General features: G+C 40.5%; 1 protein-coding gene across 2 annotated transcripts; it reads right to left on the reverse strand.

The window, feature by feature from the left end:
• Positions 1–5964: 5964 nt before the first annotated feature.
• thrb (thyroid hormone receptor beta) lies at positions 5965–108378 on the reverse strand. Of its 2 annotated transcripts, none has more exons than XM_041052773.1 (11): positions 108030–108378; positions 48630–48696; positions 33016–33085; positions 31360–31410; positions 18060–18160; positions 17810–17957; positions 16563–16768; positions 15137–15223; positions 14650–14796; positions 14054–14312; positions 5965–12986 (listed from the first exon to the last, which is right to left on the reverse strand). In XM_041052773.1, the coding sequence occupies exons 3-11, from the start codon at positions 33020–33022 to the stop codon at positions 12745–12747; spliced, it is 1248 nt and encodes a 415-aa protein (XP_040908707.1). In that variant the 5' UTR covers positions 33023–33085; positions 48630–48696; positions 108030–108378; the 3' UTR covers positions 5965–12744. The 2 variants fall into 2 exon arrangements, with proteins under 2 accessions (XP_040908707.1, XP_040908708.1); XM_041052774.1 differs by having other exon boundaries at positions 15137–15163; positions 108030–108377.
• Between the last annotated feature and the right edge of the window lie 35801 nt (positions 108379–144179).

Raw genomic sequence — 144179 nt, forward strand, 5'->3', positions numbered from 1 at the left:
CATACAGGGGCTGATTGGCCAGGGCTTTGACATTGACGAAATGGCCTGCCTCTGATTGGATCATTAAGCTGTGATGTCAGTGAATGTGGGTTGGACAAGAGAAGGGTAGAGAGACATAGAAAGAGACTGAGGTAGGGAGAGAGAGAAAGAGAGAGAGAGTGGTAGAGAGTATGTTTCTGTGAATGGTAGAGAGACATAGAGTGTGTGTAAGAGAGAGAGTAGACTTTCTGAAATTCAAAGGATTTTCTGGGAGAGAGAGTGTGTGTGAAAAAGAGAGAGCGAGAGAGAGAGAGAGAGAGCACAAGTTCCTCACACACACAGAGCTTGTCACTCTCACACACATCTCTGTCTCTCTCTCTCTCTCTCTCTCTCTCTCTCACTCCCAGAAAATCCTTTGAATTTCAGCAAGGATTTGACGTTGGAGAAGTGATAAAAAAAAACAGACCTGTTAATAACGTTAATAGTTACACTGCATCCTACATTGTAAAAAAAAAATGTTTTTACAGGAATGGACCGGCAGCTGTGGTTGCCGAAATAGCACCTTTAAATTATGGTAAAACATTTCCTCCATTTACAGTAATAAATTGTATTGATACTGTTGATTTTACAGTTAATACATGTGGTTATTTCAATATTTTGTTGTAAAAAAAATGTTCTTAGATCAAGAAAAACATAGTTTTACCTGAAAATTTACATGGAAACGAGCTATTCTCGGCGGCACAGTGGTGCAGTGGTTAGCACTGTCGCCTCACAGCAAGAGGGTTCCAGGTTCGAATCCCGGTCTGGACCCTTCTGTGTGGATTTTGCATGTTCTCCTCTCATGTGCCTACGTGGGTCGGTACATTACTGTAAAAACAACTTTTTTTTTTTTACAATGTAGGATGCAGTGTAACTATTAACGTTATTAACAGGTCTGTTTTTTTTATCACTTCTCCAACGTCAAATCCTTGCTGAAATTCAAAGGATTTTCTGGGAGAGAGAGAGAGAGAGAGAGAGAGAGAGAGAGAGAGAGAGAGAGAGAGAGAGAGAGAGAGATGTGTGTGAGAGTGACAAGCTCTGTGTGTGTGTGTGAGGGAGTTGTGGTCTCTCTCTCTCTCTCTCTCTCGCTCTCTCTTTTTCACACACACTCTCTCTCCCAGAAAATCCTTTGAATTTCAGAAAGTTTTCTCTCTCTCTTACACACACTCTATGTCTCTCTACCATTCACAAAAACATACTCTCTACCACTCTCTCTCTCTTTCTCTCTCTCCCTACCTCAGTCTCTTTCTATGTCTCTCTACCCTTCTCTTGTCCAACCCACATTCACTGACATCACAGCTTAATTGTCCAATCAGAGGCAGGCCATTTTGTCACTGTCAAAGCCCTGGCCAATCAGCCCCTGTATGATAATTCACTTTAACAGTTTCTAAGTAAAAAGTGTGTTCAGCTTAGTACACTGGTTTTAAAACTGAAACAGTTTCAATGTAAACTTGTGAACATGTTTTTCTCATTCAGAGATATTATGTGATATGTTCAACTTTGATATTTTAATGTTTACAACTTCATAAATATCAAATAAAGAGTTTCTGTGTTTCAGAATTTCAAGGTGGATTTTTTTGTGGCTGTTTTGTTGGGTGGGGGTTTTTTTTTCAGGTAAAACAATGCATTTATAAAATGTAAAAAAAAAAATTATCACAGAAAAATATTGAAATAATCACATTTTTAAACTGTAAACTCTATGCTTGATTCAGTATTTTACCATAAAAAAAAGAGTTTGAACATTTAAAACACATTGTTTTACCAATAAAAATAACATGTTTCCATGTAAATTTTCAGGTAAAACTATGTTTTTTCTTAAATCTAAGAACATTTTGTGTGTGAGAGAGAGAGAGAGAGAGAGAGATGTGTGTGTGAGAGTGACAAGCTCTGTGTGTGTGTGTGTGAGCGAGTTGTGGTCTCTCTCTCTCTCTCGCTCTCTCTTTTTCACACACACTCTCTCTCCCAGAAAATCCTTTGAATTTCAGCAAGTCTACTCTCTCTCTTACACACACTCTATGTCTCTCTACCATTCACAGAAACATACTCTCTACCACTCTCTCTCTCTTTCTCTCTCTCCCTACCTCAGTCTCTTTCTATGTCTCTCTACCCTTCTCTTGTCCAACCCACATTCACTGACATCACAGCTTAATTGTCCAATCAGAGGCAGGCCATTTTGTCATGTGCTTATTTCAATATTTTTCTGTGATAACATTTTTTTTTACATTTTATAAATGCATTGTTTTACCTGGAAAAAAAGACCACGCCCAACAAAACAGCCACAAAAAAATCCACCTTAAAATTTTGAAACACAGAAACTCTTTATTTGATATTTATGAAGTTGTAAACATGAAAATATCAAAGTTGAACATATCACATAATATCTCTGAATGAGAAAAACATGTTCACAAGTTTACATTGAAACTGTTTCAGTTTTAAAACCAGTGTACTAAGCTGAACACACTTTTTACTTATAAACTGTTAAAGTGAATTATCATACAGGGGCTGATTGGCCAGGGCTTTGACATTGACGAAATGGCCTGCCTCTGATTGGATCATTAAGCTGTGATGTCAGTGAATGTGGGTTGGACAAGAGAAGGGTAGAGAGACATAGAAAGAGACTGAGGTAGGGAGAGAGAGAAAGAGAGAGAGAGTGGTAGAGAGTATGTTTCTGTGAATGGTAGAGAGACATAGAGTGTGTGTAAGAGAGAGAGTAGACTTTCTGAAATTCAAAGGATTTTCTGGGAGAGAGAGTGTGTGTGAAAAAGAGAGAGCGAGAGAGAGAGAGAGAGAGCACAAGTTCCTCACACACACAGAGCTTGTCACTCTCACACACATCTCTGTCTCTCTCTCTCTCTCTCTCTCTCTCTCTCACTCCCAGAAAATCCTTTGAATTTCAGCAAGGATTTGACGTTGGAGAAGTGATAAAAAAAAACAGACCTGTTAATAACGTTAATAGTTACACTGCATCCTACATTGTAAAAAAAAAATGTTTTTACAGGAATGGACCGGCAGCTGTGGTTGCCGAAATAGCACCGTTAAATTATGGTAAAACATTTCCTCCATTTACAGTAATAAATTGTATTGATACTGTTGATTTTACAGTTAATACATGTGGTTATTTCAATATTTTGTTGTAAAAAAAATGTTCTCAGATCAAGAAAAACATAGTTTTACCTGAAAATTTACATGGAAACGAGCTATTCTCGGCGGCACGGTGGTGCAGTGGTTAGCACTGTCGCCTCACAGCAAGAGGGTTCTAGGTTCGAACCCCGGTCTGGACCCTTCTGTGTGGATTTTGCATGTTCTCCTCTCATGTGCCTACGTGGGTCGGTACATTACTGTAAAAACAACTTTTTTTTTTTTACAATGTAGGATGCAGTGTAACTATTAACGTTATTAACAGGTCTGTTTTTTTTTATCACTTCTCCAACGTCAAATCCTTGCTGAAATTCAAAGGATTTTCTGGGAGAGAGAGAGAGAGAGAGAGAGAGAGAGAGAGAGAGAGAGAGAGAGAGAGATGTGTGTGAGAGTGACAAGCTCTGTGTGTGTGTGTGAGGGAGTTGTGGTCTCTCTCTCTCTCTCTCTCTCGCTCTCTCTTTTTCACACACACTCTCTCTCCCAGAAAATCCTTTGAATTTCAGAAAGTCTACTCTCTCTCTTACACACACTCTATGTCTCTCTACCATTCACAGAAACATACTCTCTACCACTCTCTCTCTCTTTCTCTCTCTCCCTACCTCAGTCTCTTTCTATGTCTCTCTACCCTTCTCTTGTCCAACCCACATTCACTGACATCACAGCTTAATTGTCCAATCAGAGGCAGGCCATTTTGTCACTGTCAAAGCCCTGGCCAATCAGCCCCTGTATGATAATTCACTTTAACAGTTTCTAAGTAAAAAGTGTGTTCAGCTCAGTACACTGGTTTTAAAACTGAAACAGTTTCAATGTAAACTTGTGAACATGTTTTTCTCATTCAGAGATATTATGTGATATGTTCAACTTTGATATTTTAATGTTTACAACTTCATAAATATCAAATAAAGTGTTTCTGTGTTTCAGAATTTCAAGGTGGATTTTTTTGTGGCTGTTTTGTTGGGTGGGGTTTTTTTTTCAGGTAAAACAATGCATTTATAAAATGTAAAAAAAAAATTTATCACAGAAAAATATTGAAATAATCACATTTTTAAACTGTAAACTCTATGCTTGATTCAGTATTTTACCATTAAAAAAAGAGTTTGAACATTTAAAACACATTGTTTTACCAATAAAAATAACATGTTTCCATGTAAATTTTCAGGTAAAACTATGTTTTTTCTTAAATCTAATCTATGATAAGTGAATTATCATACAGGGGCTGATTGGCCAGGGCTTTGACAGTGACAAAATGGCTTGCCTCTGATTGGACAATTAAGCTGTGATGTCAGTGAATGTGGGTTGGACAAGAGAAGGGTAGAGAGACAGAGAAAGAGAGAGAGAGTGGTAGAGAGTATGTTTTTGTGAATGGTAGAGAGACATAGAGTGTGTGTAAGAGAGAGAGTAGACTTTCTGAAATTCAAAGGATTTTCTGGGAGAGAGAGTGTGTGTGAAAAAGAGAGAGCGAGAGAGAGAGAGAGAGAGAGAGAGACCACAACTCCCTCACACACACACACAGAGCTTGTCACTCTCACACACATCTCTCTCTCTCTCTCTCTCTCTCTCTCTCTCTCTCTCTCTCTCTCTCTCTCTCTCTCTCTCACTCCCAGAAAATCCTTTGAATTTCAGCAAGGATTTGACGTTGGAGAAGTGATAAAAAAAACAGACCTGTTAATAACGTTAATAGTTACACTGCATCCTACATTGTAAAAAAAAAAAAAGTTGTTTTTACAGTAATGTACCGACCCACGTAGGCACATGAGAGGAGAACATGCAAAATCCACACAGAAGGGTCCAGACCAGGGTTCGAACCTGGAACCCTCTTGCTGTGAGGCGACAGTGCTAACCAAATCCTTGACAGTGCTAACCAAATCCTTGAGGAAAATTTTATCGCAGGAAAATATTGAAATAAGCACATGACAAAATGGCCTGCCTCTGATTGGACAATTAAGCTGTGATGTCAGTGAATGTGGGCTTCCAGTCTGTGTGCCTGTCTCTCTCTCCATCTCCTCTTTTCCTTTTCTATGCTGGGCCGTCGACCAACGTGGGACGTCTGTCTCCCCTGGATGTCGGTGCTTCATTCCAGATATTTAGGATGTGGATTGTCTGGCCCTTCACTTAATTGTGTGAATAGTGTTCTTGAGCTTGCCCCTTTCTGCTGGTGTACTCTTTTCTCTTTTTAGGTCTCCATGGAGGTCATGTGGCTCAGGTCTGTTTGGCTGCACCTGGAAGCACAGGCCAAATAATAACAATAATAATAATAATAATAATAATAATAATAATAATATCTGGTTAAAAAAATATAAGAATTTTAATTACTGACACAATCAATTAAAATGCAAAGTAAGAAAATTCAGAGAATATTAAACTGCAACAGAAGCAAAAGCACAAAACCAAATTCTCTCAAAACCATCTTTATTCTCAAGAGCCAATTCACATTAGTCGCAATCATCATCAAACATGAGCAAATTTCCTCCTGAAGTCCTCCACGCTCATGTAACAGCACTGTTCAGAGATGGACAGTGGTTTACTGGACAGTATTTCCAGTAAAATGCAGAGTGTAAGACAGCAAATTTGGAACAGAACTTCCTGCATCTTCGGGTTTGCTGCCACAGATTCACTCCTACACCTACACACACTTCAACTCACTCCCTTTCTCTCCGTGACGGGTTTCCAGTACATGTTGAACAGATGACTTGAACAAGAAGACACTCAAACACACAAGGAGAGAAATCTGTGTTGACGGTGGATGACTTTTTTTTTTCTTTGATGCTGGTTACACTTTGACCAAGAAGTTGTCCTTAAATGTGTTCACGTGTAGCTGTGCTGCTTTGTACTGACAGTGAGGTCCAGCTACAGTAATAATTGATTTTTTTTTAAATCGTAGAACTAATGCTGCACTAATTTAAGTGTTTGTTTTTTTTTATGATTCATAACGTCTTGCTCATAGTTTGTTTTGCAGAGATGTGGAAATGGATTTGTGAGCAAGATACTGTGTTTTTTTTTTTAACGCTATGCAAAACAGTATGTTCATATTATGCTAACAACATCTGTAAAAAAAAAATCTGCAGTCTGAAAATATACATCCTTTTTCCTTTGTACTGTAAAATAGCTTTTCTATGGTGCAACTCTTGTTATTGGTTTATAACTGAGTAACATTAAGAGTAACAATTCGTGGGAGAGATAAAAGTGTACTGGCACCTCTTCAGGAACAGTAAACATTTTCTGAACCAGCAGTCAGCATTGACTATGTTTACATGCACCAACAGCTCTGTAAATATGATAATTCAAGTAATTATGGTTATGGTTGTGACGTGTAAATTCCAAACATTTCCCTAGGGCCATTCACTCCAGTTTGTATGCATTGTACAAAAACACACATTTGTATCATACATGTAGACTACAGAAAGTTAAGGTTCATAATGCTTACTCAAATTTGTTTTGATTTGAGTTAAAGCTACACTACTATTACTATTATTTTTATATGAACAATGAGTCAAATGGCGACCTATAATGTGGAGAGGGGGTCTCGCAGTGATGAACCCACAGAGAATTCTCCTCTGACTCGGTTCTCATTGTCTCTGTGGAGCATTTTAACATCTTTCAGCTCATTGTTTCAGTTTCATGGCCCATGTGTGCTCTGTTTTGGGGCTCTCTTATCACTCAACTTGAACATGCAGCTGCTGACAGTAAAAAAAAAAAAAAAGATCAGATAATCAGCTGTATACTACCTATTGGAGGGCTTACAGTAGCAACTAAAGAGCCAGACATTTCGAAGGTTGTTGAAGTTCAAAACGACTGAGAGAGTGAATGTTAGGGTTATATTCATCGGGTCACCAGAAAGACATCTCCACAAACTAATGCTAACGTGGCTCCATGTCTGTTAGGTGTGTGCAATAGTTTGCTAACCCCTGGCCATGTCAACTTTATAAGGACAGAATTTGTTAAAATGGAAACAGACAATGTTGTCGTTACTGACCCACTGCCTGGGTACTGACCAAAGCAAGGAAGAATCCAAAATTTAACGACAAACTGCGATCTCAGTGCAACAATAAAGGCAGAGTAAAACACCCAGCTGTATTAATAAGTAGGCAGGTTTTGTTTATTACTGATCTAAAAAGAATAATGCCAACAGTGTCAGTTTTCTCTCTCATTGAGTGAATTCTCATCCGAGGTTCACTCGTGTTTTATGTTAGTTTCAGGAGCTCTTTTTCTATTGCCGGCTGCAGTTTCTACACTTACTCTGCTTATTCCGGTGTCTGCCATTTCAGATTTTTTAAACAAAAGCACTATCCATTTCCAGTTTTGGTTGTGCAATGGCAGACGCATTTTGTTTGTGCTGTAAAGCGAGACTTCGTCTTCCTGGGAGATTTTATTCCTGGTGGGAGACAGAATTGCATAGTGAAAACAAGGCTTATAGGGAACCAATCTGAATGTCAATGTTGTCGTTATTCTATATCCATTACATTGTGCAATCAACGTTTACTTCTTACTTTAAGTTAAAGCAAAAAAAACTTGTCTGTTGCTGTTTTAAAGGAGCGAATGAGCAAATGATTTTCAGCCTCCTGTGGAGTTCTACCACCAAATGGCCACCTAAAACTAATTAATACAACAAGTTTATTCTAAGTAATTTGAGGGTGAGGTTTACTTTGCCACAAAAAACCCACTCTGGTTGAGATAACAGCTTGTTCCTTTTGCATATTAAATAATGAGAAAATAAATTACATTTCTAATGAGTAATAAGCTTAAATGTCATGACTAAAGAACATTGCTGAGTGCCTGGCTTACTCCTTTTTGATTGGAAGTCGGCTTTTTGTAACTTTATCTTTAAAACTTTTATTTTGGGCTTTCCTTTGCAGATGGTGAGTTCTTAAGTGTGCAGTAAGGGAAATTACTTTATACTCTGACTATGAGAAACCTGGGGGTGGCTGCACAGACTTTAGACCCATGTCAGTTATTCAGTTCCACAAAAAAGTCTAATCTTAATGATTTTTAAACATAACTTCAGATTTTGTTGAAGCCTATCTCAATGTTAAAGTCACCGGCCCTAGGCAGGCGGGGAGAGTACTTGGTCACAGTGATCCTCTTGTTCATACTGGCCCTGCAGTGTTAGTTCCTGTACACTGAAGGAAATGGGTGAAAATATTCCACAAACTTTGATTCAGGAAAAGCTAAAGAAAAGACAGCACTGGAAAGATATCAAAGAAATCGCACTAAATATATCTGATGGTGGGTTGGGGGGTTAAACAGTGGAGGATGACACAGTTAATGGATTCAACAGTGATATCGCTGTGGCTGTTCCCATGAAAAGCTCTGGAACAATACAGTGGCTGACTTTAGGCTTTAGAGTCTACTAATCAGTGTTTATGGTGTTTCCAGGTTTCTGATAAATCCACTGCATGCTGTCTTTCAAGTTAGCAACAAACTGGTGAAGAAAGCTGAACATCTAAAGCTAAAAGGTCAGATATTTGTATCAGGAGTTGGTGGCCACCAAACTAGAACAACAAGAGTGAATACTGGGCTTACATCCATCAGGTGGACACAAACGACTTCAAATGAACGTTAACGCTGCCCTCTCTCTGCTGAATGTGCAAATATGTAACTGTTCACTGACACGTGAGCCATAACGTTTACAGAGAAACTGTCATGGCTTTTGTGTACATCTGCTTGTTGTGGAGTTCTGCCCCCTATTGGCAAAGGAAAAAAAAAATTAATGCAGCTTTAAAATGACTCACTTTTTATTTTGTGCGAGTGTCTTAACTCTCCTTGTGGCCCTTTACCTGTGCAGGAATCCAGAAACATTTATGGAAACTCAGGAACTTAACTTGCATTTTGACTGCAGGAACTTAGTTCCGGTTTTGGTTCCCAAGCCACGGTTTGCGCCATCCAAAAAGTCCCTGCCCTTGAGGTAGTATGTGGTGTTAACAGTACTGTATGTCAGTGACTGGTCAAACACAAGCATACAAACTGCTACAGCACATGTACAACTTTCATTCAGACAGGAAGCAAGCAAGCTCTAGTTGTTGCTAGCATATAGGAGCTTAACATGGGATTTTGAAAAAAAAAAAAAATATATACTGTGGATGTTTAAAGAAAATTATGCAGCCGAATTCCTGAGACTAGTCTAAAAGTCTAAAAAGTTTAAAAAAGAGGTAAGAGAGAGCAGATTAACTGTAGAATTTTGATTCAATGTCGTCACATACTAAAGTAGAACTTTAAACAATCATGCAATAGTAAATTACAAAAACAACCAGATGACAGTTATGTCATCTCATTGCATAAAAAAAAAAATCAAGTCTCAAACAAAGCTGTCACTTTGAATCCTTTTTAGGTCTAATTTGCTAATGTAATTCCCTAGTCTAATCTTTACGGTTCTTCAGATGCAATTGAAATATAACACAAATGCGCCAAAGGGACTTTTAGGTCCTTATTTAGTTCCTGAGTTTAGCTCCTGGGACTATTTGGTGGATAAAGGCCATTATACCAGTCTAAGAACAAAATTAAGACTGACCTAAAGCCAGAGATCAGTCTAACATCTGGTATGTTTATGCAACTATCTCCGGGTTGTTATAACTGACCAAATTTATTTAACACTGTGTCACTGATGTATGTCTTGTCACTGCCTGTGGCCTTCAACATTCACACATCATTTTAGGTCACAGGGCAGGCTCAGTCACAGGGTATCATAGGCTCCTGCAAACAACATGAAGATGATTTCAACAGGTTTGTGGACATCAGGGGTGCATGGAAACGTAGCCAATGTTACTTTTCCAAATGGCTCTGGCTCAGCATGGCCCGGCTCTACATGCCAACCGGACTGTGTGAGCCTGGGTGCCTGTTCCCCCATTCATCTCTCTCCCTCTGATTGTCTGTGCATTTATATTGAGTCCTGTACAGTTTGCGAGGTGTGTGTGTGAGGTCCGGGTCATTCAAACACTGCAGCAAGTCTATTGCTTTGATAAAAGGCATCACTTCACAGAAAAGAGAAAAAAAAAAAAAAAGAAAAAAAAAAAAAACACAAGCCGCTTTGAGGAGTAGTGTGAAGCTTGAAAAAGCGAGATATACAAAGCAAATGTTTCTCACATTGCAAACAACAATACCAATGAGAAGCTTTTAGAACAACAACAACAACAACAAAAAAGAACATATCGGCTAAAATAAAAGAAAGGATAGAACACTACGTTTTCACAATCTCACCAGCTCTCTCAATGTACCTTGCTGATGATGAATCATACTGTTTTTGGGCCAGCCAATGTTCACTTGGCCTCCAAATCCCACTGGTTGGTCACAGTGGTGGGGTCTGACCTATATGTTGTTGAGGCACATGCATAAATGTGCATGTGTACAGTATGTGTAAAGGTATATTGTATGTACTGTATATGTGCATGTTTGTGTGTTAGTGTATATGCATGCCATCAAAGGAGGGTGGTTGGCCGTTATACAAACAGATAATGTTCATTTCTGCATGTAGATAAGAGAGTTCAATCAGTCGTTTCCCCAACCCACCATAGCACCATGACGTCACTGGTTTAACATACAGTCTCCCGTTTGCAGGGAGTTTGTAACAAAACAAAACAAAACAAAAACGGTTGAAATCATTTGTCTGTGTGATTAGTGAGGCAACACGGCCGAGATGAAACACTTAAAACTCATACTGGTTCTATAGTCAAAGCTGCTAAAGTGGACTACAACACGAGTCGGAGGAATGACTCTGTGAGCAGCATGAGCGAACTAGCACGACCAGTCAAGTGTTGCTATGAAAGCCCAGCAGGGATTCAGTAAGGAGGGCATCATTCACTTGGTTTTGGCACAGCATGTGGCATTGTTACACAAAAACGAGTACTATATGATTGTCTTTTCCTGACATCAGTGTCATTGTGTGCTTTAGTTAGTCCTGACCAGTTTCTGGCGATGATGATGAACAGGCTCGTTTTAATGCTAACTGCTGCATCCCGTTCAATGTCGGAGATCTGAGCCAGCAGAAGGTAGGCTGGAATTAGAACATTTCTGTGCTTCCACGTTTCACTCTGCAAAAATAAAGGCAGTAAACACGAACACCTGACAGAGCTACGATAGAGAATTAGCCTGAATCCCGGCCATGGAATAAGAAAAAAATTGTGCCCTGCAATACTTCCACCACTTATATATGATGCAGCTGTTTATATACAGAGACTACTACTTTCATTATCGATTCATCTACTGCTTATTTTCTAGTTAAGCGCTTAATCATGTGTGTTCACAAAATTTCCTGCTGTGCTATGCTCTTACTTTTTTCAGCATACGGGGTGAGACATTTCAGGGCGTGTATTTTCAGTTCAGAGTTGTTATGTGGACCTGATCATTTCTGAACTTGAAGATATGCTATAGAAATAAGTTGTGATTAAATTACTAGATTTCTGAGTGGAGTCTGTTTTGACTTTCTGTACATATGAGAACATACAGTACTGTATGTTAAAGGCAAATCGATGTATTTTGACTGACTTTGGTGTCATATAAACATTCTTTATATTTATTTTGTGGACTCTTTTGTCTAAAACAACTTACAGCTCATGTATTTTCAGAATAAAATCTCTGTTGAATCTGTTTTTCAAAATAAATCCCCTTTCATTTTATTAATGAAATGTTTTGGGTTTTTTTTAATCTGCGATAACCTGGTATGCTGTCCTAATGCAGAATCTAATGTCATCCATGATATTTAGCAATGTTTAGCAGTGTATGCTGCTATCATCAAATAACACTGTCTTGTTGTTAAAAGTTTCTTACTTGAAGCTCTGTCCTGTTGCAAAAATTCAGATTTTTCCGACATCTCTGGAACGCAGCATGGCGACGTTAACGCCGTGATGAGCGGCTACGCAGAAACCTACAAAGGCCTGTGAGCTGTGATCCATTAGAGTGGGTGTTGCTGTTAATGGGTCAGGTCACAGTATGAAGGCGAGGCACTGAGCAGTTCAGACACTCACCAGATGGATGACGGACTATGAGACGGTTCGTATGTTAACCAACAAATGGGTCCAATAAAGTCGAGCAGGCGGGGGAAAGGCTAACCAATGGCTAATGATGTCTTATTTTGTGTGTCAGGTGAGCAGCCATTTTGAATTTTTCAACATTAAGAAAGGAAAATACAACATTTGCATGGGTTTCTAATGAATAAACAAGTGTTGATAAAAATCACCATTATGCCAACTGTACAATCATCAACACATATCCGAGGTGAGAGGTTATATCCACAACAATAACAACAACAAAACAAACGAACAGAAAAATAAGTACCCGCACTGTAAGGAATGGTTCCATCCAAAACTAGACCAGAGAGCTACTCCTAACCTATGGAATGAAGTGACACTCAGTAGTGCTAATAGAAAGTTTGTTGTGACGGGCCTTCTGCTGGTTCCACCCCTGAGACCACCAGGGTGCCCAGGCGCTGACGGATGCACACGCACACACACACACACACACACACACACACACACACACACACACACACACACACACACACGCACACGCACACGCACACACACACACACACACACACACACACACACACACACACGCACATACATGCACGTGCACAACACATACTCTAAAATCCATTGGTCAGTCCTCGAAGACCTCCAGGAAGAGAGGAGGGAATAGCTCGGTGGGACACTCCACTTTCATGTGAAGGAATCGGCTGGCGTGGCAGGCGCCGATCATCCGCAGGTCCGTCACCTTCATTAGCAGCTTGGGCCAGAAATGCGCCACTTTGTGTTTGCGGTAGTTGATGTAATGTTCAAAGGCCAGCAGGAACTCCTCTTGGCAGCGTTCGATGCGCTCCACACTACTCAGGCCTGGCCGGTCTGATGGCAAAAAGACGTTGATGATGTTATTAGTTAGAGAGAAGCCCGAAGTCTTTCCTAATTATCTTCTGATGAGAATAATTTCCACTGAATTTAAAGGAAAACTTTGGTTTATTACAATCAGGATTTTATTTTCATAGTTCAGTTTGGTTTAACCCTGAAAGTAATTGCTGAGATTTTGGAATGAGGCAACATTGCTAAAAATAGCTCTGACAGGGCAACATAGAGGTTGTAAAAACCGAAGGTTTAGTCAGACTGTCTGAAGTTTTTTATTTGAATGTTTAAACCAAAAGCGAGGACACACAAAATCTGACTTACACAGCAAACCGTGACTGTGCACATGTACGGTCAGAGTTGATCCTTCATCCTGTTTGATCATTTTACTGCTCATGGTTTTTGCCCCATGGGATTTTTAGCTATGTCACATTTCTCTGCTTCTACTTTAGGGTGTACAGTGTCATCCTAACCAGGACAAACCCAACACAGTGAACTCCACATTGTAATAAACCATGACTGATAGAACCGTCCTCAGTTTTGTTCAGGACCCTGCAGAACACACACAAGGGCCTCTAATGGTACCTGCATCCCACTTTGAGACCCACAGTCCAAGTGCCACGCTGCATGTACAGTATCTGTCAGGGCTAAAGAATAATTCACAGCAGTGTGGTAAATCTTTAGTACAAAAAACTGTCAAATTTAAAGATATTGATCGTAGCTTTAAGTATCAGCTTCCCATGCAAAAATACTGCTTTTGGACTTTAAACCCTGAAGATGGTATTGATTAAACATTAGTGGCCACTGTGTGTCAGAGGACAAAACAGATGGGCAGGTTAACCCTGTGTCACGTCAGCATGTATGACACACAGCAGAACAGTATTGATCTTCAACCAGATGCAGAGTGTCACGCAGAGAAGTGGTGGAGGAGTCAAAACTAAGCGAGATAGACTAAGCTCAAAGCTCCTCAGAATGATTATGGTGATTAACTGGCTGAGCTGTGGTTTGTTATGGATTTCATGTGATTTCATGTGACGTTACATGTGACATGAAGTCAGACACCAGGTGCTTACCGGATGACAGAAGGATGACAGCTTGTAGAAGAGCCACCTCAGAGTCATCCAAGTTAAAGGAGGACAGAGACACGCCAAGGTCGAAGATGGCATCCGAGACTACGCCCAGGCCTCCGTTCTTAAGCTGGCCGCGCGTGACCGCCATCTCCCCGTTCAGCGTGAGAGTCTCGCTCTCCGGATCGTAGCGAACAGCAGCTCGCAGTGACATGATCTCCATGCAACAGCCTTTCAACAGAATGATCTGGTCTTCACAAGGCAGCTGGTTATAGGGAGACACAGATGAGCATCGTTAGCAGAGGAATATGGCTAATTATTATTATTATTGACAGTTTCCTCAAACGTATCTTTGGTGTATTCTGTTATTCACTGGCTGAGGCTGACGATGTTGCAGATGTATCTGAGATAAGCTACTATTGCCAAAGCATATTGGTGGCTTAACTGTAAATCCACTGTAATGTGACCGCAGCATTACAAACGCAAAGAGGTGTCAACAGCCGGATCAGACCAGACTGCAGCCGCCAGAGGGAGCGTTGTGAACTCTCCGCTCTCTTGTCTACATTGTAATGAAGCCTGGTTAAATAAGCAGCAACACTCACCTCACAAAACATAGGCAGTTTTTTGGCAAAGTCCACCACTCGGGTTATGGCAGGGGTGATAATTTTTGTAAACTGACTGAAGGCTTCTATATCCACTTTGCTTCCTTCAGGTGCATTTGCCATCGACGCTTGACCAATATCCTCAGGCTGAAACGACAAAGAGGGAAGGTCAGTGTTTGAGTGGAAAAACATTGCATAGCAGGTAGAAAGTTTACTTTTGATTTAGCTGAAAAAGTTTTGACTCTGATGTAAAGATGTAAATGTATCTCCAAAGACATGTAGGTCTAATGTGTCTGTTTCACTTAATTAAATGTGTTATGCATGTAAATGAGTGTGAATTAATATATTCATGACACACTGTAAGACTGCATCCTCAGCACTGATATCAGGGATGAGACTACGCACTGTGTCAGGCACTGTTTGATAGTCTGATAGTCAGTACATCAGATTCTATATATATATATTTTTTTTGTCCACTGTTTCTTACCTTAGTTTCCTTCACCCCCGCTGCACTCTGGTCAGAAGTATAGAATAAATTACATGTTATTTCATTAAGAAGCATAGCTTCCTCGACCTGTTGGATAATCAACAGGAATCGTGAAGTTTCAATGAAGAACCCGTGTCAAGCCAACTAAAAAGAAAACAAGTTAAAACTGAGGACAGATGAAAGAGTGTGCAGATAGAAAACAGGTGAGGACAGAAATCCAAGATGGGTTTCTATGGTGAGATTCAGGGTGAAGACCACGACTGTAAACAGGTCCTCAGAAACACTCAAACGGCCATCGACAAAACGGATTATTTTAAGAAATTGAAGTTTTATGGCCACGATGGGAGACTCGTGCGACATCAATAAAGATTTGACTCATATTTGAATGCTGAAATTTCCCGATATCCTGCGACTTTCTTAACAAAATGTACGTTTTCAGAAATTCAAAGTTTCAGAAAACAAACGTCGAATAAAAACTTTTCCCTTCTTAACAAAAATCTGTTTCACTACGATGCGGGTTCAGCTTTGTGCTGTGGATTCCACCAGGTGAACTGTAGACAGTGTTTGTGATTCCACCAGATGCACGGCAGCATGTTTCAGAAGCGTCGCACAAGCTGCTCTCTCCGCTCCGCTCTGCTAAAAATACGCGCCTTGTCTATTTTTTCTGCACGGAGCAGATTGAGCATCAGGTCAGACTGTGCTGATCATATATTGCATCACTACATCAATGTCATAACCAGAGGCTGCAGGTCTAGAAGTCAACCGGTCGGAGGACGACGAGGGGTGAACAAAACAAAAGACCAGATCAGTCAACATCATCTGAAACACTCCCAGTGGAGCATGAAGCTGTGGAATCCCGGGGTTAACAAGTGCTTCCTCTGATCGTGCCATAGAAACCCAAAATAAAGTCAACAGCTGACAGACTTTCAATCTGGACAGAGCGATTAAACTTCAAAGAAAAGAAACAAAATTAGTTAAAGATAAAAAAAAAAAAAAGGTTGAGGTGTGAAATCAAAAGCTACAAAGAGAAAGATGGAAAATGAGACAGCACGAAAAAAAAGCAAGTTATTAGTATTAGCGATTAAGGATCATTGCATGGTAAGACATAAAAAAAGACAAGAATAAGATGTTCCATTATAAATTAGTGCAGCTGCGTTGAGGAACACACTTTTCTCCATCGTCCAGCTAATTCTCCCCACTCTACAAGGAGATACAAAAAAACACATGGACATATTAACACAGGGAACAGTGGCACAGTGGTTGTGGTGGAGGTGGAGGAGACTGGGGCATGACTTGGAAGGAGGGGGGTCCGGGAGGGGTGGGTGGGAGGGGAAGGTAGGGGTGGGAGATGGGTTGGATAAGGCAGGGTAATCAATACAATGACTGTGGCTGTGGTCGGGAGGGAGGGAGGAGGAGGATGTCTCACCAGGAATTTTCGCTTCTGCTTCCAGTGGTTGCCCTGGGCATTCGTGGCCATATGGGCCTCAGTCACCATACGGATGAGGTCCCACTCCTCCTGGGTGGGCTCCAGTCGGTCCCACACCGTCTTCTGCAGTTCCTCCCTGCGACGGCGCTCCCGGTTCTCCTCGATTAGCTTCCGCTTCGCCAGCCTCTTGCTGTCGTCCAGCACCACTGGGGTGGAAGGAGGGGAAGGAGAAGAAGAAAAAGGGAGACAAGGGAGAGGGCAGGAATGAGGAGGAGGAGGAGGAGGAGGGGGGAGGAGGAGGAGGAGGAGGAGGGAAAAGCATGACATGGCTGAGGCTGAGGCACTCGCTGCTTTGATTTCAGCCCCCAAAAAAAGGCAGAAATGAAATGTTCAAACAACAAAAAAATCACTTTCAGGTTAAGTGACACTTGCTCATGAAGCATAATACTGTAAGTTCACTGTGAGAGACCGCTGCATGTTACATCCACTGACTGATCCAAGAAATATTCCCACACAGCTCTTTACTTAAGGTTTAAACTGTTACACTCCTGAGGCTGTTGCTCGGTGACTTTGAACTGTTTTACTTTTAAAAGAAACCACAGAGTCCTAAGGTCATTACAAGAGGCTTGAGACTCTGAGGGCGAACACATTTGTCACTGCTGTCCCACACTTAAAGTGACACTCCACCCAAAGTCTCTATCTGGAGTGTGAAACCCTCACGGCGGGCTCTAAATGTAGCTGTTCGAACTCAAGTGTGAAATATAAGATGCTGTGTACCTGTTAACTTTCTACTGAAATAAAAAGGAAATGTCAAAAAAAGAAGTGTAGCTGTTTTAAGTCTTCGACGTGTAGAGTGGCTGCAGTCGGATCAGTTACAAACGCCGAGGTAACAAGTATCAAAATGTTCACAGAAACTCCTCAAACCAGCCTTGCAGCATAATTGTTTATCCATTTTCAAACACCAATTATTTTCATAAATGCTTGATTAGTTTCTTGATCATTGCTTTTAAGTGTTAAAAAATCCCTTTGGCAATTCTTAACAAAACAAAAATGACTGAAATTATGAATCAATTATCTAGTTGCTGACTGTTCCACACATATTTAGGCTAATATTTGGAATTTTCCTCTGCAGCTCCTGGGCAGGTTGTTGTTCCACATTAAAAGAAAGAAAAAAAAATCAGACAAAGAAGAGCAGACGAAACAACACTCTTTTTTTTTCTGGAGTATCTTGGCCTATAAAAACTTACAGTCGGTTGCCATTCCCACCGCGATGCACTTCTTGAAGCGACATTCCTGGCACTGATTTCTGGTCACTTTGTCAATGACACATTTCCCCTCGTACTTGCACGCATAGGTTGGGTTAAGGTTCTTCTGGATGGTTCGCCTGAAGAAGCCCTGGAGAGGAGCAGAGGGGTCAGAGGCTCAGAGCTGCTTTCAAATGACGAGGAGCGAATGAAGCTGCTGCTACGGTTCTGTCGCGAGCTTCGCTCGTGTTACCTTGCAACCTTCACAGGTAATGCAGCGATAGTGATAGCCTGTGGCTTTGTCCCTGCATACTACACATAGCTCATCCTTGTCCAGGTAACTTGGTATGTACCCTGGAGAGAAGAACAAATTGTGAACATTAGAGTTTATTCATTAATTTAAAAAAACAAAAACAAAAAAAAACAACAACATTGCATTTATAGTCTGAGCTGCTTTTCATGAGAATTGTGGTTCCACATGCTCACATTTTCAACCAGACATTAGTTGAAGTCAAAGTAATATTAAGTGTTAAATTAAGGTCATTTTAATTAGAATATGACGTTTCATGCTGTTTGTGTAATTCTGCATTTTAGTTCAAATGTATTAGTTTTTTTTTTTTTGGTTTGGCATTTTTTTATTATTATTATTTTTTATTTTCCTTTGTGTCCGTTTGTTGTAACATCCAGGTGCAGACTGCTATGGAAATGCTTCTGCTGTGGAAAGTAGGCCGACTCTTGTACGTCCAATAACATGACACCTAATACTTGATTAGCGCTGACTTCCAGAGATTGCACCGTAGCTTCTAGTTAACCCACTGAGTTAACACCTGGTCCATTTTTGGGATTCAACTTAATGAGATCAGTGCTCTGACCTCTGAGACCGGAGGTTAGGAAACCAATCAATACTTTCTTTGGGGTTTGAGAAGAAAGCAATGATTCATCATGCATCGACCTTCTGTTGCCTCCACATCAATCAATAAGGAAACCCGCCCCCCCCCACAGCCCGCCTCAAAAAACTTTGACCATCAGATGTGCCGTGTCCTGCTCACAGACTTGCCACCGCATGACGCCTTAAGTCTTGGATTTACGCTTATCAGACTTAATTTGAAATCATTGATTCATTGATTAAGGTGGAGTCTTCACTAATTACCAAACCTATTTCAAAAATAACAAAGAAACACGGAACGCAAAATCCAGAAAGACAACCGTATAACAACAGAAACAATTTCATTGCTCAGTTCACAACACAAAACTTGAAAGTGTACAATGCAGCAACTCTGCCCACCCGAGAAATTCCCCTTTCTTCAGGAACACGTAAACAGTCACAGTCCAGACGGTCATACCTTTTCTGTGCGAGTCATGCATCCACTGTAGGTGTGAGAAGTCGGGTTTGATCTCAGGAAAATACTCAGGCTGATGGTGGCAGTGACTAAGAGGAATCTCCATGCTGCAAAATTCGCTCTTAAAAACAGGGGGGCCACCAGCGTACGAGCAAGAGTACTGCTGGCTGGGCAGCCACGTCTGCTCCATGCAGGGCGGGTGGTGCAGGGGCTGGGGCTCACAGTGTCCATACCCGGGCCCCTCACCTGGGTACATGCAGGGTTCCCCACTGCCCTGCATCGCGTAGCCTCCTACTCCAACATGAGGCATCTCATACATGTCTGGTATGTAGTAGTTCATCATGTAGAGCCACAGAATAGAAGCATAAAAAGAAAATCTTAATCGGTCTGGTCCAAGACGCAGCAACTGAACGCGACAATGCGAAGTTTCCTACCTAGTAAACACAAACGTCATAGGAAGTTGACCCTATGTAGACGCACAATCATTTTATCCACCAAATCCACAGAGCACAGACTACACCAAGCAACTGTCCCACCTGCCACCATCCGGCTGACTTGGGAAGCAGAGATTTATGACGACGTAGAGCTCTAATCTTATACTGCACAAATCCTCGATGTGCCACAGACAGTGCTGATGTCACAGATTAAGACCTTGTGTGTTGCACCTACAGTAAAGACCTCGCCCAACAACATCCACCGAGGGGAAAAACAATTCTTTAAAGGAAACAAAGAAAAGTTTCAAAGGAACTTGAGGGGGAGAGATGAAGAATCTATTTGGCAAATGTTCTCATATCATCTAAGAAGCAGGAGTTTTCTTAACCCTGATATCTTTCCTGACCTTTTAACCTCTAACCTTAAAGCATTAACCCCTTTACTTATCCTGTGGGTATTTTAAACAGAATCTGCAAACAAGCTCGATTAGACCAGGGTCATATAATTATTCCTGCCAACTATTAAGTAAATGTTATGACGCTAGGAAGATTTTAAGAAGGCTGACTCTTTACCATTAAGACTGTAAACATGTGTTTAACCTTTACTGCGAAGCTAATGCACTGAGAGCACTTTTTAAAGGAACAATAACCAAAATTAAAAACTAACTTTGCTCATATACTGGACAAATCAAATTAACAAAATAAATTACATTTTTAGTTATACGCATTAGTGTACGGTGCATATACTAACATGTATATATATTCAAATGGACAGCACAAAGTTAAAATTAAAAAGCAGTGACAACTAAATACAAAGTCTTTACTATTCTTAGAATTTATCTTAAAAAAATATCAGAAATAAATTGTCTTTATTTTTATTAATCACATTCTGTATTATTTATGCTAAAATCTTACAAAATAAAACTGTTTTTCCTTTGTAATAGTTTGGTGATGACACTTGGGTTGTCACTCGCAAAAATCAGTATTGATTCACAGAGACGCGAGACATGCCGGCGACACATCGAGCGACACACTGCGTGATCTGTTTCAGATAATGCACCTATTATCCTCGACATCAGCTATACTCAGCCATATTGATTAGGCCTCCTGTTCTATAAAGATGGGATAAGCCTTTTGCCGAGGATGTGTATCCGTTGGGATTCATAAAGCCTCCTTCAACATTGTAACTATGTTTCTTCATACTTCACCGTAACAGGTTAGCACTGTTAGTAACAACAAGCTTATTTATCTAGCATCTTAAATGTGATAGATTTTTATGAATTCATGTTACTTTCACTTTTCATTTATACAAGTACTTTCTCTGATCTTTATATGTTTATATTGTTTTGTTAAATTTAGAGCCAAATAATTATAACTGCAATGTTAATACAATTTATATTACTGTTAAAATAGTATGAAAATTACAGTAGATGATGCTGTTTAAGGTCTTATTTAGCATGAGACATTTGCAAAAATGTAAATTCAAAGGCAGATCATTAGCTGGATTGCTCGTGAGTCTACATTTTTAAGATACTATAGAAGAAGAATAAGCCAGATAAGAAAATAAAGACATTAAAACGAGTCTTTCCTTTGTACAAAGAAATACATGGAATCATATTGACAATTAACAATTAAGCTGTTGTTTCTCCACCATTTGCTGCCTGTGAACTCATTTCAGCTCCCAACATTCTCACGAGCCCAGCAATTACAGGCTTATTAAGCTGTCATGTGAAGCTGAGTGTGGCATAATTTGGGTTTTCTATTTCGAGGCACACGGAGCGAGCTCCAACTCGATTACAGAAGAGTAAAGAAACGATGGTGCACCTATACTTAAAACATAATTAATTCTGCTCTTTCACTAAAACAATCACAAATATCTATTCATTTCCAGCAGCAGTCTCCTGTGATCCTGTCTGCTTATCAAGAAACACAAGAAAGTGTGAACAGACCAATCTTAATGCAAAAAAGTGAAAAAAAAAGAATAATTTTTTTTTTCCCACAACATGAACTTTTTGTTTGTTTCTTTCTCTCTGGAATCGTTCGTAAAGCTTCGACCACTCATTCAGATTTGGGTAAGATGTGATGACGCACATGCAGATGACTTTTTATCTTCTTACCAAATTAGCAGACCACTGCACACTTGGACACGCAACTTCTTTGTGGGTTAATGGATCGCAGAGGTGGGCCAGAAACATGGAGGCATGTGAATGCATGAACACATGGTGAAGTCTGAGTAAAGATGCGTGCAGTTTTGGCTTTAAAATCCACTTAACTGAACTCCCTGAATGGCACGCTGGCGTGAAGCCTGTCTGCACGCCTGCAGACGATCAATACGCCCGATGCACAGGATTATGAAGAAAAACAGATAATCAGGATTCCTGTGTATGTTTTTTATATTTTAAAGACTTAGATTTTGAATTTCATTTTGTATTTCACAATTTATAAAAAAATAAAAATAAAATATGATAAATACAATGGTATTACCAAACTCTGCTATGATAAATCACTCTATAAAGTGACTGAATCTGAATGTCCCATCTGAAATCTTTTCACATGCTAAGTAACATGCTTCAAATGTCATTGTTTAGTGTCCTTTCCTTTTAATTTCCAGGTGATTTACAGAAGATCTGAATTAGAGAGAGTTTGACATTTAAAATGTATTTTATATCTAATAGAACATCTTCATTCCCAGCAGCAGGTTGTTTGAAATTTTTTAGCTATTAAACTCTTTGACAATTTTAGTTACTAAGATAAATCTGTTTGAAATTACTCTTTTTTCTTCTCATTATAAATTCAGGATAAAACTGATTTGTTTTTACTGTACTGTATTTGCACATGTCCCTTAATATTATGAAATCAGCATTAATTAAATAAAGAATAATATCTTTGATTGTTTGCAGGCTCCCCCCAACAAAGTTTGAAAAATATAAACAGTAAAAATCACAAAACTTGTTTTTTTTGTCATTTCAGCTTATCTTGTCAAATCATGTTGCTTTCACACTCACACTTTGTGTGGAAATTAATTATAAATTTTGTTCATCTTAACCTGACAATATTCTCCTCTGAGATCTATGAACAGTAACATGCATCAGGATTCACTTCATCTGAGACAGTTTTCACCTGCAGGAGACTCAGATCAGGAACAGGATCTGTAGTTTTTGCTCAGTTGTATCTTTTCCTGCCTGTTTAGGTCAAATTCAGCATTAATGCTGATAATCCTGTCATACAGGTGGAAACCCAGAGGGTAAAAATCTGACAAAAGGATTACGTGTCCAGACATGACACCTAAAGCGACTTAGAGATGTCAACCCACTCATGTTTGAGGCGACAATTCTGACTGTGGAGCATTGGCTTTTTAATCTCATTAGTTGTGGAGAACGAGATGATCTGCATGACAACGATGCATTCATGTGCTGTGAAACACGCACACGTGTTGCAAAAGAAGAGTGAGACGGGCCTGACAGTCATGTTAAATGAAGGTCTACTGACTCCTGAAGCCTTGTGGCGTAGTCCAAGTAGGAATTTGTCAAATTTAAACCCTACACATTTTACATAGGGCCATAAAGGATTTTACTTTCATATGCAGGTGCTTGTTTTGCTGAAACAAAACTTACCTATAACACTGTAGATTTACTACATAAAGAAGTGTTAATGGTACTGACACTGAATTTGACGATGATAATAAAGCAGTAAGTGAACATTTATATATAACTGGAATCACAGGTTAAGAAAGTCTTCTTTATGTGTAATAATTAAAATTCAGTTGACCAAAGGGTCAGATAGTGATATTAGTCATTAATCATTTTGTCACTGGTGAAAACAGACAAAAAAAAATTTCATTTTCACATAATCAACAACAACCAAGATATACAGTTTAGTTACAGATTACAGTTTGAGCGTGAAGATGGAGACCGATAAAGAGGTGGAGATGAGCAATTTTCAATTTTCCACCAATGAAAAGTGAAATGAAAGATTCAGAGGATCTTCCTGTGGCCTTGTTTCTGTGAAACACACAACACTACCCTCACAGACGTCCCTCTCATCCCTCACTGGGGCACATTGTTCAGTGATCTCATGTTATCTGCTCTTCTCCTTCAGTCTCTGTTGTCTGAACCCCACTCTCTTTTAGCATTATAAGTAAAATGATGAAAAAAACAAAAAAACAAAAAACAGACCAAACTGTCTCAACTAGAATGTTTAAAGAGGATGCAGCTCAAATAAGTTACTAGATTTTTTTTTTTAATATATTGAGTGCATTTAAGCAACAATCTTATTTAAGACACACAAATATCATACTATTAAACAATTTTAAAACTAATTTAGTAATTACAGTTCAATTAATAAAAATCCAGTGCATATACATGAAGACTGAACGTCGTTATAGTTACAATTATATAGATGCTTATTGATGATTATAGATTTTAGGTGAGAGGTTCATGGGGTGGTTAATAGTTTATATGAAACTAGTCAAAACTGAGTTGAGAGGCGCAAAAAATTGGTCTATCTGATATTACAAGTTGATATTACAATACACTGCAAACTGAAAATAGAAATAAGGGATGAGCATGAAGGAGTTTGGAACTAGAACTTTTCATTTTATTGAAAATGACTTTGTTCTACTTTAAAATGATCTAGTTTGTGTTCAGTGTACATGCTTTATGCATTAGACTAACTCACAGAATCTGAAACTTTTTTCTCTCTGTTAAACCAGCATTAACAGCTTGTCTCTGTTTTCTGAGATGATCGCTGAGAGTCTTACAATGTTCCACGAAAGCCCTTAAGTCTGATATTGTTTATTTAGACCTATTCTTTGGCAAGCTCCCAGACTCAATTAGCACCTCATTAAAGACAGGTGCAATGGAAAGTTCAACCATGTAAGTCTCTGAGTGTTAAACACAGACAGACCCTGCTGGCATTAAATGCAAGGAAAACAGGTTTTGCTGTACGTGGCTCGTTATGGTGATTAAGATTCAAAGTTTGTCATTTTAATATGCTCGTACAAAATGTGCAGTGAGACTCAGGGTGACGTGGTGCTGAGCTAAAAAGACTGAGAGTGCACAGAGGAATCATAATGTAATGTAATGTAAAAGATCATTCTAAAATTATAATATGTCTATAATTTCCAGTTAAATTGTAGAACAAACATTTCAAAGATTTTTTTTTATTATTCTATTTTTTTGATTTCTTTGTGGGGTGCGATTGCTTAAGATTAAAAAAACAAACAAAAAAAAAAATATATATATATATATATAAACATGAAGGGTTCAAAAGAATTAAACTTGCTCTTTATCCAGAATGAATGATTCAATGAGTGAAACACTGAAGTGTTTCACTTAATTAAACTGCTTTTCTTTCAAACTCGCGGCGATAAAGACTGAATCACGGACATCGAGATTTATCATTAATACCACTGAAATACAAACTGTGTTTACAGTAACGACAACTTACTTTAAAATCCCACAATTCAATACAGTCAAGATGAATTTGCATTTATTCATTTGTATTTACCTTTAACTTTAATTGTACAAACCTGAGAATTAATGGATGATCAATGTTTACTCTATGTAATCAGGCTGGATGAGCATTTAAAAAGGCTTACCGTGGGATTACTGACTCCATGAATGTAATAAGTGTGAGTGTGTGTGACAAGTAGATGTGATCGACATGCAGCAGCTGGTAAGAGGCAGGCCCTGTGAGGCAAATCTGCTTGCAAAGAGGGCTTGATACCAGTTTAACTTTTTGATGAGGTGATGTCCTTGCTGTGGACTAATCTTGTTTGGAGTTTCTTAAACAACTGTGAACAAACTGTTAGGCGTTCATCCGACAGTCTAACGCCTCTCAGTGCTGAAACAATCTGTTGTCTGAGTCGACAGAATTAGCAGCTCGGATTTTTCCATGTGAGGTTTTATGCTTTTTATGATCAGTCTGTAAGTTGTCACAGATTATTATTTTTTCTTCATCATGTATTTTTTCTATTAAATTAGTTTTTAATTTTTAAGCTAAGCCTTTGTTATACTGCTAAAAATCTAGTTTTTTAAAGGAACATGTACAATAATAATAATAATAATAATGATAAAAATAATGCTAAGTTATTATTATTTACTTTCACTTTTGCTGCTGCAAAATTGACTTGGTAAATAAAACAGTTTGCTCTACATGCATGGGGAATGTAGTTACATATGCATGTATTCATTATATAATATAATCATATATGCAGTATATAAATATATACAGTATATATGTGTAATACAAATATTAAAAAAACAACTGTTATAATTACAATAAAAACAGCATATTATTAAAAACTCTAAAGTTAAAGTTAGTTAAGTGGAGCTTGAATTACTTGAAGTACTTTGTATTTCTTTTCATATGGAAATATGTACAAAAAAACTCAATATATTGTAAAACTATCACATTCAATATTTTCAGAAACACTTTGTACACAAGAACACACATTTTAGCTTTTTCAAAATAAAACAATCCAAAAATAATTTTCAGACGATTTAAATATTTCTCTACTCACCCCGACTCTATTTTTTTTTTTTAATCAGCTTTAGCTTTCAGCTTCAGCTTTTTTCCTGAGTGAAATAATGCTCAGTAAACACCCACGTAAATACGCTCCAGCAGCTACCTCCAGGCATTCCCGACAAACGGTTGAGGTAAACAACAGAGCCTCTCTATTTAAAAAAAACAAAACAAAACAGTTTTCTTCCCTCTCGGCTCCACTTTACTATAATCTACCCTCACACACAGGAACATAGTTTCTCTGTCGATGGCACCTCGGCACAGTGGCCCTGCAGCAGGCTTTTGCACATATATATTCCCTTCCTGATTGTTTACTTTAGGACTTGGGGGTTCAAAGCCGGTCATGAACAATTTCTGGACGTGAGGGACCTCTTTTACCCCGGGCCCTCAATTGACATGATGCTCTGAGCCAGATGTCCCTAGATACTCGGTGTTACCCACAGCGTTACCTGAGGAGGGAACATTAGCGGGTGAACCTTTCCCCTTACAGTTCAGGGTAAGCTCTGTGGAACAACAGAAGGTTCCCATTGGTAAACGTTAAAGTTTGAGAGGATTATCCTGCACTTTACAATGAAGTGTAGAAATCTATTTTAGATACTGTTCTTCTTGTTTATATCAGAGCTCCTATCAAGTGCAGCTGGAAGGCCGGTCACCTCAGAGCCGGAAGGTAAAAGCTCCTTACATGAAAACCTTTTTTCTTACTGACATCATATGATCGCAAAAAAAAAAAAAAAAAAAAAAAAAAAAACACTCAGTGTTTTTTACTTTAATCTACTTAAATAACCTCCCCCTTATTTTCTCTTATTGAGATTTAGCATACTTTACATGTAGGATTTTGGATATTGTGTTATAAATTGGGCGGCACGGTGCAGTGGTTAGCCTCACAGCAAGAGGGTGTGTGTGTGTGTGTGTGTGTGCCTTGTAATTCTCCCAGAAATGTGTGGAGCTCATGCACTAAAAGTTTTTTTAAACCCTCCTGTTGTCTTCGGCTCAACAGGAGGGTTAACCCTCATGTTGTCTTCGGGTCAACAGGAGGGTTAATTATACTTCAACAAGTAACAATGGTCATCGTCATTGTCATGAACAGTTCATCACAACTGCTTTTGTCCCCTTCACTGACCTCATTAAGAAGTCTGGAAACAAGCTACTGCTGCGACAGAGATCTAACGAGTAAATCATTACGCTGTGATTTCCACAGGCCAAACTTTGCTGAATGAGATCTCTCCTGAGACGCACACAACTGATCGTCAATTAAAGTCACACCCCACAACAAAGCTGACAAACGCAGACTATTACTATTCCAACTCGGATAAGAAAACAAAGTAAAATGCTGGACGTATCAAACATTACGCAGCTCAGTTTGAATTTGAACGAGCGTCTCCTTTAGCTGAGCAGCTGGGAGACAGACTGTGACGATGATGTCACCCAGAGACAAACGGCAGCTGCTTCACAAACAGTGATAAGAAAGCAAACGACCTGTGGACATACAAAGACCACAGACCACAAACGGACACCCGAGGACACCAGCAGTTACATCTAATACACAGAGATCCACACCAGCGTATTATCTTGCCATTAAATCATTCATGTGTATGTGTTATGGGCCTTTCACTGGAGTGAATGGGGTGTCATTCTACACACACACACACACACTACACAGTGTAAATTCAGTTTTAAGGTGGCATCTCTTTCTTTGTGAGGTATTTTGAGTCTAGTTGTCTTCACCAAAGCAGACAGGAGTCAGACTGTAACTACTAACTTGCAAATAAAATAGCAAATTCTGATGAATTTGTGTGTTTAAATAGTGAAATAATAATCTTTACAACCTTGAAGTGTTCTGTGATAAAATTTTGAGTCATTATCAGGCTGGGCTGAGAATGATAGAATTATTTTTAAAATCTATTTAAAATGTTTTTTTTTTTTTTTAATAAACCTGCAGTGCCAAAAAAAAAAAAAAAAATCCTGAGCACAGAAAGCTGCGTCATTAATAGGAGGAAGAAAAAAGTCTTTTCAGCTCTACATAAAAAGTGGCTCTGACATCTTTAGTCATCAGATCATCTCAGTTCTACTACTAGTGGTGATGAGACATTATGACTCATCCACATCTGTGTCTGATCATCAGTGTAAGCTAATGAAGACACTGTAACACTGACACTAAGGCCTGTTACGTGTCTGATTAAGATTTATTCAAAATAACAACTTCATAAACATTTTCACATAATTAAAGTTAAACTTTGTCATTTCTGCTTCACACTGATTCAAAACAGGACAGTTTACTAAAATCCTCTGTTGTGCTAAACATTAAAACATTAATTCAAGATTTATAAAAGCTCTGACATCTACTCTTCAGGCACAGAATACTGGTTTTCTGAATATCTCCAAACAGGGCAACAATTCCATTGAAACACTTTATAACAGTAAACGAACAGTTTCTGTGGATTAAACCTGAATTTAAATCACTACAGGTCACAGGTGCACTCCTCTTTGTTTTTGGCTGCATATCTACAGTGCGTGTTTGGCTGCATCAGCCTCATGTATCGGCCATGTTGACACCATCTCCAACCCCCCACGGCCGCACACTGAGCTGCAGGACCGTCTGCTTGTGTACCTTTGTGCTGAGCCACTTTCTGTCCCTCTTTGTCCCCGCCGCTCTTTCCTAGTGAAAACTGTGAATGATGCTCACTGTGTGACTGGGTTTTGCTTCAGGTACAGAGGAGAATGCTGGGTAATTAGCCGGAATGGCAATTAGCAATTTGGCTGAACAGACCAAAAGATGAACAACATAATCAACAGAAAAGACATACAGCCCATGCTGTCTGACTGAAGACACTGCGGGCACTGATTAGCAGCGCTGCTATTACCGGAGAAGTATGCAATTTCAGTCAAAGACACATTTAAGTTAGTGTGTTTGGTTTGCTAATCGAACGCAAAGACAATGCAGTGAGGTGTGGAAAGTTCTGCTATCACAAAATCTGAACCCAACGGATTTATATAAATAAATAATTCTCACACTGCTCCGAAAAAACTGACTTCAAACTGCACTGAGACAATTTTTTTTTACAGTCAAGCCTTTCATGTCGACAGTCATCAGAGAGGATCAGAAATTAGTCTGGCCCATTCACAGCAGCGAGGGCCTCTCTGAAAAGGTCATTTGAAGCTGACTGAAGTGTCCTTGAATGCACCAGTGATGAGTGGAGAGTATAAAACAGCTGCCAGGCTTGATGGAAACTATGTCTGAAAGGCTCTGCGTGCCGCTTTTCATTTAAAATTTCTCTATTAGGAATAGCTTTTGAAACTGGCCTCACTGTCCTACAGTCATGTGAAAGGCTCTGCTGCAACTTTAAGTGATTGGAGGGTAAGCATGAGAGAAACAGAGACACAGAGGGAAGTGGAGAGTGTCCACAGCATGCTTACAGACTCATCAGTAATTACTTAGTTGATTAATTGAGGAGTCACACATGCAGCAAAGCAAATGAGTTATTTAGTTAGTTAATAGTCTGCAATTGAAGGAAAGTGACTTCAGGCTACGAAGCTGTTTCAACCACTTTGTCTCAACAGAAGCTTCAGTCCTTTAGCCCAGGACGAGGATGCAGGTACAGGGCTGTAATTTTATTATTGATTAATCTGCCTTGTTATTTTCTCGATCAGTTGATTGATCTATAAAACATCCAAAACCATGAATCACCAAAATATCCTGGAGACTGAGGGGGACATCACTGAAAAAGTCCAAAACTCTCCAAAAACTCAGTGTACTATAATGTAAGAATTCACACATTTGAAAACCTACAGTCATTAACAGCCATGATATTTTTAATAAAAAAAAAACAATTCATATTTATTCAACTAATTGATCCCTGAATTTATCATTGCAGCTCCGTACAGGACCTCTGTCCTCTGTCTCTTCCACGTGTAAATTACATGTTCACAGCATGTTATGAGCAGGCTGGTACAGGCTATAATCATTTAACACAGCTCATGTACGCCTCATTAAAATGCATTTGTGAGAAACAGCTTTGAATCAGGCCTGCCACTGCAGCCTCGTTCAGTTAAACGTTTGCTGCCTCTTTGGTTTTGTTCATTTCTGGTTCTAGATGCATCTGATGTGCACTTATTCGTGTCTCGTTATGCTAATTTGTCCATGTCCCTGACTACCAAAGCATAGTGGACATGTTGTAGTCATTTACAATCAAGTCTTCAAGGGAAGTTTCAGCGCCTTATGTATGGGTCCTTTATCTCCTAATTTCTGTGTCCTGGAGAGAACCCAAAAAAAGAAAGAACTAGAATGAAGTACTAATGAAAGGGTTTGGTTTAGTTGGTTGTGTTGACTTTTATTCTTGAAATGTAATGAACTGTGTGTTTGTGTTTTGGTTGTTGAGCTCAGCTGCTGTGCAGCCGACTACAGACTCCAGGTGATGCTGCCTTAACATTTAGTTGAAATGAATCCATTCAAAGTTTGAACTCCGTCTCTATTTTACAGATAGTTAGAGACAATTATATGGCAATTTCCCAGGAAAATCAAAATTCATTTATGGACTCTACCAAAATTGGACTTTAATGTTTGACCGTGAAGCTGCTGTAGCTGAGGACATCTGCTCAGTAGATGCATTTAATAAAGACTGAAACTGTCATTTTGTATAATACATATTTTGTATATCAAATTTCAACAAGTCCTTGATGACTGTAGCTAAGTCTGCTTGCTTGAAAAGACAACATTCATGAAGGGTTATATTAGATAGTACTTTAAAAGGGATTTCATTAAACACATTTAAGATTATTTAGCAGGCTATTTGCATTAGATTAAATCGAAAATGAAAATAGGCAAGACACGACTTGTCTCTGTCTGCAGCTACTCTAAAATATTTCTACACAGAAATGGTATTAAAATTAAATAAATTAAATTTAAAGTAGAACAGAGCTCGGTGAATGATTTGGGTGATGGATTATGTTTTTTTTTTTTTTTTTGTTGGACAGGGAAAGCCCTGAAAAAAATATATATACCCCAGAGTTCCCCCAAATGACTAATAACCCAAGTTATCTGATCTAAACAGAATCAATCATGTCACTGAAGGCGTTGAAACAAGATGTAAATGCAAAAGCAGAAGCGGGTTCAAATCTGAGGCAGCTCCTCAGTTTTTAGTGAAAAGCTCGACATGTTTCAAGAGAGCTCCAGAGCTCACCCACACTGACAGAGAGAGAGAGGGGGGTTGGGTTGGGGAGGGGGGAGGAAAGCAGTGCTGAGAGGGAGGGTAAATATTACCATTTTGAATGGCCTCATCTTTCCAGCGGGGGGAGCATTTTTCTGCTGGCTCTAAAATAGATGGGAGAGGCACTTTAAAAGAAAAGCTACTTGCTCAGTGAAACAGATGACAGAAGCAGACTGACGCTTGTCTGCTTTTCACATCAAATAAGAAAAAAAAAAAGCATTCAACAGCAGGTCATTGTGAATCCTAAAACAACAGCAGCACAAACATCACTTTTTTATTGTTTGTTTATTTATTTATTTTCGCAGCGTGTCGTGTTGTGGGCCTCATGGCTTCACAGAGAGTGAGTGGATCAGGTTCATTTCCTCATGTGATGCGTGTAAACTCGTGTCTGAGATCAATAACATATGTCAGCGGGGTCAGCGAGCTCCCTGAGACCGGCCACATCTACACGTGACGGCCAATTCACATCTACACTGTCTCTGCAGATTAAACAAACTCACAGCGTGCTTCAGACGGTCTGTAACGTCAGCAATATGCACGTCTTGTACGTGATAAGCCAGGAGGGCCAACGTGTCCTTAACTAAATTTCTAAGTGCGTAAGTGAACCTAACATTCCCTGTGTGCACTGAATGAACTGTAATAAATGGTTTTGTTTGTAGAAAATGATGTTAACTGGGTGGACGGTGGCTTTTTCCCCAGTTCAGGGGAATCGAGCACCTAATTTCAACTCTAGACTTGTGTATCATTATTTATTTATTTATTTATCTATCCCTTTTTGGCTCAAAATAGTTCTTGCTTAAAAAGAGAAGATTGCTTTAAACTGTTTTCCAGCACATTTTATGTTCCCTCACATCAATGCAGTGTTTGGCATTAAGCAGGTCCTCTAGTGGTGAAGACAGCTCATCGTCAACCAGTAAAACTACTGAATACAAAAGGTATCATGATGGTAACATATTCTATGGCATTCTACACGTGATCTGATGTGTGAACTGTGAGTGGTACAGGGTGGATCGCGCAAGTGTGGTGTGGATTTGTGTCATCAAACGTGCCCTAATGTGGCAAATCTGGTCTGACTGTTGTTTTTCTATAGAGCTGAGAGGTGGGTGGAGGTATTTAAGGTGGTGCCTGGTTCCTGAAGTAGAAGAGCTCTTTTTTTTTTTTCAATATTAGGTGGCTCACAGCTGGAGCTCTCAGAAGGTTTGGATGGACACTGGTGGAGAAAACATAAATGGATCTGTCATTTGAGACAGTCCTCATGTTGTGGATGTCATTGAAGAAAAACTACAACAACGAATGGAGAAAACACTTCTGGAACCAGCACCTCCTCCCCCTTTGCATGTAAAGAATGACCCACCACTGATCATGTGTAGAAAGCATAACTAGATTTCCACCTATTTTTGATATTTAAATTTAATACAGATATGTTCCCTGCTTTTTATTTTGAAAATTAAAAAAAATAATGACGTGTTCATGTTCAGACATGTCTCATAGTTTTAATGCAGCTGATTTCCTGCCTTACAGGGATGTTTGTATTCCAGTGAAGCGTTTTAGTGTCTGATGATGTTCTTAGTGCTGCTGCAGCATCTTTTCTAACCTGACAAGATTATTATCCTGGGGGGAACATGGAGCACTTGTTGTTTTCAGCATTTGGAGTTAAGTCATATTTGGAATAAACCTGAGGGGGCAGTAAGAATGCGAGTGAGTCTTACCTGACATACTGGTGGGGGTTCAAGGCCAAGACGTCATCCTCAGAGCCTCCTCAGACATCTGGGTACCTACCTAGATGAAAACAGATCCGAGAAATCATCAGTCATGAAGTCATGTTCTTATCCTGAATATATAACAGCTTACAATAGTAACCCTACAGTCCACATCCTGGAGTCTATCTGCATTTTGTGTTCACAGCTCAGCCATCCCTCATGTGCCATTTAATGTGACAACCAAAATCACGTGTGAAGAGGTAAAAGTGGCAGTAATTGGATGTAATCAGCCTCTTCAGCTTGATGAAACTGTTTGAAAGAATCTCTCTGCATCTACAGGGGACACTGTAGGACGTAGCTGCTGCTGCTGCACCATTATCAGTGTGTCGAAGGGCTGTTCAGGTGTCATGGCAGCAGTTTGCCTCTGTGTGTGGTGACATCTAGTGGTCGAACACGTTAAAAAAAAAAAAAAAAAAAAAAAAAAAAAAAAACAATTCACACAACCTCACAGCAGACACCAGAACAGGAAAGTGTCGGTGTAACTTGAGACTATTTCACAGAAGTTTCTGCACCTACACAGTGTAATCATTAACTATCTGTTCTGTTTTAATCATACAACTGAGCTGAAGTAAAGCAGTGCGAAGGTTAAGGTCGTTCAGAGATACATGATCTACATCACACACACAGAGTCAGTGCATCAAAACCAGCCTGTTCCAGTACGTCGAGGATGAATCTTATTCTGATTTTCATCGTACTCAGGGACGTCTGCAGTAGATCTAGCATGACAACACAATTCTTTTCTCACAATTCTCAATTTTCACACATCTGCCATAAAACAATTCACTTGTAAATTTATACAATTTGTGAATCAGGTTTTGCCGTTTGAACTGTTCCTCCTGTTCATAGCGGACACTAGGAGATCCCCTCCTAATGTGCTTTCAGTCCAGATTTTAGTCTGCTGAGGACTCATTAACTCCAGACACATTTTGCACAGGGCGAGGACAGTGGATTCTGTCCTCCATCTCTTACATTCATCTTTTGATGTCCAGTAGTAACAGGAGAAATGATTACAGCCAGCACAGCCCATTCCAGAGTTCATGTGAGCAGGTGGCCATTGCTTCAAGACTTGAAAAACTATGAATCTCTCCTTGAAATCCATGATTCTGGACTATAGATCTATCAAGTTAAACATTTGCGTTAGTGTTTCAAATTACAAGACACACTTACTTTATTTGAGACTATTTTTGTCTTAACATACTTAACATGCTTCTGCTTTTTTTTAAATGTCTGATGCAGTGTTACCTCTTGGATTTTTTTAACATGAAGCTAATCTCTGTCAGTTCTCTGTAGAGAGAGTTCAGCATCCTGACAACTTGTTGGACCAGGTTTAGTTTCTGGTTCTTTGGACTGTGATGCATTTACTCTAAAACTCAATTCAGCTTCTCGGAAGAAAAGAGCAATAATACAACCAGTGACAGAGTTTCACTTTGGTTTTTATGTGTAAATAAAACTTACATTCAGTTTCATCATACTATTTGATGGTTTCCTCAGCTACTATTTTCCAAGGTCAAGAATCACAACCTCAACTTTCATATGAATTTAAGTGTTTAAGAAAAAGACAACAGAAACATCTGACCCCTCGATCAGCTGCTGAGGACCATGTGATACGATCAAAATCTTCAGATCAGCTGCTAAATGGAGCTTGTGTTATGTTGTGATGTGAGTTGTCACCTGCTTGCAAAGCTGACAGCAAAGCTCCGACCACGGCTGTGACACTCAAGTCCACAGATTTACCGTCACTGATGCGTATACTTTAAATATATCTTTCTCGTGTGTGTGTGTGTGTGTGCGTGCACTTGTGCGTGCAAGTGTGTTTGTTATGTAGGTGCATGTGTGTATACATGTAGTGTGTATCTCCATGCTTGTGCTTTGGGGTGTAAAGGCAGCATGTCCAACAACACACATCCAACAATGCTCTCCACAAGCAGCGGATTCACAGTCCATTTACCACTTTCTCTCACAGGATGGAGCACACTGAGCCCTGCTGCAGCATCTCCTCCTCCTCCTCTGTCTGACTGTTACTGTATATGACACAGCAGCAGCAGCGTTCGTCTCCACGGAGAATCACACTGTGCGTCTGTCTGTACTATAACTGGCCATGGTAAGCGGAGAAACCAGGAAGCTAAACGTCCTTGACTGGCTGTCCTCGTGAGTCCGTCTCCGCATACAATCATCTACTTTCCTGTAGCTGAAGCCACAACAGGAGGACTCAGTCTGATGGTGATGATAAGATGGAGGAAGTGGGGGCTGGGCATCAGTTCACAGAGGCGTGTATCCTCTCGCTGCGCACTAATCAAGCCTCAGGTTCAAATGACTTTCTTATCTGTGCTGTTGCTTCTTTAAATCTACCTGCAGCTGTTGCCCCACAGGCACCGGCGTGGAACATGTTTGAGTTTGACAAAGCTTTAAAGAGGCAGTTTGCTTTTTTTTTATTTTAACCATATTAGGGAACATTTGTGACCTTGAGTGTAAAAAAAAAAAAATGAAATGAGTTTGATTCACAGTGGAGTTCTAACAGCGTATATACACTCTGGTGTTTTTTTGGAGTTGCTGGTAGATTCAGATTGTTCATGGCAGACTGCGGAGGAAGTGTGACCTGAGACATCCAGGGGGAAAACTTCGAAACAGTGACTATAGAGCTTAGCAACAAATATAGCCATTGTTTGGCAGACATTAGCTGCCATTTAGCAGCAGTGGGAGAAGGACGTTTCATTCGACCGCAGAGCAGCCAGACTGAAATATTCATTCACTCAGTGTATCTTACCCTTTGTGTTCTGGAAAAACTATATTTGCCCTGTTTCAATTTTTTTTATAAAGCTACTGTATATGCTGGCTATATGTGCTATATGTGTGTATTTATGTTAAGGTACACTAAACGTAAGTGATCTCTGCAAACCATAGGAGAAAAATCGAAATATTTTTATTTTCAACTAGCTGCAGGTGGTATTTCCAAAGGCCTTTTCATGATCCCACAGATGCATACTGTCTGCTCAGAATGATAAAATAATTGCCCAAGGGTGATACCAATGTTAAGATCCAGTATTTCCGCAGACTTACCATACAGTACATTTCAGTGAGGAAGCAGAGCAGAGCGGTACAGTGTGCGGATTTCAACTTGCCCCGGGGCGAACAATTTGTCATTGAGGACAGACAGAAGACCTCTGTGAGACAGTCTTAGCCTGACTGATGGAGTTACATATTGGAGTCACATGCCATAGTTGAATATGGAGTTACATCCTAAGTTACTTACAGGGTAATGTAAGAGATGCTGAGGTCGCAGATGGGGCACAGATGTGCATCTCTTTACTGTGCAGAAATAAGACGATGTTCACATTTGACATAAAACAAACATATTTCCCACACTGTTGGACTGTTCCTTACACAAGGCCCACAGTTCAGATAACACCACTTAAGAAACTGAAAATCTCTTTAGGCTAGCTCCACGGCTTTTCCTTGAATGTTGTAGCTGCCATTATGATTATGACTGTTTGCATATTTCATCATGTTGAATCTAGTTCCAATGGGCTCATAATGTCACCATCAGCCCCTTAGTGACTATCTTCGGAGTCTTGTTTTGGTTTCTTTGGTTTTTGCTTTGTATTTCCTGTTTTATTTTGATGTCCTGCTCCTTGTGTATCATTCCTGCTTTATTTCCTGTCTTTGTCTTTTTTTTTTTTTCCTGTCTTGTTGATTGTCTGCCCTGCCCAAATGTGTATCACCTGTTGACAATTTGTATTTAAGTCTCATTGCTCCTTGGTTTGTCTGTGGCTGCCTCTTGTGTTTGGCCTTTCCTCCTTTCTTTCTTTTTTTTTTGTTGTTGTTTTATTTCCTTGCGAATTATTTTTTTGGTTTTCTGAGTTGTGTTTCCTGGCCAAACATATCATCACTCATCACATTCGGGTTATACTTCTGCTGGACTGGGCTGGTTTCTCACTGTAACAGCATTTAAACCCTGGAGTAGTAACAATCATTAAAATAAACATAAGATGACATAGCTGCACAGAGGAGCAAATAAAGACGCTCTGTGCCAATCCAAAGACACAAACCAGTCACCTTGGAGGTGATTAAATAACCTGTATCCACCCTGAAGGAGTCATTTTAAGGTGAACAACATTTTATAAGGTATAACTTGTCCTCATCTGACTGAGCCTTTATCTGCTCTACCCATGAAACAAATGTAGGTGTGATGCTGAGAAAACCCTCTAATTGAAACCCCTAATAAATCAACTATGAAAACAACCAAGCACTGAGATGTTGTCCATTTTGTAACTGGCAAAAAACTGTAAACAAACTCAGAAAAACAACAACAACAAAAAAGAAAATGCAAAAAGTATTACAGCTTTCATAATTCCTTTGCGCTGGAACAACAGCTGGCTTGAAAAGCATTATGGGAAACTGTTCTTCGGTTTACTGCTTTTTACCCTAGAGAGCATTTAATATCCAGACAACAGCTGGCGAAAGCCCGAAAGCTGGTTCACCCGTACAACAGGTTTCTGCAGCTCTAATGAGGACAAAGACAGATAGATGCTCCGTGATCTTCGGGCTGGAACAAAGGTGAAGATGGACGGAAGGAAAACACCGGAAAACAGACCGTGTCTGTGGGCTGTTATGTATGTGGGCTGCTATGTGCATACACAGACTGAAAAGATGAATGATTGCAGGTCGCAGAAGGGCGCTGAGATAACGTGATACAACAGATACCCCAGCAAAGTGAAACTCCTGGTGGAAACATTTTTATAAATAACCTCCTATCGGATTTCTATATCATAGACAGCGGTGGAGTCTATTGACTGAGAAAGAAGACCGGAGGAAAACAGTTGGCTCGAAGTTGCACCAGATGTTGAGGCAAAGTGTGTATCCCTAATTATTGGGTTCTCAGAACTGCACTCTGGATCCAGTTTCAAGTTGGTAAAATACCCACATTTGTTAATCCTGGACTCTAACAAAACTCTTATCAAATTCTCTCATAAATACTTATAAATACTCTCCCTCTGTTTTTTTATTGGGTTTCTACATGGGAGGGCCCTTTGGTTGTTCACCAGAGTAAATTCCTGTTTCTTTTTAACAGCCTCAACGCTCTTTGACGCACAAACACAGGTTAACTTAAGGTTTGTGTTAGTGTCAGTTTTAATTATTTCAACATCACTTTTAACTTTTTTTTCCCTTCAGTTTGGTGCACGATCACAGTTTCCTTAAAAACAAAAAAAAAAAGCAAAGCTTAATTGCAGGTGTCACCATACACAAACTCCTGTGGCCTGAATGAAAGTCAGACGTGCTACAGACCCAGCCCCTATCCCCAACCTTCACATCCCTGTCACTGGACTTTGTAAAGGGCACATTATTTCTGACTTTGGCATGGAAAACTGGCAATACATGTAAATCTGAGGGTTGAAATCGTCCAGTTGCTCATTGCTGTGGAGAGGAAGCCAGTCAGAGCGCTGTAGCAAATTCACAATGCTTGCTCGTTGCCATCGGGAACAAAACACAGCAACGTTATTGCCAAATTTTTTATCCAAAACTCACCAAGCCTCCAAAAATGGACAGAGTGTTTTATCAGGTTTTCAGAAACCATAACCTTTAGCTTCCACTTGCAGTTAGCAGAGTACACAACTGATATTTAAGCTGGGTGATTGAATATTTCTGCATGGGAGCTTGGATCATTGATCTAAGAATCTGATATTTTCCAACACTGGTGATTCAGCCCGGAGAGATTCATCCAAACCTTGGAAGCAATCCAACCACCAATTCCCTTCACAGGGACTGAGAAGAACAGGACTTTTACTTTCTGAACCCCGGAGGCCTGACTCGCCATCTCACACAAACTTTATTAGTATTTTCTTAATGTAAAGTTGATGTTTTGCCTCTGGAGAAACATATTATCTGTACTAAAATATGATTTGAAATTAGGACAACCTGATTCTATCACATAGGAGGTCCACAGATGGCAATTTATTTTGGAAGGGGGAAAAATCATACAGCTGAGTGCTTTTTGTGGCTCTCTAATTGCCATTTCTGCACATTAGTGTCCCAAATAAACAAAAGTGACAATAATGGACTTCCACCGCAGGCATAAATTAGCTGCAGAGAGCAGGGTTACTCCAGTCCACCCTTTCCCTCTTCATCGAGCTTTGGCCTTTTCTACTTTCCTGCTTGCTCCATCTGATTTTTTTTATATACTTAAACAGAGAAAACTAGGTCAAACTTTGTCCTGCTTTGGACAGCTAGGGTACTTTGGTGTTAGAATCCAGATTCTGTGCCGTCTTTGCTAGAATTTTCTTTAAAGATCCAAAACAGAGCTCAGTGCCAACTTCTATACAGCTGATTTGGACTTGAAAAAAATTATGCTGCTGACAATATGACTGTCAGTCTTGCAGGTTATGGCATTTCTATATATATTAAGGCAACTGGAGTTGTGTGATATTCATGCCAGACATTCCACCAGTTCAATTCTAGCTGATGGGTGGGGCGTCCCAGGTATTTAAGCTCTTGTGGAGCTGTTAACACCTTGGGAGTTGCTGAAATCACATGTGAATTGTTGACACACCAACATGTGAGTCGTTATGTCAAACTTACATAATAGTAGGCTCCTATTTATCTCTCTACCTTGAACGCTTCCGGGAACAGCTAAGAGTCCTGAAACAATCCACATTTTTCTCTGGTGAGAAAGTGCTGAGCAACTTAATCTGCAGTCTAGTGTTTACTTTGCGATGGAAAATTGTGTGCAGTGGTGTCTGTGGTGTGGCATTTGTGTGTGCATGTATGTGCATGAGCTAACATGCTGCAGCCTTCACGCTGGCCTTGCTTCACCACCACCACGAGACACTGCTGTTTTTCTTTACATACCCACCCAAGCCTGAATCACATTAGTGCTCTTATAACCAGTGTCAGCAGTGTAAGTGACTTTAAACAGCTTCATCTACAGCACACGCGAGCTACAAAAAAAAGTTTCATCTCATCTACCAAAGCTACAAAGTACAATTAAAGACTTATTGTCTTGGATTGTAAAAGACCTGTTGTGTACTGTATTTCATCAGTGTACAATGTGCTACTGCTGCATGTACGAATTTCACGCTTCAGAGACCTGGTGTGTTAAGATTAAAAGAACCGCATGTGAGATACTCTGGATGCGGGTCTTCAATTTCCAATTCAATTTCAATTCAATTCAACTTTATTTATATAGCACCTTCCACAATCAAAATTGTCTCAAAGCGCTTTACAAAGACCCAGAGCCTGACCCCAGAGCAAGCACCTAAGGCAACAGTGGCAAGGAAAAACTCAATTTTTAACAGGAAGAAACCCTGAACATTTTGTAAGTCAGTCCACATGACTCTGAGTAATGTGTAATTAATGTATTTCAAAGGGTTAAGAGCTACTTTAGACTTTTTCTTAAGAAGAGAATCGCAGTGAAGTCGTCTCTGTTTCACAACCCTCTCCACTACTGAAATAAGCATGAGAAACATGTGAATAAGACAAATATGGAAAATGTTACTCTTTCCATCTGTGGTATGTACTGGGTTATGAAGTGACATCAACAAACTTGTGTGACAGACTGCGTGTCAAACACACCCTAACCCCCTCCACGCCACCACAGCACCTAATCCGTCCATAAACCCTGGAACAATCCTTAAAGTCTGTGTAGGGAGGAGGTTAGAGTGGATGCATGGGTCAACAGAACATCCTACAGCTGTAGGCTGCTGTTCATTTCTCAATTCTTACCAACAGTCAGTCGGCCACGATCATTCCCTGACCGCATCCACGTGGTTATTATTGTAACCATGACGATGAAGGACAATGTTTCCCTGACCTTAGCATAGTAGTTATTTTAACCCAAACCATGATCTTTCCTTAAACCCGACAGAGCTGTTTTTGTGCCAAAACTTTACAACAAACATTTAGGTTGGTGTTGTCACATCATTAAATGTATTTGCTTTTCTTAGCTCTTCACATTATGAATGCTAAACCTTCATGGTTTAAAAAAAAAAAAAATCACCATACAAACAATAATTACTGACCTTGTTTGCAGTTCAAGTTATCTTGTTAATAGTCTTACAGGTGTCTCTTTGCTAATGTGAAGGGATTCTGTAGTGCCGCAGCATGTCCTGAGCCAATCCCAAGCATCAGTTCAACCCAGGCATATTCTAAAGGACTGGTACTGAGTAAAGTAAACCTGATCAAAATCTGCTTCTCTACTATGTACTCTACTGTATTTTGGCCACCTCAGCCTGCTAATGCTGCAGTGCTGCTCTGAGAGACTGAGTCCAGACACCTGGATAGGCAGAATAAAGTCACACAGATTTGACTCTGGCTCCCTCTTCCCTTTTAGAAAAAAGCTTGGTCTAGAAACATTAAGGTAGCAGCTTCTTATTTTTGGCCAGCGCTGACTGTCGCTTTCACCAGTTAGTTGACAACGGCAGGTCACACGAGCTGTCGCTAACTATGACAGGCCAAAATGAAACCCGCCTGTTGTCAGATTTTGTGCTCTGTGCAGCCGGTGTCTGTATCCAGGTCTTTTATGAGGGAAGAGACACTCTGTGAGAGGACTGACTTTCTGCAGTTTCCACAACTCCAACACAACAATCCGTCTAACTGACCATGTTACGTCAGTTTCAGGAGTGCCACACAAAGGCTGCAAGCACAAGCTGACTCAAAGTGAGTGTCAGCTGGATTAAATGTAATTTGTTGTACTTTCACGTGCATTAAGGGGCTCATCAAATCACTGCCTGTGTAAAGGAATTCACCAGAAATAAAAACATGACTGCGGCCACCCTAAAGTCATGTTGGAATGTCACTGGTCTTATATTTAACACTGAAAACTGGTTTGTTTTGTCTCTGGGGTGAAATAATTTAACTTGTTTCCAGTGTTTCTGTGTCGTGTGCTTGCACAGCAGATTACTGCACTCACTAAAGTCAAGATGTCCAACTTGCTTCAAAAGTTTTAAAACAGGCTGGTTCACTGCAAATTGGAAACAGATGAAATAATCTAATTCACTGGCAGATTCTTCCATTTGTTTTAGAAAACTATGATTTTATTAAGTAAAAATAGACCAAACGACTTTTTAAGATGTTTATTTTTCACATTTGATTCGAAGCACAGATGATTTGTTCTGCTTTGATTTGACTTGGCTGGTGTTGAGAGTGAATGTTAGGAAGCCAGCAAGTTTGAGAAAAAGGCAAAAGCCAAAGACTGTGAGTGAGTCATTCCAACGGTATTGTCTGAAGAAGTTACTGACTAAGTTTGGTTTGAACTGTCGTTGACAGAGATGATGTAAAACACTTCCATTTAGGAAACTCAAGGGGTCGCCAAAGTCAGACTGCTGAGTTTCAGACTACTGAGTTATAGCTGGCTGTCACTGTCAGATTACAGCCACAGCTGGAAGTCAAAACAAACCTTTAGATCTTTAGTCAACAATATAAACCATATTCGTTTCTTTGACAGCTTCTTACAACTGCAAACACTCAAGGGACTCCATGCTTGGAGGTCACTTTCACTCACGGGTTTGAACAGTCTTGTGGGTGTGTATTTCATGCCTCTGGTTGGAGACGGTGCAGCACTCTGAGGGCTGTGGGTGAGCGCTTCCTCCTCTACACTAGGAAACATTATTTCTCCACCATAACAGCTACCACATCCTGCACGATAAGAGGTGCAAGAACACTATGTGCAGTACACTACTGTAGCACACACACACACAAACAAACATGACAGTATAATTCTGTTATGAATAAATTCATTACCTCACCTACTCCTGATGCCACTTGAAACAGTGCAACTTTGATTAATGCTACACAGTATGTGTTGAATATCAATGAGAGTAATAGAGGTATATGCAGAAAGCTGATGTTATGAAACTGCCCTGACACTTGTTATGAGAGCGCCTGCTAATTTGTAAAACGTTCATGGGATACACAGTTCTGTAAGTTTGGCCTTCATTCACATGTTATGATCAAATTTTACGCACCAATTTCACTGCGACAAGTTAAGTCTGAAAAAATAACCCCTGATGATGTCACCGGACATAACCCTGATGATGTCATTATAACCAACTGTTTGCTAGGATGTTAGCGTTAACAACTTGAAGGTGGCCATGACATGTCATTGAAGTCATCACAAAACAAATGTCGCTTTAATGGAAAGTCTTTTGCAGGTGCAGTGGCAAATTACTAGAGTACCACTTTTATTTCTGTGACGGCTGTGTTAAGGAATTCATTAGGGCCTTGGAAAATGTGATTAAAAAACAAACAATGAAACAACAAAAAAACTGTCAGCTATGTTTTTCAAAGGAAATCTTAAGAGACTTTCTAGGGAAAATATGTTTCTTATGATACAGTTTTACTAATGACTGGACTTTTTGGTGGGAAATTACCTCTTACGATGTTATGCTGTTGTACGTTTACACAATCAACCTGCCTACATAAACCACAAGAGATTCCCTGGGTTTCCAAGAATCACTTTCAATTTGCCTGCCACAAGAGTAGGTTTATAGATGATCAAACATGAAAGCACCTCTCCTCCAGTGTATGATTGTTCAGTATCTTTCACTGAGAAACTCAAAGCCAAAATCCAGTCTCCACGTAGCAACATATTAACATGAACACATCACACTTCTAAATGCTTAATATGGACACACATATGGCGCTCTAACACCGAGAGACAATAGCTAATATAAAAATAACAGTGTGAAAGAACCCACAAGTGTACAAAACCTGGGGAAAGGCAGGAAACAGGAAATAGGCCCCTAATGGGGCACATGCTGTACTTCCTCATTGCATCCAAAGAACAGCTAAAGATTAGGCTGTTGCTAACCAGTTCAAGATACCAATACGAAGATTAGGCTAGTTCTATCATTATATCTTTTAGTATTTTTCCCCACAGAAACCTGCAGCCAATCAGAGGTGAGAGACAAGGATGTCTTTAAAACATCCTGCTGTATTGGCATTCCACTTGCGTACATGAGATACTATTTGCTACAGCAGTGTATAAACACACAGATGAAGGCCGTCAGCTGACTGTTAGCTGACTGCTTCCTATTGTATATGCCTGTTATCAGTTAGTTTAACACGCTCTCTTCAAATGTCAACTCTACCCTATAAACCTTTTGACAGCATGAGCAAGGGCAACAGATCTTTGAAAGGACAATCACAACAACACAGTAAGTCATCAAAATCAGGTCAGAAGCTAGAGGCATAAACAAAGTCAGCATTCTTTGTATCTGACATGAAGTTAATAATAAAAAAAAACATATGCTTTCAATCAACATCCTCCACTTTCAAACCAGCGGAGCATTTTTTTCTGACTGTAATGTATTGCTGAGCTATCACCAGAGAGCATCCTGTAAACCAGCAACTGTCAGATTGAGAAAGACAAGGCAAGTGAATGACTGGATCAGAGGTTTCATCCTCACCGTGTTCAAGTTCCCACAACTTCAAACAGTTTCACAGTGAACACACTTCTTGTAAATGCTCTGCTTTGGCAAGGTGAAGGTGAGGTTAAGGGCAGGAACACAAAACGATTCAGGGCATGGACATGGAGTTTCCATTGGTTGAGAAAGTGGTCTCATCTCAGTTGTCTGGTAGAAGCTTAATCAACATTTAATCAACTAGTGAGAACACAGAGAGGCAGTGTGGTGTAACAGGTGTATCTGCTGACTGCATTTTACAGTCAGCATAGACTGCAGATTATTTTGTCACTGAACACCAGAGCCTGAGCTGGTGATGTCAGCCAATACGCCGCTGACCCCGCTGCAAAGTGAGGGCGCGGCATTCTCCCGTCATACGAAGTCTGGACTCCTGAGTTCAACAAGTTCAAACTCCCGAGGACTCCCAGAGTCCAAATTTAGTCCACTCTGTATTACTCACTCGCTTTTTGATGAGGTTGGGGGGGGGGCTGCGGTGAGAGATACCGTGTGCGGTGAAAGGGGCATTTGCATGGGTCAGCTTATCAACACTGTCAGCTGTTGGAGAAGCAGCAATAGTTGTGACACAGAGCTCACACAGGAGGCAGTTAAGGTACTCTGAAGGCCCCCATTTGCTGTAATTAGTGTCAAAACTCAAACCCTTTTTTGGAGGCCTGACTCAAATCTGCACGCACAGACATGATGCACATATTTTTAGGTTCAGTGCGGCTGATTATAACTGATGACCATTGTGGAAACGTCATGAATCTGCTTAGAAAGCCAAGAAAAAAAAGATGCTGCTCAAGAGGCTCTGTGCATCATGTTTTCTTCAGTGTCAAAGTAATCCAGTCACAGTTTGGGTCTTTATACCAATCAATCACAGTCTGAATGTCTCAGTCTGTCTGAGTATTGCTGCTGACCATGTTCATCCCTTCATGGCCACAGTTCACCATCTTCTAATGGCTACTTCCAGCAGGATAATGCTTCATGTCACAAAGCTAAAGTCAGAACCCCTGTGGAGGAGATCTGCAGTTTGAATGTGCAGCTGATGAATCTGCAGAAATGATGTGGTGAATCATGTCAACACATCAGAGGAAGGTTTCCAACATCTTGTGGAATCAATGACAAAGAACTGAGGCCGTTTTAAGAGCAAATGGGGAGCTACCCAGTATTATTATGGTGTTCCTAATTAAGTTCTTGGTCAGTGTTGATACTCTGAGGGCTTAAGAGAGGCAATACTACTGTGATTAAGGCTTGACAACATTTACCTAATATTTCTCATATTGGCCCCATGGGGACTCTGTGAAAATCTTGTCAGAATTTTTCAAACAGTGCTGTAAAATTCAACATTCACAGCCCCTGAATCTACATGGGTTGCTGAGACCATACAGAACCTGACTGAATATGTCTTCAGCATATTGTGTCTTTGAAACTTTTGCTTTCCAATCAAACACAGCACAAAGCACACCTGAACAAACAGCAGTACAGTACGTACAGAAGCAGAACATGCTGCATTCACCTGTAATAAAAATTATGGCTGTAGTTGTTTTGAAAACTCTACAAAGGGCATCAGGGCCTCCATCTAAGTTTAAATGTCAGCCCTCCTAACCGTCTTCAGTGGTAATCTCATTGTGCGCAATGTGTGCCAGCATCATGAATCAACACCGACAAGCAACGGTAAACAACAGTCGTAGCCTTGACGAATACGCATCTTATTTGAGGTGGCATTCAGATAAGAGTCGATCTTGATCTGCCGCCCATTACGCCCCGGACCTCTCTAATACTTAATTTACAAAGCTACATCATACTATGCAACGTGATACGGGCTCATCATCATGGCAACTGGTATCACAAAAAGGACAACAGATGGTGTTTTCATTAAAGAATTCAAGCTGATAGAAGAATCAACCAAATGACTTTGTTTGGGAGTCTCCAGTGCACTTATCGTATTACATTAAGTTCTCGAGCTGCCGGGGAAAAAAAAAAACAACACACAGGCCAATGTCAAGGGGCTATCCAATGTGTTTTGGAAATGCTACAGTGTTCCTGTTACACTGTACACAGTCATGAGCACGATCCCTCACTGGAGACTGAGAGCGGAGAAAATAATACATTGGGGGTATTATGACCAATAATCCATGCACCGCTGTAACGACCAGCAATGAGAACACAGGCACGGTGCATGACAAATGGCTGACAGCTGGCACTAACAATCACCTACAGACCCGTGAATGATGTTTGGCGCCATTACATTATCATCATTACATTTTAGCTCCAACACATTTTCACATTTTCTGCGCGCAGGCGGAGGCTGTTCTGTTTTCATTCAGACACTTTCATTAGTCTCTCCTCTGAACAACACAGTGAGTCTGTTATTCTTCTTCTTTTTTTTAATAAGCTGTCACATGCTGCATACATCCCTCCTTGCAGCATGCTGCTTGGAAAGGTGACAGACAGTGATGTGTGCAGAAAGGGTTTCACTGCCTTTAATGAGAAGCTAAATATGCCTATGGGGGTGGTAGTTTGCATGTTGTGCTTTTTATAGCCACCATTCTGATCTGATGCACTCATGTGATGATCAAACAGTTAGTTAGATAGCCCTTAGACTGGAATCTGGAGAACAAAGCAGCCACTGTCACACAAAGTCTAATAATATTTCTGAAACTTAGCCGTGATTTATTAAAACTGGGGATTTCCTTGCTGCACACTGGGAGCTAATTTAGAAAAATATTAAAATCTGTTATTTAAAGTCACGATGTTCTAAGCACACCACAAATGATAATACAGTAATAGCATGATGGAATATGATGTTGGCTTCACACAGCATTACAATAACACTGTTAAAGGAAAATTAGAATTTATATCGATCCAATGTTTTTAGATAAGCTAGATCCAATAATCTAATTTCTTAAACATCATGTGCTTTCTGTAGTGTGGGTGACTTCTTCCTGATGCGTACATGGGTTTCTCAGTTTGTTTGTTTTTTTTCACATGTGCAGATGACAGGAAAAAGTATTGCTGACACAGCTCTGGTATGAAAGGAAATACAATCACACGTTGCAAAACGTCCACATGTGCAAAATCACCTACTTGAAATCCAACTTAAACAGACACTAAGCCGCTTCTAGAACAAGCTGGTTTCTACCTGCGATCATCTGAATGTGTGTGCACGGAGGAGAACCTGTGTCGTTATTATTAGCTTTAGAACTGAGCGCAGTTTTGATTCCGTTTGATTATTAATGACACAACGAATGAGCAAAGTATGAAATGACAAAGTGTAAACTGAGATGAGTCGCTCGCAGTGCTGAACCTGCTGAGATTCATCAGCTGAAGCTGCAGCTATCCTCGACTTCACGCTCAAGTTTCCGGCCGCAGCTCTGCCGTGCGGGTTGACTCTCACCGCTCTCACGGCGTTGTTTTCAGCTGCGGCAGGCGCCTGTTTTCAGAGTAAAAGCTCTCAAAAACCACAGCACACTACCTGCTCACCATCCATCAGCAGACAGGCTCAGTTATGAGACCAGCTGGTGAACACAGTGCAGCATATTTCACAGCTAAAGAGCCAGATATTTCCCTCTGGAGCTGCTACAGACCAAAAACTCAGCTCAAAGAGAGTGAATATTGGACTTAGATTCACCAGGTGGTGCTGGATGTGGAAACAAGTAGCTTTTTGTGTTATTGCTAACACTAACACCACATCAATTCAAAAGAGAAAGATGTATCAGTGTTTGCTAATTCTTTCCGCTACCTCCAAGAGTCTAAAAAAATAAAAAATAAAAATAAAAAATCCATTACAGTAGGTTTAATTGTGGTAAATGTATTATGACACCACTGTGCAGGATGTCAGTCTAATGTTATGTTGTATTGTGTTATCTTTTTTAAAAAAATCGTGGTGTCCAAACTACTGATTTTAGGTCGACTGTGGTTAAGAATTATCAAAATAAGTTCTTTTGTTTACTGGCCTTAACATCATTTATGTAATCACTTCATTACATTAACATCACGACTTGTAACTGATAGAGGTAATGTCCCCATATTTTTTTTGTGTGTGTGTGTGTGTACGTGTGTGTGTCTTGGGCACAGCAGGGAGGTCTGGTGGAAAGTAATGCTGTGCATTGGCATTCTGCAGGCTGCAGGACTCTGGCTGTGAGGAATTGAGCAACATGAAGGTCTTACCAGAGGAAGTGGTGAAGTCTGACTCCGGGCAGCGCTGAGGAGCTGCTGAGCTCCCCGAGAGAAACACCTACAAAAACACACACACACACACACACACACACTCTGGTTAGACTGACCAGCAACCGAGATGAAAATCACAGTCCCTGCTACGAAAACCTGTAGGTCCTCAGAAGGACCAGGAATCAAACACGTTGCTATGACATTAAACATTTACCCAAAGAAGAAGTGGGTGGTTTTTAATGTTGAAAAGCTTCACACTGGTGAGGGCCAGAGACATTAAAAACACCTATAGTCCAGGTTTCTACTGCCTCTTTGAAATCTCTGGTCATTACAAGAAATATAAAGGAAACAACTGTCACACTGAAGCTACAACGTCAGTTTTCACACCTTCTCTGCTGAGTCTGCGAGGCAGGATGTAGTCAGAACACTACATCTGGTTAAGATGACCTATATGCAACAGTTCCTACAACAAAGCAACTCCCACTGCGGCTTTAAAATGCGCTTAACCTCTGGTGGTTGCCACATGTGGTTACAACCACAAATACTTCCCCCGTACACAGCAGAGAGGGCGGAGTAATCCCAGTGTAAATTTCTTTTCCCTTTTGGACCAGCGGCCCTCAAACAAGTCAATATATCTTTTCATGTGTGTGTGTGTTTCAGCCCCTGAAGAAAAGAACCGCTTTTTCTTTTTCTTTTTTTTTTTTTTGTAAAGGAAAATGACCACAAATAAAGCAACAGTGACAAAACAGGAAGGCAGAAACGAAGGCTCTGCTTTGACTCAAGAGTTTTGATTTTGCCAAGAAACCAAGATAAGTCAAGTGAAGTTCATGGTGAGATCTCAGGGGACAAAGAAAAAGAAAAAGGAAAAAAAAACAAAACAAAACAGGAGGCGGTTTGATTACAATGAGATCAAGAAAGGAAAGCATTTGTTTATGCCATTAATTCAGTGGCAGGACAGGACTGGTCATCTCCCACCGACAGACGGTAATCACTTGTAATCAGACTTAATGGGCACTCTAATGGGAATGCTTTTCCTCCCTCCATGCTCTGCCTGTAGCACTCTTTAACACACTTGTCCGCACACAAACAAGTGCACACAGGCACGCGTGCGCGAGTCATCTGGGGAATGTAACGCCCCACTTCCATCTGAAAGGGAATAATTGTTTTAATAACACTGTCTATCCATAACAATACAACATAATCAGGTCCTATTTGCTGCTAATACTCATTTACATATTTGCTTGGTTCATATTCTCTTCAGGAGCTGCTTACTCTGCTGAGTCTCAGCTGGTTGAACCTCACTTGTATCTCCTCTTGCCCTCCATCATATTATGTTACAGTGCAACTAAATATGCCGTTTATGTTGCTCATTGAAGGATCATCCTGGTTTATTACATCCTGGGCCTTTTTTTTATAGCTTTGACTATTATTCCTGTTGGTCATGAGAACACTGTACTCACCAAACTGAGTACGCTGAGGAAAATGTGAGCCAGAAACCCTTACAGTCAGACAATCAGAAGGTTGTAAACAGTTTAGTCAGATTATCTAAACTACTTCAGGTCCCATTTTCCTGCCAGAGCAAAGCCACAGTAGCACAAACACTGCTGCAACTGTAACTTTTCTGCAGTGGTATCTCCAGTTTGCACATCTGATACTCTCCTGGACCCAGGGGCTTGTGCCAGTGTTTGTCGCATCACTGTGCATGGAAGCATATCTATACACTCACTCTCTATTCACTTCAGTTAGCAACAACAGTAACAAGGCAGATGTGCATGTGTTAACAACTCCTGCACTGGCCATTATGCATCCATATCAGGGGTTCGGTTGTGTGTACGTATTTGTGTTTTGGGACGTCACTGTGGTCCACACAGGTGAGCTTGTCACACCTCAGCCTCTCTCCATGGTTCATTTCATCTGTGCGCTGCGTTTAAAGGGGATCAGAGGAACTCGTTACTCGTTACTGTGGCTCACCCCAACCTTCTTCTAATAATGTGTGTGGTCTCTTCTCTAGATTGCACTGCGCCTTAGAAACACAGCATAGTCACTGAGTCTGCATAATTTCGTTGTATTCTGGTACAATGACAATAAAGGCTTCTGATTGAAGGTCCAGGGCAGAGTGTTGGACTTTCCCCATTGGCTTTAGCTGTTTGAAAATGAATTGGCGTGAGCAGTTTCTTTTAGGTAATCAGGGGCAATTACAGGCACGTGTTGTCAACGTTTGTTGCTTGCAGCACTGTAGGAGAGAGCAAATACAACGCAATGAAAATGATAATTATTACGCCACCTAGCAACATTTAGCGACTTTCCATTGAAAGTAGTTTTTTTTTTTTCCAGCTGTTCCACAACAGTTTTAAAATACGACCTTCGTCCTGTCTGACTTGGCTTTAGCTTTGTTGCCGTGTTCCCACATCTCAGGAAATAACTTAATAAGTACGACGTCAATATCACATTCAGCAGTCGTGAGCAAAATTCCATAGCCCATGAAAATAATTATCTCTTTCATGTGTCGAGTTGTGGTGACAGCAAATGACCAGCCTGTCGAAACTCTGAAGGAGTAACGTACTGAGCTCTCAGATGGCAGTGAGCAAAACAAACACCAATCAGATACTTATTGATTTCTACGCAAAACTAGATTTCCATTTTAATTCGCCTTCTTCAACGTCCTCTGACAGACACTTCTCCCACCTACACTCCCATCGTGAGATCATCATTTATAAATGTCTTGATAATGCTGTGTGGGTTTGAAAAGCTCCGTCTTAGGAAATGAAAACCACTTAAATGAAGGGGAAAGTGGCTTGAGTCACAAAAATAGCAAAACTACGAACAATGCTGCACTGATATTTTCTTCCAATAAAAAAAAATTGTTACAGTTACAGTTAGTGCACAGACATTATCAATCAGTGCTTTCAACTGAAAATCAATCATTCACTCTCATAGCTAACGCCCCTTCCAGTGGACTCTGTTATCCTGTATTCAGGCAGAGAACAGTTTATTATTATAATATATAATTTATGTTGTAATTTATATGAAGCTGATATGTTAAACACGTCATTTAGAGAATGTAGTTTTGTATTGTTTGTTTCCCATTGTTTCACGGTCCCAATTCCAGTGGCTGAGACTTCAGCACACTGCCATATAACTGGTTATTATAATCTTGTTAAATGAATGCGTTTGGTTGGCACACACAGCACATGACAATGACAGTGGAGCTGCAATGTATTTAATGCCTTCCATGATTTTTTTTTACTCTTCCCGTTTCCCTCCCCCCTCTTAAAAACGCAGCTGTTTCCAAAATATTTTCTACAGACAAGTGATTGTAGCGTGTGATGCTATTATTCAGCCAAGAATGTGAGAGTGTGTGTGTGTGTATATTTTGGTGAAGAAAGACACAAGGAGAGGGATGAAGAGAGAGAAAGTGTGTTTGTCTAGGAGAATTGTGAAAAAACACCCACTGATACACTCTGTTACCCAGTTTCCATGGTGATTTGAGTTATATTTGACAATGTGACGCACATTTTCAGCATCCACTTTTTGCTGTTAGTCATCTTCATCTTTTCCAGAGCAGTGAGCTAAAAGTATGAATGGTTCCTACTGAGGCAAAGCGAGATAAACTGCAGTCGGGCCTGTGTCTGAGCTCGGGGAAAGTCTAGAAAAGACGTTCAGAGGAGTGTTGACAGGCTGGACTTTAATGGCTGTAAACACTTGAGTAGAGGCTAGGTGGAGGGCGGAGCTCCTCTTCAGTATTTTCCTCCAGGGGTGTGTCAAGTGGTCTGTGGGAAACAAATGAATGCAAGGCCTTCTTGTGCCTCTGATCCCAACTCGTATGTCCTCACTTCATATTTCCAGAGAGATTAGTATTGTGTACTTAGCCTCCAATTACTTCACGATAAACCCAAAGGAATTAGTCGTCATTATGAAACTTTCAGTGGATATACAAACTGAATGTAAGCTCTTGAGTATATCCCATAATTACACATTCAATAATGTAATAGCCTTTCATGCAAGTTCTGATATTGTTGGCTTCTAAAGCTCACAAACATTCAAGCAAATGACAAAATAGTTTTTCTCGTGCTGCCATGTTTTTGTTGAATCTGCTCATATTAGTTACAGTAGCTTCAGGGAAAGGCCCCTCACCCCCCGCCCCCCCGCAATCCCCTCTTCTGCAGCGAGAAGCGCCTCTATCCACTTGTTTACAACAGTACAACTGCTGCTGCTGTTGTTGTTGTTGTTGTTGTGTTGCAGGCACTTGATGTGCCTTTGTGGTTTTTTTTTTTTTTTTTTTTGCAGAAACGGCCTAAATAGCGCCGCAGGTTACAAAGTGCTCAAATGTCCCAGATCATCCTGGCATTTTCGCCTCTGTCCAGTCAGGCAAAAACACACACAGGAAGCACTTCTGCTGTGCGCTACAGAGATGTAAAACGGAGGAGAGTCAATCGTGAAACCAAAAAAAGAAGATCATGATAAATCTAGAGAACATCAGATTTGTTAATTAGTTTCTGTGGATCTGTGATTGGCAGTAGCTGCCTTTGTGGTGACTGTGTTTTCTACTGATCACTAAAAAAAAACATGTAACTCTGCCTTGTGCCAAAATTTTAAGACCCTTTCCAATCCAGTGCTAATGGGTTATTTTAGTCCAACCACAGCCGTAGGTACCACTGAGGTCTGTAACATTTACCACAGGCTGCTGCTTTATTTGGTTTTTTGTTAACATCAATCTCAGTGGCCCTGTGGTTAACACGTTATGGGACAGCTGTAAAATCTGGCGTTAATGTAATAAATATGGTGTTTGTGTAGGTCCAAACAGTTTACATAAATATATAGGAGAACATTTTCCACTCTTATCTGTCTTTTGTCTATGAAAAATACGGCTGCTATTGGACCTTAGTGAAGAATAAGCTCTGGTTATGGTCCTGAGTCTGTTTATTTTTAGATATATTTTTTACCACTTTCATGTCTTTTTCTTCTGTGATTCTCAATTGTAAAAAAAGAAAAAAAAAGAAAAAAAAAAAGAAAAAAAAAAGAAAAAAAAAAGACCAAAAAGATCCTTGGTTCTAACGGAATAAAAAATTGAATGCTATCCGTCCTCCAGGTTTGAGGTCAGTGCCTCGGTTAAAGGACTGTGTTTTGGTGTGGGAGGAAAGTGAGTGTACTTAAGGAGATGATGTGACCATGGAGAGAACCATCATTCTGCCTAGAAAGCCCCCACTCCTCAGGTTTAAACCAGAGGACTGTCAGGTCGCAACAGGTCTAAGAACTAGGAGCATGTGGTTTGAAATATTTAAGGTTTGAGTTTTTCCTGGAGTCACACCTCAGTATTTGTTTTGTTCTAGATGTTGTTTTGTTTTAGATCTTTATTTCATTTTGAAAATGTAAATGCGATGCAGTGGCTCATGGGTTGTTATCCTTGCTTGAAAAATACAATCACTCTTTTATAACCAGCGGCTTCAGGCCTCTACACTCTTTACACGTTTTAATTGTAAATGGATAAGATTCAATTCCAAGGTGACAGCTTCAAATTAGCTTCATTTGTCTGAAACCTAAAGATTTTCAATTTGGTGCTGAAACGAAGTCTATTACCCGATCGAACAAACAATTTAGGTCATTTATCAAGAACAAATACCAACCTCTTCCTGGTCCAAACCTCTCAGATGTGAGACAATGATCTTTTTCTCAGCTTTATCATTGTAGACTAAATATTTCAGACAGTTGATTGAATAAAACAAGATATTTTTTTAAGACTAAATGATTAATTAACGGACACTCTTCTTCATGCTTGGACGGACAGGTGTGGGACAAAACCACATGGAAGAGGGTCGGAGGAACAAGTAAATATTTCATGTGTGTATGGGTCTTGTGTGGGTAATCAGGTCCTCGGAGAACGGAAAAGCCCAACTGCTCCATAATTAAAACAAAAAACAAAACAAAACAAAACAAAACAAAAGTTAGATTTATTAATTTGAATAAATTTAATTGAATCAATCTGTATACAATAGTTAAGTTAATTATGTTTGTGTTTGCCTTCAGATTCAGAGCATTACATAGTAGATGTGGACTAATGAATTATAGTGCAGGTTAATAAAATGCAATCAAGCTACTTTACAGAAAAACTGAAAAGAACGTGCATACTATTTTTAAGAGAGAACAAAAAGAAAAGCTATTATATAAATCTCTTTTAGAGCATTACGACGCGTGCATTTGTTTATGGTCTGTTAATATAATCGGCTTGTTTGTCTCACTGTTTGTATGTGTGATTTAATGTTACTGTTATTTGTCTTTATCTTGCTTTTCCATTTAAATAAATCATCACGTCAGTGTTGTCTTAAACAGCAATGAAAATAATTATTAGTTGCACAACAAGGAAAGACTGCAGCCCCAGAGCAAATTATGTGTGTTATTATGCGTGTGTGTGTCACTGTAGGTGAACAGGTTAATAATGTGAACATACTCAGTGTATAAAATAATGCATCATGGGGAAGCTGCAGATAAAGATTAGAAACATATTAGAATTTCATGCATCTTTTACTCTATTAACATCACTACCTTACTTACGCAACACTCACACACACACACACACGCATGCTCACAGACGGACACATACCCACACACCTCCCTCTCAGGCTGACAGTTGCTGCTTTCGCCTCCATGAGTTAGTGTGGGTCACATCAGGACAATGCACCGACTCGCAGACTGTTTGCAGCACTACTGAGTTTTTTTCTTTTTCCCTTTTTCCAGCCTCATGGACACAATTTCAGGGCCAGAACGAAAAAAAGCAAAGGTGGGGGAGGGGGGGGGGGGGTGAAAAAAAAAAACCTTTTCAATCTGATGACAGCAGTGGGCGCTGAGGGAAACCATTGAAAGGAGTATATAAAGCAGCATCATAGCGTCTGACTGAAACCCCCCACTCCCCCGACATCAAAAGCGTGTGCCCATCCTGAGCCGACAGAGCTCCAGATCGCTGCGGTGCATGCTGGGTAAGAGAGGACAACTCAGGACACATGCAGGGACTTTAAGGATACTGCAGTAAGCTGTTCACAATGAAAAAAAAAAAAAAAAAAAGAGGGAAAAGATGCAGAGGGAGGGAGGGAGGACGGGAGGGGCGGTGAGGGGAGGGAAAGCAGACAGAAATACTGGCTAGATCAGTGAAGGATGGAGGAATTCTGCGAACATTTCACTGACAAGCAGGAAAACGTCGCTGAAGCTTTTCTCTGTTTTAACTGATCCTGTCATTAGATATGCATCAGTTGCCGCTGATAGGAAAATAGGAAAGTGTTATTTTGTAAGGATGGTCGACGGGATCTGAGAGGTATATCTGAGAGGATCTGCTCATTCCATGTCTGTTTCTTTTATATCATAACCCGTCTCATTCATTCTGAGCAGAAGCCTCGTCTTCCACTTTGCTGTTTACTGAATTTGACCAGGATAATAAAATAAAGCTGGTATATGAACACATGCAACACTAGATGAACTGATTGTTTTTTCCAGATCAAGGCAAGTGGTGTGCATGACATACTTAATCAATAATTCATGTAATCAAATTGATTACAATACAAGTCAACTTAAATTAACTGCAAAAATATAGTTGTGAAAGATTTTGGGCTGCAGAAATTATCTATTTTAAATGAACCTTTTAATTTTTGATAGATTTTAAAAATCTTTTTTGAATTGATTAATCGTTCGGTCTGTAAAATAAAAAAAAAAAAGCAGCGGAACTGCCCTTTTTTGTGTCTATACAAATATATTTAGTTTCACAAATCTGAAACTGTGGCTGATAAATTACTTAAATGATTAATATATTATATTGACTGTTGTCAGTTAATCTTATTTGTATTTATTGATTATTTCACAGGGACACAGCTCATTCTTTTATATTGCTGTAAATGAGTCAGTGTGTGTTATTTTCCATCTGTGGCCTCTGGACAGATGTTACACATTCAGCTCATAAAATAACATACGGGGGCGACAGTCACTGAAACATGACACAAACATGCAGAGCGATAACTAAAACAATGTCATCTTAGTACATCACAGCTTTAGTATTAACATATTAATGTTAGCAAAGATAATATGGGATAAGAATATTATACTAAATTATTTGCTCATGAATGAATGTGCAGAAGCACACACGAAAAGGAAATCATTGTTAATAACAGTATTAATAATAAACTACATTGTAAATTAAAATAGACAAAAAAATGTCTGATATGTATATATGTTGTATGTTTATTTACTTTGTATTAATATACTAAGTTATTCTTTGCTATTCTCTGGCCTGCTAAGTAGTATCACAAATTAATATATAGATATAACTATCTCTCAAAAATGCAAAATATTGAACACATCTGAAAAACGTGAACGTGAATGTGAAGTTAAACAAAGAAAGAAATGGATTTAAATCATTGTGGTAGCTCTTGATATCTTTAACCTTATATCTCATATTCAGCCTCTGTCACACAGCCTCAGTGTGTGACCATCTAACCTGGGTCACACAGTTTTACCCTGCTGCTGTCATTAACACTGACCGTGCATGTTGTGCCCAGCGTCCCTCCCCCAGCCTCCCTGCCGACATTTAACTGTCCGATGCTGCTGCGATCACCGCAGCGCCCGCATAGAAACATCTGCTGGATGGTACTATATGAATACCCTGACCCCTGCACAACCTCTGTGTGTGCGTAGCCATATCTGAAGTGTGTTAGCGTGTGAATTACTTTCACCGTAAGTGCTGAGAGTGTACGCCTGAAGCAGACAGGGAACACTACAGGGAATACATGTTCACATAGCCTGTGTCAGCACTGATCATCCGCCGCTGCTTCCTGCCACATGTGACAGTGAGGCTGCAGGTGCCCAGACCGAGGCCAGGCCAGAGGGACCCCAACCGCACGGCACATAACCTGCTCCCTACACCCAACTCACCACAGTCACACTGTTAAAGGTGTTTCTAAACATGATCATATCAGTGTCTCATTAATGCTCAGACAGTTATATCATCACTGTAAAGAACTGAGGGTGAGATTAAACCAGCTGGTGGCCTTTATCTCATACCACTGGATCTGGATGGTGGAAAAATTTATAATAACACTTCATCTAACATGGCTGCACCTGATGATTATAGTCAAAACTGTTTAAACTGGTTATTATTTGTTGATTAACCCATTAATTACTGAGTCTATAAACACAAACACAAGCACATTTTAGTTGATCGACTAATCCATTGATCCAATATATAATATAATGAAAATAATATTATAAAATAATATTTGGTAGCAGCCCTATTAATAGGTGCGTTCCACCCACCAGTTTTTATGTGCATTTTCAATTTGCTCATTAAAAAAAAACCCTGAGCTGAAAATTCAAAAACAAGAAAGTGAAAATAAAAGGTTTTATGCTTGAAGATGATTTGTCAGTAAAAGCAAAACGTGACAAAGAGTGATGGAGACTTCATGAACAAATCACAGCGTACGAGAAGAATTTGACTTAAGCCTCCACAGAAGCTTCCACTTCAGAGACTGAAACTAGTGAAATAGAGAAAAACATCAGCTCAGTGTGCAGTTTTCGGATTCATTCATCATATATTCATATATTTTCCACTGTTTGAGCTTTGACTGGCTCTTTTAATGACTTTATCTTGTTGTGCCCTCTTCTTCTGTAATGGTTTAATGGCACCCAAGTGCCTCCAGCTGTTTATCTCATTTGAATCAATCCAATTAACTGCAGATGTCCTGGAAATTTGTTTAAAATTTGCACTGAATTTGAATGAAACTGAGCTAAAGACCTTTTTTAATAACGTCAGCCTATGATTTCAAACGACAGGATTTCCACTAGATTCTCCAAAAACCAAACACTGGACTACAGATGTATGTACTTCAGGTTACATATTAAGAAACAGGTGGACTAAGAACAGCCAGAGGGAGACTCACCAGAAAAATTTATCTAAAAACTTCAATCGATATTCAATCGATATTTTCCAAAAAAGCAACCTTCTGTATTAATGTGAAGTAGAGCACTCGTGTCCGTTCGCTGTCACACAGATAGCACCACTCAGTGTAAGAGACTCAGCGTTGGTTGTTATTGCTGGGCTTCTCTGATAGTGTGTGGGTGACGATGTAGAAAGTGTCACAGAGTTCAGTCCCATCTGTCTTCAAACCCCAGTATGTTCGTGCTGTAAACTGTCTGGGCGCTGCACTTCCTTTACAGTGTAGTTCCGCCTTTTCACCGCGCCGCTGTGGTAAAACAGTGATGTAGGATGCGTGGATGTGTCGGCCCAGCCCTAACCAGCCTCATCTGAAAAACCTCAGCGATACACACACGTCTGAAGTCGCTCATATGAGATTCCTCCATTTATGATCAAATAATGGTTGTTGTCACTGTGAGGATCTGAAAGGCAGAAGTAGCTCAACATTGTTATGACGTTACAAAATCTCTGAAGGAGGAGCTTGTTGGTTTAACTAATACAACTAATACTTAGCTGCATAAACTTAATCAAAACCTAACTAGAGGCATAGAGGTGGCAAATCAGAAAACACTCACATGGGCTGTTCTAAGGGCACTGACAAACGACCTGTTGTGTTGCTTCAGTGTGATATCTTATTGTAAGTCAACATTTGGCCCAGTTGGCAGGCTACTTAAAGAGTAATAGTGCTTGTACTTTTAAATTTCACCTGAAGCCTCCAAACTACCAGCGGCTTCACGCTTCTAATGAAGGGCACCGATGCATTCATGAAACCATTAGAGACATTTTTATAAAGGGGTAAACTACAATAATGAAACCTTACAAAACCTAGTGAGACCCACTTTAGAAACTGACAGTGATAAAGATCCATGTACCCAACAGATAATCACACGGTGACACTTGCTGCCAAATCAAATATTTGTGCACCTCAACCACCCAGAAACGTTGTAGTCCTAACTGTTGACTCAGAGTGGTCATGTGACAATGAACTGGTGCGTTAGAAAATCAAACTGTCGTAGTTCTACTCTCAGGAAACTTGTGAGTTCACTGTAACTCTACTGATGGAAACACTTTGGAACATTTCTTTCTTTGGAGCGTGGACACAGGTTAGGTCAGGTCAGGTTTTCATGTGTGTTATGTGTTGGAAGTAGATAAGCATTGTCCATTGGAAAGCATATAACTTTGTCTCTTAAGAAGAAACAACAAAAATTTTGTTTTTAGTAATTATATATATAGTTTTTTAGTAATGCAATCCCGGTTCGGGTTCTGGTCTCAAATTAGGCGGTACCAGTCGGGTCCAGTCGGCTCAGGTCTGGAGTGTGTGGGTAATGAGAGGTCTTGTGCAAGAGTACAGTTACTGTACGACTGCAACACTTCACCTGTTTCATTTTCACTCTCTGACGTATCAGAGAAAACCACTGCTCTCATGTGCTGCTGTGTCACCAACTATTTCAGTCCCTGACAGTTTACAGTCAGCAGATTCACTACAAAGAACTTCAGCTTTTGAATTCATGATACATGACACAACACGCAAACGACAGGCAGACTCACAGCAGTTTGTTTGGACTGCACTAAACGAGTTAAACGTGAAAGAACATACTCTGGACCCGGTCCAAACTCATGTCCCCAGGTCTTGTTGTTGAAACAGGGTGAAGTCACGAAGACCTCTAGCTCTCATTGGTCACATCTCAGGAGGAACAGAATCACAACTTCAGAATCACAACAACCAGAGAAGTGGTAGACAAACAATTTATCCCACAATACATTGCTAAACAGAGCACGAAAGCAAAATCTATGCCAACCAGCAAGGTCCAGGAGCTCAGGTCTCAGGTCTCTGGACATTTTGCTAAACAACACATTCACAGATACCACAGAAACACAACAAAAGAAACCAGAATGTCAAGCATAGGAGAATTTTATTATAACTGAAACTAATTCAGTGGTGACTTTGTGTAGGGATAACTGCAGTTCCAGTGATTTTGACAGCAATTTAGAAGAGATACTGTGGCACAGCCTGACTAACCCACACTGCTTGCACACAGGATTACTGTACACTTGAATCGCATATGAAGATGCTTTTCAACAGCTTATCCTAGACAAGACCTTAAGCAAAGAATCTCGAAAGGAGGGAATCTTATCTATTATTCAGAACAGAATGTAAACACAACCCCTGTGAGCACAATGTGCATTATACACTGTCTGAGCAGCAGCACAATGTATTCTGGCAATAACATGGCACGGTGCTGAAAAAGAAACTGGAGCGATATCTTGTAATTCAGCACCATTATGTGGCTCTTTGTGTGCGGTCTTTCACTTTGAAGGAAGGAACTGCTCCATGGCAGCTTTACACGGGGAGGCATTTTCAGGCCGGACACAATAACAACAATACTGATTTCAGGAAATGGCCTTTGGACCCTTTACGTCTGCATTTCAGGAACTGTAACTATTTGAATTGTAAGAGCTAATATCACTAACTCATCTAAAAACATAACTGTTCTCATACTAGTCACTAACAAGGGCAATAAAACTGCACACAGACACATTAAAACTGCAGCGATGCACCTCAACCATGCACCTCAAAGCACAGTCTATTCATAGAACGCACCGCACTGTAAAAGCTGGTCTTTGTCAGGAAGTCTTCCATATAGTTTTAGAACAAATGTTTTGCTCATTAGTCATGGTAGTTCCACTCTTACAGCAATATTCCAGGTCCCATCATACAGACAGCATATAGCGTAGGAAGTGAACTTTACGCTCGGGATCTAAATTCAGAAAACTATAAACCAGTAAAAGCTGGGTCTGCGAGGCTTTTCCTCCCACTGGTTTTGCAGAACTGCCCAGTTCCCTACAGTAAACACTATGTTTTCCCAGACAGACAGGCAGGGAGGCAGCCAGGGGCTGGGGAAGGGAAGGATGGAGGCGAGATGAGTGCCAGGCTGCTAGTACCATGGCAAGGTATTGGATGAACAAGATGTTTCTTGGCAGATGTGCAGGGAGCTTTTTGCTGCAGCATTCCAGGCAGTAAAATCAGAGAGACGTGCAAGAAAACAAAGAAAACCAGGAACAAACAAGTCAAATTAAAATGAGAAACTCATGTGGAGAGTATTTCACTGAAAAAGAAAACAAGATCTTTGAAATGTCACTCAAAAAAGAGAAAGTAATGTGTTGTTTTGACTTGATCCAACTTCATGCATCTTCCTAATAAGGCCGCTCTGACAGTTATACGGTTTGCAAAGAGTGTAAAAGCCTGCATAACTGCAAATAGGTCAGTAATGGGCACCCTAGGATTTTCTCCAAAACTGCTCCTCTGATTGGTCGGTTTCCACGTCTCTGGGGCAGAAACCTGGATACCACACTGGCGCAACCCTCACTAGCTAGGAACCCTGCCAGGTTTTAGGAGAAACACACACAGACAGGCAGGGGCGCGCACACACACACAATCAGTTAAAACCCTAACATTACACAACATTATACACATGTGGAACACAGTGGAAAATGACCCACATACATGCAGACAGACTCTCGGCATCAGAGCATTCACAGCGTACATACATACATGCCTGTAAAGCTGGTGATGTCACACTTGGCTGAAGCTGAGGATGAATTCTTTGGATTGTAGCTCTGTAAAGATTGGGCGGGTGGTCAGCTTTTTTTCTGTGTACGCTGGGCTCATCTCCACCCAACAGCTGGAGCCACAAGGCCCGGGAAGATTGATTTCTCTGACCCTGAACAGAACACAGCTTTTCCCAGCAGCTGGATAGGGAACAGGCCCAGCTCTGGAAAGTTAAAGCTGTTCATCTACTGATAAAACACACTTCTGTTCTCTAGTAAAACTTTTTTTTTTTTTCTTCATAGTTTTCATTTCAATCAGAAATAATGGGGCCGTGTGCACAGATCTGGGAACGTGGTGACATCAGTGCAATGAGTGATTATTGTGAACATTTCAGTTGCACTTCCTGTCAGATTAAAGACCCGTTTTTTTAACCAGCATTTACAATTTCAGAGAGATTCGCTGAGATGAGACTTGATGCAAATTGGTTTGCTAACATGCTGTTGGTGTGATGGTAGCTATAGTGAGAGGATGGTTGTAAGCGTTGCTGTGTGGAGCTGCTGCACTGGGTTATGGGAACCCATCTCGCAGCAGCAACTGCGGGGACAGTTTGCTCGTTCGCTCTATGTTTTACAGCCACAAAGACCTAAAAACATAAGTTTGCTAGCACAGTGGATGTATTCGGTTGGGTGCATCATTTAAACTGCTATGCCAGGTAGCGTTACCTTCCTTGTTTGCTACAAACCTACAGTCCTCACTTCTGTAGCTGTAGTTTTGTAAAAACAATCCAAACAACTAACTCGGTCTAGTTTTCCCTTGGTTGTGTTTTGTGCCGTGCTGTGTTTGTGTGCACGTCGTTTGTTGGATGACGTGACATATTATAAAATTTGTTTTGCTCCATTATGTCGTTGCCTTGGAAATGCGTGCCCGTGAATTTGGGGATGGGGTGGAGCCTCTGAAGGAGCAGGGAGCGGTGTATTTGTTTTTCTATATTGCACATATAATAATATGGCGGTTTACACCTGTGATGTTATTGTGCCTCAGTCTATTTCTGTCCTCTTTAGATTACCTGTAGGTGTTTACATGGAATGAAGCTCTGACGAATGACAGCAAACAAAACCAGCAGAACACACCTGGTAACTTCAGCAGAGAGGGAATGTGTTTCCAGGCTCACCCTACACTGTGACTCTATACAAACCTGTCACCTGCATGATATATAAATCCTTTTTACGTAACATGTTATATTGCACAATAAACAGTCTCAGGGTAACAGCTGGATGAACGCAGATTCTGTCAGTTCCAGGTCAAAGACGTCTTAACATCTGGGTTAAAGCTGTGGCATATAACTGCTGTTCAACAGAATTTAATGGGTCAATGTCCGTATGAAACAGGTCCTACCTACATGTTTAAATATATTCATTGAAATAATAACCTTTATCTAAACAGAGAATCTCACTGAGATCAACAGACCAGCGGTCTGAACAGAACAAGCAGATAAAAAGAAAAAAACAAACATCGGCAGACAAAAGGATAAATATATACAACAAACATAACCACACAAAGAGAAGCACATACACTGTATGTACAAAGAATATAGCCAGACATAAAAAAAACACATGCAGCATAAGACAATGACAGACATCACTAAACAGATTCAAAGTTAAAACTGTAGGGCTAGCCCCTGGGATGAGACATTTGGGTTTTAAACTCCTCTGTCACGCATTTATAAGGTGCAAAGTAATCCAAGGCATTATTCCTCAGTTCAGTATTTACCCAGGGGGCAACTAGAATTAAACCCACATGAGATCTGACACGCACAAACACACTCAAACACATTTTGTCTTCAGCATTCAAGCTTGAGATTATGCAGAGATGTCTGAGGAACATTAAAGGCGGACTGTAATCTTGATGGAGATGAGCCAACTGCCTAAAAGACTGCTGACACAATAGTCTCAGGTAAGCGTGGTGTTTAAAGATCGACAGTCTAATCAAACGGCACGGCACGGTCCTCTGACCTGCCATTCACCAAATCACTCTTTACTTGGAAAGTAATAAGTGGGGCAGGTCCTGACTGAAAGAAAGGCCCTGATGACTGAAACAGATGCTGTCAAACAAAAACACACACACACACACACAAACACACACAAACACACACAAGGACAAGCTTTCCGCTCTGTGCTTCAGTAACGTATCAAAGTGAAGCAGAGGAGTTGGATCTTTTTGAAAACAAAGATAAGAGTGTGACGGCTGCTCAGGTGCATGAGTGAACGTGGCTTCGTACAGCACTGGAGCAAAGAGGCTCAGCTCCTTCCCTGCTTTACCGTTCAATCATCATTCCAACACTTAACTATGATAATGAGCTTTGCACACTGACCAAAAGAATGAGTTTTGCGAATGCAGGGAGCCAAATATGAGGTTCCTTCGCAGCAAACAGAAAACTATGCAGTCCAGGCCTACCGTTCACTGAGGGTCACTGCCTGCTGAGGGTTCGACTCCTCCCGCATTCAACAGTGTTTTCTAGTGAAAATCTTCCTTGTAATTTTTTTTCTTTTGTTATTAACTAAATTATTTAAGCTGTTTTAACATTCATTCAGCTGACGTTTTGAATGCTATCATTCAGCCATGCTGTCATTGTGAAGCGACTCCACGGTACTGTTTACATCAAGGACCAGCTGCCCGCCCTGAGGCCGGAGGGCATGGCGATCAGAACAATGGACATCGCTGCAGAGATCAGGAGGACGACACACAGAGGATGCAGCAGAGGAGGGAAGAAGATAGGAGGGAAGAGAGCTGGGTCCAGACAAGAAACCGATGGAGAAAAACAGATATCAGCCACATCTCCCTTCTATCATTATGGGTAACATGAGATCACTGGACAATCAGATGGAACAGCGAACAGCAACATCAGCGCTAATATCAACGGCTCTCAGACGGTTTGGGTGGACGGTCTTTCTTCATGATCTCTGGGGGACTTCAGCTGGACCAGACTCTCCCCATTTATGCTCATTCAGTTGGTGGACTGTACCAGCAGAGAAGACAGGACCCTGGACCTGCTGTATTCTAATGTTAAGAGGCCTGGACTTACTACTTTTTGTGATTTGCATTTGCATTACTTTTTCACTCATTGACCTCCTCTTTCCTAATTGTGCGTTGTGTGATGTAACAAAGCTATTTCCTTTCGGAGACCAATAAAGCTTTCCTGATTCAGATGTTTTCATTTGTCACAACCAATTCTCACAGCAGTAGAAGAACTGGACAATAAAGCATTTAATGTTGCAATTTGCCACACTTAATGTAGGCCAATACACCACATCTGTGATGAGCCAATATTGGCTAATACTGACCTCTGATTCAGATTCAGGCTGTGGTTAATGTGTTGCAGTAGCAGCCTGAGACACTTGGAATTTTTCTTTTTTTCGTTTTGGAATGAAGTGTTAAGTGTTTGTGAGATTTAATTTCATATAATAGAAACCATCCTCTGAAATTCCATCGGCTCCAGCCAGTGCGAAGAACTTCTTGGTTTTTTTTCCCCCCTTCATTGGATCGGATGCAGTTGAGAGGTGATGAAAATGAGTGAAGAGAGAGAGAGAGAGGTCCATGAGAGGACTCGAGCCAGGGTGTCAACTGTTGGTCAGTGACCCACATTATACTTAAGTGATTTTCACAGGCTGACCTTGTAATATTCTATATTTTACATCAACAGTTAATGTAGATGTTTTGTGTGTGTATCCAAACTAGCGTGGACACACACACAAGTGTAGGTCATTTTGACACACACTGTGCTGCTGTCCCCAAAAACTGACAAGAACATCCAATGTGGATGAATCTGCTTCTGAAAACAGTCCCAAACAAATGCACTATTTCCTCCAATTTGAGTAACATTTGTGAGAAGCTACAGTGGCCAGCCTATTTTAGGAAATTACTGAGGCTCATTTAAAAATGAAACAATTCATTTGTAACCCATTTCTTCAAATAAAATATGCTAAGACCTCATGACCTGCTGTAAGAAAAAGGCATAATTTGTTTAAATTACTAAAAATCATTTAATTTTAAACTAAATTGGAGTGCTGTTTGCAGGCAGTTAAAGCAGCCTGTCACCATGGAAACAAAGAGCACGTCACTCAAATTGCTTTTAATTACCAAGTCAAAATTAAAAAAAAAAGTTTCCACAGTACAGTCGTGAGACAATGTGTTTTTGCTGTTCAGGAAATCCAGATAAAACCAGATCATTTGATTTGGTTTTTTATAAGATGGGTTATTAGAAGCAGTTATTAGTCGTAAAAACTAAACTAAACGTTTTAAAACTAAAAAAAGAGCAATATCAGCCCATAGTGTCAGCTGAGGATAGGCACAGCATCTCTGTCAACACACAGTATTCAAGCAGTCTCCTTCAGGTGCAGGATGATTTGACCCTCAGGCAGACTACCCACTGCATCGCGCTGGAAATGGATGAAAGCTGCACGTGTGTGTAACGTGGATAACCAGAAGGAGAAGAAGAACACAGATCAAAACCAGCAAAGCAGAAAATAATTCTCAATTCTCTTTGTGCTCAGCTCAGCAGGCACTGGCCTTGGTTATGTGTCGTATTTGTTTCTGGAGATGGATCCGACCAGACTCAAACCAAAGCTACATACTAGAGAAAATTTCAACCCAGTGGAAAGCAGGTGCAGTATTAAAGGTATTCTGTAGAGGTTCTACACACTCAAACGCATTTTTTTTTTCACATTCAGCAGGGGATTATTTTTAGTTGCAGTACCATGAGTGGGGACTGGGACAAACTGGCAACATGGCTGAGTGGCAGCATCAAATCTAGCTCTTTTAATACACAGTATTACCACCACCAACTGTTGACTTCTTCACAGTGTGAAGAACTGTTGGAGGGGTATGATAAAGCACCCCCTGAACAGTCACTGTCCAATCACGGTTTAGCCATCATGCAATCTTTGGACTTCTCCATATGTTGAATAGATGGGTATGGGGCTGTAGTAAGAGATACCTTTAAAGAGTCTGGAGGGTAGTTTCTTTATTACAGGCTTTCAGAAACCAGAAGATACAAGTGTAAGGAAGTGATTAAACAGTCTGGCTATCTAGCTTACTACCAACAGTTGTAAGTGAGCGTTATTTCCAAGTCAAAGGAGCACATCATTAACTAACTACAATAGTTTGAGAGTAAGAGTTTAAGCTAATGTCAGCAACTCTGTCCTGCTTCACTGGATTTGTGGAATTTCACACTCCAGAGGCGCTGGCTGAGGTTATCTGAAACAGTGTTATGTTCTCCAAACTCACCAGTCAGTCCTGATCCTCCAAACCTTTTCTCCTGTCATGTTAAGACTGAAAACATACAGCTCGAAAATAAAATGAAAAATGAAAAAAACCTGCAGCCAAACTGCAAGAAGAAAGCTGTTTCTTTATTCCCATGTCGTTGACATGGAGATATCATGTATGTGGCCATCGAGAGCATTTTGAAAGATTAAAGTGTAATGTTATGTAATGTTAAAATATCACATGGAGGCACCATTTTCAGCCAGCTCCTGGAGCTGATGCTATGTAGCTCTAACTAGTCAAATTAGATGGGGAGCGACAACGGTGACTAAGACGGCAGCGCTTCGCAAACACATGCGCGTGCTGGTGATATGAATACATTGACAATATTGTGTAATAGTGCCACGAGTGGCCAGAAGAGTTACATGAAAGCAGAGAAGACACACACTGTGATCTGGCACCGATGCTGTACGACTGTGGAAACATATCAGGAACACAGCGGTGGTATTTAATGAGCTATACACACCTTCGCTCTTGACAACAAGTGTGTGTGTGTACGTTCACACATGTGCAGGCAACTTTTAAAAAAAAGAAAAAAAAAAAAAAAGGTGAAGCACTATAATGAGGTCACAGTTTGATCCACATCTGGCAACAACATCTGTGTAACTCCTGAGCATTTGACCTCAGGCAAAGTACAGAAATAGACTACGATACACAGGCTAACCCTATCTGTGTCAGTGCTACCAACGTATTCATTCTTGCCACTTTAGAGCTTTAGCCATCACTCACACAGGCTGAGAGGGATATACCATAGAACATGAAAGGATTAAAAAATAATAATAATAAATAAATAAATAAATAAAAAGCTGATGTGATATCAGATAAGAACTCGGTGATCTGGATGAAAAAACTACAAACGGCTTGAGCCCGTCTTTGTATCTCTGCTGCTTTACTTGGAGATAGACAGACAAACAAGCCGTATTGGACCTGTAAGCAGGGTTAAGCTGAAATCTGCACCATACGGCCGAGTACACGTCGCATCAAAAGCTTCAGTCCTGGATGCAGTGACAGGCTGAGAGAAGGTTACTGTGTAAAATGTGATAATCCAGTGGGGACAGTGACAGACTTTACCTCGCTGCAAAGAAAAAAACAAACAAACAAACAAAAGCTACAGTACAGCAACTGGATGACTAACGTGGATACCATCATTGCAGTGTATTTCCACAACTGCTAGAAAGTGGATCCAGTCCTATGCATATTTATAGAAACAGAAGAGACCAAAGCTGTCACCACCATCACCTTCATCTGGAGTTGTCGTACTCTGTCATATCTGTATCCCAGTAGGACGTGTTGTTCATCCTGAGATGCTTCTTTGTTCACCACGGTTGTACAGAGTGAGTTAGCGTAGCCTTTCTGTCAGCTCCAACCAGTCTATTCTCCTCTGACCTCTCTCATTAACAAGACATTTCCATCCATAGAGCTGCTGCTTCACTGGATGTTTTTGTTTTTTGCGTCATTCTGAGTTAAACTCTAGAGGCTGTTGTGAAAATCCTAGGAGATCAGCAGTTTCAGAAACACTCAAACCGGCCTGTCTGGCATCAACAATCACACCACAGTCAGAGTCACTGGGATCACATTTTTCTCCATGATGTGAACATTAACTGAAGCTCCTGACCTGTATGTGCAGGATTTTATGCACTGCACTGCTGCAACATGATTTGGCCATTGACCATAAATGTCTGTATAACAATTCAATTCAATTCAATTTGCTTTCCCCTTCTCTTGCAGTCACAGCTCCCACCTGTGGCCATTTTGCAATCCTTTTATTTTGATCAGCGACGCAAAATAACTTGTTTCAGACTTGCTGGTTCTTTGGCTATAAAAAACAAAAAGAAAAGGCACAAGGCAGTTTGCAATGCTGAGCAAAAAAAAATCACCTCACCTCACTTTAATAATCAGTTCACTGAGCAACCACATACAAATACAAAAAAGGGTGTAGACGGTGCCAGAACGCACTCAGTCCCAAATTAAAACCATGAAACCAAAATAGGGAAAGACACATGTTGAAATCAATGAGCTCTAACGTGTTATTAGAAAGCTTCCTCTCCCTCTTTGCCCGCGGCTTAATTTAAAGGGAACGACAACAAACACTTCTTTACGCTTCTCGTCTGCCTACAGGCCTACACAGCATGTGCATACTTGGTGTGATCGTGACGCTGGAGACTCTGGGATCCCAGCATTTGGAAAATAGTTTCACAATATGTCTCTCTGCCTTATTCATCCTTTACTTCCTTATTTCCCTCGGCCTCTCTATCTCCTCCTTTCCCCCTTCTTTCGCTGCTTGAAAACAATCCAGCTTTCAAGCAGCACATATTTTGGCAGGCGCCTTGCGCCCCCCACCCCCCCAGAACTGTATCCACATTCTGCTTTTTTTTTTGTGCTACTTTTGTTTTTGAGACAACCCTTGGCATTAGCAGACAGACTGAGGGAAGTGAGGGGTGACTGAGGCTTTTGTGCAGTTATTTCGCTTAAATGTAAATCTGTAACTATTTCAGGCATCTTTGCCTCAAACCAGGCTGGAGCAGGCAAACGCTGCAGAGCCGGACTGACACTGAGGACAGACATCTGACTGGGATGAAGAGGAACAGGTCCTAAATCTGATTCTTCCTCTCACATGTGACACAGATCTCTCTTTTCTGGTTTGAGTGTTTGGCAAAAAGCGAAATCCATCTGGTCCACACACTAGAAATACGTGGTACAAAATAAGCTCAGGATACATATGTAGACTACAAGTAACTTTTATTCGCTCTCACAGCACTGTATGAACACCGACACAGTGCTCAATAAATCCTGCATCATTCATCTATAACACTGACACCAGAGTAGTTTGGCTGAGCCAGCATTCACAACACAATACAACACAATAACACACAGCACTGGCACAAAAGCCCATTTGTAACTTTACTGGTGCTGCCAATCACAGGACACCCTTAATTAAACCAAAATGGGAACACACATGCTGGAGTGCAACCACAATTCTTGGAATTGTTAAAGTGCTTTGTGCATTGCTCGTGCAACCTTTTATCCACGCTGTGTACCGAGTGTGTTTGAAGAAACACTCAAGGCACCGAGAGCTGAATAGCATTCAACTCGAAGCAGAAGAATGCTCTGCATCATTACAGCCTTTTCTCTCCTTTGCAGTCAGAGGGAAAAAAAAGAGGGCCTGTCTTTCATTAGCTCACTTGAAAACAAGGACAGGGGAGGAAAAGCTGATATTGGTTGTTCTTGCGCATCCTGTTTCACCAGCAGATTATATCAATAAACAGCATCAGGCTTGGAGTGACGCCACTGTTATGGCTCACTGTCTGGTGAGCTTGTTCTTCTTTGGTTAGTTAACAACATTAGCTAATTGTCATCATCTATTTTAGATAAGTGATTGATAGCAGTTGACTTTATAAAAAAAAAAACAAAAAAAAAGACCCTGCCAACAGTTCTGTCTTGCGTATATTATGGGCCTGGTCACTCTGGACTCTGGTGTGTTCAGAGCCTTAATAGCGCAGGCTCAGGACCTGAATGCTGAACTGGTCTGGAAAAAGGCCAGACTGGTTAACAAACTTGGGGAGCAGTTTGCAATTTGAATTTGAACTGGGTGCTGAAACTGGTTTGTGTTTCCAAAAGGCTAAAGGCAGATCCAGTTTTCTGCAAGTTAATTTGTTTGTCTATTGATGAAGACTCAAACCAAAGCAAAATGTCAGCTATGACTGGCCAGACTACAAAGAGGGAGATGAAATTTGAAAGCTCTCTTAGCTAAACATGTGGTGAGAAAATCTCAAAAACTCTGCCAAAATGTCAGAATCTGGCACAAAAACTGCTCCAAAAAAGGTAAAAGTCAAGCAAGATGGAATTGCAAATATATCTTGGGGAAACAGCTGGGCAGCAAAGGGACTTCCAGGGAACGCATCACATTGCTGACTTGGATAATTTTCCTTCCTTGAAAACTTTTATACTTTAACAAGGACCAATTCTACTCTCTTAGTTATTCATATCTCTTATAAAAAGTGCTCGTAGCTAGCATTGGAAAACTCTATCATCAGCCAAGAACACCAATACTGGTCGACTCGCCAAACCCCGGGGTGCAAACATTTTGAATTCATTCTTCCTGCAATATATATGCATGGCAACTATGGTATGGTTTAGGTTATAGAAAGACTGTACACCCGGGAAAGACTACAAACCAAATACAAATACAAACTTTACAATAAACATCTGCATTGAATTCTGACGTGCCTCGTGCCCATCCACCACCCCGACCTCCACACCCTTAAGCTGAGGGTAAGCTCAAAACAAACTAGCTTGTGCAATGCGTCATCTGGACCATGTCTGAAAGCAAAAGTGTTTATAGCTGTTCTGAACCCAACACTCAGCAGCATGGAGGAAAAAAAGTCTACAGTCCTGGAGAGGGGCAAGATGCGATAACTGGAAGGGTGGTGCACATTTCAGACAATCTTTCCTCAAACACTGTCTCTGTGTTGCACTTACTTGTACATAGAAAAATTGTATTAAGAATGAAAAAAGAGCTTGAGAAGGAGGTGAAAACCCTGCCAGCTGCATTTAGTGGGCTTACTTGAGGGATCATCACTTTTGGAAGTTGTTGAACACAACCTGGATGTTGGAATGGCTGGTGGGATGGGGGTTCAGACACCATTTGACCATTGGACACACACTTCAGTTTAATCATATTGACACCTCTACCTTCCATGTTGCTGTATAAAGGAAACACTACTTCCTGTATTAGAACTGAGCTTTGCTGTTGGACATAAGGTGTAAGGTCCCTAATCGTCCAATCGTCGGGTGCTGGGCTGCAGTAGACGTGTCAAAATTCAACATTTATGTTGTCCCATGTCCAGACGGCCCAGCTTTACATCTGGGTCAGACCACTTAAGTTTAAACATAGCTGAATCACAGTTAAGACAGTGACCATCCATTTCTTACTGTCTGATCAATGCAATCAAGCTTCTTGTGTAATCACCCTGACATGAGAATATTGAAGGTTATCAGGTTTGTGTTGAACTTTATCCCTGTTTTTCCAAGCACATACTCATGATAATGAAATTATCATGATGAAATGAGAGAACAGTGGAAATCAACACCATATCAACACTAAGAGCTGCCTTCTAAGAATATTTTCCAAGTTCTTGACAGAGGGTCTGCATGAATTTACTTTGGGCTCTGGAACAAGTTAGGACCAGCCAAACAAAAGTGATATTATACTTTAAGCCAGTCCTAATTATTTCCCTACCCACATCCCCTTGGAAGTGACTGCAGATGGCTGAACCCAGAGCAGTCACTGAGGCAAGACATAACCGATGCTGCAAATCTTTGAGTGCTGACAGAATCATATATACTTTAAATGAGTAAGCTCTGTGTACAAAGAGCTACTTTTAGCCACGGCACCCAGTTTAGGGAATCTGGGCCACATCACAAAAAGGAACAATACAATGTGTGACAAACAAGACGGACTGAGGTCTCTTTCATTTGGTCTGTGTGGACACTCGGTGTTCTAATAACACATATTGTTTTGCTTCCCATGTCCAATGTACCCTGACTGCTCTGTCTCACTCTTTGAGCTTCCAGTGCTTTGCATGTGTGTGTGTCTGTCTGTCTGTCTTTCTATGGTTGTGCAGACAACTTCTGGTTTGAAACCACTGGCACTGTTTGATGTTTAAGACCTGGTTTTAAAGTTCAGGTTAGAATCAGGTTTAGGTTAGGGTTATGGTACGGGGTTGGGGTTTGGCATTTATTTGTGGGGAATGCATTATGTCAACGAGTGTCCTCACAACTAAAGAAAGACCAACAAGTGTGTGTGTGTGTGTGAGTGTGTGTGTGTGTGTGTATGTGTCAATATGCAGCCAATCTAGGGCAGAGAGTCCAGCTGAAGCCACATGCACAGCTGTGAGTCTAGAAGAGGCCATTGTGCTGGGATACATTCATGCGCCCTGAGGGAACATGAAATTGCAAGTCAGTACATAAGAAAGGCCATGGTTAGGAGTAATGGATGCATTTTGGATGTCTAAAGGTAAGTACAAAGCCATTCACTGCTGACAAACATTCCCGTTGTTGTTAGCCTCTTGATTATCTTATTCTACATCCATTAGTGCTGGGTCACATTTCTGCATCCAGTAATTCACCATTTTCCCCTGACTCTCAGCCAGGGGAACTGCTCACACTCATACCATCAACATCAATTGGAGTCCATTAATTTCCAATAAAGTGCAGCTAAGCGGTCGAGGGAAGTCAACCGATGCGCGGACGCTAAGCAAGTTTGAATCTGCATTTGCATTTAACAAGACAGAATCAAAACAGCAGAGATTCTTCGGTTTAAAAAAAAGAGAGAAAAGATTTCACGGCTGAGGTGAAAAACTGTGATGTAAAACGGAGACGTGATAAAAGGTTGTGACAACAGTAGCATCTTTTCTAGAGATTTCAGCTGCATCTTACAATCACAGCATTTGCTCAGTTGCGATGAGACACTGTGAGAGGAAGACCACAAGAGGAGGACCATGAGATGTGTTAAGACTTCGTTGTTTTTTTTTACAACAGTTTCCAACAAAGAACTTTCACGCTCAAGTCTTATCATGCATATTGTGCATATTGCTTCCACTTAGCTTCTGTGACAGTGACAGTTCACATTAATAAACACTGATGCAAAAATGTGACAGACAGAAAGTTATTTCAGAAGCCTGTACTCTGCGAGAAAAGCCCCAAATAAAGAAAAAGGAAGTTACATTAAGTTTTCATTATGTTCGAAACAAACTACTTTGTACTAAGTACTGTCCCGCAATGTCTGAAGGTAGGAGAGTTTACTGATTTGAATGGCCACACTCGAAGGTGAAAAGCCAGCTGTCATGGGGAGGTTCAGTGAATCATACAAATAGAGGTAATGGTCCTCACACATTAAAAGAAGTAAATCTACAAAGAATGGAAAAGAGAGCTGGAAAGAGAAGTTAAATCCTGCCTCTGGTCTCCTACAGTCCACCGCTGAAGGCACAACACTTCTGGCACTTAAACATGAATTGTTGAAGAGCAAATTCTCCCAATATGGTTATAGTTCCTTGGGAACTATACTTGGCTGCACTGTTAGACAATCTGACAAGCACATTGTTGAACTGCTTGAAATGATTTTACTAAGTGGTTGATTACAGCCATTTAAAGCTTCACAATGATTCAGAACTTTTGTGTAAAAGACTGCAAAAATAAACCCTGGTTGGAGAACAATTAATTTGTGTATAGTTCTAAAGCCCTTTGGAGGTCCTCATGGTTATATCCATTCACGCTGGGTTAGCTGTTGACTCACCACAATGATGTAATGTTATGACAAAGCAGCACAAATACCTGATTTACCAACCAGTGCTAAGCAGCTCAATGAAACCAAAGTATAGATGCAGTCAGAGCCTGAAACACCACCAATAATCAGTTTGACTAGAGCAGGCACGGCACAATCTCTCCATCTTCTGCAGCAGATGGTCGATTCACTGCTCAAAAAAGTGTGTAAAACACACACACACACACACGCTGAGCAAATTTCCATGCCTCTGTGCTGCAAACTGTAAACTGACAAAATTAGAGAGGAATCTTGACCAGTGAGACCTTGACCTAGAATCCAAAGCTTAAAAGAACCATATGAAATCATTTTAAAGAGGCCAGAACGCTTTCTCACCCTGTATCACCCACACACACACACACACACACACACACACACACACACACACACACACACACACACACACACGGACACACACGGACACACACACAGACCTACAGAGGCGGATGTTTCTGTTCATCCACCTACTTAGTATTACTCAACAGGTTTGGAAAGACAAAATGACTTGAGGCCTGATCACACAGGATGCAGCCTTGGCAGTAAGAGCTGCTGTTTTTGAAATCATTTTCAGTATGTTTTTAAGTTGTTTTTTTTTTTTTGTTGCGCTGCCTTTACTCTCCCTGTGCCTCGCATTTAATCCTCACACACATATTTTTGGAGAAATGCTCAGAGCAGAGCGGTGAGAGGAAAGGCCCAGCTCACGGTGCATCGCTGCAGCTTTTCACTGCTGTTTGGGTATAAACACAGACTGCCTCCTTTCTATTGAGTTCATTAAGGCGAGGATTGTTCCTTTAAACCCTGATTTAAGAACAATGAGATCATGAACAGCATTAGGCTCAGAGTGATAAGACTGATTTTTCAGCTAGTTCGTTCTAATGTCATTAGATAGGCTATCTAAGTGACCGGCAGCAGCTGAAGTACCCTTTCCCTGTTCTCAAATCAGGGTTGGTAAGATTTTGAGCTTGTATAGTGATTCTGAGGTGGGTTTAAACATATTTGATGATGATAGAAAATAATGTTAAACTCTGAATGTGCTGTGTATGTATACAAGCACACCGGGGTCACAGAAAAGCCCGCGCTGTCTTGAAAATCTACTACACCTTTCGGGCAACAGAACCACCTGCCCCCTGACTGGACTCTGCTTTGCGATTAGATTGTCATTGTGCAATCAGATTCAGGTGTAAAGACAGGGTCAAAGTTTGTGCTTGTAACTTCAGTGTCACACACAGGGTGGGAACTTTGAGCGCTTACTTATATATATATATTTTTTTTTTTAAATACATACGAATCTTTTCTATACATGTACAAACTTGAATTTCTCATGCAGGTTTATTTTACAGCTTTACAAAGGAGGATTTATGACTGCATACATTGGCAGTATTTGTGAACATCATTTTAAAAGCTCAGAATCTTTTTGTCCCTAATTTGAGCCCATACATCCCGACCAGAATGATTGTCGCACATTTGCAACATTACAAAGTGCCACCTGGCCCTTAAAATACTGTCCTCCATCCTCTCATGATTAAATCAAAACAAGCCCTTATGTCTAAACAAAAATGTAGGTCATATTCCAGTGCTATCAACAATGATCTGTATTGTTCCAGATAAGATAAGTGTGAGTGTTTTATGATCTGCCACCTCAGTAGTTAATGTTTGTTAAGGCAAATAAACCTACTTGTGGAGGGAAGAGACCATCTGGTATGGACTGGAGGTGACGGGGGGTTTGGAGGTTCCTGTGCTGTGTGCAGGACTGTGCAGGAGTACCACACAATTATATGTTGTGTATGTAACAACCAAAAAAAAAAAAAAAAAAACAAAAGCTCTTCTGGAGAGGAGCCCTCAGTAGGTCCAATTTGTGCCCCACAAACGTCAGCATCACAACCAAATAAAGACAAACCGATCTGCTATCAGCAATTATCTCTATTTCAAACCTAACCTGACCTGTTAATATAAGGCATGACTTGAACTGTGATTAGATATAGCTTCAAAGTCACTGCTGGGCAGTACAGGTGCCAGGGTACTGTAAGAGTGCACAATGAATGAGAAGTAAATAATTGATAAAAAATAATTAAAATAAAAAAAAAATAAATAAAAAAAACCCACACACACTAATGCGTGCAAACAATGGAGGCACACCCTCAGAAGTCCTGAAACCACTTACTTGAGGCACAGCTGGCACAGAGTGGATACCTTCATCTATTATTTAAACCTTTCAAGACAACACGGGTTTTAAGGGAAACTGACCTTATTTGCTTTCCAGCATACTAACCAGCAAACCTCAAAAGCTCATTTTGTCTTTGTCTGCACTTTAAATTTTCGTGTCACATCAGTTAGTTATAGGTTCACGACTATAAGCAGCAGTAGTGCTGGTCTGGCAGCAGCTGGTGAGCAGCAGCACATTTTCTGTGCTGCTGCTGCTGCTGCTGCTCACCTCTTCAGTTTTTTCCAGCATGAAAATAAACTTCACACTACAGGTATGTTGGTAAAATTATAAAACTGTATTGAAATCACATAGAAATGTGTTCTTGAGGTTTTCATGGGGTCCTAGGTGTTAATTAAAGGGTCAGAGACCGCCCAACATTTTGAACACTGTGCATTTAACCATCCAGCAGAGGAGGCTTTTGGCAGTATAAATGTCACGCTGCTTCTGCTTTTGTTGTTCAGAGAGGTTGTTTTAAACATTTGATCAAACAACCCATTCTGTTACTATTCATGCTGAGGACAGTCTCTTTTATACCTACTGCTTTAAAATTTTTCAGTGCTGTTTTTCTTTTTTACATTCAGTTGGTAGGATTCTTTGTTTGCGTCTCTAGAGTCTAGCAGCTTGGCGGCCACTGTGAAACCATTCACTGTGACAGAGAAGCTGGAAACTATTTAACAAGCACTTTATCCATTACTATTTTATTCACTTAAAACTTAAAATTTAGTCCCTCAGCAATTATGTTCTACTCTAACCTGACACAGAGCAAGCCAAGCTGTGAATTAGAACCACAAAGCACTACTAGAAATCACTCTCATCCTCACAAAGGAAAATTAACATGCTCATATTTTTTCCCATAATATTACACAGTGTGTTCAGAAACACTTAAACTGACATTGATAAAAGCTTGTTGAAATCTTAAACCAGGGTGTTTTTTTTAATGTCTGAAATTGTAACTCCATTCCTCAGACACAACTTGAGACCAAGAATGTAAGAACAGGGTTTTTGGAACATTCTGATCCTTAGTTCATTAAAAAACAATATGGATAATATTATAAGATTAATGGTTTTGTCACTACCTTTAGTTTTTGCCTTAGTAACTACAGATCCTTAGGGGGGCTATAAACAGTCAGTTCAGTGTTACCATGGAGTCGGTGAGTTACACTGTTGGCTATAACACGAGGCCCGTTCTTTTAGCCTGTGTTTGAAACCCTGTCTTCCAGAATATTACGTTTCCATAGAACTAAACCGTAACAGCACATGCATTTAATAGGAAATATAATTGGGACTGGATTATGATTTCTATATGAGGATATGTTGTTAATTTATGTATATGTCAAATACACTGTTAATGAACGCGTCAGTAAAATGTTGTTTTCCACCAAAATATCTGACCTTGCATATATTATCCACTTACAGTGCCTACAGCATTATTAAGCTATTTTATGGTTCTGTTTAGACTCTCACAGCACATGGTCAGAGTCAGAGGATGATTCTGGTCTAGTTTCATACAGAAAAAAAAAAAAAGTTCACTGTGACATTTAACCAAAACTATGATATTTCCCTAACCTTAACCAAAGTGCTTTCTTTTTTTTTTTTTTTTTGTGCCTCAGCCTGCGGGCGGGGACTGTGGATGTGAGCCCTGGTCTCTGGTGTGACAGTTGTGAGCTTTGTACACCTGCCATCTACCCCACCAGCCCCTGGCGACTCTGTATGTAGCTTCATTCATTCAAAAACTGTTTAATGACAGATAGCTAAAAACCGTATTATTACTTTGATACTGAAGGATATTTAAGAACATTATTATTCTCAGGTCTGGACTTATAAGGAGCATCTTGTTTCTCTGACTTCTAAGCAGCCCTACATTCCAGACCAGACATAATTATATCTTCAGAAAAGCATGAGTCACATTGTATCTAAAGATGTGTGTATGATGAGTTCAGATTTGATAGAGTTATGACTCCATGAGAGAGAGTGATTGTTGATGCAAACTGTGGCACTCGGGTACCTTAATCGCCTCCATGAGCTGTGCCACTGCTGGTTTTCTGCCAACTCAGTGGGCCAAACCACAATAACTAACTTCCTGTTGTTATCAGAACACCTGCATGCACCTGTCCCTTTCACATAACTGTATCCCCACTACTCTTTTTATGTAATTTATTATACATTTACTGCCAGAACTATTAAACACATACACACATGTTCCACATACTTAGGATAAGAATTCAATGCCTGTGCCTGTATGCCTTTAGAATTGTCCTATGAGCATCTCTGAGAGTGATTTTCACCAAGAATGTTTTGTGTGTTGGTTTAAAAATCTATGTTGTCAGTGTGAGTCATTATGAGGATGACAGATAATATCTGAACTTGTAATTTAATGTGACAAATTACAACTGATTCTGCTCTCTTCTCTGTGTAAAACCAATGATGTATTTTAGCACAAAAAAAAAAAAAAACCAGTGTGAGGTCATCCTCGCCTTATCTTTATTCACAGCTCCTTCTTAGGCACTGTCTCAGCGGAGTGAGACTCCACAGAGGAGAATCAGATAGAAAAACAAAATGGTGCAATAAGACCATGCGAAAAAGAGCCGGCTATTTCAGTGCATTATAATTTCAGAGAGCAGAGTGAGTCAGCAAAAGAGGAGAGAGAGCGGATGAGGGAAAATGACGGAGGGTTTAGAAGAGGGAGACGATCAGGGAGGATGACAGATGGTTGGTGTAAAGGAGAGAGAACGGAGAAAATGAATTAGGCAAACTACAGAGCAGCATTAAACAATATCCAGAGTCCAAAGGGCCCTTTGAAACATCGGGGTGATGAAACCTTCTGTGCTTGTTGGCAGTGGGACAGCGCAGGGGCCACGCAGCTCTGAGTGCCACAGCCAAAGCCTTACATAACTGGCCACAGTGCTGAACGCTCCCATTCCAGCACCCCTTAAAGGTGAAGGCACGCTCGCCACAAGCCAGGAGGACTGACACAGGACTGCAGACAAAAAAGCTCAGAGCCTTACTGGCTGCTTATAGAAGATCAAATGTTCATTATACTCCAGTGTTTGAAATAACTGGAGGGAAGTGTGGAATCAAAAAAGCATCTGAAACAGTCTGAGCTTGTTAAATGATGTTTAAAAGTCGTCTGTGGCTATGTATCACCTTTTTTCGAGCCTGCATCGAACATAAAAAGGATGTATCTCAAAGTGTGAACATGCAAATTAAAGATTTTACACATTCACAAACTTGGGAGTGCATAAAGCTAAAGTGTGCAAATGCACAATTTACAGGTGTGTGGGAGAGATTCGCAGTTGTGGGAACATTTTTTTGTGGGAAATACTGAAGATAAGAGGATCACGTGTACTGAAATTTGAACAGCTGAATTCAATTAGCCATTACTATCCAATCAGAGCATGAGTTTGAACCAAGAAAGTCAAATCTCAGTCTCTGCTGAGCTGAGTCTCTGGGTAAGATTTTACAGGCTCCAAATCTTCAATATCTTCTTCCGATCCCACGTGGATCAAAAACATACTATTGATTTAGCTTTACCAGAAGCACAGAAATGTGGTTAAAGCTCCACTATCTTTCTTTTTTTTTTGGCATTTTTGCCTTTATTGGATAGTTGGTAGTTGAAACAGACAGAAAACAAGAAGAGAGAAATAGGGATATAAGCTGCATCAAAGGTGCCTGGCTGGAATCAAACAGGGTTATCATTCGCTGCGGTTATACGACACAGTAAACGTCTTAACCCCTCAGCCACCTGGATCTTCGATATGTCAAAAACCTAGAGAATTACCACCCAATGCCGCACCTCTATAAGCATTTAACCCTGTTTTAGCTGTTTTTAAAACTTGGTTTAACCAAATACAAATTTTACAAGTTAAAAACTCACATTCATCAGTTGGACAATAAATGAAGTAACAACTCTACAGGGCAACAGAACTTGGCCTGAGGAACATACGTCTGTCCAATGGGAAACTAGCCTGGCTTCATCTCCCATTACCATTAACTAGTTTCATTTTAATATATTTATTTTTATCCCAGTTCATCCATCTGTTTCAGAATTCAGAAGGCCATATTCTGCCTAATCCGTCCTCGCTCTTTTTTCTTTTTTGTGTGTGTGTCAGGTAACTATTGTGTTCAGGTTTGTCTGCACGTTCTGATTCTTTTTACCTTTGTTGGTCAACTCCTGTGTCTTTGTCAGATTTTATGTTCCATCGCCCTGCAGTAATAATTTTGAGTTACCTTGAGAGTCATTTTAACATTAAATGCTCACAGGAAAAGGACAAACACTCCACCACAAATTTCTAAACTTTTACCTAGTGTAGCCTCTTTCCTTCAAACTGCATAATCCTGTTCTTCAGCAGGTGTGTATTTAATTAATTTCCAAAAGCCCACAGAGAATGGGCAGGGACTTATTTTTATTAAGTGGGTATGTGAACTTCAAAAGACTGCTAACCTACTACTTAATAGACACTTGGGTGTGTATTTAATTGCAGAACATGGTTTACATGCAGCTACATTTCACTTGCGTCTACTGTAACCGTTTGTGGAAAAACTATCTCTGACATTTACCATAGATCTCTTCCTGCACTGACTGGAACCAAATCCCGTTCTGCTAAGAAGCTTCTGAATTGTGATCAACAGGTGATAATCCTGTGCACAGGTGTACGCTTAATATGAAATGTATATGGTATATTAAAAGTGATATGCAGAAACATTTACATGTTGGTGTCACTAGAATCCACAATGTTGGTGCCACAAGAATCTTCAAAAACACAACCCTGTTGCTGCGTGAGGAAACTGCGATTTGTAATCACGTACGACTATTACTAAATGAAGATGGTCAAGACGTCCCCTCGTGAGCTCTGGAATTTCTTCTGTATAAATATCCCAAACTGACTCTACAGTATGTCTGGCCTGCTACCCATAAAAACAGCGCCACCAACCAAACATCTAATTATTAAATTACATAATGAACCCAAAAATGTGTGGTCAGCCTGCAGCACTTTGTGGTTGTCGAAATCAATATCATGTTTTCTATTAATTTTCCCTCTTATTACAAAAAAAAAAGGTATTTCTGTCTCTTAACCCCTACCTGGTCTTTCTCTAAGAAAATAAGGGTAAATAACAGTATTTACAATAAAATTACCCAGTGTGCAGTCTGAACAGGGAAACCATCGCTGTGTGCACAGATTCAGAACAAACCATATGTGTTCTTAGAATATCTACATCAAAAGGAGGATTTCATGTATTTTGAGTTTTAAGAGGCATCCGATTAAAAATAAGCCAAACATTTTACTTTCATCATCTCCTATTGGTAAGACTTCCATGATCTCTGCCCATAAAGGTAACATGTCTGTGAATGTCAGGATCACCAGTCTGTCCATAACGTTTCAGTCCCATTGCTGTTTTCCTATGTGACGACCAAACAAATCCAACAAAAGGGGAAACTCATGCCAATGTTTAAAGTGTCTGCTCTTAGCTCTTTGGCCTACAGGATCTGTAAACACCAAAATGTCTAACAGACTTTCTTGTCATCATGCATGATGTCATGCATGGTTCAGACCGTTCTCACTAAAGAATGAGGCTGGCACACTGGCATGTTTTTCTGATTGTTAACTAATTGCACAAAAAGACTAAAAACAACAACTGCATCCGTTCGTTTCACAATCCGATTTCCCTGCCCTCAGTGGGGCACTCGAGTCTATTTGTTCTCATTAAACAAGTTAATCTTTAAAACATGGGTCAGAAATATATATATTCATTCCTTTTTTTTTTAAAGTAATGCTCAAAGACAGCTGGGCACTGCAGCTTTTAGCAGATGTTATTCAAAATAGTGGATTTGTGGGGGACTATTTTGAGTGGCAGAGTCCATTTGCCAACGCTGCTACAGTTTGACTCTACGCCTCATTTTACCACCTGCTGACATCCGTGACAGCTACACTATATACTGCATGAGAACATCAACATGACTACCAGCACCATGGGTGAACCAAAATACAAAACAGATGTTTAGATATGGATCAATGACATCCCAAAAATTTGCGGTCTGGATGGGAGTCTTTTAGGAAAAGGAAATTGGCATACACTGCTAGCAGAGCCACCCTGCACGCTCTTCTCCCGCTAGTCAATGTGGTATCGATACTGGATACCACATTGACTAGGATAATCACGTTCCTTCTTACCCCAACTCACCCCATCACTCCAATGAGCAGCACAGCCAGGGGCAGAAAAGTGAAGATGAAGGCTTTTACAGCTCCTCTCCCTCTATCTCCATGAATAATTCAACCCCATCCAAGCCTAAGAGCGTTTTTCAACTTTCCCTGAAGCATGAAAACACAGCGCAGCTCCACACTGACTGCCAGAAGGTTCATAAGCTCCTCATACCTAACATAAATCCACTCCCGATTATAATAGGATCACATTAGGCCACACAACTTGCTGAAGGCACAGGTAGTGTGTTAACCTGCACAGGGCTCTGTGTTATCCTTTTGTATAAATCATACACTGAATCAAGCTGAAATCTGGTATTAGCAGCAAAATCTGAGATGAATGCGGAAATCCAGAGCTAACATGAGATTTCTGCAAAACAGTTTCAGTGAAACAACGAGCAGCAGCTAAAAACAACTTCCAACAACTCAGTAATCGCAAAATGTAATGAGAGTAGGGATGTGTGATTTGTAGTTTATGTATGGAAGATAATGCAAATATTTTCAAATCTGGAAACAGTCACCACGTTTCACAAAACACTGTGGCACACAGGTCTGTACCACCAATAAGTGCTGAGCCTGGCTGGGACAGTGTCATTCTTCTGCAAGTCTCAAGTCTTAGATTTGAGTCCAATTCAAAATCAAAGACAACACAAGGATGTAAGTGTCAACAGCAGCAACTTTAAGCAACTTTCACTGCTGCTACCACCTGTTAATGACAGATAGGTAACTTCAGACTTTGCAGATTGATTGATTTTCAAAGACAACACTGAGGCTAACAAAGCATGGATATAAAGATCTGCAACACTGACTGTGTCCTGGGCTCAGTTTTGGCCACTTAGTGAGGAGGACACATGTCTGACTTAAAAGCTAATCTCGCTAACATGTTAGCAAACTGTTGTCTGTTTAGAAATCCATACCAGGAGTTATCTGTTGCACCGCCATCTGTGATTTTAAAGCTACATATTATGCACGAGTCCATGTTTTGTAGACCACAACATATTTTGATGTCCAAATGCAATATTCCAAGGTATCATCTGTTGTCTATCTGTCTGTGTGGACCACCAAAAGAACTTTTCCCTCCTGCTTGCAAAATGTGATTGGATTAATTGCAAATGTTTTTTTGTTTTTTTTCTCAACAATGCTTTTTTACCCATTTAACAAAAGCAACTAAAGCTCTAAAATGTTCAATGTTCTCTAAACACATGCAACCATACAAAAGATTTGGCTAGAGAAAATACAGTCTAAGCTTCATTAAAATCAGTGGAATGAATAAGATTACAAATCTGAAAAGACATTCAGCGCCAGCTTGAATAAGACGGTTTTAGCTACTCAGTGCTATGGACACATAAACACTAAATAGTGATAAAAGCAAAACGACAGGAAGGAAGGAATTTGGGAAAACCTGGACCAAAGCTTCCCACACAGCCATACAGCTCACATTAAATAAGGAATAAGTGGAGATAACTTACCTGTGGTGGTGTCAGTGGTTGATTATCATGATCCAGTCACATAGAAGAAGAAAAAAAAAAGGATACAACATTAGTTTACTGTGATGTAGATCACTGCACATTCAATTCAGTCGGCCAGTTTGTGTCAGATGCATAGCCCTTTTCACTGCGAGTCACATGAAAACTTTGGAGTCTGGGGTTATTTATTTTTGAGGCTGGTAAACTGGTAAATGAGGCCAGGCTGCACAGTCTGATCCAGTTCAGGCAGTCTGAGCATTACAGTACATTTCAGCTAGGTTTTACTTTAAGGCCTCCCCTCGCTGCTATCTTTGTGCAGCTGTCTTGAAATATTTGTTAAAAGACAACCACACTCTGAATAGATGACATATCTGTGTTGAAATGTTGCTGGCAATGACCTGCTCAGTGAAAAACGGTGGAGGGAGTGTGTGTCAGCATAAAAATTATCTGAGAAAAAAAAAAAAGATCCACTCTTCTCATTTAAATAAAAGTCAAACTTGTTGCTCTGAGTGAAATAGGTAATGACAACTGTCCATAACAAAACCTGTAACTTATGATTCAGTCATACAGGATTCAGTACTTTACTGCTGACAGGCTATCTGGGACTTTTCTGCACAGAAACACCTAACTCGGGAACATATGATAACAATACTGAAAATTATGCACATACAATGACAAAGGCATCAAGGCAGTCCCCTGGGAACCATGTCAATACTTTCAGAAAGTGAGTTTCTCAGTGCTAAAACTAGGTCCACTGTGCACATATTCAAAGCCCAAATGTCTCATTTAATTACAGTTACCTTTATTATAGCGGGGAAGGTAAATGACAGCAGCTGCCAAGAACAGCAACAATGTTGGAAGAGTCACTTAAATTCTGTTTGTCTTGATGTCCAGTAATTAACTGCAGAGAATGGAAGTGACTTCAACGACAAGGAAAATCCCCACTTGCACACAACTACTATTAGCTGGGGCCCTTTTGCAATCTGTAATAACCAATATGTGAAAGTGATTTGTTTGTTTGTTTGTACTTTTGGCTGCAGTGGCTACTACTGATAAAAGCACTGATAGCAGTTTAGGTGCGAATTTAGCAGGTTGATCTGGGCCTTAGCCTGGAGACGATAAGAAAATGAGACAGATGGCCTGTATTGTAGCATTTGGTGAACATTATTTTTTATTTTTTTTTGTTTTGTTTTTTTCCAGTGAGTGAGGTGGGAAGACTGATATCAATCACATGTCTGTGCATTACGCAAACAACATCACAGGAGTCAGGAGGCAGTTAGCTCTGTTAGCTTAGTATAAAGACTGGAAGAGGAGGGAAACTGCTAAACTGGTTCTCTCCAATGTTCACCACTACACCTTTACATTTCACTAATTAACAGGTCTTATATAGTTTGTTTAACACGTAAACAAACAAAAACATGACCATTTGTGGTTTTAGGGGGAGGGGTTACATGGTGAGTTAGTCTATGCTAACTGAAGGTAAATACAGATTTCTGGCTTAACTTCACCTACACTTCCAGCAACACTTAAGTATAACATAGCATAAGAAGCATCGTTAAATGTTCTTTTTAGTGTATTTGATGAAGGTAAAAAAGTTTAAAATGGACTGGTCTCACATTAAGTTGTCCTTTATCCTACAAAGCTATGCTAATGCCCTCGTTACTGCAGCTCTACACATACTTTCAGAAAGAAAATGAAAAGGTGTATTTCCAAAAACAGTGAACTCTTTTTTTTTTTTAATCAGATAAATGTTTTATATTTCAACCGGCTCCACAATAAAACTTGCAAGGACAACAATACAGCAGAATATAAAGCAGTCTGTCTGCTACATTCATGTGCCTGTAGTTGACAGCACCTTCTGCATAATGTCGCTTCATTCATCACCATTTGTTACCAGTCCATTTATTTACACTGGGAAGTCAGTGCTGATATGTACAGCTATTGTGGACAGTAGAAGCCTTTTTTGCAGGTGCTTCACAGTAAATGCATTTTCATGTGAATGCAGTGGTAGTTGTTGAGAGACTATCTATCCATGAAAATTAATAAATCAAGTAAGGTAGAACTAAACTTGACCAGTGTTGACAAACCACATTTAGCCTACTCATGCTACCATACGCTGATAAGACCTTGATGTCTTTAGGGACTTTTTGTCTGGAAATCTACTTGAAACATTCTGAAAGAATGAAATTGGTTTTACTACACATCTGACAAAGCATTACCAATGAGAACACTGAACACAAACTAATGTTCAATCTTGTGAATGACAATGAACTTCTATCATCTGAGAAAGAAACTAAAAAAAAAAAATCCCTCAGTAGCAGCTGAGATGGGTTTAAAAATGCACTTTGAACTGAGCTTCCAATCAAGGTTGCAGTTCTCTAAAGTTTTGGGTGCCCTTATTGTACAAGCACTATTCCTCTTGATTTTAAATTGGAAATGTTAGTCAGTGGACTTGATTTGTCTTGCAGGGTTTAGTGGAAAGATCACTGATGGAGCCGAGGGTAACCTCAATATAACCCTAGTCAGTAATTAAAAGAGTCTTAACCTTTTACTACCCACTCTTGATAAACACATAGGTTTGTGTCATCAGCAAAGTAGTGATTAGGGATGTTGCTGGATCAACATAAGGGCTGATGAAGATGGCTTTTAATTGAATGGTGTCTGCTATAGAAAGCCCAAGTGCAAGTGAACTGTTGAGCAGCAAAAGCAAATTACAGCTGGAAATATTTATGTTATATATATTTTTTAATGTATTAGATATATCTACACTAACTGACTGCATGCATTAGTAACAAAACAAGCAGCTTTTGGGAGGAAAAATCCTGCTCACATCATGCTCACAATGGCAATGCCAGCATGCTCACATTTAGTATATGTAATGTTTGTCAGGTTCACCATCTTAGTTTAGATTGTAGGCATGTTCACTAATGGGCATTGATGGGAATGTCACTAGTTTTACAGATATTTGGTTAATTAAAGCAAAGAATCTAGAACTACATTGGAGTCCACTTGTGGCAAACTCAATTGAGTCAAGTCAATTAGACATATTTAAGGCTCACACCTGTGTATATAAGGACCCACAGTTCACTCTAGATGTCAGGACAAAAACCAAGTCATGAAGTCCAAGAAAGTCTTTGAACTCCACAACTGAATTTTAGAGGCACAGATCAGGGCAAGGGTTTTAAACCATTTCTAAAGCTTCGAATGTTCCCAGCAGCACAGTGGCCTCAATAACTGTGAAATGAAAGAAGTTTGGCACCACAAGGACTCTTCCTTATGTTGTCTGCCCCAACAATATCAGTTACCAGGCAACAAGGGCCTTTTTCAGGGAGGTGACCAAGAACCCAGTGATCACTTTAACAGCATTCAAGTGTGGGAAAGCTTCGGAAGTCCTCTGCAGAGATGCAGAACCTACCAGAAGGACAGCCATCTCAGCAGCACTCCATCAATCAGGCCTTTGCAGTAGAGTGGATAGGAAACCACTTTGAGTAAATGAAAGATGACAGCCTGCTTGGAGTTTGCCAAACAGCATTGAAAGGACTCTGAGAGCATGAAGAAAAGGATTCTCTTTTCTGATGAGACAAAAATGTAATCCTTTGGGCAGAACTCCAAGTACTATGTCTGAGTACCAGGTGAGCACCAGGTACAGCTCATCACCTGGCTAATACCATACCTACGGTGAAGTGTGGTGACGCTAGCACCATGTTATGGAGGTGCTTCTCAGCGGCAGGGACTGGGAGACTGGTTAGAGTTGAGGGAATAGAGAATGCAAATACAGAGAGGTCCATGAAGAAAACCTGCTCTGGAACGCATGCGACCTAAGACTGGGGCAACATTTTACCTTTTAGCATGACAATGACCTGAAGCAGACAGCCAAGACAATACTGCAGTGTCAGGACAAGTCTGACTGCCCTTGAGTGGCTCAGTCAAAGCCCAGACTTTAACCCCACAGAGATCTGTGGAGACATGAGGATGGCTGTTCACACATGCTGCCCATTCAGTCTAAGAGCTTGAGATGATCTGCAAGGAAGAATGGGATAAACCATCCAAATCCAGGTGTACAAAGCTTGTAGAGACTTACCAAAGAAGACTGAAAGCTGTAAATGGTGCCAAAGGGACTTCTACAAAGCACTGAATTAAGGGTCTGAGTACTTTCGCAAAATATGGGTTTTTGAGATTAGACTGCTGAGCAAAAATTACAATTTTATCCATTTAAAATTAAATCTGCAACACTATTTTATGTGCAAAAAGCAAAGGGGGCTGAATGTTTTCCTAGTATGTATGTAGAAGCACTGCAGGGTGTACATATGCTCTAAAACACACAGCTGACAATTCAAAAACCAGTTCAGATTGTTTAATACAGATCAAAATCAAATGGATTCTCACATTTGTGTTCTTTCATTGAGAACAAACTATGTTAATGGATAAGCATTGTAAAATGTATGACAGTGAAAAATAACAATGTTCCTTCTACCAAGGCTAGAAGAGGATTAGGCTACTAAAGGAAGATTAGAGATAGTGTAGGCTACTTAGTGCGTAATGAAATAAGCTTATCACTGCCCAGTCATCAGGGTATACTTTCCACTGATACAATACTATTGCTTTCACATTGTTCCCTCAGCCTGCACAAAATATTCTATTCATTTGGTTGGTTTTATGTTTTCCAAGGCTGCAGTTGTGGAATACTGCATTAAAGTAATAGATAACACCAACCTAATAACTTCACTTTTTCATTTTTATTTGGCTTTTTTAAAGGTTTTGGTTTTACAAATTCTGGTTTGGTTCTGCACAACAAAAATACTGTAGATAATGTCTATTGATTAAAGTTCTCAGGTCAAGGTGTCAGGAAGTGAACCAAATTAAATGTTCTGGAAAGCAACAGTCGTGTGCAAGACAAGGACATATCACAGACTGGAAAAAAATAAAAGGTCAACTTGGTATAAGACGACAGCTTTTACTTAAAAATCCGTGCACCGACACCCTGCCTGTCTTTGATATTGGAAAAACACTAATTCTGGCTGCCACACTTTGTGTGTATATGCTTTCCCGGGAACAGCTGCACAGTTTGCTCTCCTCACTGAACTTTAAATTTGTATGCTGCACAGTAACTTCTGTGATCAACAGCAGTGTTTTCCAATCCGCAGGGGTTCCTCTTAGAGAAATGTCAAAGAACTTTTTCTTTTCAACCAAAATATAACACTCATTAGTTCCAGGCTGTTTTGCTGAAATGCTGATTAAAAATGGTCAACCTCTGAGGTTAAGTAAGTTTAGAATACACTGCTGAATTTTCAAATAAGACTCAAGCCACAGTCACACTTGATACTTTGAATCTTCATTAGCAGTTTACTTACATTACTGATGCATCGCTCTTTTGCAGAATGAAGAACTAAAGTGCTTAATAATAAATAAATACAAAAGACAATGAAATAAATACTGAGGGCTCAACTCATTAGTACAAAATGTTATAGAACAAACATAATCAAAAGAAACAGGAAACTAACAGTGGTCTCCATAGTCTGGTGGTCCAGTGGTCTGGATAGTAGTCAGGGTTCTGTGCGATGCAAGCTGGGTGGCAAGCAAGGCTGGGGACATAGGTGTGCCAAAATGGAATGTCACCACTCTGGCAGGGAAGGAGCTGGAGTTGGTGCGAGAGGTGGAGTGGTACCAAGTAGATTTAGCTGGACTCACCTCCACACACATCACCACACAAACTCTATGCCTTCGGGCTTCCTGAGGCAGGTACCAGAGGGCCCATTACGCACTTATCGAGTAATACTGCATGCTTTACTGTATTATTTATGTTATTTTATCTGAATCGAAGCTGCAACTAAACACCGCACCTATCTGATCCATCTGCTCTCAATACATTTGAGCATCCTTAGTACACTCAGGACACAAGGCATTAATGTGCTTTGATACATTTAGCACATACTGTATTATGCTTTGTCATGGCCTTTTTTTTTAAACCACTTACTTCAGAGCGTAGAGCCAATCACACCACATGCAAACACACCCTGGTTCAAAGCTTCAGGCTTTTCCAACACATTCCTAGAAGACCAATAAACCTCTGTTCCAAATGTTTCTATTTTTGAGGTGAAACAGATCTGACACAAATCTACAACACACTAAGGACTTAAGACAGGTTAGGGTACGAGACAAAATCTGCTTTAGTCTAAATCCAACATTAAGAGCAGTTGGAGGGCTATGGCAGAAACACCAAAAGCCTTTTGTTTACCTTTCAGTCATTTCCTCCAAATCAGGCTGCATCATCTTACTATTTAGATGCCCCAGTATATTTATTTATATATCCTTGTATAGTAAAGAGTACGGCCTAGACCTGCTCTATATGAAAAGTACCGATACACCTTGTGTTATGATTTGGTGCTACATAAAAAAAAATGTACATGACACAAATCTAATGTGTCTTCTCTGAACATCCAACTGTGAAGACGGTGGGATTTTTCTCTGAAAACCGTTCCACTATCTGAGTCCCCACGCCTCTTCCTCCCACAACAAACAGTTTTAAGACAGTTTTCAAGAGTTCAAGGAACTGCATGTACAACTTTGAATGCATACTTCCTCTGCAGTCCTGCTGAAATGAATCGACTATTACTGTGTTTGTTTCATCATTTGTTTTCCTCCATTAAGCTGATCTCCACAGCACATCTTTTAAAAGCATCAAAAAACAGGAAGGTCTGAAAAAAAAAACACTCACTCAGAATTTAGTGAATTCGCAGTATTCTTCTTTCTTTGCTCTTCCCATAATTTTAACATGAGCAGACAACCGCAGAAACACACACACACACTCATGTTCTACAGCCTGACACAATATTTAGGGAACAAGAAAAGAAAAAAAGAAGTGACACAGGAAGAGAAAGCAGAATGACAAGGATGAGTCAAGTACACCTCATGGCAAAAAAAAATGAGACTGCAACGTCGAATTCATGGCAAACCTGTGGTCCTGTGCAGAGTCTACATAATGCAAAAAAAAAAAGAAAAGAAAAGAAATGAGACAATACGCAAGGACGTGTGTGTGTGGCACCCTGGGCAGGGTCTGACAGGTTCTTTTCTGCCTAGCTATCATGTTTTATTTCCTTCCCCCTAAACGTCTCTGTCTGTGATCTGCTGAGAAAAGATGAGATGAGGGTGAAGAAGTGTGACTGAAAACAACACGACTACATCGAGAGGCTTCACAAAGAAGAATGACCCCTCCCATTTATTTATTTTAGAATTGAATAAATTTATGTTTTTGCCATTAATCTTCACACGTTGCCCCATAATGGGAAGTAAAACCATTTCTGAAATAATATTATTACATCAAGGAATCTTCTAAACTCTTCAGCTGCCTTATCAGCCCTTTGAACCCCAGGCTGTTTCTGCTCAGTCGACACTCCTCAGGCTTATAGCACAATCTCTGCATGTTTCAGCTAGGTATGCCATAAGTTTTGTGTTTACTAGGATCAGTTATTCTGTTCAAGACCTATTAAACATGCATCTGTTATACACGTTTTTAACTCACGTGTATAACATTTAAAATATAGCAGAATGGCGCAGTTCCACTTTTGGCAAAGCTTCACAAATGACAGTTGTGATGCAACAAAATTAGCCCATATTTCATACATGCCATTATGACCCATAATTGGGCTTTCATGTTAAGCAACCTCTAGTGGCTGGACTAATTACAGCAGAAGCAAAGGAGGAAATTAGGTGAAGTAATATATAGAGTGACAAAGGTTGGGGTTGAGTTTGATGTGAATGGATGGATCGACTAAGATCAGACAAGACACCACTGTCGGTCATCAACATCATCAACATTGTTTTTAAATCCATGACCGTTCCACAACACTTACTACACTTTCATAACTGTAACTGTGACAATGATGGTCCTCCTCCTCTTTAAGGAAATACTTCTTTTAACCCAAACCATAATTTAAACCTAACCAACTTGTTTTTGTGCCTAAAAGTCAATTTTATTTCTATAGCGTCAAACCATGAAAGAAATAATCTCAGGGCACATTTCATATAGAGCAGGTCTAGACTGTACCCTTTACAATATAATTTACAGAGACCCAACATTCCCCCATGAGCACGAATTTGGCCACAGTGTGACCACTTGTTTATTATTGTAACCATGACAACAAAGGTCCGGTGCACCTGCTGAATTAGGGACGCTATTTCAGGAGACACTCCCATGGGTCATATCAGAGGGTAGGGACAAATGACCAATATAGCTGTTCAGGTCGTTGGCCAGAACACCAGTGAACACCAGAACTAGTCAAAACCTTATCATCAAAAGATGAAAAATCATACAGAAATTTCTTTAGAATTTAGATATAATTGAAATTGAAAAAAAAATCTTGAACAAATTACTATGGTTTGACCTCTGGACAGCCTTATTGAAAACCATGGAAAAAGTGACAATGCTGTCACTATATTCCTGTTGATAAAACTTTACTGCCGTCTGAATATCTGTCCGAAGCCCTCCCATAGGCATGAGATGGCTTCACAGAAATGTTCTAAAAATGTTTTGAACATTGTTGCCTCTATGGACTGCAGGGCGACTGCAATTGCGGGTCAGTTTACGAACATTTAAAAATACCTACTGACGTTGAGAAATGCTGATGTAAGATTTGAAATGGAAATTGCCAACCCCTCCTAAAACAGACATGAGTCAATATTCTTTAAGATTTCCTTTCCCATTGCAGCATGTTGTTGCTCAAGCATGACTGCTAGAAGTTCCCAGCACCTGTGGACACTTTCTGCTGCAGAATAGAAGGCAATGATTCTCTTTCAGTTTTATCTGGGGAGCGTCCAGGACTTTTTTCCATGTCCTGCAGCCAGGCCGCACAAACTGTTGAATGCCTGAAGTAATAATTCATGCCAGAAGTAACATCTTGATTTTTTGTTTTTTTTTCACATAGGGGATACTGTCAGCAGCTTGGCTCCTTTCAAAGGCCAACTGTTGTCTGATGCAGTGGATGCTTTCAACAGGAGGGAGGTCCCCCTTTAGCCTTGGCCCAGCTTCAGATTTCTGGCTTTTTATCACCTTTAGAACAAAACTTTCATCTAACCCATTAACCTTGCCATCAAACCCTATTCTACGGTGATTCAAGTCTCACAGACTGCTAAACAAAAAAATCTGCTGAACCCACCCCAACTCCACTTCCAACCCCAACTGAAATCAGACTGGCTTTTAAAGAGTATCAGAACATTTTTTATTTAAAGCAGCAATATATGTGTATTTTTGTTTAGACAACATTGTTACGCAAAGCATATTGGGTCATTACCAATACCTATTTACAGCAGACACAGACCAACATTAGCATTCCTTTGAAGTCATGTTTGTGGCTATCTAATGAATATACAGTAAGTCTAATATTCACTTTTATTTTAACTCTGGTTTGGTCTCCACCAGCTTCTAGGAAAAACAGCTGGCTAAATGCTCCACTATGGTGCCTAGCAGGTAGACTACAGTAGGTTTATTTTTCTTCTGCTAGAAACAAGGCTGATGAGATCAGGGAAAATGCACCAAATGGTGTGAACCGTACGACCAAATCAGTGAGCTAAAAGAAGCTAGCACACTCCACAGAGTTGAAAGGAACTGCAGAGTTTGGTGATAGCTCTCTGTGGGTTTGTTACAATGAGTGGCACCTAGTCATTTGGTCCATTTTTAATATAAAAATATTGATAATGGAAGGTTTAAATAGCTAAGGTTAGCTATTTAAACCTAGCTAACATTACACTAGGGACCTAGCTAACCTAGCTAACACCTAGCTAACATTACTTTAGCTTAAGCTATTTCTGGCCACAGAGCATTAATGCTAGCCTCAGCTTAATGTTCTTTACTCAACCTGATAATTGTGATAATTATCTGTGGGGCCATCACTACAAACATCTGTCCAATTTACACATTTTTGACATAAAAAAATTATTAGAGCAGTGGTGTTCATCCCCATCTCCTGTGTGCAAACCCATCAAACCTTTAAATGACTCAGCATGTGCAAAAAGATTGTTGGTCTGATTACACAATGCCTTATGGCCTGAATAGCAACCATTACACCTGGAAAACAACAAGAACCACCAAACATCTGGAAAACACTTTGCTTGCTATGGAGCATGGTGATGGCAGCATCATTATGTGGGCATGGGGGTCTAAAAGGCAGGGAGAGCAAGTCAGGACTGAGAGCTCTATACATGGAGTCAGATACAGAGAGGTCACAGAAGAACCCTGCTGCAGAGTGCACACAGCCTCAGACAGGAAGAGCACGAGTGGCCGAGGCACAGCGCCAAGGCAAAGCTGGAGCAGCTTCAAATCTGAGTGTCCCTGAATGACCCAACCAAAGTTTGAACTTGAACTCTACAAAAACAAACCGTACAGAGGCCCAGAACTCACAGTGAACCAACAACCTCTTCAAGGCTGACAAAACTTTAGATGATCTGCGAGGAAGAATCTGCAGAGTCAAGAAGACTCTAAGATTGAAGCTTATGAAAATCTCTACTGTACTGTATTAAAGTATAACTTTCTAAACCTTCTCTCACAAAACTGTTGCCTCATCAATTTTTACTGAACAACTCAGTAGAAAAAAAAAATGATGGGTTGTAAAAACCTACAGGAAGCTCAGCCATTTTTGGCATCTAACTCAGGTCCTTATCACAGGAGAAAGGTTCAGTGACTGAATCAAGGACACAGCAGCAGGAGTTGCAGGGGTACAGCGTGAAAGCTTTTGGTTAAAGGAAAGAACAGGATACTTCTGCCTGACTTCTGATCTCTGAAATATGTTCCCAAATCTAAAGATTCTAAATACATGTCACTGCACATATCACACTCAGTACCACCTCTTTGCTACTGGGTTTTCAAAACAGAACCTTACAGTATGTGTTCCATTCATTAACTAATAACAACACCTCCAGTCATTATAGCTGGAATGTTAATTGCCATGGGCTCATTCTTTCATGAGCGCCCCAGCTTTCTTTGACACAGGCACTTTGAGGTGAAGGTCAGGGGATATTAAGGAAGACATCAAATTAAAGTTGTATTTACTGAGCTTCTCAAAGCCCTTTAGAGCAGAGGACCATATGAATGGGTGCCTTTACCTTGATCTCAGTGTCGTGGTTAATATAATATTGACGTATAACTTATAACAAGCTATATAGTTTCCTCTATTTTTGAACTCTCTGGTGCTCCATGCTCTCACAGGTAAGGCTTGCTATTGGTCGGAGACATAAAATCGTGCTGATTCCATTGGAATGAATTGACTTCACCACAAAATTTCACCATTTTCTCAAACTCGAGAAAGTTTGATCAGCACCAGAGAAACAAGACCCATATTGATTAGGCGTGCATCGTTATCCTGGAAAGGTCTAACTATTCTGCAGCTATTTAAAACCACAATCACAAATTGACTAGAATGACTGTTGTTTGAAACAAGGCAAGAAATGTTTCGAAGTTTCTTAAGGGCAATTGTATGAAAATCCTACCGCCACTGCCAATTTTAACACCATTTTTTTTCCCCCAGCTTAAGCTATGTGCTGTCAAGGTGCTTGCCTTTTTGACCACAAACCCACAAATACATGGAGTATTTCATGGAGTTTTTATGATGCTGTTTTGTGTTGGCTTAATGAGCTCACTCAGCCAAAGACCCATTATTTCCGAGCACATGTGGGCAGAACTGATACTGACCAAAAAAAACAAAAACAAACCACTGAGAGAGTTTTTAGTGGAGAATGAAACAAAGAATAAACGTTATGTTAGCCAGTGGTCAGGTAGTTTATCATGCATTAGAATATTGTGGTGAACATTTCTTAAGCTGACTTTTCACCATACATTACCATATGGTTTGTTACAAAATTTACCTTTTGGTGTACATCACACCAACAAGCAACGCGATGCAATATTCACCTAACACGCCCATGTGATTTATCTTGGAAAGCAAGTGCACTGTACCCTGCACTGTAAAGTCCACTCCAGCTCAAATTGGGCTTTTAAAAGTTAATTATTTGTGTCTCAGTTGATGCCTTGATTGCTGATATGGCACAAACACAGGATATAAATACAAGGCCTTTGTTTCCATGATTTAAAAAGTCCCATCACCCAACTCTTATCTGAATGCCATGTGAGCAGTTGTTTCTGACAGCTGCAGAGTACAGTATGCACAGCCAGCCAAACATCACACCATCCACCACAGTTTGTCAAGACTTCTGCCTCATCGTCACCACTGCATCGTCACCACACCAGTGAAATACTTTCCTGTTGACATGTACAGTTTGTAGGTCAAAACGGTACACAAAGTATCTGACAAATCTATAATTATGGCAACAGGAAACAGAATAGTGTTGCACTTATACACACTCTGCACTGTAGTCAGGATGGCTGAGAGGTCTAAGACGTCAAGGTCTCTGGTGACTAACTGAACGCAAAAGGTCAACTCACACGGGGCAAGCAGCTATGTCCATATGATTCTTGGTGTTCAGAACCCTACATTTCAGAAAACATTAGTATTGAGCTTCGATATATGCTTATAGTGGCAATGTCAAAGATTTCTAACACTGAAAGAGGTAACACAACGGCGACCGAGCCTATGGCCAACCAATAAAAGTATTACAGTATTTCTATATATTTGCAGTATTATGAACTGGGTGTCTATGGCAACATTCCCGGAAAAACTGCTGTATTAAGTTACTGCCAATGCAAACCGAACATTTCCTACGGCTGCAGCTTCACATTAAATGCATTTAACTGGGGCAACCTGAGAGCTAAATGGTTGGGGCTCATACCACATGGGCACAAATTCCCTGTGCCCCAGCCGACCAGACCATTTGCAGCGTGCCATTCCCCTACTCTCTATCCCTGCATTTCCTGTCTATCTCCGCTTTCACGGTCTAATAAAGACGTAAAAATTGGCCAAAATAAGTGTAAAAAAAATTAAACTGGCGAAACACATCTTTTATTATGAATTAGTCACAAGAAACGCAATGTGTTTGTCAGTGACCTTGGCATTTACCATTATCTATTCATCAAATGATAATTTGATTTTGGCATTTTTGGATCAGTTTGAAATATTGCAGGGAGTGATGGAACAGGAAGGAGTGGCCACAGTGAGCTGTTAGATGAAGAGCTGTAGACGACAGGCTGCACACCTCCAACCAGCTCCAGAGGTAAGCAGCTCCTTTCACTGTGCCCTGCTGTTTGCAGACTCAAAAACAATCGGTTCTAGCAGTCAACGTGTGATGCCTGAGGAATGGGAATGTGTAAAATCCTGAGCGACTTTGACAAGGCCCAAATCGTTTTGGTCAGACGATTGTGTCAGAGCATCTCTGAAACAGCGAGGCTTGTGTGGTGCTCCTGATCAACAACTGACAGTGACAGTGGACTGAGGAGGGGCAACCACGAACTGGTGGATCATCGACGCACAAAGGCAACCAAGGCTGTCTGGGCCAAAACTGAATTTTTTTAAATGATGGTTACAATGTGGTCACAACACACTGTGCATCCCATGGCTGGATAGCCAGAGACTGGTCAGAGCGCCCATGCTGGTCATAATGTTGAGGATCATCAGAATACACTCTTCATAGATTACAGAACTAATATCTGAAGAACCCAGAGAATTATAGCTGGGCTTTGTGGAGTCAAAAACATTCTCTGCCTTACAAAAAAAAAAACAACTACAAAAACAACCAAGTATCTTAATTCAGGTTCCTTTTGTCTTTGTCATTATAATGGAATACTGAAGACTGTGAAACCATCTCTACATTTGATTCTGTTTTTGCAATTTTGTGACTTTAGTTTGAGAGTTATTATTAACTACTAGCCAGCTTCACAGTGGTGATTTACTAAACATCACAGCCTTAAAACCTAAGAAATGTCTAATCTAGTGAAGAACTTAGTAACGTATACATAAGTTGCCAGGAAACATCTGTAATAACGTCCATTCAAAGGCAATCAGCTATGTACAAAGGAAGTCCATGTAGCATTATGAGCTGCAGCATGTCATAATTTCCAAAAACAGGGGCATCCCGTTGGCCAAGTGGCATATCGTGTAATCTGATCACAGCATTCTGGTTTCCATTCCAGTCGGTGAGCTTCGTTTCAAGTCATTTTCCTCCCTCTCGCTGTTTCTTGCAAAAATAACTGATTTACAGGACAAATCAATATAACTGCCAATACTATGTAAATGTAGGTACAGTATCACTTAGCTTCTTATATGTTTTATAATCATAAATGCATACATAAAAATATGTGCCATTTTTAATATGCACTTTAGAATGAGAAGGAAGAACCTAACTGACATTATTTGCATAACAAAAACAGCCATCATCTGAGATATGTTGTGTTATTTATTCTGTCATCACATGGGTAACAAAACTAGGATTTAGTAGTAAGTTTGTTTTAGTTGTTTCAGTTCAGAACACTACACAACAGCCGGGAACAAATATTCTCTTCAAAAGAACACAGCTATGTGGTGCAACCTGTTCCAAGGTAGTGATGGGTAAATCTCCACATAGTTCAACCTTAAGTAATAACCAGGCCAAGTCTGAACTTACAAACAGCTGGTGAAACAGGCTCCAGTTGTGCCCATGCATTCCTGGACAGAGTGGTGGCAACACCAGAAGGCCCCACAGACATATCAGTACAGCCATTCAGTAAAAGAACACACAATCACAGCTGTTTGCAAGTGTCGCATTGGTCAAACTTCTAGTAACTGAACTGATTATGGCAACAAGGGATGAGGATTAGCATAGGCATCCAACTAACACGAAAAAGAATTCATATGCTTTGTGAGGTCCAAACACAACAGTAATGCCCTAATCAGATCCATAACAAGTTATCAGTTGAATGTGAGTTCACAGGGATGAGGTTTCTGCTGAATGTTTTGAAGATTCGATGTGTAAATTATACAACCTCAGGCTGTAAAGTTGAGCCCAAATTTAATCTTTAATGTACCAAAAAACCATCAGAGGTTTGTATTTCAAATGAAAAAAAAAGAAAGACTATACTGTGATGTTGCTTACATTTCAAACAAAATCTAACAGAGAAATCCCCAGACATAGACATGGCAGGGCATGTCTGTGCATGTGCTCCATGTATGTCTGGCATGTACACTATATGTATCAGGTAACAAAGAGAGCAAATTGTCTAGACTTGAAGAAATGTTGTTACTGAGCAGAACATCATATTTACATTATATCCATCTGTATATCAAAGCACCTTGGCTGGGTGTATATACTGATTAATAAATTGAGGTCTCGATTCGATTACCAATCGATTATTGGGTTTCCATTTGACAACAGTAATCCAAAATACACCATAAACGTATTGCACCAGCTGCTGAATTACTCGTTTTAGATGTAGTCTTTCACCGGGGCTATTTTTGTTGTCACCTCGTGGAGCGTATGTTGATTCAGTGAAATAAGGCCTCAGGCGGTTGTTTTTAGCCCACGCGGCCTCCTCTGGATGGAAAAGCGACAAGTGAGCCCTCATCCATCCGTTTTCTATACCGCTTGATCCGTCAGGGTTGCGGGGGAGCTGGAGCCCATCCCAGCTGACTACGGCGAGAGATGGGGTACACCCTGGACTGGTCACCAATCAATAGCAGGGCCGACACGCAAAGACAGATAACTACACACGCACACTCTCACCTAGTGGCAATGTAAAGTAGCCAATTAACCTAATGTGCATGTTTTTGGGATTGTGGGAGGAAGCCAGAGTACCCGGAGAAAACTCACGCAGGCCCAGGGTGAACATACAAACTCTGCACAGAAGAGCGACCGGGGTTCGAACCCAGAGCCCTCACTTTGCTAGTATTGCCACTTTAGCTTAGTACAGTAAAGTTTGCAGACAACGTACGCCCTGTCGACGTATTTAAAACTACTGCCATGAAAACCAAAATGCATCCACACGCTGGATTGGTTGGTTGCCGGTTAATGTTTTTTCTTTGGCCATTTCACGCACCTCTAGTCTACGCAGCCTGATACATGGGACAGATTGTCCTCGTGCATCAATGATGCACCAGTTTGGGGTTTGTCCCTCCTCTGACCATTCACTGTCAGTAGGTTCTCACCACTGCTGACCAGGAGCAGCCCATGAGCCTTGGTGTCTTGGAGATGTTCCAACCCCGTTGTCTCACTATAACGATTCGGTCTCTGTCAGTGGCTCAGGTTTTTACACTTGCCCACTGACGACAAGAACTGACGTACTGTTCACTTACTGTCTAATATATCCCAGAACTTGCACGAGCCATTGTTACAAGATAATCTGTGTTATTTCTGTCTGTGTATATACGTACACAAAGTATATACTTTGGGATTATGCTGTATTACAAATATACAACTTACATTTCCATTGTTGCATTTAAATCAATCTAAGAAATAAGAAATGATGATGAAAGTGGCAAACTAGAAGAAACACTGATATTTCTGTCTTTACTACACATGGTCCTGTGCTTTACTGCCTCAGCTTTTACTACTGTTCAATTCCAGCATGTTTTTTAGAGAATATTAACTGTAACTAAAAACTACAAAGTAAATAAGTTATGATTTCAAATCGGAAAACAACAGAGATGGTGGATTAATTTTCCCAGCCCTGAGTAGTACCTGCAGGTTTTACCTTCAGTCTTCATAAGGTATAGAAGCCTGTCCTGTATGCAGCCTGTGAGGTAAAATCCAGGGCAAAGAGCTCTCCTCACCACTTTCTCCTGCTCATTAAGCTGGAGCTAGAAGGTGATTAGCCTCGCTGAGCATTAAGCCTGGAAGCAGGGGGAAACAGCTGGCCTTGCTCTGAAAGCAAAACACCCTAAAACCACAAATTGTCATTTTTACATTTAGTTTCTGTGTGTTTTAAACCAACAAGCTACAAGATATTAGTTAATGAGCTTTAGAGATGTTGGCAGGCGTAGTTATCAAGCTAGTTGTTTCCCGCTTTCAGTCTTTAAGCTAAGATCGGCTCCAAAGTCCAGCTCTGTGCTTGCAAATTAAATGCATACACACAAGATCTTCCATCAGATTCTCAGACAGCAAAAGAGACATATTGTGCAAAATATCAAACTATTCTTTTGAAAAAAAAAAACATTACCTAATAAATTGTTTTTTTAAATTCTCATCATCAATGTTGCTATTGTCCTGAAAAATCTTAGTATTGTTCAAGTTATATCCAAATTCCAGGAAAAAAGAAATGTCAAAATTGATGCAGCTGAGGCCAAAATATGCTGACAATCCCTAATATCCCTACTAACCTTATAAATGGGAGCCAAGTTCCAAAAACACTGGATCCCTCACCCCCAAAATGCAAGCCTCTCACCCTGATAACTATCCAGGTGTTTCAAACTCCACACTCCCAGTTTGTAAAATGAATTTTCTGTTCAAAATGTTTGGTCTCCAAATCCAACCCGAGATTCCCAGCTTACTGAAAGCTTCTCCACAGTTCCCTTTTAGGTTGCCTTCATGTTCAAACCTTGCCTTCCTGTTTACCTGCCGGCTTTCCTGTGCGTCTGTGTGTTTGCATGTTTATCTGAGAGCTGTTTGCCTGATTCAGTGCACCAGTTGCCAACTGTAATCCTGCCTCAATAACCAGGTGAACTGCCTCTCAGCTCAACCTGCTGTGCCCTGGTGTGAGTATTTGGGTCCCCTAACCTGCACCCTGTCACTGGAACCCTAACGACCAGTTGACTAACTGGCCATGCATGAGAACAACTGGATTCACTAAGCACCATCTCTTTCCTTGTAAGACCCTCTGCTGGGAGCTTAAAAATTAACTTGTGACCATTACTGAATATTGCAAAGTGCAAGATATATTAATGTAATTGCTGTTGTTAGCATTATAATTTCTTTTGGGGGGATTTGTAGGGTGAATTATGCATGATTGCTATTATGCAATCATGAATTTCATTTTACTGTAATAGTCCATGTTCAAGTCACAACTAAATACTTCCACATGTGGCAGGGAAGTGGTTATGGTTCACTGATGAGCCACAGTGAGTTGATGAAATATGTGGGAGATATATTTGGAGTAATGGATGTGATTTGAGCAGCAGGAATAACAACTGTATAATATGAACAAGCCTTTATATGGAGTCCCTGAACACATTAATAAGTCATACAAGTAAGTTAAATAATTAAAAAGGAAATAAAAAGGCTTATGTGTTTCCTTTAACTTCCAATCAGTTTAAAAATTTAAGCTAAATTTATTCTGCTGTTTTATTTTTTACTTGCTCAATTTATTTTATTATTTTTTGGTCTTAGCACACTTTTAATCGTTTAACTCTTGCAATGATGAACCTACAGAAAATTCTCATCTGAACTAGCAGCTTTATGGAGCCTTACACTGAGTTCCAGGTTGCTTCACTGTTCTGGTTCACTCTCACTGCTCTGATAGTGTTGTTTTCAGCTGCAGAAAAAAACACTGTACACTACCTGTCTAGCACCAAACAGCAGACAGGCATAGTTAGAGACTAGCTGGTGAATACAGTGGAGAATTTAGCATCTACAGCTTGATATTCTCCTCAGGAGTTGGTGGAGACCAAAACAGAGCTAAACGAGAGTGAACACTGGACTATCAGGTGCCCAGACACAACAACTCCAAATGAGTGGTAATGTTGCTGCATAATTGCTGGATGTTTCAATAAGCAACTGTTTGCTAAGAACTTCACCAACTTAACTTACTGATGTTGTTGTGTCAGTGTTCACAATTTGTTTCCTCTGGCCACAAGTTCCAGGTCTTTTTCAAGCAAAAATGCCAAGAGATTCTAAAAACGTGACACTGTTTGTCACATGACTGCAAACTGAATATCTTACAGTGTTAAAAAAACAAAACAAATTAAAGACATTATCAAAGCTTCTGAGAAAATGTGAGCACTGTTCTGTACATAACTGGCAGATTAATTATCAATAGTCTTAGCCCTGTTCTGATGAAGCTATGCTCTCATTACTTCTGTGTAACTAACCACCTTAAACCATCAAGCCACCAACAACATTCAACCTTTTATACAGTTTTTAAATTATAACGTGTAAGTGATACTGATATGGTGATATTAGTAGTTGGAATTGGTTTATTGAACCAGACTGATCGGTCGTGAATGGTAAAGCTGCAACAAAACCTCATTCTAACCCCCATGAGATAAATTCATACCAGACATCATTACCTTCAGAATGTAACAGGATGATTTCATAAGAACAATAGGTGAGAGGTGAGCCCTGTACAGCTATGAGCACGTCCGCCTGTACTGGCAAGCAAACACACACTTGCCAACTCACATAGCCAACGGCCTCATAAGCCACAGCACCAGTTGGAGTACTGGCTTTGGCGGTGTTTTTATCATAACAGAGTGAGAGAGTGATATCTTCCTTGAAGGCACACTATGTTTTTTTTTCAGGGCTATTACTCTATTGCTATGTCCCGATACGTAAAGACAAACAGATGACAACCCCGACAATTCTGTATGTACTGTCGGGGACAATCTTCTCTTGTTCTGCTTTTAATGTCTGGCTCCATAATGTCCTTTACTCCACATGTATCTTGTGCACTTTAGTGATGCACTGCATTGTAACATGAGACGCACATTTTCCAGCAGAGTGGAAATACATCTGCAACACAATTGCACATGTATTATTTAAAACAAATGGGACACACCCAATTTCACTGCGATGTCTGTTGTTAAAAGAGATCACAATATAAAAACCCAACATGATGCATTACGGGCCTTACACCATGTCTACACTGGAGGCCTAGTGTGAGCAGCATGTTAGCAGAGCAGCAGCAGCCGCTCCGGTGCCCTGTCTGTGTCTACACAGGAGGCGTTCAGGTACGGTATAGAAATGCACGTCACCTGCAATTTAGATCTGTAAAGATTACAGCTGAATATTCTTACTCAGTCGTTTTAAATCAAATTTATTCTTCATGCAAACTTCAATACAGACATCTGTAGGAATCAATGGGAAAACAAATTTAAACAATGGGAGACATTAGCTGACACACATTTTTTGCAGTACCAGCCTCAAAGTGGCAATGCTAACATCAAAATATTTTTGTTGTTTTTCCACACTGATTCCTTCAATACTGAGTATCTGCAGTATTAGCAAGTCAGTTCTGTTATTTATTTTTCATGTATTTTTTTTCCTAGGCTGCAACTGACAATTATTTTCATTATTGATTAATCTGCTATTTTTTTTCTCAATTGGACTGCAAAACGTCCACAATATCCATCAATATACCAGAGCTTAAGAAGACGTGTCCAAATGTCTTGTTTTGTCCAACCAACAGTCCAAAGCCCACAAAACTGAATCTAACGTACAAAGAGAGAAACAGAAAATTCTCACATTTACGAACCTGGAACCATCGAGTCTCTGGCATTTTCTGCTTGAAAAGTGATGATTAACAATTATCAGAATTGCTGCCATTTCATTTTCTTTCAATCAACTAATCCATAAATCCAGTTCTACATAATATCTGCACAGTGCACACTCAATGTGAGGTACAGCTATCATGGTTTCCTACAGTATTTTGTGCAGCACCTGTGGAGAAATGCACATGACAGTGGTTTTCTGTGGCAGCAAATCTCCACTATGAACAAAATACTGAACTTCAAATGCAGTTTTAAGCCAATAGCAGTATTTTAGAGATGACCTGAGACAGTACAGACAACAGATGAAATAACAGAATGGTGCCACCTATATTAAGTAGTGAAAAGTGTATAATATCTACAGTACGTAAATGCTATGCATTGTGGCTGGAGGACAACCTGCTAGCTTTACCAATTCTCTTGCTTCAGATGATCATTAAAACTGTACTATTCTGACTGGACTTCTGCTCAGGCTAAAGCTGGGTAGAACTATGCTGGCAGCACTGATATGCTATAAATGAATAACTTAATTAGTTTAACTAACAAATAAATGAAGTTGCTCTGTCTTAACAAGTGAAGCAGAAAAGTGAGGGCAATGTCAATCAAGCTGTGTCTGCACACGCCCACACTTTCCTTAGAAAGGTCTTATCAGACTCAATAAGTGAAAACACCTGTGCGGGTCTATCATGAGAGTGTAGAGCCTTTAATATTTACTGCCCTCAAACTGCAGACCCACATGTTAAAACTTGAAGAGCTGACAATAGGGGTGTCATAAATCATTTGCTGCATGCATGCACCGGCTCTAAATCTTGCCAAATGAAAAGATAATGTGTTAAATGTATTTTCTCCTTTTAGATGAATACCAGCGGTTTCAAACTTCTGCCCATGGAATAATGAGAGCATGGTTCTGGTTGTGCAAATGAATAGAAAAGCAAAAATAACTGCTCTTTAACCAAACTGGCAACTTGATGAACTGATTTGAATCAAGAGCATGTAATAATTTACCAAGAAAATGCGTGGCAGTGTCTGATAGGCCTGACTGTGAAAGAAATGCCACAAGTTTAATTTGCACAGTGCCCATAGATCAGCCATGTCCCCGGTCAGCACACTCAACTCATTACTCCTCACCCACTGTATGGGTTCTGATGCCACTGCTACCCCCTGTTAAGAGTCAAGGCTTGTTATGTAAAATTGACAACTGTCATAACAGGCAAATGCTGTATGTAATTAACAGTAATGTATGTTGTAGGCTGTACTACTGCAGACATGAGCCTGCTCTGCACAAGCTCCCACAGATCAGTGGCAACCAGGCAGACTGAACGACCTTAAATACCCTCCACTGAAAACTGATGCTGCCTTCAGTAGCTTCTTGGAAACTCCTACTTTGCATGATGTAAATATGACTTGTCATGCATACTGTTGCTTCTGGTTTGTAAATAAAGATGCCACTACATCTACGATGTATCAGAAATACTTCTTCATGTTTGTAAATATGTCTTGAAACAGTACTCATTGACATTATTAAATTGTTATCATTATTGTTTGACATTAAAATTTGATTTGATACTTGATAACTGATGGTGGCCAAGGTCTTAAATGCTTTGTTGCTTTTTTTGTTTGTTTGTTTATGGATAAATCATTTAGAATGTTGATATTTCTGGTCATGCGTCCTTTTTTTGGCACTGAGCTGGCCAATGTGCTTTGATAAATCTCCTAAACATTACCTGTAACACCAGCTGACGTTGTAGTTTCGATGCTATACGGTCCTAAACACATCCTCACATCTCGACACCCAGACAAAAACCAACAAAAAAAAGAAAAGAAAAATAAAAAGCCTCCCACAGACACCTTGTTTGGGTCGCCAATGCCCAAGTACACTTGTATTGTCAGACAGCCTTTGAAGGCATCATTTTAAGCTCTCACACACTACCCATGGATGTATTGTGCATGACGGTAACATGTCAAGGCAAAAAGGACCGCCTGTAAATATCTGTAAATAAGCTCAGCCAACTTTACACTCTCCGCGGGCTAATGGCACATTGTCAAATGAAGCGTTAGCGAACAACTCAGACTTCTGTTTGTGAAATGTCAGTGATCCACCGTCATGTTCAGAAGTCCAGCCTTTAAGGTCACTATCGCACTGTTGAAGGGGTCTTGTCGATTTTGCATGATAGATGTTGACCGAGCGCTTCGGTGAAGTTCATGTTGCCAAAGCGAAAGCAATGGTTACATCAGAGGCATTGAGATGTATATGTCCGACATGTCTTTAAGGCCACAGAAGGAAAACTGAACCAGACCGTGCTACACGAGTACTATCACAAGCTGCCCTTGGGCCATAGGCTACGAGGGAAACGATAACTCAGGCCCATAAAACTCCCTCAAGTCTTCATAAAAGCTAGCCCGGGTTCGTGCTGGTCTCTGGTCCTGACAGAACCTCGAGCGAAATACCTGACAATTTAGTTTGCTCCCGCTTTTTGTTAAACTTAACAACAAACAACAATGAGTTATAAATAAGTTTCTGAATGTTTACAAGCCGGCGTTCAATTCGGCGTTAATGAAACACAGCAGAAATGAAATAAAAACTGAAACTTTTTGGATTCATTCTCCTTGTTTCCGCCGCTGTCTCGTTCCGACAAAATTTACCAACGTGGGCGTTAAAGGAGCAGCGTTAACCAATTATGAAGTTGAAATATTCCAGTAATAAAGTACAGCCTAGTGGATAATTTGTACTCCGAATTGTCAAAAAGACTCAATCTGTTCTGGAAAGGTCGAAGTCATGTTCACCCGTGAGTGAACCGTTTGTCGACCAGCAAGGCAGGAGTGAATTGCGGAAATTTTGAATGTAGTTCAGCGAGCATTATTCCCTCCTTAGGACATAAAAACACATTAGTGCCTATGTTAAAAGCGTGAACATTAATATGAACATTTAGCTTAGGAAGCGCAATGTACGCCCACCTAGCTGCTATACTGTCAAGCTCCTAGTTTGTGGAGAGGCTGTCATTGGCTAGACTGTTGTCAAAAATAGCCAAAAAAAACAGAAGAAGAAGAAGAAAAAAGAAACATACCGCATATGCAAGACGAAGCTCGTATCCAAAAATTATCTGGAGTCCCAGTGTCTGTGCATTCCTCCTCAGCTGGAACCAGTGTTGATGTCCGTCGGCTAAACTGAACGGGACACAGCGCCAGGGTTTAACCTGAAATGACCCGCTCTAGTGCAAATCAGGCGAGGGCTATGCGTGTGTGTCTGCCTGTGCTCCGTATCTGTGTCTATGGGCTAACAGTGTATGCGGCGACGAGAGTCTGTGCTCTGGACGCAAAAAAACTTCAACATGGAGCCGAAAACAAAGCTTAGAAAACGGCACACTAACTTGCAGCGCTCCGACTGAGCGCTACGGGGAATCAGAGAGCCGAAATACGGGCAGGAACCGAACAAAATAAGCCTCGCCCTAATTACAAACTCCCAAGTTTTTTTTTTTTTTTTTTTCGATGGCGGTTGGCTGTTTTTACAGTAGGCCTGGTACATGCCGACAAGGCAGGAAACATGCTGCTCCAACTTAACTGTTTGTGTCTGTGTGTTCAAGGAAGTAGGGATGATTTAGATAAATAATAATAATAATAATAACAATGATGATGATGAAACTTGTAAATGGCTTGGTCATTTTTGACAATCTTTGGCCTGCAGTGATAAGGTTTTTTTTTAACTGCAATATAATTTCATAAACTTTGCATTATAACAATTACACACACATATATATATATGATAAAAATATATATCTGTCCCACCTGTCTTTTATATCGTTTCCAGTGTCTTATTGCAGTTTCTGGTAAACTGGCTCTGAACTCATTTATGGCAGCAGCATGCAGGTAAATTATTAGTGGAAGGTTTCAAAGTCTTCTGGCAGCGATTTCTGAATGTCCCTGTCATGCATACAGTAGACATACCATGGATGGTGCTGATAACTTGGTGTGGGCCTGTTCACTTGCCTTATATCACCTTTGCTTTTGTGTACTGTACACTCAACTTGAACAGACTCCAACTGTGTAAAAGGGCTGGAGTTTCTGCAGGAGTGGATGTTTGTGCCTCAAACACCCAATTCTATCTGATACAAACACTGCAGAGATTATCTACCACTTCAAGAAATTTCAGCTCTAACAGACGCATGATATCTAATGGAAACTGTAGTTTGGTGAAATGCAGATGAAGACAGAAGGCTGCAGTCTTACAGCATTCTTACTCTATCTATGTTTAATCAGTTCAGAGCGTTCCAGGAGTGATTTTGTGATAAAAAAAAAAAAAAAATCTACTGTGGTTGTACTTTCACTTCACCGAGTTCTTAAACAGCTTGTACAGAACATGTACAGAACATTTTGGATTCAAATAAAGGTGTGTGTGGGTCATGAACAGCAATGGCATTAGTAAGAGAAAAAGTGAAAGTGCAGAGTAATGTCACAGTGTGATGTGCCTTCATGTTTAAACTACATACATGAGCTATTGAGGTTACTGTTAGCGGGAGGTAAGTGTTACCTCTGCTTTGCCATGTATTTCTCCCAGTCGGTGCAAAACTGAGCCTCAGAAGAAGACCTCGCTCTTTGATTCTCAGGTACTGACACCAAAGCCTGAGTTTACTGTTGATGTCTTTGAGTAGCTGACACATTTTCTGCTGTCAAAATGCATCACAGCTAAACTGGAAAATATCTCAACGTAATGCCAAATTGCCTGTGATAGACTGACGGAAAAAGAACAAAACACCACACAACAATATGGTAAATGCAAGGTGCAGTCCAGCAGCAACTGCTGTTTTCAACTAAATGCCATGTAAATCTTCATATTAAGGTGGATTTTTGTTTTAAGGACCATTTGAGCGTCTTGAAAATTCAAGGTGAACCACACGTGCACATCTTTGTTACATGGTGTGCGGAGCATGAGGGAGAACACAAACACGGGAGGAAGATGTCGCTGTGGTATGTCAAACCATAGCAGCATGTAAAACCACATGACCTGCTGATGTATGTGGGGAAAAATGCAGAACCTGTTTGCATAAAGCCTCTGCTTCCTCCTGAGAACATTGTGTTACTGATCTAGTGATCATCTTCCTTTCAAGGTCGCATGAATGTAACAGAGCATGCATGATTTGCATTCTGTTCACATGCATGCATGAGTACACGTTTTTTTTCTATAACATAATTTCTCATCATACCTTGATGGCAACTTTACAAACTCCAATTAAACTTCTCTAATGCATGTTTTATGTTAACACTGGGTCAAGTGAGTGTGTAATATCAAAGGGGGGATGAAAAGAGAACTATAAACAAAATCTCTATAACTAAAAACTGGTAAATTCTGATGATTCTGGTGATCCTTTGACTTTCCAGCTTATGCAACCAGATCAAATTTTTCTGGGAAAGCACCACCAGCACAGTGTAGCAGCTTTAATTACCTGGCTGTAAATTAAATCAATATGGTGTTGTATCAACTTTTATGAAAATATTAGTGAATCGCACCTACAGATCTTTCAAAATGTCTTTCTTCGATTTCACCAGTGGGTTACGGTCTAAATCAGTTTCTCTGTCTTATATGACACCCTTTGAGTGCTGACTCTGTAGAACTTGAGACTGACACTGAAGGGCTCTCTCCATGTTTACCTCCAGGCCTGCATTTGTATACTGCACCTGCGCAATACAACTTATTTCCTCTGGAGAGTCCTTGAAGCATGGTGAGAACCATTTAGTTGACTCGATAAGTGTTAAACCAGTCATTTGTGCTCAGGGAGAAGCTCAGAGCGGCGCAGATTGAGAGCACCTGCAGATCATGAATCACAGGCATATTGGAGTTATGGTTATGCAGTAAGGTCAGTAAGTTAGCTATAATTAGTGTACAGAACCTAGATAGATTTAAACTTGCATTACTTTTCTGTGGTCTGTGTCTTTTCTCTTTTTCACGGCTTTAAAGGCCCAAACAAGCAAAAAACACCAGATGTTCAATCATCACAAACGTTCTGTTGTGGAACTGAATAACTCTCAATGTCAGTCCCTCAGATGCTTTAAACTGCAAGTTTTGTCTGTGAGAATAATGAGGAGGGGCACAACAATGTAGGGAGGGTCTCATCAGGCAGTCCATGAGGAACCAGCTCGACATCAGTGGAATTAAGGAGGTGGGAACAGATTTTTAGCCAATACCTGTTATCATCCAAGGACAGGATATGCAGATGATTAATTGTCCATGATGTCTCAGAAAAAGACTTTGGACCTGAAACTGATTTCATTGAAGAAGGACAGAGCCAACCAAGGCGGTTAAAGACCTTTTAGGTCTCCCAGTTATTCAGAATTGGCAGCCATACTTCCCACAGTATCTACATTGAGCGATTTTTCCACTATAGCTCAACACTCTGGGAAAATCTATAATGTGCATTTACTGTAGCTAAGTTATGTGGTGTGTCCTGCAGCACACCATGTCCTCATGCAGCTGAAGGCGTGTCCACAATACACTGTCAAACCATTAATGTTCATACAGAGACAGTTGATGCCCACTCCAGAGGAGATAACACGGTGTAGCACAGGCCAACTGCTCAAAACATACTACAAGTTGCAATGATCAAAGTTCAAATTGTTTAAACAAAGACACAAACTAAAACGCTTGGTGGGAAAAGATAATTTCTTCATAAATTCAAAAGTCGAGCTGCTCGTTCTTCTTTCTTGTCTCACACGCTGCTATTTATCACCTTTGTCTGAGTTGAAGATGGCTCAACTCTTTCAACGTGCCGTGGTGGCTCGCCATGTAACCATGGCAACCACAGAAATCACAGTGACGAAAATGACAGCGGAGCTAATTTTACTTGTGTTTGAGTTCACTGAGTTATAGAACTCTTTAAAAGCAATGACCAAACCAACAGATAAATAATTATATAAGTTTCCTGGAGCAACATCAGCTGTCAGGGAGACTTCTGAAACCAAGGCTTTAAGACTGCTGCACCACAACAAGACTCAGAGACCACTGCGCTATAACAAGATTTTAAGACCCATGCACACTGTCTGCATGTGACTGCAGACTCTTTCCAGGGTTAATCCCAGGTCATCAGGTCCTTAACAGCTGGCAAATGTCCTTGCAGACATTTTCAACATCTCGCTGGCCCAAGCAGACATCCCCACAACCACCATCATCCTGGTGCCTCAGAAGTCTCCCATGTGATGTCTGAGCCTTTACCAGTCCATAGCACTCACACCTATCATCATGAAGTATTAAAGAGGCTGCACATTAAATCCAGCCTCCCCATCACACACGACCCACTGCAGTTTGCTTACAGCTCCAACCACTTTAGGGGCTTCGCATGCCTCCACAGGGACTGAGTTCCCCATAATCCTCCATCTACTAACTCCCTGCCTGAAGTAGCGTTTTAAGGTTTGCTATTGGTAACCTGGTGACTCATGATGTAATCTTATCACTAAATTGCCATCTTATCAATAATAAATCTTATCAATATATTCTCTCTCTCTGCTGTGCCACCTTTGACAGTAAGGGGATACCACTGTTCTGCAGAACAAAGGACACAGAACAAAGGACCACGTTTTCATTACCACCAGGTTTAAATAACCTTGTTCTTGTTCGTCTTCTAATTAGCTGTTGTAAGCAGTTCATTTTTGTACTGCAAGCTATGCAGGTTTAAAAAGAAACAGAAGTCAGCTGAGCCCATTTTCGACTCTCTAGAATCTCTCCATCACTTTAAACATGTTGGACCTGGCCAGAGACGTGAGGCCTGACCCAGCTGATGAGCCTGGAAAAACAGGACCGGGTGAAGAAAGCTGGAGGAGAGATATATTTGCACATCATTGATGGATTTCTTTGAGGTTTTATAGTGAATTTATTTTTTGTTTTTGTCTGGTCCTTGACCCAGAGTGATCACTGCTCACTGTAGAGGATCTGGCAGGCTCACTCTGTCCCTCTGTCTTTACTTTACATGTGCTGCACCTACCCACACTTTAACAATGGGATCTTAGTGCTGGTAACGAGGTTGTATAGAAAGATTTCTTTTGAAGCCAAGTCGGAAACTTCAGCCCACCTGTCTGTGTTCGTAATCCTTTGTCTGCTCGCTCTCACACACACACACACACACACACACACACACACACACACACACACACACACACACACACACACACACACACACACACACACACACACACACACACTCTCCTTCTCTCCCACAGATATGCATTCACTGCTTCTCTGTCCACCTTTCTGTCTCTATCTGCCTCTCTCTCTCTCTCTCTCTCTCTCTCTCTCTCTCTCTCTCTCTCTCTCTCTCTCACACACACACACACACACACAGACACACAAATATATATATATTCTCATTAATCAAATTTACTGTCTATGCCTTGTATTTGTAATGCTCGTATTGAGTGCTTGGTTGATGCTTTCAGTGTGTAATAAACTCTTTCATGTTTTAATCAACAGCTGTGATCGTTGTCCTTGCTGTAATATTATCCAAAGCCATCCTCTGCCAACAAGGTGCTCCAATTACCTTCATTGCTGTACTTGTAACATAATTACAATAAAAATAAAAATAATAATTTGAGCAGTAATCATTTTGTTTTCTATTTATTTGGATAATTTAAATTATTAGTAAACACCTGACAACAACACCTGATTGTGAAGCTGCATCAGCAAGGCCTCAAAACCTCCCTCTGCGACTGCGTCCTGGACCCCCTTCCTCTGTGTAGAGGGTCAGGAGCTCAAAGGTCCTGGGAGTGCAGATCACAGAGGACCCCTCCTGGACCTCAAACACGATAGCATTGTACAAGAAAGCACAGCAGCGTCTCCACTTCCTGCGCTGGCTAAAGAAGGTGAACCTCCCTCCACCCGTCCTCACCAAGTTCAACAGAGGCACCACAGAGCCTCCTGAGCCCCTGCATGACAGTCTATTATGGGAACTGAAAGGTCTCTGACCGTTAGACCTTAAAATGGACATATACATATACATACATACAACATACCTGTGAAATACAGCACACCCACATGGTCCTCATCATGGTGAAGGTCCCCACCCACTCCAGCCATCATCCAGCAGAGTACCAGAGCATTGGGGCGTCCTCTACCAGGCTCTGCAACAGCTTCTCCCTGCCTGCACAGGCTGTAAAATAATTACAAAAAAATAAATAACTCAAATAAATATCTCAACCCTCCCCACAGACAATGTCATGGGCCTGCGTCCCGCACATGGAAACAGCATGTGTCACTTTAACCCTCTGTGCCGTACAATACAGAGAACTGTAAAGAAAAAGCTTCCAGTCATTTTTTTACAGTAGTGTTTGCAACAAACATCTTGTTGCACCTTATTAACAACTGAGCAAGCTGCTAATGAGCCAATCTGCTGCTGCTAATAAGAGTGCTCACTCTAACTCTCAAGACAGTGTGGTGTTTGAATCTGTTGTGTTAAATTTCAGTTTGCAGTTTTTAATTTTGTTGCACTCATCACTACTTTGCATACATACTCAGTGTCTCCTTTGTGCTGTTGTTCATCAGGAATAACATTTCATTTCCTTGTATGTATGAATTGCATATGTGTGGAAATCCCCTGTGTGTGGAGACTCCTGCACTGAACCAGGTCTTTAAGACCATTGCTCTCGACCCTCTGAGACACTTTACACTGGACTAAAACATGACCACTTCACTCATCCAAGACATTATCAGACCCCTGCACTGGACCAATAATGTGAGACCCTTTACACTAAACTAAAGTTTGCATTCATTCATGTCAGCTCTCAGTTTCTGCTTTAGGAGGCTGCCCGCTATCATCGTCTCTACACATTTGTGTACATATGTTTTCCCATCTGTATGATGTTCAAGTAAACAGCTGGTGATGAGGCACATCTGCCCTGTGACTGTAGTCTATCTCTTATTTATCTCATATTTATGTGTTGTGCATATAGTTTTTCAGCTACAATTCTGTAAAATACAAACATCCACTAACTTGGTGAAGTCTAGTGAATCAATAGGATCTGTATGTTGTAAGGATAAGAGACGTAGTATCTTTATTTATTTAGTGACAGTCATACCGTGTTTTAATCTTTGTAATTGTTTTATCATCCTCTCTACTCTCCATTTTCTATTCTTCTCTCTCTCTCTTTTTTTTTGCCTGCTGCAGTGACCCAGTTTCTCCACATGCATCATTAAAGTTTCATCTGATCCAGTGTAATGTAAACTGATCTAATATAACTTCAACTTTGGCTTTGATGTTTGTATGGCCCATATGGGGCTGTTTTCAGTGGATTGTAATGGGCGTTGAGCCGTGGGAGATTTTAGTTTAACCGTCCTTCTAGGCGGGTAACCTCTTATCTTAATGACTTTTCTGAGATACAGGTATTTAGCAAGGCTGATCTGCTTTTCTGTCAATCTTTCTCTCTCTCTTTCTTTCTTTCGTTCTTGTTTTATTGGTTGTGGCTTTTTCAGGCCAGGATGTGTTTTGCTGAGAATCTCCTTCTTCTTGAGTTTGACAGGAAAATCATCACTGGAGAACGGTCCTGATGAGTTTTCCATTAACAATAGTTTGGACCTTAATAGTAAGTCAGTCACCGGGGCTTTCAGAGAAATCATCCCTCTGAGGGAAACTTGTCAGTGTCCTTATCAGATCTACCGTAAATATGGAAACCTGAAAGCTAGAATATGATTACACTGCAGAACGGCTTTAAATATGATAAAACAATGGCGGCCGTTTTATGAAAATGATGATAAAACTGTTCCAAAATTTCCAAAGACCTAATTCTGTCATCATCTGCACGTTCAGCTGTATATTCATACATTTCTATTGTAAATGATAGCTGATTGTTGGTCTGAAACTGCCTGAGGAAAAACCTGAATGGTCTGCTAAGTCTGGACAGGGGCCCCGAAACATACGGCGTATTATTCTTAGACTTTTGGTTGATGTTATCAGGGCCATTAGGGCCAAAAGAATTCCAACAGCACACCTGCCAAATTAAAATGGTTAGATACCACATGACTCGTGACATACTGGATCCATTGATTTGAGCAGATCCTGTAATACTTAATCTGCGTTGACATCACTGTAACTGATACCAGTTATTTATTTATTCCACTGATTTAATCTGTTTTTGCCTCAAACGTTGAGAGATGTGGACCTTTTTGTGTGTTAAACTTGATATTCCCGACCATTCACACATGAATACACCTTTGCAGGAGTAATTAAGTAATTCATTCTCAGCAAAAGAAGGACTGCATCAGTCTGGTCCATATTCCCCAGATGCTTGCTTCAAAGAGCGTTCCTCTCGTTTTTTGTGGTTTGTCTGAAGTGCCATCCAGCAATGCAAAAAAAAACCAAACAGTGATGTGTTGGCAGCTGACCTTGTGAACCTGTCCTCTCTCTGATCTTCTCCACCTATAAATAAAGTATCTGTGTGCAGTTGAGTGCCCACTCCCTCTGGCAACTGGGGCATTTTGTTCTGGGAGCTGTCAAGTAGCGTTATGATCAACATCAACACAGAGCCCTCCAGACCAGTTCACACACATACACACTCATAGACACACACACACTCACACACAAATATACTCATACACAAATATCTCATAACCAGTTGTTTCACAGGTCACTATGCAGGTGAACTGACGTTAGCCAGAGAGTGCAACCAGCTCCAGGCACGGCCCACGGTAGTTGGGTTGCTAAACCAGACTGTTGCAGAGATAAGATGTCTTGTGGACTAATGCTCCAAGAAAATGCTACATCTCACATGAGGTCATGCATTAAATGTATTATGTGGCCCAACAGAAGGCTAATTTGGGATTCAGAGAAAGGTCAGCCCTCCAAAAACTTAATGGAAAAACATTTAAACCATATTTCTTAGACATAAACCATTATGATGTAGTTTCATGTCACATACCTAAGATCTAACTGCAGTTTCATTAGTTTCAGGAACTTCTGAGCACCTCTGCCTTGAAACAAAGGAACTAAAATAAAAAAAGAAGAAGAATCATATTTGACTCAAGGCAATTCTTGAAACTTCATTTATCAGAAAAAGTGACTATTTCCATCTGCACATTCCATCTGTTTTGTTTGTTATTTCAAGAAAGAATCTTATAAGTCTTGGTGATGAAATCACTGCACAGGACTTCACTGCAAGTGAATGTGAAGAGGAGACTGTGCAGTGCAAGTGATGTCTGTTTTTTAAAGCTTTAATGAGAAATGGTATTTAAAAAAAAGATAGTGGAAGTGGAAGTGGCCATGTGGTTTTATATGTTTTTCTAGTTTGGTTTGTGGTCTGGCTATTTCTGTCTTATGCTTATCAGCTATTACGAACACTTTACTCTCGCAGCTCAGAGACACTCGTTTTCTCAAAGTGAGAAATTAACCCATGGTACTTAATTAGCTGCTGTAATATAAGCTGAGGAACTGAGTTTGATTAAGACAAGAAAGTGAAAGTATTTCTACTTTTTTAAAAGTAGAAATACTTCCTGAGTTTTACACTCAGGATTTTTGCTGCTACAGCCGTACTTGGGCTGGTGTGGCCTGTAATTCATGGAGGCTAATATGAGCTGATGTTAGTCAAATGTAGGTAGATTGAGCTGTGAAACTGGAATTACTAGCCTAACTTTTACTGGCTCAAGAACTTTTTTAAACAAGTTTTTTTTTTTTTTTTAACTTGTAATGTGTAACAAAATGACTTGGCTTCAGGTGAGTTCAAATGTCTTTCTCACACAGACTAAACATCTGATTAAAATAGTAGTCTCAGTGAGACCTTTGTTGCATGTCATTCCCCAACTGTCTTCTCTCCCCTCACGTCCCGCCACCTCTCTTCTGTCGACTCACTGAAACTAAAGGCACACACAGGTGTGATTAAAGAGGTATAATGCTCCTGACCTGTGGGGGATAATCAGATGGTTACATGTTTACTGAAATGACTTCACCTCACTTCAACATGTTTTCAGTTGTGTATGAAAGAGAAGTCTGGGCTCTTACAGGAAACACGTTGTGGTCACATGGTATACGTTCTCACACTGGGTGAGAGAAAGAAAAAAAAATCTGACATACTATTACAAGGCTTCCATTGTGATGGACTATAGGAAGAGGTGTTTGTAAAAACAAAATGTACAAGTAAAAATCCTGCATTCAAAATCTTAACAAAATAAAAGCAAATCAGGAAAATGGACCTAAAATATTAGCAGGCCACAGATTCAGTGAAGGAGAGTTTAGGGTCTATACTGCTGGAAACAGACTGAGATTTCTCTGGACTCCCACTGTGCAGCTCTCCAAGTGTGTAATCCCAACAGCTGGTTAGACAGTTTAAACACACATGGTAACCTCAGTCTTTCACTGTGTCATCATGGAGCCTTCCCCAGCTGCCAAATCCAAATATTTCACTGCATCCTGGCAGTTCTCCCACAATACTGATAAATGTGGCTTTGATATGAGCCTTTTACTGCTGTGTCTTTCCTCAGTGAAAGCCTTAACACGTACAAAACAAGAATTAATCACACGTTTGCTGTAGATGTGTGGCAGCTTTATGGTTTTATCTGATTGGTAGAAAAAGTTCTGGTACTGTGCCAAATTATGTAACATGAAAACCACAGTCTGCTGCTGCCACCAAGTGGGTATACATCGAAACTGCACTTCTGCCAAAGTCATACTGGAGAATTTAGAAATATTAGGCTGAGTGAATGTTTCTTTGTGCTTGTGTAATGGTCCTTTTGTCTCCTTTTTTATTCAGTTTTGTTTGTGGTAAAATTTTAAAAAGATCTTTGATGCTCAGTATGTCAGAGTTGGTCTCTACTTAAACAGAACGTTATAATTCCAAGCTCATATTTTGTCTCAGGAGCAGATAATGTGTCCATGTTCATTTTTTATTAAACATTATATTTATCATTCTGACTCACACACTGTAGCCGATAAGACTAGAGGATAAACAGCTGAAAGGACTTTGAGACAGATATTTTCCATGAGATTCACATTCAGTAAAGTCCTGTTCAGTAATGCATCTGTCCAACTTCTACCTGGGTATAGTGCCACCTTGAAGTGTAGCTTGCAGGTTGGCAACCCCAGTGAATCATGGTGCAGGAAACTGATGTAGAATATTGACTTTCAAAAAATATATCCATATATCTTACAGTAACACTTGGAGATGTTTTTGTGAGGATGTAATATAACCTCTTTACAACTGTGCTGAGCAGAAAAGCATCTCAGACAGAACAACATGTCCAACCTTGAGGTGGATGGACTACAACAGCAGAGACCATGTCAGGTTCCAGTCCTGTCAGCCAAGAACAGAGACCTGAGGCTGCAGTGGACACAGACTCACCAAAACTGGACAGATGAAGACTAGAAAAACATATCCTGGTCTGATGGATCTGGATTTCTGCTGAGGCTGCAGATGGTAGGGTCAGAGTTTGGAGTCAACAGCGTGAATCCATGGACCCAACCTGCCTTGTGTCAACAGTCCAGGCTGGTGGTGGTGGTGGTGGTGTGATGGAGTGTGTAATGTTTTCTTTATGGCCACAGTTCACCATCTTCTAATGACAGTGAGTTCAATGAACTTCAGTGGCCTCCCCCAGTCTCCAGACCTGAATCCAGTAGAACCCCTTTGGGATGTGGTAGAACAGGAGATTGGCAGCTTGAAACTGTGGTAGGATATTGGATCTTATGTCAAATTAAAAACAAACAGATTGGATAGATGAAGTTGAAAACATGGGCCCCAAAGTACAAACTCAATGCAACAAAAGTGAGAACACCTGTCTTTTCCAATTGAGGCCAGTGGAACGAACAAGGCTGTAAAATGACCTGTGTACACCACAGCTTCCTCAGGTTCAGCCTGGGTTTTGTCTGATGTAACATGGCTCCACTGCCTGAACAAGTAAGAAACCAGCTTATGAAGGGGTAAACAAGCATCAGGAGGTTATTGAATATAAACTGAAACTCCACAGCATCAATGGTTAGGAGGAACAGGAAGAGCCACACTACTAAGTACAGAAGGCACAGTGGCTGTCCTTGAAAAATGATGCCACACACAGTAGACTATTTCATTCATTTCACTTCATCTGTCTGGTAAAGTTGAGTTTTGAATATTTCTGTTTCATACTTTATACTATATTTCAGTGATAAAAATATTACTTTGAACTCCTCTGTATTCATTTTTGTATATTATTAGACTCTTAGTACTGATGCATCAATATGGAAGAACCATAGTCCTGTAGTCACAGGAGGTAGAGATAGTATTAACTATTTTTATATACAATTAGTTTGTTTAACCTGTAACAATATGCCCATCCATCCATCCTTCCATCCATTCATTTTCTGCCCTTTAGCTGCAGTGGCAGCAGGTTAAGTAAGATAGTCCAGATGTTACTCTCCACTGCAAAATTTGCCAGTTTCTTCTGAGGGACCCCAAGGTGTTCCCAGGCCAGATGAGGTATACAATCACTCAAGTGTATTCTGGGTCTGCCCCGGAGCCTCCGACCAGTTGGACATGCCTGGAAAACCTCCAGTGGAAGATGCCCAGGGAGCATCCTAATCAGATGCCTGAACCACTTCAACTGGCTCCTTTTGACACAAAGAAGCAGCTGCTCTGCTCTGATCTCCCTCCATATGTTGGAGCTTCTTACCCTATCTATAAACTTGGACCTCACAGAGGAGATTCATTTTATAGCAGCTTGTTTTTACAATCTCATTCTTTCGGTCACCATTTAAAGCTCATGACCACAGGCGAGGCCTGGAACGTAGACCAAATGGGAAACTGAAAGCTTAGTATATTATAGTTTTTTTTAGTATAGTTTTTTTTTTTTAAATCTAGTCTTGACCACAAATCTGTAAATAGAAGTATAAAATAGCATAACATGGAACTGGAAATACACGGAACCTTGTACAGTAAAAATGTGCAGTGCTTCAGTAAATGTAAGTGGTTAAATTCCACCCCTGAATTTCACATTCAGTACATTACGATCTGTGTATAAAATTTTATGCATTCTTACTGAACAAACTCAATAGTTGTGCACAACCTCAATCTTGCTCAGATGGGAAAAAAAAAAATCCAGAACACATGTGTTTCTTCACTAGAGGGAGTACTTGTTTTTCATATCGCTGTCACAGTGTTCCCCGACACATGATATCCCTGATGATAAGGCAGCCATTTTCAGGCGACTGTATTGTATTGTGTCATTATCTGCTTTGTGTTATTGTTTCCTGCGCTGCCCTCAGTTTGACCCCTTCAATAGTTCCCCTGAGCTGTGCTGCAAAAACTCAAATAGATAGTCCTCTGAAGCCTGGTGAGCTTACTCCACCGCCTGCTGACAGAGATAAGAAATCATACGGTACAGGAACACGGACCACCATCCATCTGAAATGAGAAGTGTTGTCCTCAGCAAAAAGCTTTAACAATATCATTTAACTACAACATCAGCGCTGTGCTGGAATGTCTGAGGAGCGGAGGAGAATTCAAAAGGTGCTCGGGAATGAAAAAGATGGATGAACTTATGTGCTGTCTGAGGCTGAGACTGCGTGATGAATGCAGGGTGTTTTTGATGAACCTCCTCCGTCAGAGTTTTCATCTTTCAGTGATAAGTTCTTCTGTTTTCTGTGATGATACATCTGAGGACCGTTCTCTGGTGTTGAGACTCCCCCCCCCCCCCCGACTGCCGTTGTGTCAACTCCCACTTCGTCCCCACCCAAGAGACTCTGGAGGATCAAATTACATCGGCCAGACCTTGATGAAACCATGCCACGAAGTCATCCGTCACAGCCACAAATTTCACATGATTTCCCTTCCTCATATCTGATGTGATAAAGCCTGTGTGATCAAGACAGAACAAGAGCTTCGGGGAGTTAACAGCAGGTGCTGGAGTGACCCATTTAAAGTGTCTGAGAGGACTTTTTAAGGTTGACAATGATGGAGCTTCTGACAGCTGACTAGTTTTCTAAACTACATAAATCAGTGACTTTGTAAAACTGAGCTGAAAGACAGGATTCAGTTCACCAAGGTGAATCGTGATTTTCACCTCCATATCTATGAATGCTGATTTGACCAGATCTGATATGTTCAAAGCCTGGTCTGATCTCTGTTGTCACTGCATTCAGAAAGTATTCAGATCCCATGAAATTTCATTGTGTTGCAGCCTCATGATAAAATCCCTTAAATTCATTTCCCCCCCTCATCAATCTGCACTCAATGGCCCATAACGATGACATGAAAACAGAATTTTAGAGATTTTTGCAAATTTATTGAAAAGGAAAAACTGAAATATCACATTGACATAAGTATTCAGGGCCTTTACTCGGTACTTTGGGGATTTTCTGCCATTCTTCTCTGCAGATCCTCTCAAGCTCTATCAGACTGGATGGGGACTGTCGGAGGACAGTCATTTTCAGGTCTCTCTAGAGATGTTTGGCTGGACCACTTGAGGACTTTCACAGAACTTTTCCTAAAGCACTTGTTCAGTTTCTCCTATGTCTGGAAATCAGCAGCAGTGACCATCGGGTTCAAAGTCACCTCTCTTACCAAGGCCCTTCTCTCGGACTGCACAGTCTGGCCAGGCAGTCAGCTATGGGCAGAGTCATGGTTGTTCCAAACTTCTTCCACTTAAGAATCACAGAGGCCTCTGTGCTCTTGGGAACCTTCAGTGTGGCAGAAATGTTTTTGCAGCCTTCCCCAGATCTGCGCCTTGACAAAATCCTGTCTCTGAGTTCTGCAGGCATTTTCTCCTTCCTCATGGCTTTTTGCTTTTATTTGCATTGTCAGCTGTGAGACCTTATGTAGGTGGGTGTGTGCCTTTCCAAATTATGTCCAATCAGTTGAATCGACCACACGTGGACTCCAATCAAGGTGCAGAAAGATCTCAGAGATGATCAATAGGCATGGGAGGCACTGAGTTTAATTTCAAATGTTCTAGCAAAGGACAGGAATACTTATGTCTATGTGACATTTCAGTTTCAGGAGTATTGAGTGTAGATTGATGAGGGAAAAATATAAACAAGCTCAGTGTGAGGTCTACTCTATAGATATCAGCCAAGCCATGTTGGGTCAGTTCCTCCTCTCACATCAGCTCAGCCATTATTTATTTCTGTGCAACAGGCCTGCATCTCCTCTCTGGAGCATCGGGACAAAGTGGGCATCAATCTGTGTGAAGTGAATGTGAGGGAAACATGTTAATGACGTGTAACTTGTCTGTACTGTCTCAACAATGAAGGAGCCACCGGTCCCCAAGACCAATTCAGAACGGAAACCAAAAGAAGATGATGGAGTCCATCTGCATCCTGTTCATCTTCATGTGGACCGAACTCTGCGCTTTGTAACACCTCATTAAATACTGGCTACAGGCGTGTACACTGACAACTGCGTCTCTGCATGTCCAGTACACAAAGATTGAAAGCAGGAAGAAAACATAAGAGTCCATTGAAAGGGAAAAAAAATAATAATTTCAAAGCTTTCTCATGTACACGAAGAGTCTTGCTTAAAATAGAAATATAAATCAAGGTACAGTGAACTGAAGCTGCAATAATTAACATGTTTCATAATCAGGATGAATGAAATGATTATGTGTAATGTGAAAAGGTTCACCTGTACTGACAGACCTCAAACTGGATTCATCAGCTGGACACAAGTCTAAATAAAGGCCGGTGTTGCTTTGTGTCAGCCTGGCCTTTGTCATTAGTTGCTGTAGCCATGTGGTAAAGTCAGTAGCCAGTTCATTAAAATCATAGCGTTTAAATTAGGGATGCACCGAAATGAAAATTCTTGGCCGAAACCGAAAACCGAAAATGAGGAAACCAAGGCAGAAAACCGAAACACCGAAAGAAATTATTTTGCCAATTATTAGTACCATTGCATTTATGGCTATGACTGTGTACTAACCTCATTAAAATTACAAGGCATTGCGATTACATAAATTAATATGAATGTCTCAAAGTATAAATCAATTTAAACAAGACTGTAAAATTAAATATGTTCTCTCATAAAAAACACAAAGTGCATATAAGTCAAGTGCATTTTTAAATTTTCGCTGTAGGCCTACAACATAATAATGTATCAGAACAAAGTGTGCCATAGTCCATATGTTAACCGCTGGCCTTTAACAACAAGAAATGCACCAAGAGCTGCAGCGCTTTAAGTTTTAAACTTACTTGCCTTTTAAAAAACATCCGCCACAGACAGAGTGTGCGTGCTCGGAGGGATTTTCCTTTTCTGCGCTGCTTTCCTCTCATGTTCCGCACAGCGAGCGAGATGTTTGGATTTCAGGTGTAAATTAAACCCGACGTGGAGAAATTCTTTGCAGATGCGCTCCCTCTTGAAATTTCGACAGTACGTTTGCAAATCGCTATCCGTATGTCTCTCTCAGATTTACTGAAACACGTCCACGCCGCAGACATGTTGGCCTTTCCAAACAAACTCGTACTGGCCGCGGTTTTCGCTTGCGTCATCACAACATCCGGTTTCGGCCGTGTTTCGGTGATAAAAGTCTTTCGGCCGAAAACCGAAAATGCACTTTTGGGGCCATTTTCGGCCGAAAATTTTCGGTGGCCGAAAATTCGGTGCATCCCTAGTTTAAATATATTTTTGTTATTCTACCATTATTATGGGAAGAACAGGAGCCAGCTCATAATTTCTTATTTGCTAGATTGATTTAAGTGTAACTGGAAGTATACTGTAACTCCATGGATGTCTAGATCAGAGCAGCTTAAAGCAAAAACCTCTGCAATGACTTTCTTTAGTAACAAATATGAAGGTTTATTTAAAATTTTCTGCGACTAAGCAAACTTTTTATTGCAGAAAATGTAGTTTTTATGTGTGCATACAGCTGTTTTTATCTGTACTAGCTGATCATGTGCTGATTAGCATCTTAGAAATATACTCGTTTATTTCGGAGAAATAAACAAACTCTCCTCAGACCTTCCACTGACGATGGAATGATAACCTTTGGCAACTTCCCAGTCAATATTGTGACCAGTTATTAAAATGTGGTGCTTTGATCGGTTGATGACTGTGGAAAAACGTAGTGTGTTTCAGTTAAAACCTTGAGCTTAGAATATTTCATCACTTTTCAGGTATATGTGCTGAACGGTTCTCCAAATATTACACTGTTTGTGTCTGCAAATATGTAGCATTCAAATATAAACACAACATATAACCACTGAGTGAAAATTGTTACAGGAGCATTAATGAACACACAGATGAAGGTCTTGTAGAAAAGCATCTCCTCAAGGTGTAAAATCCCGTCAGCATTGCTGTGTCTGCAGGAAGTGAGCTGACTGCAATAATCAAAAATTCTTTGAGAGGAGTATTCTGTGCCATCGATGCCCATCATACTGAAATATGACGGACATTAGACCTTGCTTGCTGACAACACATTCTTTAAAAAAAAAAAAAAAAAATCCAATCCCGTGTGAAGAAAAAAAAACTTGGTGAGAGGAATATAACAGTGAGAAACAGAGGAGCTGATAGTGACAGGTCAGAGTGGATGTAACAAAGAGGGATCTGGGGGTCTGCATGTGTGGACACTGATCACAAGCAGAGCTGCAGAGAACCCTCCCCTGCAAATCGACTGTGTGTAATTATGTTGGTGATTGGAGCAGCGCAGCGCTGAGGGAAGGAACATTTATCCTCTCAGCTCCTGGTAAACACACCAGAGCTGTCTTCTCCTCTTTGAGTGTGAGTCAATAGACGGACAAACGATAACATTTCCCGTCAAACGCTTCACATTAACAGAAGCAGAGTCTCTGTAGGCCAGGAGAAAGAACTACATGAAGATATTTCTAACAGTAAAAGCTGAACGGAGCCTGAGATCACCAAGGACCTGCCGTGAAGATTGAGATCTTGATTCCTTATCTGAGGAGGTCAGCTGAGGCTCTCTGCAGCAGATGGAATCCAGATGTAATTAGGTTTTCAGTAGGACAGTTATTGGTTGTGACAGCATTATACTCACAGTGACTGTTGAGATTGCAGAATGTGGCAGCATCAATAAAAAAAAAGTAGGTACAACTGGGCAGATGAGCAGGCATTTATCCAGATTTCTAAACCACTTTATTTGGCAGTATAACAAAATGTTTACACACCTGTAGTATCTGTAATAATCCCTCAATGCACAGGTAAACCCATGCATACAATATGTGACTTAGTACAGTGGTGAATACATTTCAACTGCAAATTACCAACAATATCAGTGTACAATAAGAGTGGAGGATGTGTATTCATTCCACAAGAAAATGGTTTAAATGACCGAGTGTTAATAAAATATTAACACCAGCACAGCTAACAGCAGCTGTCCCCGCAGTTATTAATAGTGTTTTATCAGACATTTCACTGTCATTAACCTGTGTCACTGCTCTTACACTCACTGCAGCCAAACAACACCTTGTCTAATCTGCTGCTTATATCATTTTGCTGTGCAATGATAAAAGAAGAATATAAATAATCAGTATTTCTTGACTGATAGAACAGGACCCGGTCTCTCTTAGGCCTGCTGGACATTGGACAGCTTTGTGCTTTCACGGTTTGAGGTTCAATCAGATTGAACTCTGCGTGAAACAAAGGGGGTGGGCCAGTTGGTGACCTGAATCGAATGTGTCCCGCTCCGTTTGACATAGAATTTAATGGGAAGCCAATTTTGGTCTGACGGTGGCCGTGAGGCCCGTGTATGGCTCCACCCATCACACACTGGTAGTACAGTAGGTCAAAGCTGAACTAGGAACTGAGTCTGTAAACTGTGATGGACGGACAGACGGACGGCCAGTTTGAGCTGTAATTTTACCAAAAACAAACAAACAAACAAAAAAGTTTTATCTTAAGAGTTAAACAGAAGCCAATCTCTGAAAACCCCTGAAGGCTCTCACCTTTTCCTGTTAAGACTGTTTCTCTTTTGTTGATTAAAGATGACACCTTCCCCCTGACGTATCATCACTAGTCTACAGCAATTGTAAAACTTAAAGGTTTATAATCACATTCATATTAATCTTATTTTCCATAATCTATACTTTACACACTCATGTTTTTATTCTGTTGTACAAAACACAACTTCCAGCTGCTGTATTTGTCTGGCCTGAGACACAGTGTCCTGGTGGTCACTGGTATCTATATTCAATCCTACAGCTCCACTTAAGATAAAACCAAAACACAAAACATTGGATCACTTAGAAACAAAAATCGTCTTCCCTTTCACACCGCACAAAAAAAAAAAAAAAATCGTTATCCGCGACATGAGGTCTGGAGTGGATTTTCCTTAAAACACAGCAAGCTTCGATCTGTTGATGTGGGTCAACCCATCTGCAATTTCCCGCTCTTGTCTCTGCTGCTGTGGATCCCCAGCACCGAGCGCTAACAGAGCGAGTGGGTGTGGGAGACTAATTGAGTGTCGAGGTTATGTGAATAAAGCCACTCCGGTAATCGTCTGGCTCAGCAGCAAATGGGAGTGATAAGGAACGCTGGGTTGATATGGTGTCAAAAAGAGGAGTTTCCCACCCCTCCGCTCCCATCACTCTTTCCTTTCTCTGGCTGTCTGCAGAGGAGGACACAGATAATATCTTCAGGAAGAGGAATGCACACTCAGCCCTTAGTGCTGATAACAACATCATCTTTTGCCATTGAATGGGCTGCAGAGGGGAGGAGGGGGGGCGTGCTGAGTACATTAAGAAGTCAGTAGCAAATAGTGCAATATTTGAGGTGCTCTGTATAGCTGGAGTAACAGCATGAGACCCAGTGCAGGGAAAGGACCACAGCTATATACGATATCTATATCGATATCTATATCAATATCACTATATCTATATCAGGTCTTTTGTTGATTAAAGATGGGAGCTTGCAAATTATTTCTCCACCTCCAAGCATCCCAGCCAATTCCTACAGTATAAACACTACTGATGGAATATTTAGTGTGAGTTGCTCATTGTCTGAGTCACTGTCTGTGTTGCTAAAACACAAAGAAGAAGGCAGAGTTATCATCTTGTGTCTCTGGTCACAGATATTCTAATATAAAAATACATTGCTCGCCTTATACACTACATTTGCTTCAGGTATCAGTAAAAGACAGTGCAGTTGTTGGTGGAAAAACGAAGCTCTGTGCCATCTCTGTGAGCTTCCAGTAACTAGGTCACTGTATACTCAATGTGATGACAATGCTCTGTGCTTTTCTTGTTGTCAGCACATGTCATAAAAAGACTAAAAACCAACAGTGAATACATCCACAAGTCCCCCAACTACCATACACTTAATTTGTCCCTACATTCTGATACGACCCACAGGAGCATCTCCTTAAATACCGCCCCTACGGCAGCAGGTGTACCAGACCTTTGTCGTCACGGTTACAACAGTGAATGTGGTTAAAGTTATGGGATGGTCACAGTTTGGTTTAAGAACAAAAACAGCTTGGTAAGGTTTAGGTAAAGATCTTGGTGTACAGTAAGTACTTCACTGAGGTTAGAGGGCATTTGTTGAGGTTATGGAACAGTCATGGTTTAAAGAAATGTTTCAAACAGAGTCTCCTGGACTCTCTCACAGTCCTGTGCTCCATGGATCCATTCACCCTGCCCTCCTCCAGGTGCGGACTTTGTCGCTCTTTCTACGATGTCATCTCCCTCCTTTGGTTCTGTCATAATCACTATGTTGCCAAAAAATAAAATGTAAGCTGCTTGCACTGATGACTCGTGGGGTCTTTATTACAGAGGTATAGCTCTGCTGTGGGAAAGAACTACTCACTACAGTACCAAATGTGGAGTAATCCACTGCTGAAAGTAGTCCCCAACAAATGGACTGTTTCCTCCTGTTTGAGTAATGTTAAAAACTACAGTGATGGACTACCCATGATGTACCTCCTTACGTTTGGGCTGACAAAAATGTTCAGTGGGGATGAGGTAATCATGAAGTAGCCTAATAAGGGAACATTTGGTAACTATTCCTATAACATGTGGGTGCACAAATGCTGAGGTAATGAAGTGACGAGGGTCTACTCTGTATCTACTCTGCATCTACTCTGCAGAAAGCAGCAATTTGTTTTAAACTGCACAAAAACAGTCATGTTTCAGTGATCAGTGATGAGTCCTGGACTCTGAGTCCTCAGGGGACTTATCAACTTCCAGGTCCAGGTTCCTGAATCACTCTTCACTCCTTCCTTTGTAACTATGCACAATTTTTGTGTACTTATGTGATGGACAGTCAAGCATGTGCATACAATCTGTATATGTATGAAAACTAATACAACTTAGCTTACTCCTCTTGCCCACAGTTGGACTCAGTTCTCCAATTAGTGCAGCTTCTCTCACACAGCAGGAATAAAAGTGAGGACAGAGGATGAGGTGATTGTTCTGATTTCCTCAAAGTGAAGCTGATACTCAGCTCACCATCACTTAAACTCTTATCTCTGTCAAAATTTCAACAGGCAGCTTGAGTCAGCTTATCACATCATCAGATCCACTCAGTGTAAACAGTCCAAGGCAGATACTGAAGTAAAATGTCAAGTTACTGAAGTGATGCGCATTTCTTCCCCCTCAAAACTGTGGGAATAATTTCTACATGTTTCTTTCTTTCTTTCTTTCTTTCTTTTTTCTTTCTTTCTTTCTTTCTTTTTACAGAAATGAAGTGCTGCTTGTTGGATCAGTGTTATGTCTACATTTTAAAAGAACTCCTTCGTGATTCAAAACAGCTCGTCACCTTTTCCCTCTTGCTTTTTGCAAAAAAAAAATAAGAAAAAAGAAAAGTGAGATTCTTATAAATCCTCCAGAGCTGAATTCAGCTTTCCAGTCTCCACACAGGAGGAAGTCATCAGTGAAAATGAACTGTGTTGTGTGGGTAAGCGCCACCTAAATGCTGGTGTCATGTGGTTAACAGTGTCAGTTTAACGAGCGCTCCCATCGCACTGGGTTAGACCCCGTATTGCCATGTTGTTGCGGTTGCGCGCCCGTTAGAAATAATAAAAGCGCTCCGTCTGCGAGCAGCGGCTGCGCGCGGTCGGGTCGAGGTACCCCGTGCCAGAAGGACTTCACCTCAGCTCCCCGAGAGGAAATAACGCCGGCTCTTCTCTCTGCTCGGCTGCATTCCGGCAAAGGTAAAGCTGCTGAGGGCGAGGGGCGTAAACTGAGGATTTGAAATAAAGATGCCAGGACCAGCTGCGGGATGCGGGTAAGTAAAGTCTGAATTAATTTTTTATTTTTATTTTTATTTTTTGCTTTTCCTCCTGCAGCGGATGAGTGTTTGTGGCAGATCAACGATGTCAGATGTGTGTGTATGTGTGTGTGAAATTAAAAGCAGCAGAAAAGTTGTGTGACGTGGGAACCTGCTGCTGCTCAGTAGAGCTGTGATGTGCGGAGCTCAGTCTCAGTGAAGTGGGTCAGGGAGGGATGCGTGGCTGCTTTCATCCAGGCTCCTCACGGGTTTGTTTTGGTGCGTCTGGAAGTGGCAGAGCTTTGGACCAGGGACCCACAGACAGACAGACGGACAGACAGACAGACAGACAGACAGATAACCTCAGCCCCCTGTGCGTTTCCCTTTTTTATTTTTATTAGGTGGTGATGATGTTGACTGTGGGTGTCATCTACAGTGGATATGTTGCGTTGGCGGAGACAGTTTGTGTGATGATGATGATGATAATGATGATGAAGATGACGGATATGAAGGTAGTGAGCGTGATGGCACTTACCTGTTGCAGTTCTCAGCTGACCAGTGTGAAATTCCCTCAGTTAGGAGAAGGTTTGGGGGGTTGGGGTGCGGGGGCACTTGGAACATTTGTCAGTTCTGCGTTTGGCATAAAGATTCACAGTGCAAACATCACCCAGCCTGCACATTTCATGTGGGAGAACACCACAGCATTCCTGCTTTGCATATATGCAACTCTTCATGCATCAGTAAGTGCTTTGCAAGTGCAGGTTTTAATGTTCATTTTTAATTCAAAAAAGAAGTGATTGATGCCCAAGAAGGTTTCAATGCAGATACAGCAGTGCTGGATAATGCATTTATTCATATGCAGCAGCACAGACAACATGGACTTAATAGGAATACCCATTCAAAACACTTTGGGGTATTTTGGGAATTCACACAAGAACCAATAATGTGAACTGATCTACAAACAGAGAGAATGATTGTTAAAAAACAACAAAAAAACAAAAAACAGGACATTGTTTGTTTGAGGTTTTCCTCTGCTCCCCTCCTCCTCCTCCTCCTGCAGACAGTGGTGTGTGAGGGCTTCATCGGAGGCTCTCAGGTACTGAGAGCCAGTGAGAGACTCCTCTCCTCCTGCAGGCTTTGGCAGTGCCTCTCCTTCTGAAAGCTCATTTCCCATGCTTTTCATGCCTGCAGTTTAAACCCTTTGATGTTTTCTTGCGCTGAACCCTGCGCATTGAAGCCGCTCTCGAGTATGTTAATGTTCTCTGATTGACTTATGAATCTTTTAATTAACCCACTTGTATGCGCACCGCAGCGTTGTCCTCTGTGAAATGCCATCAGGGGGAAATGGAGCCATGACAGAATGACATGCTGTCATTGGGAATTTCAAAGTCAGTGGCAGTTTGTGCCTAAATGATCGCTGGTTTGATATTGTCTGCAACTTATCTCTGTGAGAAATCCTCGCCCCGGCTGAAAAAAAAAAAAGTAGTGCTTTATACACTGGTGGATCTGGTGATTAAGACTTCAGCTACACTATGCAATATTAATGACTCTGGAAGATATCAAAGGATGAACCTCGGAGATGCAATAGCCTGAAGTAAGCCTACATTAAGAATGTGCTTAATTCCATCAGCGATTCGAGTGTTTCTTCAGCGCTTTCATGTTTAGCCTTGTGCCCAAATCAAAGCTTTTTAATTATTCCATACATTTCATTTTCTCAGAATTTACATTACCCAGATGTGGCCCTCGTTTTCCAAGTTTCCCCCCTCTCTCTTTCCACAGACAAAGATTGTCCCCTTACATTTGTCATCATGGCTTTTTTTATATGTGGTTTTAATCGCGGATAACACAGCCCTGCACCGCTGCAACCTGGACGTATGTGAAATGTGATTAGTCAGGTGATTACCACTAACAGTCAGCAGGTGGCAAAATGCTCTCAGGGATAAGCAGAGATCTATCACAGCGCTGTGGAACATTGTGAAGGGCAGCTCACTGTAGTCAGAGATGCTCAGCTGAGTTTCAAAGACATCGCTGTTGCCTCTGTCTCATCCCATTTGAGTCTTCTGAGGATGAAACTCAGGCCTCGTTAAAAATCAGATTCAACCTCTCTGCCAGAGAGTGTGAGCTGTTGAATTTGTGTGGTGTGCCTTATATCAGGGTTACACTTATATACAGAAAGGTGAACTCAGTGTTTCAGTAAATAAATGGATAACACTCATAATAATAAAGGAATAAAGGAAATTTGATTTGATTTAAAGCTCCAGAACAAGCAAACAAATGGACCATGACTGGAGGTAGTTTTCTCAATTTCTGTTCCCAAGATCGCACTGAAATTAAAGATTTACCTGGGAAGTTGCAAGAAGTTGGAAGTTTGCTGAGGGGGGCCTGTGTGTGAGACTGATATTTTTTATATTCTGGTCACATGGTCGTATTCCTGATTAGAGCTGTGTTTAAAATAATGTCAGATAAGATTTATTTATATCCAGAGAGTTAATTCATGTTATAGCACACACAAGAGGTAAGAAACATAAAAGGGAATAAAACCAAATTAGAAACTAGAGAAAATGAAGTCAAAAAGCTGTGCACATTACATCCATTACAGCTTAGATGTAATAAACAATTTGAGCAGATATTTATGCAAAGAATATGTGCAAAAATAACAAGTCCAGTTGTGCGTAGTGTAGATACTTGATATGATCCTACTGGCTCTCTGGTAAAAACACAGGTAGCCATGTTGTTTGTACTCTGCATAACACAAATTTAAGCATATAGGATACTGTAAGAATCAAAACTAGTTACATACATTAATATGTTAATGTATTGTGTAGTGTTGTGTGTATACATGTGCAGTATATAAAATAGCATATCATACACAAACACAATAAATATAATATGAAACACAAATATGAAATGTATATTTTTCAGTTATATATATATTGTTTATTATCATTATATTATAATTATATTATAATTATATTAACTGGTATAAACTTTGTATATTGGTGAGGTGCTTGTGGTTCATTGGTTCAGGCTTTTTCTTTTCTATAGTGTTTGTTCATTACATCATTACTGATGTGTTGGATGTAATTACACCTCATGTAAAAAAACAGGAGAGATATATGATTCACACATGTAGTGTTAGTTCAGCCGCCTCACACCATGCTCCTGTACATGACTCTCATGTTTTACCTACTTGTGTGTGAATGTCTTTGTTCATCACCTGCGATGTGAAACATCTGATTTCCACACAATCAGAGAAAGTAAAAGTTGGCGTCTTGGTCATAGTTCAGTTATGAAATCCTACTGCAATGCGGAGTGTTCCTCCAGCCGGGCTGCTGTCAGTGCTGTCAGCCGGACACCGGAGCTGAGCGCCGCACTTCCCTGCTTTATGCCGTCCGTCTGTTTTCATCACCCGTCTCTGCTTCCATCAAAGTTAGACAAGAGTTGGTTTGTAAAGTTTACAGTCTGTCACACTGTTGCTCCTGGATTTCACTGCGTGCTGTGAGGCAGCTGTAAAAAATAAAATAAATAAAAGCTGTGAGTCAACTCACGAAGTGCAAGTCGACACATCAACTGATCGACTTCTAGGGGACAGTCCAACTCAAAACACTTTCATTCAAGTCTGACTAGAGTCATGAATCTGGTGACTTTAGACATGATGTGCAGCCTCTTCTCATTCCCAGGTTGTCAGATACTGTTGCTTTTTCAAACCTGCTATTGACTCCGATGTCAGTCTACCCTGAACAATAATAGATGCTTTGAGCTTTGATATTTTCCATCAGAGAGCCGTGGTGTGACAGATTTTCTGTGCAGATAAGGTATTCAGTGGGAGGACTGGCTGGCCTATTTATTCCCTACATTACATTCCACATTTAAAGTTTTCTTCAAATGATATCCCCAATATTCCTCATCAGAAAAACTCTTCTCTCTTTGATAGGTTTATGTGATGGTTCAGTTTTAATCATTTCAGTTTCATTTCTGAGGGATTGTGTTTTCTATAATGGAAAGCTCTGAAAACTAACTATATGTCACCAGCTTTAACATGGCAACTCAACTTTGACTTCAACACCAGTTACTTGAGACTTTACTTTGACTTTAACTTTCTGACTTGTTATCCTCCTTGATATAAAGATATGTTATAAGACAGTGTGCAGTGAATCAGCTCTTCAGGGGTGAACTTTGAATCAATACTACAGCAGCAAATCACATCGGCCCGGGCTGGAGGGAAAGGCTTGCAGTTCAGGCCAGCAGGCAGACAACAGATGATACTCACATTCTGATAGCCACATTCACAAAAAAACTGGACAGTAACATGAGAAACTTGAGTTGGGACATGATTCTGGACTTCATAGTCCAGAATGTCAGTGAGTTACTCAACAAGAAAACTTTTCAAAATATAAATAAATTAAAAAATCCTTTTAAAAAATGTTATTTTGTCTTGTATTTCACTGTATTTCTTTGTGTGACCTCTGACATGACAGAGAGACCTTAAATGTGTTGGCCATATCAAACATCATTTACAGTGATGTTTGATATGAACAAACTGACAAACCCGCCCCTGTCCTCCTGTCTCTTCTGTATTTCTGCCCCCTGTTTGCTGAAGCAGCTGCATTAGCTTCCAGGCTGTGAGAGCCCGAGAGCCTCCACTCTCTGCTTAATAAATACCTCAGAGTACTTCTTAACATCTCAAGATGAAGGGGAGGTGCAGAGGTGTCAGGAAGCCAAACATTATGTCAGAAAGAGATTGACTGCAGTTGCCTCTAATGCTGAATACGCGTTGAAGGCTGTTATTTCTGTGAGCACAGAGGAATGATTTGGACACATTTCCTCTCCCTGCATACCAGGATAGAAACGCTGGCGATGTCTGTGCCTTGCTCTGGGGGAATGGAACCCCAAACTCTGGCAGTGTTAGCAGAACCATGTTAGTCATGGACAGCCTGTCCAACAATAGACTTGACTAAACGGCTAATTTGGCTTGTTCTATCACTGCAGAAAAGCAACTTTTTCAGCCTAAGATGAGTTAGTGCTCTGAGTGCTAGGTGCAAGGAAGAGGCCAGTGACCTCTTCAGATCATGACGATTGAAGTGTGAGTTTTCTAAGACAAATAATGAGGTTTTCACTGAGCACAACCCCTTAGTGGCTTGCTACAGGTAAAGGAACCAGTGTTGCCAACTATTTTCAGAGGATAGTAGCTAAAGAGTGGTTGCTAGATGTTGATAGATGGTGTAACATGCTAATTTTCATAATATATACATATACTATACCCTCACTTTTCCTTTGCTATAGTAGAGAAAGAACGAGGGGAACATCAGAGGGTATTATCTGGGAACCATGAATTCATTTCATTTCTAACCATCTAATAGTTGTTAAGATATTTCAGTCTGGACAAAGTGGTGGACTAATGCTGGCAACCAGATGAATCAGGTTTAAGAACAGACTAGCAATTGTGTTCCACTCTTATTCGCCCAGTAAAAACATTCACATTGCCATTATTCTCTTTCCCACTGCCACAATTATTTAAGATTTTCCAGAGAATGAATGCCTGCTCATTTTGGAGAGGCACTGTTATAATCAGTTGGTAGAATCTTCTCAAAACGACAGCAATGTCCCATTTCAGGACAGAAATAGTCCTTGATGGCCTGGCCACTGAAGGACTGAAGTCTTCTTTGTTGAACCTGCATGGTGCATACAAAAGATGAAGCTTCATGAAAGCATCATTACCAGTTCCATTTTCCATTTGGATAATCTAAGCTCTTATACTAAAAGATCTCTTATCGAGGCTTTTATCTTTCCTTCGATGTCTAAATCGGTCTGGTACTGTTAGCAATCTTCAGATTTTCAGCCGGTGAGTGGTTGAAATAGCAAGTTACAATGTTTCAAGTTAATTAACCTTAGCAAGTCACAAGTTTTCAAATTAATCAATGTTTGCAGCTTTCAAGTGTAGCATTATATATTAGCCTATCTCATGTTCAGGTTGTAGCTCCTGGATGTAAATGTAATTTGGGCTGTTGCTGCTGCCGCTGCGAGAAAGTACAGCTCTATATTAAATCTCTGAGTTTTTAAGTAATTTGTAAATTTAGTTACTTTCAAATGTTGCAAGCAAATTTCAATTAGATTCAAAAGGATTCTTATTCATTTAAATGCTCTTGAACCTCAACTACATTCAAAGGAGACATTCCAGGTCATCAGTTTATACATATTTACTACACAGCTGACATCTCTGTTGTGGCTACAGCAGCACCTTGGTGCAGAGGTAAACCTGAGACTGTACGGATCCAGTCTATAGAGTCAAACTCCTAACACTGGCTGTTATATTACCATGCTCTGCCAGTTACTCTACACAGCACACTAATAAGCTATTGAGAGAGATGAAACAATGTCAGATATACAGTACAATCCATCCATGCACAATCGATGGTCTTATACACGGAGATTTAGCTCTTAATAATGATATCACAAAAATCAGCTATTGCACTGTTTATCCCACTATCGTATTATCTACTACAAGAGATAGCATAATTAAACACATATGGCGAGGGAAAGCAGTAAATGAGTAAGATGGACCATGTAATGTGGAGAGTCAGGGAATAGAGGGGTAAGAAAAAGAGAAGACAAGATTATAGAGCAGCCTTTGATGCCGAGTCTGGCTATGGGAATCCTAGTGTGCCTTCAGGGGAAAACTCCTCTCACACAACATCAATAATGAATGAAAGATATCTTGTTCAGTGGAAGACTGAACATAACTGGCATACTGATTTGTTACCGTGAACCTTATGTAAAAATTGCATCAGGGTGTATGTATGCTTCATTAGCCAGATAAGGAGCTGTCACTGATAACAGCTGAAGAAGAATGGGCGGGGTGTACAAACATTGACCCAGAGGAAAAAAAAAAAAAAGAAAAGTAGACTGTGTGTCTAATTTTACTGAGTTCCATCGTTTTGAATAGTTTCCCTAACTGATGAGGTGGTAATGTGTTTTCCATGGTGTAGAATACAACAGCGTGCATGGAATAATTGAGGTGTATGTCTATAGAAAGTTGGTGCTTGATACAGAACTTGAATTAGGATTAAAAGGGATATGTACTTTAAACTGGATTCCTGTTCAGTGCAATTGTATTCAATCCTGTTCAATAACAATTCATTTAAGTGTAGAATGTACTAATTTGTAATACTAAATAATAGTTATTCACGAGCGCAAATGATTTGCCAGGATTTGTGGACTGGATTTTGAAGACCTGACCTGACCTCTGACCTCTCTCATCAACAAGGTGTTTCTGCCCACAGAGCTGCTGCTTCACTGGATGGTTTTGTTAATCCTCTGTGCCACAGATGACATGTTCCCTCATTACCACGCACAAACATAGTGTAGTAAATTTTGACTCAGTTTCACATACACCCTCCTGCTGCCCCATATTCACTAGAGCTTGTAGATTAACCCGCTGCAGAAAATAGTTCCAACAAATGCACCTTTTCTCCCTGTTTGACTGCAGTTGCCAGCTACAGTTTTAAGAAATTATAGTCTTTTTTTTTAAATGAAACTTTACACTTGTGAAAGCTTTTAAATATTTGTATTTTTACTAGGAATCAATGGGCTTGGGGCTGAGAGTCATAGGCAGTGTACAGAAGTCAGGAAGGTTTGAGAGACAGACCAGCAATAAAGAAAAAATGGGAAAAAAACATAAATATAACATATTTGTTGTTCTTGTTCTCAGCTTCATAAAAATATACACAACTTTAGAGACACAGGGTGAAGCATTGATCTTGTAGCATATATGATCAATTAAATGCATAGCTGTAAACTTCTTCTGACCTGCCTCTAAGCATTCATCATGTACAACGACACATGCTTCAGTATTCTGCCTCTTTAGTTGACTTAAAGCCACAAACTCGCTCATTGCACCAGTCGTCTCTGCAAATGCCTCTTTCTCTCAGTACAGTATTTTCTTCTCTCTCCATCATCTCTGACAGCACAGACATTGTAAAACCACCCACAGACAAACACTACGCTGGCAAAGTGCATCGCCGTGCATCTCCGTGACACTTCCCTTTACAGTCTTAACACCTCGCGGCACCAGGGCTTATTGATTCTTGAAGCTGTTTAACCTGCGGGAGGAACACAGTGACTTTAATGAATTAATCACATGTTCAATTCCCTTATAAAACTGTCCATGAAATGATTATTACACAGTCTGCTGTATCTAAGAGAGGAGGCTGAGCCCACGATAATTCAGCGTGATGCTGACACTCAGTGTGGAAGCACCGACTTTCATGTGCTGCATTTGCCTCCTTTACAACTATTTTAACAGGGAGGAGAAGTGGGATTTCTCTGCGGCAGAAGTTATTTGAAGGGCATGTTACTCTGCTTTAAATTCGGCTTTAATTTGCAATGCAAATGACTCTCATTCTCATCTGAATAATCCTCTTGGTTACCTAATACTCTGGCATCATGGTGCTCTGTAATGTGTCTGTCGCAGGCTTGCTGCTGTGGTTTAACCGCTCGTCCTCTTTGTCAGTCCCTGCTCATTCGGTACAGCCTGAGCTTAAAGGTCAAACGGCGTTTACACATGCCCACAGTTTGTTTTACTCCCTCTCATCATTGCGTAGCGTGTCTGGGGTTTCCCAGTTCAGGGCAGGTAACACAATGATAAAAGTTGTTGGACTCATACAGGTTTTTGGGACATGAAGCCTATAATCAATGTCATCTTCATCTACTGTTAAATACTGTATATTATCAAGCTAACTACATCATATCTATGTTCTATCTATGGTGCATTGGCTGAACAAACAGCAGCTGTTGCCACTTACAGCCTCTTTTATAAGCTCTGTTACTATGATACACAAGTTCTTTGTGGTGAAACTGTTGTTTTGTGATTCTCTAGTTTTGTTTGGTACTATTTATGGCACAAAACATATTTTCTGGTAACATATTCGTCCCTTGAAATTCATCACTCTAGAGTCTTTGTATGATTTGGTTTTAGGCATAAGGTGGTGCAGACAGAATGCAAACCAGATTTTCACCTGAAACAGCCAATGTATGAACTCTGCAGACGTCAGCTGCAAGCTAGCACGTATGCACTGAACCTTTGTGCTATGCTCTCGACTGAACTCCCCATGAACTGCAGGGTTTTCTGTTATTTTCCTGCAGCCTTTTTCTCTGCCATCTTGTCTCTTTATGTTTATGGACTAGATTCAAACTTAAAACTTTGGAATAAGAGCTAATTATTGATCAAGTTCAAACAGTTTCAGCAGTTGCAGGCGCATTTTCACCTCAGTTTACTCTCAGTTCAGTTCAGTACATTAGACAGTGTTCAGAGCTGTAGACTTAAAACTGACCAACAATGCAATCTATTGTAAAGTTCCTGTGAGGTAGTTTATCCAGCTCAGTGCTGAAATTTTCCCTGCTGTCACTGCTGTCTCCACATGGAAGAGTACAAGCGGAGGTTCTCCTTCCACTGCAGCAGAGTTGCTGTCAAACTTTCTGAAATGTGGATTTATATTTGACATAATGGTTGAGAAGTGCATTGCAGTAGTTCTAATGGTGACTGTAACAAGAGACAAACCCCCATTTTCTCCCTCATTTCTCTTTCTCTCACCCCTTTGCCTCCTTTTCCACACTCATCTCGCTCTCTCTTCCTCGTCTGATTCCCTCCGCCTCATCCCTCACTTCTTAAATGAGTTGATTTCTCTCCATTCTGGGCTTTTCTCAAAGTAATTAAAACAACCACATTGGAAAATGGTGTTTAAATATACTCCCCACACAGCAGTGAGACTCAGGTGCCTTTATATGCAGGAGGTAGGCGGCCTTAATGAAGCCCTCTTCACTAAGTCTAGTTAATAACAGATGAACACACTCATGTTGCTTATACTCTGTTCTCCTGTTATTTTTCTGCACACAGCTGAGCCAAGTCACTAATTACATCTAAGTCTGAATCAGTTCATCAGCGTTTGATCTGGTTTAAAAACAACATGTATGGCATTTTCACCCCTGCAGCTTTCTGAATATCAAAGACCCCTGACAGGGCAATGATACAAGACTCTACTCTCTCACTTCATCCGAAAAGATGTTCATAAACAGGGTTCTGTTCACATTAATATGGTCACATTTTTATTTTATTTTCAGATTTGTCAGTATCTTCGTGCTGTACTTCGGTTGCAGCTTTCCTTGGCCTTGCGTTCAAGGACACTTAAATGTGTGAGGTTGCATAGCAGCGTACAGAAAAACCTGGATAAGCTGAATTCTTGGAAAGTCAAACAGTAAACAAAAGGCAAACATGGCCATCATGAAAAAAAAAAAAAGGATTTTGAAAACAACACCAGTTCTCCTAGGTGCACTTGCACACAGTTGTTCGAGGTACTTGGCAGGTAGGTGGTTCCAAGCATCTTGGAGAACTTGGATTTAAGCTGTCCCGCTTCCTTTTGTCTCTTCATGTAATCCCTGACTGATTGGGCTCTGTGGGGGCCATACCATCTGTTGTAGGACTCTTTGTTCTTCTTGTCACTGCAGATAACTCTTTATGACTCTGGCTGTCTGCGGATGAAAAGTAAGGGTATCGCCTAAGTCACTAGGCTTCATCCTCTGGTGAAATGCATCCAGCAGTTGCTCAGATATTTCAGTGTGGGACACAGTGCTGGACTGACCAACTGACTCTGACATCCATACAGCAATGCTGCTAGCATGGCTAAAAATACAGTTGTAAGCTACATGAAAGGAAACAAGTACACACAAATATTATCATCAGCCAGCACTTAACATAATTTACATTATTCTGTAATTTCCAGCTGATGATATTTGCAGTTGCAGCTTGCGGCAGTGTGTACTGTACATTATGCAGTGTGTGTGTGTCTGTTTACTGCTGGTGAGTGATGATTCACCTCTCACTGAACCTTCAGAGTTGATGGCTGCCAGAGTGGCTTTTGGCAAATTCGCTGCCACACTGTGCCAAGTGTTTGTACCCGTCCACTGTGTCTGGCGAGGGGGGTGGCATAGCTGGCATCTCGCCCCCCCCCCACTTCTCAAAGACGACAATGATAAAAAGGGAGGGGTGGGGGGGTGGTGGGAGGGTTGTGAAAATCCTATTCAGATTCTCAGCTTGTGGAGCCGGAGCCATTCAGTATGTTCCTGAAAATCCTCCTCAGTGAAGACGAGCAGAGGGAGCACTGTATCAACAAGCATCATCCCGGTATTTAACTGTCACTCAGGGTTATTTATGCCCCATACGTGTGGCATTCCAGAGGTTATTTTTGGGAAGTTAGCAGAAATGGGGGCTGGTTCAAAGCAAGGACATGACTCGGTGCTCCACCCCGTCCTCTGCCAGCCTCTCCTCTCTGCTCACCTTCCCTCTGTCTTCTTGTCGGGGCACGGTGGGCCAGACCGTGGCCCTGTCAGTCAGTTAGGCCTGTGTGGCTTCAGCATCCTCTCTGACTGTAGAGCAGTCTGACTGTGTGAGAACTAACTGAATGAATTCTCCTTGTTTCTGTCACCGTGCCGTCATCATTTTGGAAAATGGAAGATTAACACTTCAAAAAATCAAATTGGCTTTTTTTTTTTTTTACACTTTAGTTAATGTACAAAATAGCAGTAGCCTGCACGGAAAATCCCTGTAACTAGCTTGATGATGTGTTAATTTGCATATGCATGACATCAAGATGCAGGGTTTTCCATATCCATGAAACAGGGAAGGAAGTCAAACTAAGTTGAGGAATATCTCCACATTCCTGTATTGTAGGTTGGACTCTAATCATTACACCTAAGCATCATTATACTTTTTGTTATTGCCACAACCAAATTAAGTTTGATAGTCAGCAGAGGGTAAAGCACAGAGGAAACCGGAATGTTAATTAGACTCGATCATTTCGCTCACTGTAAATACATAGTTCTGGCTCAGGGGGAGACATTCCTGACATTCCTGCTAATTTTTAGAATAAACTGGAGGAAGGAGGGGACCTGTCCGTCTGTCTTTTGTCATGTGTGAGTATGTTGAGCTCTCAGTGCTGCTCTGGAGCCTCTGTTATTCCTCCAAGTCAGAATTAGGGGTTGAAGTTGTGCATGCCATAGCTAAACATGTTCAATTTTTCATGATAAGACTGATATCTGATGCATTTACTGTAAAAACATGGTTACCATCATAGAGATGAGTACTTGTTCTATAACCATGCAGAAGCACACTTGAATGGAGCAGACGAGGAAAAAAAACATGACACACATCTGGAAATAATCACCAGTAAATGGTTGCTGATGGGAATAATTACAGTTTAGTGAACTGGACTACATTTTAGCTTTACACTTAAGCAAGTGTTCATGTTGGTTTCTAAAGCTCAGCTGAGCAGTACATTTTTAAAGTCAGTCCCATGTACATGCTGAACTGTCGTCTGTGCTCTGGTTCAGGTCTTATTCGGGTTAATCTGCCTACCTGAACCTTTGACTGAGCCTCTGTTTTCATGAATAAACCAGTTAACATTTTATTACCTCTGCCCCTGACCGAGAAGAATGCAGAGGAAAGAACCATAGATAAGCAGAGAGCATGAGTTTTACAAAAACGAAAGTATGTGAAAGGTGTTATGGGACCAGCATATTTAGCTGTTGTCATATTACAATGCATATTAGCAAGTGAACTTAACCTTATTAGTATAGCTGATTAAATTCTGCTTTTACTCACTTATCAGGTTGGAACAGGCAGTGATTCAGGTAACCCCTGTGAGTTATAAGTAAAACAGTACAAGCCCAGTCCTGATCCAGGACCATTGGACTATGTGTCACAGTCCTAGATGCCTAACAGTTCACTGAGCCATTAATAAGTTACGTTCCATGTGAGCTGAAAACGTGAATGTCGGCCAGCAGTATGCAAAATACCGTCTTGTTTTTTTCCAAGATGTATACAGGAGATCAGGTGTTACCTGCCTGAACTTTTAAACCAAACGGACATCTATTCACCTGACAATCACAGCATACTCAGTTGTTAAGTGGAACATTAATGTTAATGTATGTCACAAGCAGCTGTGAGAGCAGAACACCCACATTTAAACCACAGGAGGGCTTCATGTGTCCAAAATGTTCTAAAATGGTGAAAGTGTGGAAAACCAACCTGAACCTGATGTACACAAATAAATTCTCCATCCACAGGGGACTGAGAGCAGCAAGATTCAGTCAGAACTGAGGATAAAAACTACTTCAAAAAACAAGTCCTTTATATACTTAAAAGGTGACTCTGTAAGACTGTATGGACAATTCATATTCATGCAAAGGCAGCCATCATATCATGCCTGTTCCACCTTCAGTCTTTATCCTTTATTAAAATGCAACACAGATGTTACCTTACAGTCCCAACCTGATTCAAAGCGCTTTCACCTGTTAAAGACTTCAGCAGGCAGCACGATTCCGTTCCTTCACATTTCATCCATCTCACGTCAGGGCTGATGGAATCCATCACCTCTTCTGAGGCCTCTGACCTGGTGTAGGCAGTCCAGTCACGTCATGCAGGCCCTCAGAGCTGTCTTAAACACTGCACAGATCATCTGGTCTCAGCTGCTTTGATCTCACAGAGGCTGCACTGGCTTCTCACAGGCAAAATCCATACTAAAGCTTTTGGACTTCACAATGCCGAACCAATCTAGCAAATGATGCCGGGATATGAGGAGCCTTTCAAATGGTGGTTTGATTTCCACCTCTTTAGTGAGATGGACTCCTCTGAGGCATCCAGAGAAAGAAAGAAAGAAAGAAAGAGAGAGAGAGAGAGAAAAAAAAAAGTATCGCTGACTGGGCGAACAACAGAATACAAATGGCCACTTTCATATTTGGCCCTGGAGAAATGTGTTGCTCATGTGCACCAAAGGCACAATGATCTGCTGTGTGCTGTAGAGAGGAGCTTCTCACAACAGACACTAGCCTGTCCTGGGGGGAGGGGAGGGGTGGGGGGTTAGATATGATGTGACTAATGATTAGGTAAAACGTTATTGATCCTTGTGAGGAACTGTTGTTGTAATTGTGTTGTACTAGGATACAACAGAGGGAAAACAGAAGATAAATAAAAGTAGACAAGGGAACATACGTACCCACTTATATGAAAAGGAAATATGTGGATTACAGGATTATATTCACATGGGAAATAACAGCAGAGGAACAACAGAAGAAGACAGATTCATGAA

This window comes from Toxotes jaculatrix, chromosome 13 (assembly GCF_017976425.1).
Source record: "Toxotes jaculatrix isolate fToxJac2 chromosome 13, fToxJac2.pri, whole genome shotgun sequence".
Lineage (NCBI taxonomy): Eukaryota > Metazoa > Chordata > Actinopteri > Toxotidae > Toxotes > Toxotes jaculatrix.

Excerpts from the sequence above, each read along its gene's own strand:
- thrb (XM_041052773.1), bottom strand. Across the intron at positions 14,313-14,649 it reads AACTGCCTATGTTTTGTGAG|CTGCCTTGTGAAGACCAGAT; the intron begins GTGAGTGTTGCT and ends CCCTATAACCAG. Across the intron at positions 12,987-14,053 it reads TGTCATCCTTCTGTCATCCG|ACCGGCCAGGCCTGAGTAGT; the intron begins GTAAGCACCTGG and ends TTTTGCCATCAG.